This window comes from Carcharhinus amblyrhynchos, chromosome 1 (genome assembly GCF_965287045.1).
Source record: "Carcharhinus amblyrhynchos chromosome 1, sCarAmb.v2.hapA, whole genome shotgun sequence".
Lineage (NCBI taxonomy): Eukaryota > Metazoa > Chordata > Chondrichthyes > Carcharhiniformes > Carcharhinidae > Carcharhinus > Carcharhinus amblyrhynchos.
Window position 1 is genome coordinate 9836723 of NC_137324.1, and position 144179 is coordinate 9980901.

General features: G+C 45.0%; 1 pseudogene; it reads right to left on the reverse strand.

The window, feature by feature from the left end:
• Positions 1-46767: 46767 nt before the first annotated feature.
• On the reverse strand, positions 46768-84420 carry LOC145348582 (fibroblast growth factor 18-like; annotated as a pseudogene).
• Positions 84421-144179: the final 59759 nt, after the last annotated feature.

Sequence of the window (144179 nt, forward strand, 5' to 3'; positions counted from 1 at the left end):
CTCAGCGAACCCGAACAGGTGCCGCAGTGTAGCGGCTAGGTGATTTTCACAGTAACCTCATTGGACCGAAACCAGAGAATCCCTACATTGCAGAATCCCCACTGAGCCCGCACCGACCACAATCCCACTCAGGCCCTATCTCCACAGCCCCATGCATTTACCCATAGCTCGTCCTCCTGACACCAAGGGGCAATTTATCACAAGGGGACACAGCTTTAAATTGAGGGGTGGTAATTATAGGACGGATGTCAGGGGTAGGTTCTTTACTCAGAGGGTAGTAAGGGCGTGGAATGCCCTGCCTGCAGGCATTGTGGACTCGCCAACTTTAAGGGCGTTCAAATGGTCAGTGGATAGGCATATGGATAACATTGGAATAGTTTAGGTTGGAGGGTCATTAGATTGGTTCCACTGGTTGGCACAACATCGAGGGCCGAAGGGCCTGTACTGCGCTGTAATGTTCTATCTATCTGTCTAGTGTTAATATAAACCTTCCTGTGACACCAATAAATAAACTTTAACTTTTACCATGCAGAAAAAGTAAAACTGGTTCTCCCAACTTCGATGATGCGTGGTTCATCTGCCATCTGGTGGTGGCATTAAGTAACTGTTCAATCATGGCTTTCTGAAGACAGAATCGGAGAACCCCTACAAGTGCAGAAGGAGGGCGTTCGGCCCGTTGACCCCGCACCGACCACAATCCCACTCAGGCCCTATCTCCATAACCCCATATCCCTAAGCTAGTCCTCCTGACACCAAGGGGCTATTTAGCGTGGCCAATCTGCCTAACCCCTACATCTTTGGACTGTGAGAGGAAACAGGAGCACTGGGAGGAAACCCACGCAGACATGGGGAGAACATGCAAACTCCACACAGACAGTCGCCCAAGCTGGGAATCGAACACGGGTCCCTGGCGCTGTGAGACAGCAGTGCTAATCACTGTGCCACAGGTGAAGGTTTATAAAAGATGCACAGTATTTTGCCTTGCTATAAAATACAGACTTTATTTACGCAAGTTAGAGTCTTAGAGGTTTACAGCATGGAAACAAACCCTTCGGCCCAACTTGTCCAAGCCGCCCTTTTTTTAAAACCCCTAAACTAATCCCAGTTGCCCACATTTGGCCCATATCCCTCTGTACTCTTCGTACCCACGTAATTATCTAAATGCTTTTTAGAAGATAAAATTGTACCCACCTCTACTACTACCTCTGGCAGCTTGTTCCAGACACTCACCAACCTTTGTATGAAAAAATTGCCCCTCTGGACACTTCTGTATCTCTCCCCTCTCACCTTAAACATATGCCCTCTAGCTTTAGACTCGCCTACCTTTGGGAAAAAATATTGACTATCTACCTTGTCTATGTCCCTCATTATTCTATAGTCTTCTATAAGATCATCTCTCAGCTTCCTACACTCCAGAGAAAAAAGTCCCAGTACATCCAGCCTCCCCTTATAACTCAATCCATCAAGTCCCAGTAGCATCCTTAATCTTTTCTGCAGTCTTTCTAGTTTAATAATATCCTTTCTATTATTAAATAGTAATAGAAATAGGATGACCAGAATTTCACACAAAATTCCAAGTGTGGCTTTACCAATGTCTTGTACAACTTCAACAAGTTGAATATCCTTTATCCATAAACCCAAAAGCTGGGCACATTACAACAAAAAACACTTTAAAAAAGTTCAATGACCTTTAGCGCAGGAAATCTAGTGATTTTTTGTGGTGAACATGTCAAAAAGACGATCAACTAGCCTTGTGGCGAGCAACAGGATCTTGATCAATTAGGCCAATGGGCTGACAAATGGCAGAGGGAGTTTAATTTAGATAAATGTGAGGTGAGGCATTTTGGGAGATCAACCCAGGGCAGGACTTACTCAGTTAATGGTAGGGCATTGGGGAGAGTTACAGGACAAAGAGATCTAGGGGTACATGTTCATAGCTCCTTGAAAGTGGAATCACAGGTGGACAGGGTGGTGAAGAAGGCATTCGGCATGCTTGGTTTCATCGGTCAAAACATTGAATACAGGAGTTGGGACGTCTTGTTGAAGTTGCATAAGACATTGGTACGGCCACACTTGGAATACGGTGTACAGATCTGGTCACCCTATTGTAGAAAGGATATTATTAAACTAGAAAGAGTGCAGAAAAGATTTATTAGGATGCTACCGGGACTTGATGGATTGAGTTATAAGGAGATGACTTTGTTCTCTGGAGTGTAGGAGGCTGAGGGGTGATCTTATAGAGATCTATAAAATAATGAGGGGCACAGATCAGCTAGATAGTCAATATCTTTTCCCAAAGATAGGGGAGCCTAAAGCTAGAGGGCATAGTTTAAGGTGAAAGGGGAGAGATACAAAAGGGGCAATTTTTTCACACAGAGGGTGGTGAGTGTCTGGAACGAGCTGCCAGAGGTGGTAGTAGAGGCGGGTCCAATTTTGCCTTTTAAAAAGCATTTAGACAGTTACATGGGTAAGATGGATATAGAGGGATATGGGCCAAATGCAGGCAATTGGGACTAGCTGAGGGGTTTAAAAAATAAGGGCAGCATGGCCAAGTTGGGGCAAAGGGCCTGTTTCCATGCTGTAAATCTCTATGGCTCTTTTGAGAAAGGACAAAGGAAGCTTATTTGCCGCCAAATGCTAAAAAAGCAGAGTTATTGCAGAAATGTAACCCGTGGTTTATCTCCGTGGAAATTGAGTGGGGAGCATGGGACGGGGATCAGCACCCTATACGATGGGAAGGAGCAGAAAGGCAACTTTTGAAAGTTTATGAGTAGAATTTTCCCCCAAAAATTGCAAAAGCCTGAAAACCAGAGAGTTTCGATCCAATTTTTCAGCGAGCTATCCTATGCAATTTTCCCGCACTCTAGCAATTCTTTTGGCATTGGGGAGGTTCATGTTGATAAGGGATGGGGGGGTTCTAATCTCGCTGGGGAAGCTGGCTCCGGGCTGCCAGGCAAGAGCCCTGATCTCCCATATACTCTGTACAAGTCTACACATTACATGGGAGATCTGTCAACTCCCCCCCAACAACACAGACATTGCCTGCTGATCGCCACCTCCCCGCTATAGACCTCCCGGCAGATTCCCCCCGACTCCCACCCCATTGCCACAGCTCCCCATAGACCCCTCCCGCAGGCACCCACACAGAGCAACCCCACACAAACACCACCCCATAGACCTCCCCCCACATAGACTCCTACCCAATCACCACCCCTCCCAATGGGCATCCCCCCTACGATTGCCCGCTCTCCCAATCGCTGGCCTCCTGATCAGAGGCATCGACCCCTGGTTGGTGGCCCTGACCCCCCCAATCATCACCCCTCCCCAATCGCCAGCCCCACCACGAGCCCTCACACACCCCCCCACCCCGCACCTCCTCACAATGCAGAGTTTCCCACTTACTGACTCCCCGCCCCCCACCCCCCCCGCCTCTCCTGGCTGGTCTCGCCCGTTCATCCACACCCTCGTGAGGCCCTGCTCCTCTGGCCCCGCCCCCATGAGGGCCTGCCCTTGATCAGGCACAGTGGGCAGTGCCAGGGTGCCAGGCTGACACTGCCCAAGGGACATTGCCCTCCCCCACCCTGCCCTCGACCACCCAGGGGACTTCAATGTCCTCTGGTCCCAGTGGCAAGCCCATCACATCAGGTCCTCTTTGGTGCGGACCAGCTATGATCCTTGCCGGTAAGGGCCTTCACCGGAGGCCAGAGAGCTCAGTGATCCCAAACAATTGCGTCTCGGGCTCACTAATCAGACTGAAATATATTCATAAATATTTAAATCAGTCTCCTGCCCTTCTTGGGTGTTTATTGATGTAAATAGCGAGGCTGTTTACATCAATAAAAAATGGCCTGGGAAGATTGCAACCGGCCAGAAGATTTGTTTAATTTATTAAATCGTGGGACATGTTCAGCATGTCCCCCTTTTTTAAATTCATTTATGGGACATGAGTGTCACTGGGTGGCCAGCATTTATTGCCCAAACCTAGTTACCCGAGGGCAGTTGAGAGTTAACCACATGGCTGTGGCCCTGGAGTCACATGTAGGCCAGACCAATTAAGGACAGCAGATTTCCTTCCCTTGAGAACATTAGTGAATCAGTTGGGTTCTCCGACAATCGACAATGGTTCCATGGTCATCAGTAGATTCTTAATTCCAAGTATTTTTCATTGAATTCAAATTCCGCCTTCTGCCGTGGTGGGATTTGAACCCAGGTCCCCAGAACATTAGTTGAGTTTCTGGATTAACAGCGATAATACCACTAGGCCATCGCCTCCCAGAACTTTTGGTAAGGAACAACATTTTGGCTGTTTACTCCCCCGCCCAGTGTAACATCATTAGTTCAGCCATTGGACCAAGGTAGTCTTTAGTCCATGAAATGTAACTATAAAGAAGGTAATCTTCCCGTTCCGTCCATTATGGGAATGGTAGCTGGCGGGAGGAGGCAGTCCATGCAAAGATCCGTTGACCTCAGGTGGGATTTTTTTTGGTTTTGAGGTGAGTGCAGCAGGAAACTCCCATCCCATCATTCCGTCTTGAACAGTATGCTTGGTGTTCTGAACATAGGCCTGGGGGTGAAAGACTTCCATAAGGAGTTTACAGTTAGGGACGCCATCTAGCTTGAGAATAAGGGGTAAACCTTTTAGGACTGAGCTGAGGAGAAAACTCTTCACCCAGAAAATGGTGAACGTGTGGAATTCACTACCACAGGAAGTAGTTGAGGCCAAAATGTGTGATTTCAAGAAGAAATTAGATATAGCTCTTGGGGCTAAAGAGGTTAAGAGAAGAGGGGGACATTGAATTTGATGATCAGCTATGAATGGCGAGCAGGCTCGTTGGGCTGAATGGCCTACTCCCACTTGTAGTTTCTGAATGCCTGGTGCCAAGTTGCTAAAGGCACCTTGACAATGTTCATTGAAAACGATAAATGTTGACGAAGACTTTGAAGGATTTTGCGTGAATAAGGAGAGAGATGTGTTAAACCAGCTCATTGAGTATTCAAAAAGTATGTCAGTGTACATCCTAGAACCATAGAATCCCTACAGTACAGAAGGAGACCATTTGGCCCATCAAGTCTGTACTGACCACAACCAAGGCCCTATTCCTGGAACTCTTATTTACCCTGCTAATCCCCTGACTTAAGGGTCAATTTGGCATGACCAATCGTTGGATAAAAGCAAATTATTACAGATGCTGGAATCTGAAACCAAAAGAAAAAATGCTGGAAGATCTCAGCAGGTCTGGCAGCATCTGTAAGGAGAGAAAGGAGCTGATGCTTCGAATCCAGATGACCCTTTGGGTACAGTTCTGAGGACCCCGGTTCGAATCCCACCACGGCAGATGATGGAACTTGAATTCAGTAGAATTGAGAATTGACCATGAAATCATTGCTGATTGTCAGAAAAAAACCCATCTGGTTCACTAATGTCCTTTAGGGAAGGAAATCTGCCACCCTTACCTGGTCTGGCCTGCATTTGAAACCAGAGCCACAGCAATGTGGTTGACTCTCAAATGCCCTCTGAAGCGAATGGCAGTTAGTGATGGGCAATAAATGCCAGCCCAGCCAACGACACCCACAGCCCACAAAAATGAATAATAAAAAAAATCCATCAAACCTGCACGTCTTGGGACACCAAGGAGCAACTTAGTATGGCCAATCTACCTAACCTGCACAACTTTGATATGTGGGAGGAAACCGGAGCACAGAGGAAACCCATGCAGACACAGGGAGAATGGAAAAACTCCCCACAGACAGTCACCCAAACCGGGAATCAAACCCAGTCCCTGGCGCTGTGAGGCAGCAGTTCTAACCACTGTGCCACTGGAATAGTCGAAAGATAGGAGATGCGGGAGGGGTGAGCAAGGGAGGAGGGAGGGAGTGGGTAGCCGGGGGTGGTAGTGGGTGAAGAACATCGATCTCAGTGGACCCGTTCCTTCCCAATGTCAGGTCCCTCTGTCAGGCATTGAATGAAGGGTTGCCCCAATCCTTCCATGGGAGCCTGCATAGCAAGGCCCCCTAAGCAAATTCCCACCGCAACCCTCCCCATTCTCCAAACTGGGTTAATCCATGCACCATCCTCCCAGCCAATTAAATGTCTGCCGGTCACCACACGTACCTGAGGCCATTAAGCTGATTAGCAGTAATAAATTGTCCCTAAATTAATTTCCCTCAATGTGGATGGCCATAAAACAATGGATAAGAGTCATGGGTGGAAGGGGGGACTGGTAGTGTTAAAATGTTGGCGTGGGCTCGTTGGGCCGAAGGGCCTGTTTCCCGGGCTGTTTTTGTTCTTTGTTCACAGGGTTTAGAATTAACATTTCCAATGCTTACTTCTTCAATCATAGATTTCCAGCATCTGCAGTATTTCACCTCTGTTTCAGGATGGTGCGTGTTTTGGAGACACACTTGGAGGAATTTGAATTCAGGTTTAGCTGCTGTACTGCACCTCAGGAAAGATATAGCGGAGGAGCGTCGGTGCGGATTCACCAAAATAGGCCTAGCGTTCAAACCTTACATCCCTTTGGTTTGAGACAGCTGGGACTGATCCAGCCGAGATGGAGAATTTTGATTTGATTTGATTTATTATTGTAACATGCATTAACAAACAGTGAAAAGTATTGATTCTAGCACGCTATACAGGCAAAGCATACCATTCATAGAGAAGGAAGAGAGCGAGTGCAGAATGTAGTGTTATGGCCATAGCTAGGGTAGAGAGAAAGATCAACTTAATGCAAGGTAAGTCCATTCAAAAGTCTGGGAAGAAGGCATTCTTGGGTTGGTTGGTATGTGACCTCAGACTTTTGTATCTTTTTCCCAAAGGAAGAAGGTGGAAGAGAGAATGTCCGGGGTGCGTGGGGTCCTTAATTATGCTGGCTGCTTTGCCGAGGCAGCGGGAAGTGTAGACAGAGTCAATGGATGGGAGGCTGGTTTGCATGATGGATTGGGCTACATTCAGATGATAAAAGGGAAGTTGGAGCTAAGAGAAACTACTTCCATTGGTGGTTTCTGTCGGGTGGAATCAAGTAGAGGGCACATTCTTAAAATTAGAACAGAACCCTTCAGAAATTAGATCAGAAAGCACTTCAAACCATAGAATCCCTGCAGTGGAGAAAGAGGCCATTAGACCCATCCACTCTGCCCTGACCCTCCAAAAGAGCATCCCACCCTCTGCCCTAGCCTGTGCATTTACCATGGCTAATTTACCTAGTCTACACACTTTGGGGCATTTGAGGCATCTTTGGATTGTGGGAGGAAAGCGGAACACCCGGAGGAAACCCACACAGATACTGGGGGCAGTTGGGGGTGGGGGCGGGGGGGTGGGGGGGGGGGGAAATGGGATTTTACAGCCTCTCTCGGGCAAGAGCGGAAATTCCCGCCCGAGGTCAATGAAGGTTTCTGTTGTCCACTCCGATTCCACAGCGGGCGTGGTGATAGAGTTCTAACCGGGGCATACATGCAACTGGGGTCCCTGGTGCTTCGAGGCAGCAGTGCCAACCAATGTGCCACCATGCCGTCCTTCACACAACAGGGGGGCACACTCCCCCCCTCCTCCGCACCCATCACTAATCCCACCCATTCCCCCACCGCACCCCGCCCACCACACCCTGCTCTCCCAACCCAAAACAGAAGCCCGTGGTTACTGAAGGGTCAATGAGAGCTCTCAGGTTCGAGAGTGACATCCAGTTCAAACCTATCAGGGAGAAAAGGGTGGGAAAATGGTGGAGAGACGCAGATGGAGGGTGATGACAACAAGACACAAAGTGTAGTGGAAATCAGGAATTCCCTTCCACTATCAAAGCTGGGGCTTAATTGACAAGGATATCTAATTATTCAGCACAGATATTACTGAGGTATACATCAATAAAGTGGGTAGATGGAGCTGTAAGGTACTGAGCAGCTAGGGTCTAAATGAAGCAGGTTTGAGGGGCTCCAACGCTTCTTAGAAGGATCTGTTTATACCATATTTCTTAGTCACAAATAGGCTTTCATTAACACTGCAATGAAGTTACTGTGAAATTCCCCTAGTCGCCACACTTAGGTGCCTGTTTGGGTACATCGAGGGAGAATTTAGCGTAGTCAACGCACCCTAACCAGCACGTCTTTGGGAGGAAACCGGAGCACCCGAAGGAAACTCACGCAGACACGGGGAGAAAGTGCAAACTCCACACGGACAGTGACCCAAGCTGGGAATCGAACCTGGGTCCCTGGCGCTGTAAGACTGCAGTGTTAACCACTGTACCACCGCGCCGCCCTATGGGAAAACTACTGTACAGAATGCAGGAAGCCTTATGCTTATATGCGGACAGGTTCAAAGGCAATGGAAGGTGTGGTTGTAACCACCAGCATTTATTGGGTGGGGGCAGGGTGTGGGGAGTGGGGGGGGCCGCAGAGCATGGTGGGGTGTGGAGGGGGGGGTGGTGGTGGTGGTTGTTCCTGGAACAAACAGCATCTCGATCGCAAGCTGAAGACATGGGTTGTTAAACCATTGTATCTGAAACCACTTAGTGCTGACTCCAATTCTGTTAAGTACTCCCGGCAGATCAAAGCAGAGGTGATTAATAAGACGGCAGAAAATATATAAAAGGCAACTCGAACAACAAAATAAATTGTAACAAGGGGCAGCAGATAACGGCATCTTTGAAGCTGTCCTGGGTTATTGCTGTCGAATCTTTTCTCCTCGCTTTGTGCACAGGGCCCATCTCTAAGGACAGATTAAAGGAACCCATATCTTACAGTCCATCAATAATGTATCTCACTGTCACTGAATTCATTCCGGTATTTCTTTTCATCTTCTTGTATTATGCAGGCACACTTTAATCTTTCTTTACTTCTCCGTGTGTTCGTCACTTGGAGCAGAGAGAGCAATCGCTCAGTACAGTAACACACAGACACTCACTTGTCACACCTTCATACTCTCAATGCCCTGCTTTTGGATGATGTTGATTGAGGGATTAATATTGACCAGGAGAATCTCCTGCACTCCTTCAGAATGGTCCCGCGGGATCTTTACTTCAGCCTGAAGGGGCAGACGGAGCCCACTTCAACACCTTAACTGAAAGACGGCACACTGATACCTTCAACAGTGCAACACTCCCTCAGTACTGGAGTAGGGTCATAGAGATTTACAGCATGGAAACAGGCCTTTCAGCCCAACTTGTCTATGCCGCCCCTTTTTTTTTAACCCTAAGCTAGTCCCAAATGCCCGTGTACAGCCCACATCCCCCTATACACATCTATATACATGCAATGTCTAAATGCTTTTTAAAAGACAAAATTGCACCCGCCTCGAACAGCTTGTTCCAGACACTCACCATCCTCTGTGTGACAAAATTGCCCATCTGGACCTTTTCATATCTCTCCCCTCTCACCTTAAACCTATGCCCTCTAGTTTTAGGCTCTTTTACCTTTGGGTAAATATATTGATTATCTCACTGATTTATGCCCCTCATTATTTTACAGACTTCTGAAAGGTCACCCTACTATGCTCCAGAGAAAAAAGTCCCAATCTGTCTAGCCTCTCCTTCTAACTCAAACAATCAGGTTGCATCCTAGTAAATCTTTTCTGCACTTTTTCTAGTGTAATAATATCCTTTCTACAATAGGGTGACCAGAACTGCACACATCATTCCAAATGTAGCCTTACCAATGTCTTGTACAACTTCAAAAAGACGTCCCAACTCCTTTATTCAATGTTCTGACCAATGAAACCAAGCATTCCAAATGCCTTCTTCATCACACTGTGGTGACTTCACTTTCAAGGAGCTGTAGATCTTACCCCTAGATCTCTTTGTTCTATAACTCTCCCCAATGCCCTATTATTATTGAGAAAGTCCTATCCTGGTTTGATCTATCAAAATGCACCATCTCGCATTTATCTAAATTAAACTCCATCGGCCATTCGTCAGCCCACTGGCTCAGTTGACCAAGGTCCCGTTGCAATCCCAGATAACCTTCATCACTGTCTACGATGCCATCAATCGCGGTGTCATCTGCAAACTTACTAACCATGCCTACTAAATTCTGATCCAAATCATTAATATAAATGACAAACAACAGTGGACCCAGCACTGATCCCAGGAGCGCATCGCTGGTCACAGGCCTCCCGTTTGAAAAACAACCCTCTACAACCTCTTCTGTCATCAAGCCAATTCTGTGTCCATTTGGCTTCTTCATCCTGGATCCAGTGAGATTTAACCTTGAGTAGCCTTTGAAGCCACATCGTAAGCATTCTCTCTGGTTGTATCGCAGCTTGGTCTGGCTCCTGGTCTGCCAAGACCGCAAGAAACTACAAAGGGTTGTGAATGAAACCCAGTCCATCACGGAAAACCAGTCTCTCACCCATTGACTCTATCTATATTTCCCCCTGCCTCAGAAAAGAAGCCAGCATAATTAAGGACCCCATGCACCCCAGACATACTCCCTTCCACCTCCTTCCGATGGGAAAAAAGTTACGAAAGTCTGAGGTCACGTACCAACCGACTAAAGAACAGCTTCTTCCCTGCTGCTGTCAGACTTTTGAATAGACTTACAACATATTGAGTTGATCTTCCTCTACATCCTATGACTATAACACTAAGTATTAGTCACAAGTAAGGCTTACATTAACACTGCAATGAAGTTACTGTGAAATTCCCCCGGTCCCCACATTCTGGCGCCTGTTCGGGTCAACGTACCTAACAAGCACATCTTACTGACAGAAAGGAAACCGGAGCATTTAGAGGAAACCCACGCAGACATGGGGAGAATGTGCAAGCTCCACACAGCCAGTGACCCAAGCCAGGAATTGAACTCGGATCCCTGGTGCTGTGAGGCAACACTGTTAATCACTGTGCCACCTCACTACATTCTGTACCATCCCTTTTCCTTCTTTATGTACATTATGCTTTGTCTATAGAGCACGAGAAACAATACTTTTTACTGTATACTAATAGATGTGACAATAATAAATCAATTCACATCAAATCAAAATTTTGTTGATTTGAAACAGTGCCCACAGCAATCAGCTGGCCATAGATGCCTTATTGCCTCGAAAAGGTCACCCTTCACTTACCTAAGAGTAAATACTTCAAGTTTCCAAGCGTTTTATCACAGTTCAGATACTGAGGGCCAGTGTATGGAGCGTGAGAATGTATTTGTTCTCTAGATCTCTTTTAACTGGGCGGCATGGAGCACAGTGATTAGCACTGTTGTCTCACAACTCCAGAGCCCTGGGTTCAATTCCTGGCTTGGGTAACTGTCTGTGTGGAGCCTGCATGTTCTCCCCATCTCTGTGTGGGTTTCCTCTGTGTGTTCTAATATCCTCCCACAGTCTGAAACATGTGCTAGTTACATGTATTGGCCATTTTAAATTCCCCCTCAGTGTATCTGAACAGCTTTCAGAGTGTGGCGACTAGGGGATTTTCATAGTAACTTCATTGCAGTGTTAATGTAAACCTGCTTGTGACTTCCATGTCATTCATCGATTATTATAGTGATATTCATCCTTTGACCTACCCTCAACCTTCTTCAACTACTGACCGATCTTTTCCTGCCTCACGTCTTTCTAGTCTGGCCCCCTCAAGAACCGACTCAAGAACAGCTTCTTCCCTGCTGCTGCCAGGCTTTTGAATGGACCCACCTCGCATTAAGCTGATCCTTCTCTGCACCCTAGCTATGACAGTAACATGACATTCTGCACTGTCACATTTCCTTCTCTATGAACGGTATGCTTTGTCTGTATAGTGCGCAAGAAACAATATTTTTCACCGTACACTAATACATCCGACAATAATAAATCAAATCAAATCTATTCTCTAAAGTTTGATGTTTCAAGTTTATTTATTAGTGTCACAAGTAGGCTTGCATTAACACTGCAGTGGAGTTACTGTGAAAATCCCCGAGTCATCACACTCCAACGCCTGTTCGGGTACACTGAGGGAGAATTTAGCACGGCCAATGCACTTAACCCTGGAATTATCTATCTGCTATTCTGACCTGCACTGATCCTCTCCAACCCCCTAGGGCCTGATTTTAACATTGCGTCGCATCCATTTTCAGGTGTGAAATCTTGGTAAGGTCAGGCGCGAAGCGATTAGCACGATCCACGCCCACGTTCACGGAGATGCCCACTTTACCAACGTCCGAAAGCGGCGGCGATCCAAACCGCGCCCGAAACGGGCGCAACGGCCATTTAAATGCGTTTGCACATGCTTAAACTAAATTAATGGGCTGCCTGCCCAACTTTTTCCCCTTTACCATCGCATTCACGTGTCCAGATTCGGCGCGAAGCAGACCTGCTCAACAAAGGTCTGTTTCGGGTGCTCCAGCTTCTGAAGAGGTAAGTTCAGAGCTTCCAATGGCTCTCTGACTCAGCTCGGTGGTGGGGGGGGAGGGGTGGGGGGGAGGGGAGTGGTGGGGAGGAGCGAGGCCTGATCATCTTTTGGTGGGGCAAAGATGGAGGAGGGAGGCCTGATCACTTTTTTGGTGGGGGAGGGGGGGAGGAGGGAGGGAGGAGGGAGGCCTGATCATGTTTTGGTGGGAGGGGAGGGAGGAGAGAGACCTGATCTTTGGTGGGGAGGCCGCTGCCACTCTGCAGGCGATTGATGGGGGGAAGGAGGAGGCAGAGGGTGGCGACTGGTCTCGGTAGTGGAGAGGGTGGGTGGATAAGGGGGAGAGCGATGTTGCGGGGGTGAGGCGATGTCTGTGGGGGCCATCGCTCCTGCTTTTCGCTCCCGGGCTACTTTATCTGCTTTTTGCGGCTCGGGAGCGATGTGACGGGGGTGTGTTTTTCAATCTTTTTCTCACCATGCTTGTGCAGTTGAAGGGTGCGATTGGAGCAGCGCTAAGCCCTGCTCATAGACCCGCCTTCTTTTCTCAGGCTAAGTGCGTATGGGGGGGTGCCTGAGAACAATTTTCCAAGTCAGATCTGAATTGCGCCCAGATTCAGCACTTGGAATCAAAATGGTAAAATCGGGCCCCCAGTGTCCATCTTATATCTTGCCCTCGTGTTAGAGTCTGTCTTACCCCACACAGTGCTGCCCTACCCGTACCTTGCCTCCATTCAGATCCGTCCCCCTATCTTATTCACCATATCCTGCCCTAACCCATTCACTGACCTGTGTAGACCATGTCTCGCCCCTAACCTGACCAATCTGACTTCTCTGCAGTGCTGGGTGGCACAGCAGTTAGCGCTGCTGCCTCACAGCTCCAGAGACCTGTGTTCGATTCCCGGCTTGGGTCACTGTCTGTGTGGAGTTTACACGTTCTCCCCATGTCTGTGTGGGTTTCCTCCTACAGTCCTAAAATATGCAGGTTAGGTGCATTGGCTATGCTAATTTGCCCCTTAGTGTCCCGGGATGCTTATGTAAGAGGGATTTGTGGGGTAAGTATGTGGGGTTATGGGGATAGGGCCTTGGTGGAATTATTGTTGGTGCAGACTCGATGGACCGAATGGCCTCCTTCTGCACTGCAGAGATTCTGTGTTGCTATCCCGTTCAGCTCCTACTCAGCCCAAGCATTAGCTAAATTTTGTAAGACCAAACTCATATCCTATACCCATTCGGCAAAAATATTTTCCCTGTAGTGTAGGAGGGTGAGGGTTTATAAAATCATGAGGCACAGAGATAAGATGGGGCTTTCCCCCAGGACAGGGGAGTCCAAGACTAGGGGGCATAGGTTTAAGATGAGAGGGGAAAGATTTAACAGGAACCTTTTAAGAGGGACAACTCTCTCACAAACAGAGGGCAGTGCGTAGATGGGATGAGCTGCCTGAGGAGGTGGTAGAGGCAGGTACAATTACATTTAACAGACATTTGGACAGGCACATGGATAGGGAAGGTTTCGAGGGATATGGGCCAAATGCAGTCAAATGGGACTAGTTCAGTTTAGGAAACCTGGTCAGCATGAATGAGTTGGGCCGAATGGCCTGTTTCGATTCTGTATATCCCTATGGCTCCAGTCAGTACAGATTAGGGAGGCCATTCAGCCCACCTAGGTCCGCTATAGCATCACAGCCATTTGGAAGAGTGTTTGCCTTTGAGGAGACCTGTGTGCTCCCAATTACCAGTCCGACCAGTTTGTACCTACAGCCCCTCGTCTAGAGCGCGTGGGCTCAGGTCGGACTCACCTTATTGTGTTAAGTAAAAAAAAAATCAAACACCTGGGAAAGTGCATGAAGGTTAAAGTATTCTGAACATCAAACAGAATTCCTTCTTAATCCGTTTATTTTAATCTTGTGGCTTTCTTTTTCTTCTCAGTAACCGAGAATTCCTACACAACCTGCGGAGGGCCTGCACCACTCCCGAAAGGAAGCAGCAGTGCATTCCACACACAGGTTTACTTAGCTGCCCAGCCTCAGTGGCCACAAGTTCGGATGTTGAGCTCCGCTGTTTGTTTTTCACATGCCTGAGCACACATTCGAGAGTTTGACCCGTGCGCTTTCGAAGATCTTTCCACAGCAAAACAAAACCAGGGCAAAGTTAATAGCCCCGGATAAAGGATCATTAATGTTAACATCAGTGAACGCCTTGTGTACATTCACCTGCGCAGCCAGTCGGCAATTCCCTGATGGGTCCAAACAGCTCAGGATCAACAGAGATATGGCCGCGGATTTATTTTGTGCGGTGTTTCCTTTTTCCACAATTTTGCTTAGTTTGCACTTATCCAGTCCCTGCTGTGTCAGGACAGGTACAGCACAGGGTTAGGCACAGAGTAAAGCTCCATCTACACTGTTCCCATCAAACACTCCCAGGACAGGTACAGCACAGGGTTAGTTACAGAGTAAAGCTCCCTCTACACTGTCCCCATCAAATACTCCCAGGACAGGTACAGCATGGGGTTAGATACAGAGTAAAGCTCCCGCTACACTGTCCCCATCAAATATTCCCAGGACAGGTACAGCATGGGGTTAGATCCAGAGTAAATCTCCCTCTACACAGTCCCCATCAAACACTCCCAGGACAGGTACAGCACAGGGTTGGACACAGAGTAAAGTTCCCTCTACACTGTCTCCCATCAAACATTCCCAGGACAGGTATAACATGAGGTTGGATACAGAGTAAAGCTCCCTCTATACTGTCTACCATCAAACACTCCCAGGACAGGTATAACATGGGGTTGGATACAGAGTGAAGTACCCACTACACTGTCTCGTCAGACACTCCCAGGACAGGTACAGCTCATGTCTGACAGATTGTATAACTCCCTCTACACTTTGAGCCAAGTGCAGCACAGGTTTAGAAAAATGTTTTCTCTGCAATGTCCCACCAAATACTTGTCATATCTTTGGACAGATGTTGTGTTGTTGGGCTGCCACTTAAGGTCTTGTCATGTGTTTAGTTTGTGACGTTATCGGCTGCTTTGTGGGCTCATAGTCTAGCCCAAGCCTTTGTTCAGTGAACAACTTCTCAATAAACTTGCCTTGCTGACTGCAACTAATCCATGTGCTGTGGCTGCACTTGCTTTTATCCTCACAAGTGCAACACGTGCATCAGGATAAAAAGAAAACTGGCGACGAGGAGCAGATAAAAAAATCTCGTCTGACAAAAAGAAGAAAGAAAAATCGGAGCTGCACTTAGCCGTTGAAAGGATCGATCTCCTTTCGATGCTTCCGATAATCGGAGCAGAATCAGCAGCAGGTCAGCAAATGGACCTGACATCATATAGGTAAGGTAATGGGGCAGGGAGAAAGGTCTCAATCACAAAGTAAAATTGGGGCAATCCAACGCATTCAGTGCACAGAGCTCACCACATACCTAGGTTAAGTAGGGCAGGGAGGTACAGTGAAAGATAGATCTTCCTTCCCTTGCATTGAAATCTGGAGCTAACTGTTAGATTGGCTCACATTGAAACATAAAACTTATTATCAAGGAAAACTCCTGGGTAAATTTACTGTACAGGTAACCCAGTAAAAATTGCAGGAAAGTTTGGCATCATTGACTTATTTGAGGAAAAATCCAAGAATCGGAGGTGTTGTGTGGAATGATTTTATTATGGAAGGTCGAATTTTGGAAGGTCTAATAAAAATAGGAAATATACAGTAAATGGCAGAACGCTTAGGATATTGATAGGCAAAGGGATCTAGGTGTACACAGGTCACTGAAAGTGGCAACGTAGGCGGAGAAGGTGGTCAAGAAGGCATACGGCATGCTTGCCTTCATGGGCTGTGACACTGGATTTAAAAATTGGTAAGCCATGTTGTAGCTTTATAGAACCTTAGTTAGGCTGCACTTGGAATATAGTGTTCAATTTTAGTCGCCACACTGCCAGAAGGATGTGGAGGCTTTAAAGAAGGTTCAGGAAAGATTTACCAGGATGTTGCCTGGTATGGAGAGCATAAGGAGGGGTTGGAGAAACTTGGTTTGTTCTCTCTGGAACAATGAAGCTGAGTGGAGACCTGATAGAAGTCTACAAGTTTATGAGGAGTGTGGACAGAATGGATAGTCAGAAGCATTTTCCTAGGTTAGTTACATTGCAAATTATAACGAGCAAATTATTGCTAGTTATTTACATACTAGTAAATAAGATTCCCGAGGATAATATAGTTCCTGCTTTTCATCATACCATTGGCAGTAAAGTTTCCAATTTACTCTCGAGTCTGATTCAGCCTGAGAAACCCAATCGCAAAACATATCAAGAATTATCTAAGATACTGGAAAACCATTGTTCACCCAAACTCTTAATTATATGAGAGCATTTTAGGTTCCATAAACAAAGTTAGTTAAAAGGAGAGAAGATAACACAGTTTGTGGCAACTCTTAGGAGCCTTGTGGAGCATTGTGAATTTGGTGACTCTCTGGATGATATCAAAGAACAAAGAAAATTACAGCACAGGAACAGGCCCTTCAGCCCTCCAAGCCTGCTCTGACCATGCTGCCCGACTGAACCCAAACCCCCTACTCCCACCAGAGCCTTCTGATCCTTGCTATTCCTTATTTCCACTCATTTTAATTCTATTTCCTGATATTCTGAGGCCAGGTCCTTTCTCACTAATGTCCTTATGTCATCCTTTACGATTAGAGCTGCTACTTCTCTTTTGACATTCTGTCTTTTCAAATTGTATGGAATCTGAAATATTATTTCACAACCTATTTCACCTTGTAACCATGGTTGGGATTCTCTGCCTCCACCCACGTGGCATATTTCCCATTAAGTGGCCTGCCACTTGCTGGCAGCAGGATTTGATTTGATTTGATTTTTATTGTTATATACTTTCAGATACAGTGAAAAGTATTGTGTCTTGCACGCTGTACATACAAAGCGTACCATTCATAGAGTACATAGGGGAGATGGAAAGGAGAGTGTGTAAAATACAGTGTTACAATCGTAACTAGGGTGTAGAGAAAGATCAACTTAATATAAGACCATTCCATCCAAAAGTCTGATGGCAGCAGGGAAGAGGCTGTTCTTGAGTCAGCTGGCATGTGACCTCAGACTTTTGTATCTTTTCCTGATGGAAGAAGGTGGAAGAGAGAATGTCGTAGTGCATGGGGTCCTTAATTATGCTGACTGCCTCTCCAAGGCATCGGGAAGTATAGACAGAGTCAATGGATGGGAAGCTGGTTTGCATGTTGGACTGGGCTATGTTCACAACCCTTCACAGTTTCTTGCGGTCTTGGTCAGAGCAGGAGCTGTGATACATTCAGAAAGGAAACTTTCTCTTGTGCATCTGTAAAAATTGGTGTGAGTCAAAGAACAAAGAACAAAGAAAAGTACGGCACAGGAACAGGCCCTTCGGCCCTCCAAGCCTGAGCAGAATCATAACCACCTAACTAAACTAAATAAACCTGCTGCCTTACTTGGTCCATATCCCTCTATTCCCTCCCTACTCATGTACCCATCCAGATGTCTCTTAAATGTTGCTAATGTGCCTGCTCCCACCACCTCCTCTGGCAGCGCATTCCAGGCAGGCACGACTCCCTGTGTGAAAAGCTTCCCCCACACATCTCCCTTAAACTTTCCCCCTCTTACCTTGAACCTGTTCCCCATTGTAATTGACACTTCCACCCTAGGAAAAAACCTCTAACTGTATACCCTGTCTGTACCTATCAAAATTTTGTAGACCTCTACTAGATCAGCCCTCAATCTCAGTCTTTTCAGTGAAAAGAATCCTAGTTTATTCAACCTCTCCTCATAGTCAACACCCTTGAGACCAGGCAACATCCTGGTGAACCTTCTTTACACTCTCTCCAAAGCTTCCACATTCTTCTGATGATGCGGTGACCAGGACTGTATGCAATACTCCAAATGTGGTCTACCCAAGGTTTTACATAGCTGCAACATGATTTTGTAACCCTTGCCCTGGCGATATGCCTTCTTAATCACCTTGGCCACCCTGTGTTTCCACTTCCAGGGAATTGTGGACCTGCACGCTCAGATCTCTCTGTACTTTAATATTTCAAAGGGTTCTGCCATTTACAGTATAATCCATACCTAAATTTGATCCTCCAAATTGCATCACCTCACATTTGTCCAGATTAAACTCCATCTGCTATTTCTGTGCCCAAGTCACCAATCTATCTATATCCTGTGATATCTTCTGATAATCCCCAGTACTAACAGCAATTCCACCAATCTTCATGTCATCCACAAACTTACTAATCAGACTACCCACATTTTCCTCCAGATCATTTATATACACTACAAACAGCAGAGGTCCCAGAACTGATCCCTGTGGAACACCACTAGTTACAGATCTCCATTCTGAAACACACCCTTCCACCACTACTCTCTGCCTTCTATAACCAAGCTAGTTCTATATCCACCTAGCCAGTCCATCCCGAATCCCATGTGATTTTAGTTTTTATACCAGTCTGCCACGTGGGATCTTGTCAAACACCATAAAGTCCATATAAACTCCATCCACAGCTCTTTCCTTTGCTTTGTCACCTCTTCACAAAACTCAATTAAATTGGTGAGACATCACCCTCTCTGTACAAAACTATGCTGCCTGTCACTAACTAGTCATTTTCCTCCAAATGTGCAAATATCCTATCCCTCAGTATCTTCTCCAAAAGCTTTCCTACCACTGGTGTCAGGCTCACCGGCCTATAATTTACTGGATTATCCCTGCTTCCTTTCTTAAACAAAGGAACAACATTGGCTTTTCTCCAGTCCTCTGGAACCTCGCCTGTGGTCAAAGAGAACGTAGAGCGGGACTGAAGGTCTGGAGTGCATTTGCATCAATGCCCAAAGTATAACAGTTAAAACAGATGAACTGAGAGCCAGGATTACTGCATGGAATTATAATGTAAATAATGGTTAAAAGAAGGATAGGGCTGGCAGCTTAACATTCTGGGATATCATTGCTTTTAGATGGACAGAAGGGCAAACCAAAGGAGTGGGGGAGTTGCATTGTTGATTTGGGAGCATATCACAGTTGTATTAGAACATAGAACATAAAATATAGAACATTACAGCGCAGTACAGGCCCTTCGGCCCTCGATGTTGCGCTGATCACTGGAACCAATCTAATGACCCTCTAACCTAAACTATTCCAATGTTATCCGTATGCTTATCCACTGACCATTTGAATGCCCTTAAAGTTGGCGAGTCCACAACTGCTGCAGGCAGGGCATTCCACGCCCTTAATACCCTCTGAGTAAAGAACCTACCTCTGACATCCATCCTATAATTACCACCCCTCAATTTAAAGCTATGTCCCCTCATGTTAGCCATCACCATCCGAGGAAAAAGGCTCTCACTGTCCACCTTATCTAACAACACCAGGTTTTAGTCCAACCTATTTATTTGATAATATACTCGCAAGCTTTCGGGGTTAGCCCCTTCGTCAGCACCCACATCATGACACCTTATCTAACCCTCTGATCATCTTGTATGCCTCAATTAGGTCACCTCTTAACCTTCTCTCTAACGAAAACAACCTCAAGTCCCTCAGCCTTTCCATAAGACCATTGAGGGAGGACGCATGGTTAAAGGATAGACAGGACTGACAGCTTAATATCGTTGCTTTAGATGGGATAGAAGGAGAGAGAGGAAGGAGAATTCATAGCATACATGCTGAATTTCCTTAGCCTTCTGAGAAAGTAAAGGTGTTGGTGGACTTTCGTAACTATAGCATTGGAATGGAGGGACCAGGACAGGTTGTTGGTGATCTGGATGCCTAGAAACCTGAAGTTCTTGACCATTATACAATCTCTGGTGCCCCCTCTGTCAATGGGATTTCCCATTGCATCCACCAACCACCCCCCCAACCGCCCCCTCCCACACCTGGCAGGAAACCCATGGCAGGGATCGGAAGATTTCACTGAGGGGTGGGGGGGGGAGGGGGCAGGGCTTTTGGAGAAGATATTGAGGGACAGGATATAGGTACTAGTTGGTGGACTAATTAGCAACAGGCAGCACGGTTTTGTATGGGGAAGGTCATGGCTCACTGACTTGATTGAGTTTGGTGAGGAGGTGATAAAAGCAAATTGGTGATGGAAGGGTTATGAATGTAGTTTATATGGACTTTAGTAAAACATTTGACAAGGTCCCACATGGCAGACTTATACAAAAACTGCCCCATGTCTCTACAATGGTAATTAGATTGGTATAATTTACCTTTGATTGTTCTACAATTTCATCGGTCATATTGTCTGGGCTTTGTGCACTCGGATAAAGAGCTCTTAATTTCAATTTTTTACTTCTGTTTCCTGCAATGACCTTTTCATTAACTTTATGAAGAAATAACTTTTTTATCCATTTGTGGGCATCGCTGAAAGGAGCAGCATTTATTGCCCATCCCTAGTTGTCTAAATGCAGTTGAGAGTCAACCACATTGCTGTGGCTCTGGAGTCACATGTAGGCCAGACCGGATAAAGACGGCAGATTTCCTTCCCTAAGGAAAGTTAGAGAACCAGATAGGTTTTTCTGACAATGGTTTCATGGTTATCAGTGGATTCTTGATTCCAGATATTTATTACTGAATTCAACTTCCACCATCTGCCATGGCAGGATTCGAACCCAGATCTCCAGAACATTAACTGAGTTTCTGGATTAATACCAGTAGACCATCACCTCCCCCTTAACTTAATGTAGCTTCATCTCCATGAGGTTCAATAGAGTAAGATCATGAGACTTCCTGTGATGATAGATACTTCTCATTAGCATTTTACACAGTTAGAATTAACCCATTACCTTCCCGACGTCATCTCTCTGCCTCCAAACTCAGAGAGCTGCCACCTGAGTCAGTCATTGATTAAGACACAGAACTATGATGGAGATCTTGTACATTATCTCAGGTTGAATAATGAAGAATGTGAGCTTAGAGGAAGAAAAGTAAATAAATGTAACCCCTTGACCCCTACAGCCTCTCTCTGCTCTGTCAATTCTGGCCTCTTGAACATTCTCAGTTTTAACCATTGGTAGTTAATTCTTCAGTTGGCTAGGCCGTAAGCTCTGGAACTGTCTCACTAAAACATTACCACTTTCCTCCTCTAAAACATTCCTTAAAAACCTCCATCTTACAGCAAGGTACTATTCATCTAACTTCATGTTTCCTGATGGTTCTGTGCCAAAGGGGGGTGGTACGGTGGCACAGTGGTTAGCACTGCTGTATCACAGTGCCAGGGATCTGGGTTCAGTTGCGGCCTTGGGCTGTGTAGAGTCTGTGTGGAGTTTGCACATTCTCCCCATGTCTGCGTGGGTTGCCTCCGGGTGATTCTCCCACAGTCTGAAAGATGTTTTGGTTAGGTGCATTGGCCATGCTAAATTCTCCCTCAGTATATTTGAACAGGTGCCAGAGTGTGGTGACCTAGGGATTTTCATTGTTATGTTAATATAAGCCTGCTTGTGACTCTAATAAATAAACCTTTGTTCCCTATAGACAGTGGCCCGTATTTTATGACTTCGCTCAGGCAAGGTTCATAAGATCCCACCCAAGGCCAGCAGAGAATTCTATTTTGCAAGCCTCTCTACCCCAGGCGGTACAATTCCAGCAAGTACCTCTGACCTTCTGGCATTCCCTTGATATTGTTCTTAAGCATCGCGGAATTACAGAAATATTACAGCAATAGAAGGAAATTTGGCCCATTGTGTCTGCACCAGCTCTCCAGACGGACACCGTGGCTTAGTGCTATTTCCCTGCCTTTTCCCCTAGCAGAAACACTGTTTCTATAGCCTACATTCGGTGCTAATATTCCTGGCATGTGTCTCTCGGAGACACGTGTACACGCTGGCTGACATCAGGTGAAGCGCAGAACAGGCTTTTACTATTTCCCACCTTATCCCTATACTGGTAATGTCCACATCCTGTCAGTGACATAACAGAAACATTTGATTTTGATTTGATTTGATTTGATTTCTTATCGTCACATGAATTAACGTACAGTGGAAAGTATTGTTTCTTGCGTGCTTTACAGACAAAACATACTGGTCATAGAGAAGGAAATGAGAGAGAGAGCAGAATGTAGTGTTACAGTCATAGCTAGGGTGTAGAGAAAGGTCAGCTTAGTGCAAGATAGCTCCCTTCAAAAGTCTGACGGCAGCAGGAGAGAAGTTGTTTTTGAGTCGGCTGGTACGTGACCTCAGGCTTTTGCATCTTTTTCCCGACGGAAGAAGGTGAAGAAGGTGTCTGGGGTGCCTGGGGTCTTGATTATGCTGGCTTCCTTTTCCGAGGCAGCGGTAAGTGTAGACAGTCAATAGATTGGTTTGCCTGATGGATTAGGCTACACTCACGACCTTTTATAGGTCTGGACGTGGAGAGGAGAAGATTGTACGGGCGAGGGAGGGAGTTGGAAATGAAATGTGAGTCACAGCAACCTAACCCTCTGCGAAGAGCTGGCCTAGTGTGAGGGCCTTATCTGATCAAGTGCTTCATATCTGATGTATTTCAAAGGCAACTATGTAACCGAAAATATCCTTTGAGATTCTTAACAAATTTGCGGCAAGACAGTTCCAGTCACATGCTGCGTCGATGAAATAACTCACCAGTTTAAATGGACGTGTCAGTAATGAAGGAGAACCAGTAAGCATTCTTCACTGGGGTCAAGGTTACCCCCCCCCCCCCCCCCGTGGGACCACCTCTATTCAGTAGTCACCATATTTCATCATCATTGTGGTTCAGCAGCAGAGTCCCTGAAGCAAGGCTCTCACCATCACTGCCATCGAAATAAAGATTCTGATTGTTAGACCATAAAAGATCTTACGAAGAGAGATTAAGTAAGTTGGGCCTGTACTCGCTAATGTTTAGAAGCTTGAGACCTCATTGAGATGTGTAGGATTCTCAGGGGACTTGACATCATAGATGCTGAGAGGTTGTTTGACCTTGTGGGAGAGTCTCGGACCGGAGGACGTGATCTCAAAGTAAGAGGTCACCCATTTAAGACAGAGACGAGGATGAATAGGTTCTTGATTAATAAGGGGATCAGGGGTTATGGGGAAAAGGCGGGAGAATGGGGGTGAGAAAAGTATCAGCTGCGATTGATTGAATGGCAGTTAGAAGTCTCACAGCACCAGATTAGAGTCCAACCAGTTTGTTTGATTGTAATCTCACAAGCTTTCGGAAACGGTGTCCCTTTGTCAGGTGTGTGGAAGGTTCTGATCAGAGAAAGGGCATATAAAGACACCCACAGTTTACAGAATACTGATTAGAATGCAAGCCTTTGCTATTTCCACTCACATTGTCTGCATCTTTAAGACTTGAATAGCAGGTTGGCTGTATTCTCTGGTTTCTCTTCAGATCTCGGCTTTTTGGCTAAGACCAAGTGTAGTGTGGACATGCTGCGCTTGGTTGAAGTCATTAGGTTACATTTCAGCTTCATTTGAAGCAATTTTTTAAAGTGACATCTCGGCCTTTTGGCTAAGATGCAAATGAGATCAAGCCTTGGAGGGGGAGCTACACCTACTCCAATCAGCTTGGATCATGTAGATCAAGCCCTAGACAGGAGGTGAGAGCCCTGTCTTGTCAGCTTGGATCGGGAATGTCTCAACTTGTTGAGACTCTGAATTGGCTTTAATTTGACTTGATTGGGCTGGAATAAAGTAAACAAAAAAAAAGACAAATTTCACTGTGGTATATTGTGAACTAGGTTTGTGTGTCTGACAAACGTAATTAACTGAAGACAATTAGACTGTAAGGTTTAAATCATGAAAAGGGGTTTGGTGTAAAAGTATTATATCACTAGGCTATCGCCTCCCCCTCATCACTTGTGATCTGATCCTGGGCTCTGATTGGTCAGCAGCTCTCGATTGGTCAGCTGTTATTGGTTGGTGAGCCTTCTGCCCCTGGGGTCTTGATTCCAGGGAAGGCCCACTGCTGTCTTCGCCACTGCCTGATTGGTTTGTGCTTTGACAGGCCATCTTGAGAAGAGGCAACATGGATCTCTCTCTCTGGCTCTCCAGCCAGCAGTGAGAATCCTGACCTAATTCTGCTTCGGACCCTCATAAACTGGCTACAGCATAAGAGGAAGGCCATTTGGCCCCTCATGTAAATGTTTGTATTTTCCACAACAGGATGCTACCAGCAGTTCAAAACAACATCTGCCTACCACACAATTGTCCGACACTGTGTATGATTTCAGTGCCACTGTGATACTTGGCACATAGACCATACATCGTAACATTGGTTGTTCAAATCAAACAGCATGTTACTTCAGCTGTTCACAATAGGTCAAGTACAGACTGTACTCAACCAGTCCCCACTTGCAAAACCCAAGGCAAAACATCTGCTGTTAGATATGATTCTGCGATTGGCAGCATTTGCTGAACAATCCTGAGTGTGCTAATAACCACACTAACAATCAGTTTAAGGTAATCAGTTGAGCAACGTCCTCTGCAAACAAAACGAATATGTTCAAACCTTGCATTATCCAGAACCTTGAGGAGACTGTAGTTTTCACTGATTTCTCCATGTCGATGCCTCAGTCAATCAGAGTCAACTTGCCAACTAATCAGCACTCTTTTTCTTCTCGAGTATAAGTTGTTGTGAGCTTTTGAAATTTGGCATTCTTGCATTTGTCCTAATGAATGTAAAATAAAAAGCTTCAGCAACATGTCTCTTTTTAATAATGTTCAAGGTCTGTACCACCAAGCAACACTTTTTTAATTCCCTTCACAACCTTTTATATTTGGCCTGGTTCTCAATTGTATTATCCACCTGATCACTGTTATATGCACATTTTTTCTGCCTCATTCTAATTTCTATCTCTTTCATCATCCAGGGTGTTCTGGACTTTTTTGCCCTACCTTTCCCTTGTGTGGGAATATACTTTAAATGTGCTTAGGCGGTTGCTTCATTTCTGAAAAACACACAAAATTTATTTATCAGTGTCACGAATCACCTTACATTAACACTGCAATGAAGTTACTGTGAAAATCCCCTAGTTGCCACGCTCTGGTGCCTGTTCGGGTGCACTGAGGGAGAACTTAACATGGCCGTTATGCCTAATCTGCACGTCTTTCAGACTTTGAGAAGAAACCAGAGCACCCGGAGGAAAGCCATGCAGTGAAGGGAAGAACATGCAAACTTTGCACAGGCAGTGACCCAAGCTGGGAATTGAACCCATGTCCTTGGCATTGTGAGGCAACAATGTTAGCCACTGTGTCACCGTACTGCCCAATTTTTATGCCAACGGGCTTAGATTTCAGCTGTTACTACCCTGCTGAAGCGTGATGTTTACGACTACAAAATTGTCTGGTATTTCATGAATAAGAAATAAACATCTCCCACCTTCCAGTCAAAATGGAGGGGACATGGTGAAACATTACTATCTGCAGGTGCGACAGTATATGATGCATAAAAATCACATGACATCAATCTCAGTGTTGATAGGTTCAGAACAAGTCATCTGACATTGTTTGTCCCGGTGGAGAAATAGGTTGACTTTCAGTAATTCTTTGGTATATTTTGCTGAGGACTAAGTGATTGGTAATTTGACGACATCAATGGCTATTCCACTTGTAAACATATGGACACATAAAATTGACTCATGGTCCATGTTAGTAACACTTTACATTTATATATCACTTTTAGTATAATAAAACATCTGAAGGTGTTCTACAGAAGTATTATAAAGCAAAATTAGGCAATGCACTGCATAATGCGATATTAGATCAAACAGACAAAGAACAAAGAACAACACAGCACGGGAAAGAGGCCTTTCGGCCCAACGAGCCCCCGCCGCCATTTTAACATTATGAGTGCCCTCCTCTACCCATGACCTTTGTCTACACCTATTGGGGAAGATTGCGGGAAGACTAATTTAGGGACAATTTGTTACACCAATCAGCCTAAGAGCTTGTTTTTTGGGATGTAGGAGAAAACCGGAGTACCCGGAGAAAACCCACGCAATCACGGGGAGAATGCGCAAACTCCCACAGACACTGGCCCAAATCTATGTATCTGCACAGCAAACAGTGATAGTCACTGAGCTGTCGTGTTGCCTGTCAGATGGTCCAGTTTAAGCGTACACTAACAACGTGAAGCACTAGGCAACTCTCGAAGAAACATCCAAGAGCAGCCATCGCACGACCCATCGTGAGTATGCCCCTTGTTGGACAACAAGGTGGACCGAATCACCTGTGAAGGCAGATTCGAATTAGTCACAGTGTGAAAGAGGAGGAATTTCTGGAGTGTATATGGGATGGTTGAGGAACCAACAAGGGAGTAGACCATCTTGGACTGGATATCGTGCAATGAGAAAGGATTAGTTGAGAACCTTGGGGATGAGTGACCGTAATCCGATAGAATTCTTTGTCAAGATATAGTAACATAGCTGATTCTAAGACCAGGATCCTGGATCTCAATACAGGTAACTATGATGGTGTGAGGCATGAATGAGCCATGATGGACTGGGAAACATTACTGAAAGGAAAGATAGTGGACAGGCAGAGGCAGGCATTTAAAGGACGAATAGGTGAACTCCCAGAAGTTGTTTGATGCAAGATTGGCAAGGATTGATTAGAAGGGAAATTAGAGACAGTATTAGGATCAAAGAAGAAGCATACAAATTGGAAAGTAAAAAGCAATAGGTCTGAGGTTTGGGAGCAGTTCAAAATTCAACAAAGGAGGATTGATTAAGAAGGGACAATAAAGTACAAAAGTAAGTTGGCAGGGAACATAAAAACTGATACAAAAAGTTTCTATAGGTAAGTAAAGAGAAAAAGATTGACAAAAACAAATGTAGTTCCCCTTACAGTCAGAATGTTTGCACCCTGAATTGGATGGTATGCCTTATGAGGATAGGTTGAGGGAACTCGGTCTTTTCTCCCTGGGGAGATGAAGGATAAGAGGTGACCTAATGGAAGTTTATAAGATATTGAGAGGTATAGATCAGATGGATTCTCAGAGGCTATTTCCCAGGGCTGAAATGGTCGCTACGAGAGGACACAGGTTTAAGGTGCTGGGGAACAGGTACAGAGGAGATGTTAAGGGTAAGTTTCTCACTCAGAGCGTGGTGAGTGAGTGGAATCGGCTGCCATCGGTGGTGGTGGAGGTGAACTTGTTGGGGTCTTTTAAGACACTTCTGGATGAGTACATGGGATTTAATGTGATTGAGAGTTATAGACAGGCCTGGTAGGTAGGGATATGATCAGCGCAATTTATGGGCCGAAGGGCCTGTTTGCGCTGTGGTTTTCTATGTTCTACATTCTACAATGGGGGGAATTCATAAAGGGGAACAAAGAAATGGCTGAAGAACTAAATTTGTAGTTTGCTTCTGTCTTCACAAAGGAACACATCAATAATGTACCAGAAGTTCTGAGAGAAACATGTTTTAGTGAGGAGCTGAAGGAAATCAGCATTAGTAGAGAAACGGTTTTAGGAAAATTGATGAGATTGAAGGTGGATAAATCTCCAGATCCTGATAATCTTCATCCTAGAGTACTTAAGGAAGTAGCCCTGGAAATAGTAGATCCATTGATGGTCATTTTCCAAAATTCTTTGGACTCTAGACTGGTTCCTACAGTTTCGAGGGTAGCTAATGTAAGATGGCTATTCAGTAAAGGTAAAGTTTATTCACAAGTAAGGCTTATATTAACACTGCAATGAAATTACTGTGAAATCCCCCTAGTCACCACATTCCAGTGCCTGTTCAGGTTAATGCACCTAACTAGCACTTCTTCCAGACTGTGGGAAGAAACTGGAGCACCCGGGGGAAACAAGGGGAGAATGTGCAAACTCCACACAGACAGTGACCAAGCTGGAAGTCGAACCCGGGTTACTGCCGCTGCGAGGCAGCAGTGCTGACCACTGTGCCACCGTGCCACCTATAGGGAGATAGAGAGAAAATAGGGAAAAATAGAGCAGTGAAGCCAAATTCGGTACTGGGGAAGATGCTGGAGTCCATTATCAAGGATTTCATAATTCAACATTTGGAAGGCAGTGGTATAATCAGACAAAGTCAACATGGATTTACAAAATGGAAATCATGGTTGACGAATCTACTGGAATTCTTTGAGGATTTAACTAGTTGAGTTAACCAAGGAGAACTGGTTGGTATTTAGACTGTCAGGAGGCTTTTGAAACAGTCTCGCATAGCAGACTACTATGTAAAGTTAAAGCACATGTGGGTAATGTCCTGAGATGGATAGAAAGCTGGTTAGCAGCTAGGAAGAGTTGACATAAATGGCAGGCAATGATAAGTGGAGCACTGCAAAGATCTGTGCTAGGACCCCAACTGTTCACATTGTAAATTAATGATTTGGAAGCAGGAACTGAATGTATTAGCTCCAAATTTGCAGGTGATACAAAGTTGGGTGGGAGGGTGAGCTGTGAGGAGGATGCAGAGATGCTTCAGTGTGATTTGGACAGGCTGAGTGTGTGGGCATGTGCATGGCAGATGCAGAATAATGTGGATAAATGTGAGATTATCCACTTTGGCAGCAAAAATAGGGAAGACAGATTATTATTTGAATGGGTGTAAATTGAGAGAGATAGATACACAACGAGTCCTTGGGGTCCATGTATGGGGCATTGGTGAGGCCACACCTGGATTAATGTGTGCAGTTTTGGTGTCCTTACCTGAGGAAGGATGTCCTTTCCAGAGGGGGAGTACAGCAGAGGTTTAACAGGTTGATTCCAGGGATGGCAAGTCTGTCATATGAGGAGAGACTAAATTGGTTAGGATTATATTCATTGGAGTTTTGAAGAGTGAGGAGGATCTCATAGAAACTTATAAAATTCTAACATGGTTAGACAGGTTAGATTCAGAATGAATGTTCCTAATAGTGGGGGAGACCAGAACTAAGGATCATAGTTTTTTTAAAATTTATTTTATTTATTTGTGTCACGAGTAGGCTTATGTTAACACAGCAATGAAGTTACTGTGAAAATCCCCTAGTCACCGCACTCTCGCACCTCTTCAGGCGTCCAGAGGGAGAATTCAGCATGGCCAATGCATCTAACCAGCATGTCTTTTGGACTGTGGAATATTATTCTTGCTCTGGAAGGAGTACAGCGAAGGATTACCAGGCTGATTTCTGGGATGGCAGATCTGTCATATGAGGAGAAACTAAGTAGGTTAGAATTGTATCGATTGGAGTTTGGAAGAGTGAGCGGGAATCTCACAGGAACCTATAAAATTCTAACAAGGTTACACAGGGTAGATTCAGAAAGAATGTCCTCAATGGTGGGGGAGTCCGGAACTAGAGGTCACAGTTTGAGAATAAGGGGTAAACCTTTTAGAACTTGGGTGAGGAGAAATTTCTTCACCCAGACGGTGGTGAATGTGGATAAATGTGAGGTTACTGTGAAAATCCCCTAGTCACCACACGCTGGCACCTCTTCAGATGTACTAAGACAGTGGTGAATGTGTGGAATTCACTACCACAGAAATAGTTGAGACCAAAACATTGTCTGATTTCAAGAAGAAATTAGATACAGCTCCACTGGCTAAAAAGATCCAGGGATATTGTGGGAAGAGAGAATCAGGATATTGACTTTGATGATCAGCCATGACCAAAATGAATGGTACAGCCGGTTTGAAGGGGCGAATGGCCTACTCTTCTTGTTTCTATGTTTTAAAGGAAAGGATTTGGAATGACTTTGAGAGGAAATTTTGTATCTTAGGGCCCAGGTAGCTGAAATCCTGGCCAACATTTGGCATCCAAGTCAATATAATTTGGATGATTCCCTTGGTTCATCCTACACTTCTCGCCAGTCAGCTGGGAGTCTATCGCCTTAAGCTGTGGATCTGGACTGGACATCCTGCTTGACCAAAGAGATATTGAGAAGGTGAAGAATCAGAGCCAATGTTAATATTAAGGGGAAGGTAAGGAAATGTGCAGGTAAACGTTTAAAATAACTGTGTAGTTTCCTCTTAGCATTGTTCCGCAATCCATCCCATTAAGCCAGTGAACTGTATGGCCCCTTTCTGCTGAACAATTAACCCAATTTCTTTGCACCAAAGATGTGAGCTGACTAATGTCCTTTCTTTGTCAATCAATAGCTAGCATCTTTTGCCCTCCCTAAACCTGAGCTTATCTGCTGCCCATAGCCTAACTTACAATTCCCATTTACCCATCAACCCTGTGCCCAATGATCTATCTTGACTTCCAGGCCAGAAGCTCGGTTGGGAACGAAGAACAAAGTAAAGTCCTTTGGCCCTCTTGGCCTCCAAATTCTCATATCTTGAAGCCAAAAGGTTGTAGCTTCAAGTACCACACCTTGAGAGTAAAATTGAAGCTGGCATCTAGTGAAGTACTGATGTAGTGCTACACTGTTAAAGAGACTGTCTTTCAGATGTCTCATTGAACTGAAGCCCATTTGTCTCCTCAGATGAACATTTTCACTCAGAGGTTGGTGGGTGAGTGGAATCGGCTGCCATTGGTGGTGGTAGAGGCGAACTCGTTGGGGTCTTTTAAGAGACTTCTGGATGAGTACATGGGATTTAATAGGACTGAGGGTTATAGATAGGCCTGCTAGGTTGGGATATGATCGGCGCAACTTGTGGGCTGAAGGGCCTGTTTGTGCTGTGGTTTTTCTATGTTTTTCTAAAAGATCCCATACCTTCACTTCAGAAAAGGGCAAAGCAGTTCCACCAGTAACCTGACCAACATCTATCCCTGAATCAACATCAGATTATTTGGTCAGTACTTCATTGCACTTTGTGGAATGTTGTGCACAAATTGGTGGCTGTGTTTTCAATATCAGAAGAGTGCCTACACCTCAAAGTGGCTGTAAACACCCTGGGAATCCAAGCCCTTTAAAAGGCACTATATAATGCAAATTCCTTTTGCCTTCTCTCCTGTCTCTTGTGGGTTATTTGTTCCATGTGCAATTGTAGACTATGCTACTAAAGTTCTTTGAAGTTCATTTATTATTGTCACAAGTAGGCTTACATTAACACTGCAATGAAGTTACTGTGAAAATCCCCTAGACGCCACGCTCTGGCGCCTGTTTGGGTACACTGATGCACCATAGGAAGCATTCTTTCTGGTTGTATCACAGCGTGGTGTGACTCCTGCTCTGCTCAAGACCGCAAAGAATGACAGTGTAGCCCAGTCCATCACACAAACCAGCCTCCCATCCATTGACTCTGTCTACACTTCTCGCTATCTTGGAAAAGCAGACAGAATAATTAAGGATCCCATGCACCCTGGACATTCTCTCTTCCACCTTCTTCCACTGGTAAAGAGATACAAAGTCTGAAGTCATGAACCAACCAACTCAAGAACTGCTTCTTCCCAACTGCCATCAGGTTTTTGACTGGACTTACTTCGCACTAAGTTAGTATTTCTCTACACCCTAATTATGACTGTAACTTTATATTCTGCACTCTCTCCTTTCCTTCCCTATGTACAGTATGCCTTGTCTGTATTGCGCGCAAGAAACAATACTTTTCACTGTATACTAATATATGTGACAATAATAAATCCAACCAAATCAAATCAGACTGAGGGAGAATTAAGCATGGCCAATGCACTTAACCAGAACGTCTTTCAGGCTGTGGGAGGAAGCCAGAGCACCCTGGGGGAAACGCACGCAGACACGGGAAAACATGCAGAGTCTGCACAGAGAGTGACCCAAGGCCAGAATCGAACCCGGGTCTCTGGCACTGTGAGGCAGTAGTGCTAATCACTGTGCCACTGTGCACCCCAAAGCCAATATGCCAACCATCCTCGTTAGCTGAGGGTGCTGTGTTAAATCAATGCTGATCTTGCCCTCCCCCGTGCTCCTTTCTTGTGCTGCTGGACAGCGTTGTCTGCTCGGGGTAGGAATTCTGGTAGGCCACCATCCCAAACTGGACACACACGATGCCTTTGTTGCGTTAAAACCATGAACCTACCCACCTGCCAGTGTTGTAAGGGTCGAAACCATGACCTTCTGCCTCAGAGTTGAGAGTGGCAACAATTGAACTGGCACAGAAATCCAACTTGTTAATTTGACTCCAGGATGTCAGTGCAATGAGGAGAGGGCTGGCAGAGTGCTGTTGGCGCCGGTGGTGTATTAATTACCTCTAGAAACTAGGAAGATATGAAAGGAATGATAACAAAGATGAGAGATAATTTCTGCAGTTACTTCAAAGCATTCAGTGCTTTCTGATGGCCTTCTGTGCATTGGAACATCACTTCAGCGGCAAAGGAATCTCGTAACAACAAATGAAGAATGGTCAGAAGTCCAGCTAACCAGGACTTGTGTAACACGGGCACCTAATTTTCTATTTCTGTTAAGGATTGAAGTGGCTCAGCTGTTTGCCTTCATCGATCGGGGCATTGAGTTTAAAAATTGACAAGTCATTTTGCAGCTCTATAGAACATTATTTAGTCCGCATTTGGAATATGGTGTTCAATTCTGGTCACCAGACTACCAGAAGGATGTGGAGGCTTTGGAGAGGGTACAGAAAAGATTTACCAGGATGTTGCCTGGTATGGAGGGCATTAGCTATGAGGAAAGGTTGGAGAAACGTGGTTTGTCCTCACTGGAATGACAGAGGTTGAGGGGCGACCTGATAGAGGTCCACAAGAGTATGAGAGGCAGGGACAGAGTGGATAGTCAGAAGCTTTTTTTCCTCCAATTACTAGAGGGGTTTAAAGTGTGAGGGACAAGGTTTGAAGGAGATGTGCAAGGCAATTTTTTTGCATACAGGATAGTGGGTGCCTGAAACTCGCTGTCGGGGGAGGTAATGGAAGCAGATACATAGAAATCATAGAAACCCTACAGCACAGAAAGACGCCATTCAGCCCATCAAGTCTGCACTGACCACAATCCCACCCAGGTCCTACCCCCATATACCTACATATTTACCCTCTAATCTAACTAATCTATGCATCTCAGTACACTAAGGGGCAATTTAGCATGGCCAATCAACCTAACCCACACATCTTTGGACTGTGGGAGGAAACCGGAGTACCCGGAGGAAACCCACGCAGACACGAGGAGAATGTGCAAACACCACACAGTGACCCAAGCTGGGAATCGAACCCAGGTCCCTGGAGCTGTGAAGCAGCAGTGCTAACCACTGTGCTACCGTGCAGCCAAATACAATAGTGATTTTTAAGGGGCGTGTTGAGCAATACATGAATAGACTGGGAATAGAGGGATATGGCCGCCGGAGGGGTAGGGGGTTTAACGTGGTCAGTATAGGCTTGAAGGGCTGAAGAGCCTGTTCCTGTGGTGTAATTTTCTTTGTTCTCTTTGTCCTTTGTTCTGTCAACCTCCATACACCCCATACAAAAGTCTATGTAAGTCCAAATCTGGTCTGTTGTGTGTCTCCTGCTACTGTTGCCCCAGCTTTGGCAACTTGCCTTCAGCTAGTCCCTAAGCTTTAGAATTCCACCAACACAACTCCCCTCTCCACCAGCAATCTGCATACCTCTCCAGCACTCTCTCATTTTTTATATCCTTAAGTCCCACCTCTTTAGGCAATTAGTTTGCTCACCTGTTTTACTATCTCCTTATGTGCCTCGGTGTTGAATTTTATTTAATGCCATTCCTCTAGCAAGCTGGCACTATATAAATGCAAGATAGCTTTATAAAGTTTATTTATTAGTCACAAGTGGTCTTACATTATTACTGCAATGAAGTTACTGTAAAAGTCCCTTAGTCGCCACATTCTGGTGCCTGTTCGAGTACACTGAGGGAGAATTTAGCATGGCCATGCACATCTTTCGGACTGTGGGAGGAAACCAGAGCACCCAGAGGAAACCCACTTTGGGATGCATTACCACATTAAAGGCGCAATATAAATGCAAATTACCTGGTGTAGAATTGCGCTGCAGAGGATGAGATACCACTGGTTTGTATTCCTCTTCAGAGCTGATGGTAACTGATCTCAATTTTTGTTAAGAAACAACGTCTGTGGTAGGTAAAATGTTAGAATCCGTCATTAAGGAGGAAATTGCGAGGCATCTTGAAGGGAATTGCTTGATAGGGCGGACGCAACACGGTTTCATTAAAGGGAAGTCGTGTCTGACAAATTTACTGGAGTTCTATGAGGATGTGTCTAGGGCAGTGGATAGAGGAGAGCCGGTGGATGTGGTCTTTCTGGATTTTCAGAAGGCGTTTGACAAGGTACCTCACAAGAGGTTATTGCAGAAGGTCAGGGGACATGGAGTTGGGGGTAGGGTGTTAGCGTGGATAGAGGATTGGTTGTCAAATAGGAGGCAGAGAGTGGGGGTCAATGGGTGCTATTCGGATTGGCGGTTGGTGACTAGTGGGGTGCCCCAGGGGTCGGTGCTGGGGCCTCAGCTATTTACCATTTATATAGATGATCTGGAGGAGGGAACCGAGTGCAGGGTGTCGAAATTTGCTGATGACACCAAGATTGGGGGAAAGGCAAATTGTGCGGAGGGTGTGGAGAGTCTGCAGAAGGATCTAGATAGGCTGGGCAAATGGGCCAGGAAATGGCAAATGGAATTTAATGTTGGCAAGTGTGAGGTGGTCCACTTTGGTAGGAAGAATGGTAGGAAGGACTATTACTTACGTGGCGAAAAACTGCAGCAGGCGACGGTGCAGAGGGACCTCGGGGTCCTTGTGCATGAGTCGCAAAAACCCAGCTTGCAGGTGCAGCAGGTGGTCAGGAAGGCGAATGGGATGCTGGCCTTCATAGCGAGGGGGATTGAATATAAAAGTAGGGAGGTCTTGCTGCAGCTGTATAGGGCATTGGTGAGGCCGCAGCTGGAGTACTGTGTGCAGTTTTGGGCGCCGCACCTGCGCAAGGATATTTTGGCCCTGGAGGGAGTGCAGAGGAGGTTTACTAGGCTGATACCGGAGTTGAGGGGATTGAGCTATGAGGAGAGGCTGAATAAACTAGGCTTGTACTCGTTAGAGTTTAGAAGAATGAGGGGAGATCTCATTGAGACGTATAAGATGATGAATGGGATGGATAGGATAGAGGTGGAGAGACTCTTCCCGCTCAAAAAAGACAGTAGGACTAGGGGGCACAGCCTCAAGATAAAGGGGAGGCGGTTTAGAACGGAGTTGAGGAGGAACTTCTTCACTCAAAGGGTGGTGAATCTCTGGAATTCTCTGCCCGTTGAAGTGGTGGAGGCTGCCTCGCTAAATATTTTTAAGAAGCGGGTTGATGGGTTCTTGATAAGAGAGGGGATTAAGGGTTATGGGGAGAGGGCGGGAAAGTGGAACTGAGCCACAACAGATCAGCCATGATCTTATTGAATGGCGGGGCAGGCTCGAGGGGCTAGATGGCCTACTCCTGCTCCTATTTCTTATGTTCTTATGTTCTTATGAAACACAGAAACTAGAAGCAGAAGTAGGCCGTTCGGCCCTTTGAGTCTGAGTGATTTTGATACAACTAATGATCGAATTCAATATCCTGATCCTGCCTTTTCCCCAATATCCCTTAATCCCTTTAGCCCCCAGGGCTTTATCTAATTTCTTCTTGAAATCACACAACATTTTGGCATTAACTACATTCTGTGGTCATGAATTCCACACATTTACCACTCTCTGGGTGAAGAAATTTCTCCTCATCTCAGTCCAACAAGGTTTACCCCTTACCCTCAAACTATGACTCCTAGGTTGAGTGAGAAATGTATTGCAGTTGGTTGGAGTGAGCATGGAATGGGAAAGGGGAAGAAAAGAACTATACACCTGACTGGCGTCTGCTGATTTCTACTGATTCTGGTTCCAAAAGCACAAATCCATCTGATTAATTAGTTTACTAATTTCTGTTGATACGTGAAGTCCTGATCACTTGGGCTGGTCAATAAATGATGGCTGGCACAAGGTGACAAGACCCAGTAAGAAACATGACACTCGGCACAAAGCAATCTACTTGGCCGAGGGATCTAATCACCACATTAAACATTCAGTTCTCCAGCTTGAATTCACTGTGTTTTCCATAGGAGATACTACAGTGTGTCACTAATACTTCTAGGCAGTCCACAAACCTCAAACTCCACAAACTAGAAGGACAAGACCATAAGACATACAAGCTGAAATAGGCCATTCAGCCCATTGAATCTGTTCCGTCATTCAAGGAGGTCATAACTGGCTTGATTCCCTTCCTGATTAAAAATCAACCAATGGATGAGCTGAAAGATTCATACAATCCTCATCACATATTTCAAAAGAAATATTATCATGTCGTATGGATAGTTTTATAAAGTTTATTTATTAGTTACAAGTAGGCTTACATTATTACTGCAATTAAGTTACTGTGAAAATCCCTTACTCGCCACAATCTGGTGCCTGTTCAGGTACACTGAGGGAGAATTTAGCATGGCCAATGCACCAGCCCATCTTTCAGACTGTGGGAGGAAACCAGAGCACCCAGAGGAAACCCATTCAGACATGGAGAGAATGTGCAGACTCTGCACAGACAGTGACCTGAGGCCAGGAATCGAACCCAGGTCCCTGCCGCTGTGGGGCAGTAGTGTTAACCACTGTGCCACTGTGCACCCAATCTTAGCATCTTAGAGAAATTCTACTCATGTGGCTACCTTAAGCTCTGTTGCATTATTACTCTTAAAGAGAAAGTTGAGGATTATGTTTGATTTGTTATTACCACCAGAAACTTCAGAGGTAGTAGACAATCAACAATCTAAATTTGCTAGGTGAGAAGTCGTGGAATCATAGATGTTTACAGCATGGAACCAGGCCCTTCAGCCCAACTTGTCCATGCCACCCTTTTCAAATCTAAGCCTACTGATGAATAAGCTTTAACTTTTTTTTAGACACGGGGAGAATGTACAGACTCTGCACAGACAGTGACCCGAGGCCGGGAATCGAACCCGGGTCCCTGATGCTGTGAAGCAGCAGTGCTAACCACTGTGCCACTGTACCACCCCAAGTGAGGGCAAAACAATACTCATCTCAACACAGAGGTTGAGTGTGAGCATGTAAGTATACCAAGACTGAAAAATGGGTACCAGCAAAAAATGGTCCAATTTCTTACACGATTCAAACCAAAGATGAAGTCATTTGGTGACACCATGCTGACAAATTGTTGTCAAAATGATTTCTCAGAAGCATCTCCAGGAGTTCCAATTTCTTTAGACCCTAATGTCGTGAAGACTACGACAGAAGACTTAGTGGAAACTGAGTTGCATGATCATTGTGTTTGTTACTATAACATGTGAGACTGATGCAGAATTTGTTCCAAGAGAAAAATTGCCCACTGAAGACCCAAATCATACTTCTATGGTGAAGGTCAGACAAATTCCAGAAGATCTTGTACGACCAAAGAGCAATAGGTATCCACCTGATTGACTTTCTTATTGACTGTATAATAATGAATGGTGCACAGCACTGTGTCTAGAGCATTATTAATCCGATATATAGCACGATAGTAACTTGTTGTCATGACCACAGAGGTAAAGGAAGAGGGATAGAAGCCTAGAAACACAGGAGATAGGAGGAGGAAGTGGTCTTCCGGCCCTTCGAGCCTGCTCACGGTCATCAGTGGATTCTTAATTACAGATATTTTTCAATGAATTCAAATTCCACCATCCGCCATGGCCTAATTCGAACCTAGATTCCCAGAGCATTATGAGTTTCTGAATTAATTGTCCAGTGATAATACTGCTAGGGACTATTAGCCTAAGTTCAGTATCAGGAATGAGGCTTGACCCTACAAATATCTACTTCATAAGCAAAAGTCTAACCCACTAATACACTGCAAGGTAATGAAGATAATCTGATCCCCATGCCCTGGTGTTCCATCACCTCCCAGAAAAAAAATATGGGAACTAACACACACTAAGTTTTTCATCCCTGAACTTTACCTTTACATTTACAGATCAATTAGCTGGCTGGATTAAATAGTCATTCTGTTGAGATGCCAGCATTGGACTGGGGTAAACACAGTAAGAAGTCTCACAACACCAGTTTAAAATAACCTGGTGTTATGAGACTTCTTACTGGATCAAATAGTGCAGAAGGTATGGGAGTACTTCCTATTGAGTGCTTTATATTTAAATGGTTGCACAGTTGCTTTAAGAGCTAAACACATGATTTCTTGGTGGTATGATTGGGGTGTTTGCAGAGGCTGCTGTTTTGCTTTCAGTTTGTATTGTGTAGCGTAGCAAACATCTCTTTCAATAAACCTGATGTATGCTTGTTTAAATCCACATGAGCAAACTACGGTTTTTTTAGTTTGTTTAAAACCCTTAAAAATCTTAGCATCGTCAGGACATTACTGAGATGCCCTCACTTTCCAACTATTTCAGATTCTAGTTAGAGAGAGGCTCACATATAGATTAAAATAGTCAGGTAGTCAACATCTTTTTCAAAGGTAGGGAGTCTAAAACTATAGAGCACAAGTTTAAGGTGAGAAAGGAGAGATATAAAAGGGTTCGGAAGGGCAATTTTTTCACACAGAGGTTGGTAAGTGTCTGCAACAAGCTGCCAGCGTAGTAGTAGAGGTGGGTACAATGCTGTCTTTTAAAAAGCATTTAGACAGTTGAATGGGTAAGATGGATAAAGAGGGATATGGGCCAAGTGCTGGCAATTGGAACAAGCTTAGTGGTTAAAAAACAGGGCAGTATGGACAAGTTGGGCCGAAGGGCCTGTTTGCATGCTGTACACCTCTATGACTCTATGAAAATGGTTGCACTGACAGAATCTTGAAACAGAAAAAGGGTAGATTGGGAGATTGCACTGGAACTATGCAAGGTTCTCATTTTCAAGGTAATAGGGATACTCCACTGGAAAAGCCCCAACTTCCTGAGTACTGCATTCCTTGTCTCTACATAGGTGCTATTGGGTTATAACGTTCCGGGCGTTTATGAACCGGACACTCCAACTCCCCAACACTGACACCAAAACTGGTGATCCCATCTTAGGGAGTTGACACATAATTGTATGCCTCTTTTCACAACACTTTCCCCCCAACTCCTTCTGCCTCCCTCTGAACCCTCTACCCCACCTGTACGATTACATTTGGAACAAAACAGATTAACTGATCATTATCACATTGTTGTTTATGGCAGCTTGCTGTGCGCAAAACCAGATGCTGAGTTTGCTGCATCGCAACAGTGACTAAATTTCAGTAACTTCACTGGCTGTAAGGAACTTCGGGATGTCCTATGGGTGTGAAAGGTACTGTAGAAATAGGATAGAATCTCTATTAAGAGAAGGAGGCCAGTTGGCCCATTGAGCCTGGACTTGACAACTATCCCGCCTGAGCCCTATCCCTGTAACGCCATATATTTACCCTGCTAATTCCCCCTGACACTAAGGGGCAATGTAGTATGGCCAATTCACCTAACCTGCACATCTTTGGGCTGTGAGAGGAAACCCACGCAGACACGGGAGAATGTGCAAACCCCCAGTCACACAAGACTAGAATTAAACCCAGGTCCCTGACACTGTAAGGCAGCAGTGCTAACCACTCTGCCACTGTGAGTGAGTGGAATAAAGGATAGTGCGCCTTTCACACAGCGTAAATACAACACAGAAATCAGTCAGATCAGAAGAACAAGAAATGGAATGTGGCACCAACTCTGGGGGGATTTGGTCAGAAGATCTTGCAAGTGACTATTTAGTAATAACATTAAATATTTGGGAATGTTTGCGATCGTTGGCATCACCCAACTCTGTGGCACTGCAGAACTTAACTGTGTGTGTATATTCTCTAGAAAGTTCTTTGAGTTTAGAAGTCAGAAAACATTAAAGGCAGTTTCTCATTTATTTTCCCGAGAAGCCTTAACTCAAAGCCACTCAGCTCAAGATTTGGGTCAGAAATGGGAATTTTAAGACAATATAACACCCAAACATCATTTGTGTGTGAGGTTTACTGAGACACTGATGGTTGCCACCGAAGTGTTAGGAGCAGTTGATTGTAAGCTCTCTGTATTCAGACTATTAGCTAACTGTTCACTGACCTACACTGAAAAGTGTAGGGGAGCGAGGGGCACAGTCGCAAAGTAAAATATAGCCTCTGCTCTTTTCCAGTGCCGAGTAATATGCCAGGAGGCTGTGCCCAGGCAGTGGTGTGGGGCATTGCCTTCTGTACCTGGGGGTTGCACTGACCTGCGCACATTTCTCCAAAGCTGTTGTAAATCTCAGGAGGGATATCCCAATGTTGGTGGGGGAGGTGGGGGGGGGGGGAGGAGTTGATTGGGGGAGATACAATGGGCAAGCCAGCTTATGCGACGATGATGATCTAAGTGAGTCTCTGATCTTCCTGAGCAGGAACCTTATTCCGTCAGTGGCGGGAGTGGGGAGAATTGCACCATGTGATCTCACAGCAATAAACTCGCTTTTGGCCTGTTGTGGGATTTTGCATCCATATCGCCAGCAAATGCAAAATCCAACCTGTGTGTTTTTTTATTATTCATTCGTGGGACATGGGCATCACTGGCTGGCCACCATTTATTGCCCATCCTGAGTTGCCCTGGGCAGTTAAGAGTCAACTACATTGCTGTGGCTCTGGAGTCACACATAGGCCAGACCAGGTAGATTTCCTTCCCAAAAGCACATGAGTGAGCCAGATGGGTTTTTCCGAGTATTGATGATGGTTGTATCATCAGAAGATTCTTCAATCCAAATATTTTTTATTGAATTCAGATTCCACCATCTGCCGTGGAGGGATTTGAACCCGGGTCCCCAGAACATTAGTTGGGTTTCTGGATTAATAGTTTATAGTATTAAAACCACTAAATCATCACCTCCCTGCCACAATATGCAAAGCTGTGTGATAAAAGAACAAAGAACAAAGAAAATTACAGCTGCTGTATAGGACATACAGTACTCCTAAAATATGAGTTTTTGTTGAAGCTTCCCATCTTGCACTCATCAGACAATCACGAGAATACCAATGTCAGGGGAAAAAACAATCTTATACCGTATGAGAAGAGAATGCTGGTTGGTTGGCACTGGACTCCGATTAGTAGCGGCATTGCCATGGAGAACGTACAAGTTGATGACGACTGAGTCTTTTTGTGAATGTCCTGATGAGTGCAAGATAAAAAACTTTGACAAAATGTCTCTTTTCAGCAATACTCAAATTCTACAATACCAAATGGCATTGAGGGTTATCTTACCAAAAAATGGCAAAGTGTTGGTTCCTGCAACGAAACCGGCATGTTTCTCTCCAGAGGAACACACCAGTCTTCTCTCCAGATTTTACCACACTCTGCCACAAAAAAACAGGTAGCCATGTTTCATGCCATCAAGGGGATGGGAGCTAAATACTCCGGCAAAGCCTGGCTGCACTGTGACTGGGGCTTATGATCGGACCAAAAAAATGACCTCCTCCACCCCCACCGTGGAGGTCTCAGAGACTCTCCCCCACCACCCCGCCCCCAATTGGAGCCGCTATTTCCACCACATCCGCCACCCCCCACCTCCCCCCCCCACCACACTTCCAGCAATCAATGCTGGCCCCCCCACCCCCTTCCCTACAACAACCCCCCAAACATCAGACCCCTTCCACCACCCACACAGTCAATGCCGGCACACACACCATCCCCATTCCCCCCAAATGGCCCTTGCTGGCAGGATGTGGTAGCATGAGAGGGGGGTACAGAGAAGATTCACCATGATGTTGCTTGGGATGGAGATTTTGAGCGATAAAGAGAGACTGGATAGGCTTGGATTGTTTTCTTTAAAACAGAGAAGGCTGAGGGAGGACATGATTGAAGTGTACAAGGTTATGAGGGGGTATGGACGGGGTGAGTACGAAGCAATTGTTCCCCTTGGTTGAGGGGTCAATCACAAGGGGACATAGTTTAAGGGCAAGGGGTCGGAGATTCAGAGGGAATTTGAGAAATATTCACTCGGAGGGTGGTGGGAATCTGGAATGCACTACCTGGGAAGGTAGCGGAGGCCAGAAACCTTACAAACTTTAACAAATATTTGGATGAGCACTTGAAGCATCATAACATTTAAGGATATGGAACAAGCGCTGAAAGATGGGATTAGCACGCCTTTAGTGGTGACTATTGCTGGTGCAGATTTAATGGGTCGAAGAGCCTTTTCTGTACTGTACGAGTCTATGGCTCTTTGGACATGACCTTATTGGCCATTCGCGCCATGCAGTGAGGTTGATGAATTTGGCACCCAACCAAATCTCTGTTCATTTCACCGGAATGGGAAAATCCCACCTGCAAGGAGGGCCATAACATTCTAACAATTGACTCGAAACCATCCTAACTCAGGAATATCATCATAGAATCATAGAGCCCTACAGTGCAGAAAGAGGCCCTTCGGCCCATCAAGTCTGCAACAAATACAATCCCGCCCAGGCCCTACCCCCATATCCCTATCGATTTTACCCACTAATCCCTCTAACCTACGCATCCCTGGACACTAGGGGCAATTTCTTAGCACGGCCAATCAACCTAACCTGCACATCTTTGGACTGTGGGAGGAAACCGGAGCACCCGGAGGAAACCCACGCAGACACGAGGAGAATGTGCAAACTCCACACAGACAGTGACCCGAGCTAGGAATCGAACCCAGGACCCTGGAGCTGTGAAGCAGCAGCGCTAACCACTGTGCTACCGTGCTGCCCTCTATATATATCACTGTTCCTCCACTGGCACTGGGTCAACATGCTGGATCTCCCTCCCTAACAGCACTGTGGGTGCTGCAGCTCACCATCGCCTGCTTGAGGGGAACTAGGGATGGACAATAAATGCTGGTTGAGTCAATGATACCTTGAATAAATTTTAAAAAACCTGTTCCCTCTGGGTTAGAGGTTTATGGGTTTAACCCCCACGCTAGAGACTTGAGTACAAAACCCAGGGTGATACTCCCAGTGTAGCACAAAGGGATTTGCATTGGTGTGGGCTTAATATTTGGGAGAAAGAGAGATACCTGTCAGTTAGAGTTAAAAGATCTCGTTACATTATTTGAACCAGTGTCCTGGTCAATATTAATCCTTAAACCAACAACTAAAAACAGATTATCTGCTCATTGTCAGGTGGTTTTGTGGAAGCTTGCTGTGCACAAATTGGCTGTGGAATTTTCCTCCACTATGCTGCAAAAGAAGATCATTAGCGATAAAGGATTATGGGGTTCCTGAATCTCCGAAAGGTGCGACAGAAATACAGGCCTTTCATTTTCTTTTACAAGTAGCCCTACCTTACCCAGTAGAAGGCAACTAACATCCCTCTTGTAAACACCATCTTCTACTCAGGTTTTCACATAAAGGGTGATCACGCAAGCAAGGCCAAAGAGGGTTTCTGGTACTCATTGAATGATATCCCAGCATTAATCCTGGCACAATGGCACAGTAGTTAGCACTGCTGCCTCAAAGCACTAGGGACCCGGGTTCGATTCCTGTCTTGGGTCACTGTCTATGTGGATACTGTATGTTCTCCCTGTGTCTGCATAGGTTTTCTCTGGTTTCCTCCCACAGTCCAAAAGACATGCCGCTTAGGCGCATTGGCCACGCTAAATTCTCCCGAACAGGCACCAGACTAGAGGATTTTCACAGTCTCCAATTTGGTTTATTATTCTCACATGTATTATCATACAGTGGAAAATATTGTTTCTTCCGTGCTATACAGAGCAAGAATACCGTACATAGGGAAGGAAGGGACTGCAGAATGTAGTGTTACAGTCGTAGCTAGGGTGTAGAGAAAGATCAACTTAATGTGAGGTAGGTCCATTCAAAAATCAGCAGGGAAGAAGCTGTTCTTGAGTCGGTCGGCTCAGACTTTTGTACCTTTTTCTCGACTTCATCGCGGTGTTAATGTAAGCCTACTTGTGACACTAATAAATAAACTTTAAACTTAATCACTACAGTAGGGAGAGTAAAGGTTAAAATTTGAGGTGAGTTCAGTGGGGCAGCCAGTGCAGGGTGAGGGAATAGCCAAGGGAACCACAATCTCTCACAGCCCAAGAAGCATAACATCACGTTTTTCCATTAAATCCTCATTCTTTAATCATGAGGCCGCATTAATCTCCTCAAATTTTATTTTCGGTACAGATGCAATAAATAGCAATCCTTATAATAGTCATAAAAATTATTTTGGTACATTTTACACTGTATATAAATGAATCAAGTTGTCACTGAAAACTACTTTCCAGGCCAAGGTTAGTGAATGATGCCGAGGTGGAAAATCTGGGGGCAATCCGGGGGCTGTTGGTTCTAATGATAGCAAGTCATGGCGTGGTCCAGTTCCAAACCCACTTGTTGAAATCCTTGCATCATTTGTTTGCAGTATCCTTAATAGAGTTGCTGATCACGGCATCAGTTCTCAAACAGAGAAGACTTTAACGCCTCAAGTGTCTATTTTCGATATCTCACTCAGGCTGGACTCACCAGGTGAGTCTTTAGTTCAATCGTACCATTAAGAGATATCATTGTTTCCTGTGTGTATTAGGGCAGCAATGTTCCGAAAGCAGAACTTCATCCCAGAAGTTGGTCTCGTGCCTCCTTCTCAGAATGCCCAGATCTGACGGCGCGGAGGAAAGACCCTTCGACCTTTCACACTAAGGGCCTTGCATTCAACCACCTCTCTGGCAATCTCCAGCCTTCCCAAAGTCCGCTCAACTCTTTGTAGGTCAACTTCTGAACTTGCTCAGAGTACGGCCGGCTCCCCAGAGTCATTCCCAGGGTGTCTGCAGTGGAAGCTTCCCTCCGAACAGATGGGTAATGTTTTTCACACTGTGACTTTTGCATTCCCTGGCAGTATTTCCATGATAGAACCTTTCCCTCTGTGGTCAGTTAGCCAGCAATTCCACTCATCCAATGCCAGCACATCCATTGCCAGTGATGTAGTAGCTCGGTGATTGCCTGTTATATTTACAAGGAAACCTTGTCAGACGGTTTATTCAGCGTGAAATTATGTACAGGTTTGCTGGTTCGTTTTTTTCCTTGAACTCCATTACCCCAGAGCCTCCCCGTAAAGGGGAAAGTTTGAGATCAGCTGTCATTACATACAGTTCAAAAACCTCTCCAGGTAAAACATCATTAACAAAACTCGAAGGACAAGAAATATGTTCTTGCACTTAATCTAGTCTTGATTTACCATTGATCACATTGACGTAGATAATAATAATTAAAAGGAGATAGTATGACTAAAATAAAAATTATACACATTCTTACAGATTCTGTACAACGTTATTTTCCTGAATTACGCCTAAACATTATCAAACAGAAGGAGGACAGGAAAGTACGGGAAACGTTTCAGCAGCAGTGGACTGGAGGCAAAATGTCCAAGGGGGGGGCAACTGCCTATTTATTCTAGGAACTTCAGTCAAGGGTCAGAGCTCAGAAAACAGCCCCCTCTCCAAGATTGAGGAAAAACTGGGAGAGAATGCAAGCAGGAATTGGTGATTAGGACAGCACGGTGCTTAGCGCTGCTGCCTCACAGCGCCAGGGACCTGTGTTCAATTCCCAGCTTGGGTCACTGCCTGTGCAGGGTCTGCACATTCTCCCCGTGTCGGTGTGGGTTTCCTCTGGCTTCCTCCCACAGTCCGAACGGCGTGCTGGTTTGGTGCATCGGCCGTGCTAAATTCTCCCTCAGCGTACCCAAACGGGCACCAGAGTGCGGCCACTGGAGGATTTTCACAGTAACTTCGTTGCAGTGTTAATGTCAGCCTACTCGTGACACTAATAAATAAACTTTTAAACAAAGATTGGACTTACAGATCCTGAGAAATAGCAGTAGGAAGGGAAGGTTGATGAGCGAAGGGAGCTCAAGAGCCAGCGAAATTGGCCTGAGGCAGAACTGTTGTCTCTCTGCCCGTTTCTTTCTGTGTTGATGCCTATACAGCGTGGAGGCTCAGGGAGAGGGGGGTACGGGAGGGGCATGGAGCCAGACATTAGCCACCATTTTCCAGCACTCCTCGGGTAAGTGCCTTGCTTTTAGGCCAACTTGCTTCCAACGCTTGCACTTAGCCAGCACCTCACCCCAGTGCTTTACAGTTCAAAATGTTCCCAGCCAGAGCACAAGGTCAAGTTTGGAAGGATACAATTTGGAATTGCATTACTGGGTGTTTTTCACAGTTCGAGCAAACTCAGCATACATAAAAATGATGGCCTCCCCTTCCCCCCACCCACTCAGTCCACCCCCCACCCTACGCCACCCACTGTGCTTCACCACGGATCCTGGCGGCAGGTTCTGGATTAAAGCCAAATGCCATGAGGAAGAGATCTCCTTCATGGTTTCTGTCAGGCTTTTAAACTGCAGTCGAGCTCTGCAGGCCAGCAAGAAGAGGTGCCTATCATTTTTGGAAGGCTGATGAGAAATGGCCATCTTATAAATAACTTACATGCACACAGATACACACACACACACACACACATACACACACACACGCACATACACAAACGCACATATACAGAGCCACACCCAGTTTCCTTTAAATATAGGTCAATTCAGAGCAGTTCCTTTCACTAGTATAAAAATAAAGTATCTTTCGTTTTCAAAAAAAAAACCCCAAACACAAATATTTATCCGAGGAAGCCAGCTAGGCTGATAGAGGTCCCTTAGGTCCTAGCTGGTCTTGTGGTGACGAGCTCGCTTAGTCCTTTTCGTGACTGTGGTGTATTTGAAAGGTCTATGGTGTTCCCCTTTGTCTTTGGGGGGTCTTTTCATGAAGTGGACCTCCCTCTGGTTCTGTTCGGTTTTCGATCCCTTCCTGGGCCGCCCTTTCCTGGTGAAACCCAGGTACCAGCCTTTGTACTTGGCAGACATCAGAGCTGTATAGTTATTCTCCAGGACCTCTTCGACAAACACGCACTCCCGGCTCTTTCCGTTGAGCTGGAAAAGGAAGGGCGGGGGGGGGGGGGGGGGGGGGGGGGTGGAGAAATAAAAGTGTCACTTGTTAGAGAAGAAAAGAGGACTGACAATGGCCCCAAAAGTGACCGAACGATAATAAAGCAAAAAGCAATGAACTGTGGGTGCTGGAATCTGAAACCAAAACAGAAATTGTTGGAAAATCTCTGCAGGGCTGACAGCATCTGCAGAGACAGAATAGAGCCAATGTTTCAAAGAACAAAGAAAGAACAAAGAAAATTACAGCACAGGAAAAGGCCCTTTGGCCCTCCAAGCCTGCACCGAACATACTGCCCTCCTGAACTAAAACCCCCTATCCTTCCGGGGACCATATCCCTCTATTCCCATCTTATTCATTGACTCGTCCAGACGTTCCTTAAAAGTCACTATCGTATCTCCTTCCATGACGGGGTGGCATGGTAGCATGGTGGTTAGCACTGCTGCTTCACAGCTCCAGGGACCTGCGTTCAATTCCCGGCTTGGGTCGCTGTCTGTGTGGAGTTTGCACATTCTCCTCGTGTCTGTGTGGGTTTTGTCCGGTTTCCTCCCACAGTCCAAAGATATGTAGGTTAAGTGTATTGGTCATGCTAAATTGCTCTTTAGTGTCAGGGGAACTAGCTAGGATCAATGCATGGGGATAGGGCCTGGGTGGGGTTGTTGTTGGTGCAGACATGATGGGCCGAATGGCCTCCTTTTGCACTGTAGGGTTTCGATGATTAAGGTTATGGACCAAGAGATCAGGTGGCAGTTCAAATGTTTCTCGTGTGTTGGTGCAGACTCGATGGGCCGAAGGGCCTCTTCTGCACTGTATGATTCTATGATGGTCATGATGTGGAGATGGCGGCATTGGACTGGGGTAAACACGGTAAGAAGTCTCGCCACACCAGGTTAGAGTCCAACAGGTTTATCTGGTATCACAAGCTTGTGGAGCATTGCTCCTTCATCAGGTAAGCCAGTGGCTTTTGCTACCTCTTGGACTTTAACCCGGTGTTGTGAGACTTCTTACTGATTCTATGACCCCCATGATAATTGAAACACAAACATTATTCGAGGGATCGTCAGGGTAGGCGTTGAGAGGATGTTTCCCTTGGCTAAAGAGATTAGGTCGTGGGGCCGTAGTCTCAGGACAAAGGTTTGACTATTCAGGATTGCGATGAGGAACTCCTTCAGTCAGGAGGTTATAAAAACACACAAACATATATATTAGAAACAGGAGTAGGCCTGATGTGTTCAGGACTGAGACTGATAGATATTTAGTCACTAAAAGTGAATCAAGGGATATGGGTGGAGAAGGGAAGTTGAGGTTGGGGATCAAATGTAATGTTATTAAATGCTGGGCAGGCTGCAGGGCTATTCCTTCTACTTATATATTTCTTTCTTTGTAAGAAGTCGAGGGGAGATTTTTAAATGATGAAAGGATTGTATCGGGTGGCATGGTGGCACAGCGGTTAGCACTGCTGCCTCACAGCACCAGGGACCCAGCTTCCATTCCAGCCTCGGGTCACTGTCTGTGTGGAGTTTGCACATTCTCCCCATGTCTGCGTGGGTTTCCTCCGGGTGCCCGGTTTCCTCCTACAGTCCAAAGATGTATGGGTTAGATGGATTGGCCATGCTAAATTGCCCCTCAGTGTCAGGGGGCCTAGCTAGGGTAAATGCATGGCATTATGGGGATAGGGCCTGGGTGGGATTGTACTCAGCACAGACATAATGGGCCGAATGGCCTCCTTCTGCACTGCAGGGATTCTATAATAGGCTAAAAAGATAAAACTATTCCTTTGATGAGGGAATCTGGAACAAGGGAACATAAATCTTAGAACTGGGTCAAATCAGGAAACAGTTCTTCAAGTTGAGGGATGGATTTTACAGGGGCAATGGTGGCCCCAACTGTGGGCCAGAAAGCCTTGGGCAACTCTGCCTCAGTCTTTCCAGGAACCCTGACCCAATTCTGTGACCTTCAAGTGTTTCAGGATGGCGATCTCACCCTTAAATGGGGCGGCATGGTAGCACAGTGGTTAGCACTGTTGTCTCACAGCGCCAGGGACCCGGGTTCAATTCCCAGCTTGGGTCACTGTCTGTGTGGAGTCTGCACGTTCTCCCCGTATCTGCAAGGGGTTTCCTCCGGGTGCTCCGGTTTCCTCCCACAGTCTGAAAGACATGTTGGTTAGATACATTGACCCGAACAGGTGCCAGATTGTGGCGACTAGGGGAATTTCACAGTAACTTCGTTGCAGTGTTAATGTAAGCCTTACTTGTGACTAATTAATAAACTTTAATAAATAAGCTTCAAGTGGGCCAGCTGGAGGGTTGCCAGTTCTTCAATCCCAGCAATGTTATTGGGTGCAAAAGTCACTGCGAGGACTGGAACTGCACCCGGCTCCGGAGCAGCATTATGGAGACAGTAGCCTAGTGGGAATATCAATGGGCCAGTAAACCAGAGACTCAGGCCAAAACTCTGAGGGACATGAGTTCAAATCCCACAATGGCAGCTGGTGGAACTTAAATCCAATTAGTGAAATCTGAAATGAAAAGCTAGCTCAGTAATAATAGAATCCCTACAGTGCAGAAAGGGACCATTCGGCTTATCGAGCCTGCATGGACAACAATCCCACCCAGACACTATTCTGTAACCCCACATATTTACCACACTAATTCCCCTGACATGAAAGGGCAACTTATCATGTCCAATCCACCTAACCTGCACATCTTTGGACTGTGGGAGGGAACCAAAGCACCTGGAGGAAACCCAAGCAGACATGGGGAGAACATGCAAACTCCAGATGGACATTCACTTGAGATCAGAATTGAACCCTGGTCCCTGGCATTTTGAGGCAGCAGTGCAAACCACTGTGCCACCATTTCATGGTGACCATGAACCGATTATTGTCATAAAAGGGTTCAGAGGCAAGTGTGTTACCCACTGAGTCATGGCTGACACAAGAGGTCACTCAACCCTTGGGCTTAATGAAGGGAGGATTGGGACTATGCCATGGAGCTGGATGATCGGACGGGAGATGGTTAAGTCTTCCTAGCAATGCAGGCATTAAAGGTGAGCTGAGAGATGGTTGTCTCATTGAATAGGTTGGCAGCTGCAAGTACTGTGGTAGATGGAACAGGCAGTTCAACGATATGTTCCTTCCAATGTTCACCATGCACACCATGAACTTCCGAGCTGAACGTGGTGGAGGGGAAAAGGGAATGAGAAAGGAACCAGGTAATGGTTATAGGCAATATAATTATCGTTTTGACCTAATCAACTCAGAAAGAAAGCTTTGTGCAAACAGTGGCTTTATGCCAAATGTGTCTTCAGTGTACCAAAGCCCATGTTAAGTACTTTAAATATTTGAATTTCTATTGTATCAAGTTAGATCTTAAACAAACACACATATAGCTTTGTACCAGGGTTCCGGATGTAAATAAAGTAGGAAAGATTTACATCGACCTAATATTTTAATTGTATTTCAAAATGAGGTTAGAGTTACATACAATTCATTACTCTGAAGTGGAGTTATTATGTGGGCAAACGTGGCTGCCATATTGTACACAGCAAGCTCCCACAAACAGCAGTTAGACACATGGCCAGTTTTTCTGGAGTTAGTCCATTGAGGAATGTTGGCCAGCCACAGAAAGAACTCTTGGTCTTCTTTGAAGAGTGACATGGATGAAACATTTGGGGCTCAGTTTGAAGCCTCGTACAAGGGCACGGCATCGCTGACACCTGAAAGATGCTCAAGGAATTCAATACTTATAAAGCGGAATGGAGGGTTTTGAAAGAATGAGAGTGTGCAGAATACTCTGTGTCTAAATCTAGGCTGACACCCCCCGTCGCAGTTCTCAGGGAATGCTGCACTGTCTTCCAGTCAAACTGTGGCCCTGTCTGCTCTTTCTGCTGGGTATAGGAAGCCCCATGGTACTATTTGGCCAAAGAGCAGGGGAATTCCTCCCTGTGTGAAAGTTATTATTACTTACGTGGCGAAAAACTGCAGCAGGCGACGGTGCAGAGGGACCTCGGGGTCCTTGTGCATGAGTCGCAAAAACCCAGCTTGCAGGTGCAGCAGGTGGTCAGGAAGGCGAATGGGATGCTGGCCTTCATAGCGAGGGGGATTGAATATAAAAGTAGGGAGGTCTTGCTGCAGCTGTATAGGGCATTGGTGAGGCCGCAGCTGGAGTACTGTGTGCAGTTTTGGGCGCCGCACCTGCGCAAGGATATTTTGGCCCTGGAGGGAGTGCAGAGGAGGTTTACTAGGCTGATACCGGAGTTGAGGGGATTGAGCTATGAGGAGAGGCTGAATAAACTAGGCTTGTACTCGTTAGAGTTTAGAAGAATGAGGGGAGATCTCATTGAGACGTATAAGATGATGAATGGGATGGATAGGATAGAGGTGGAGAGACTCTTCCCGCTCAAAAAAGACAGTAGGACTAGGGGGCACAGCCTCAAGATAAAGGGGAGGCGGTTTAGAACGGAGTTGAGGAGGAACTTCTTCACTCAAAGGGTGGTGAATCTCTGGAATTCTCTGCCCGTTGAAGTGGTGGAGGCTGCCTCGCTAAATATTTTTAAGAAGCAGGTTGATGGGTTCTTGATAAGAGAGGGGATTAAGGGTTATGGGGAGAGGGCGGGAAAGTGGAACTGAGCCACAACAGATCAGCCATGATCTTATTGAATGGCGGGGCAGGCTCGAAGGGCTAGATGGCCTACTCCTGCTCCTATTTCTTATGTTCTTATGTTCTTATCCTTCAATCAACATCACTGAAACAGATCACAAAGAACAAAGTACAGCATAGGAACAGGCCCTTCACACCTCTGTTCCGACATGATGCCCTAACTAAACTTAGAAAAAAACTTCTGTCCTTACTCAGTCCGTATCCCTCTATTCCCTCCCTATTCATGAAACCATCCAGATGCCTCTTAAATGTTGCGAATGCGTCTGCTTCCACCATCCCCTCTGGTAAAATGTTCCAGGTACCCCACCACTCTCTGTGTGAAAAGCTTCCCCCGCACATCTCCCTTAAACATTCCCCCTCTCACCTTGAACATGTGCAGCCTTGTAATTGACACTTCCATCCTGGGAAAAAGCCTCTGACTATCCACCCTGTCTAGGCTGTCATAATTTTGTAGACCTCTATCAGCTCTCCCCTCAGTTTCCATCTTCCCAGTGAAAACAATCCTAGTTTATACAACCTCTCCTCATAGTCAACATCCTTGAGACCATGCAACATCCTGGTGAACCTTCTTTGCACTCTCTCCAAAGCTTCCATGTCCTTCTGGTACTGTGGTGATCAGAAATTCTAGTTTGTGGGAGCTTGCTGTGCGCAAATCTTATTTCCTACATTACAACAGTGACCACTGTTCCCAAGTAAATATAATTGCCTCTAAAACACTAAGGGGCCTCATGGTGGCACACTGGTTAGCACTGCTGCCTCACCACATCAGGCACTTGGTTTCAATTCTGACCTTGAGTCACTGTCTGTGCGAAATCTGCACATTCTCCCCGTGTCTGCATGAGTTTCCTCCTGGTGCTCTGGTTTCCTCCCACAGTCCAAAGATGTGTGGGTTAGGTGGATTGGCCAAGCTAAGGAAGTTGCCTGGTATGTGAGAAGGTCTTATGAGGAAAGGCTGAGGGACTTGGGGTTATTTTCATTAGAGAGAAGAAGGTTAAGAGGTGACCTAATTGAGGCATACAAGATGATCAGAGGATTAAATAGGGTGGACAGTGAGAGCCTTTTTCCTCAGATGATGATGGCGAACATGAGGGAACATAGCTTTAAATTGAGGGGTGATAATTATAGGACGGATATCAGAGGTAGGTTCTTTACTCAGAGGGTAGTAAGGATGTGGAATGCCCTGCCTGCAGCAGTTGTGGACTCACCAACTTTAAGGGTGTTCAAATGGTCAGTGGATAGGCATATGGATAACACTGGAATAGTTTAGGTTAGAGGGTCATTAGATTGGTTCCACAGGTCAGCGCAACATCGAGGGCCAAAGGGCCTGTACTGCGCTGTAATGTTCTATGTTGTAAATTGCCCCTTAATTTCTCAAGATGTGTAGGTTTGAGGGATTAGCAGGGTAAATACATTGGGTTACAGGGATAGTGTCTGGATAAGGCATTCTTTCTGAGAGCCAGTACAGACTCGATGGGCCGAATGGCCTTCTTCTGCACTGTTGGGATTCTATGATGGATAGCACAACGAAATACATACTTCCCCCTTTCCTCCTTTGTACATGCTGAGCATTGCGGATCCATACTTGGCTCAGGACTCCTGCTTTTACCAACTGTCTCTCTATTTTGTCAACATGGAGCCAATTCTAGTCCTACACCACAAGATCAAACCTTGGCCCATGCTGTGTGCTTTAGTCAACTCAATTTTCTTCTCATGAAACCCAGCACGGTAACAATCAGCAGCTGCTATACTGAGAGTTCGAGGTCAGCAGGTGGGTTCATCTAAATAATGTACCTATTATGAGTGTTTTATTGAATGGGTGCATTATGAATTGGCTTAAAGCCAGATTGTGTAGGTTGGCAGACATAGAGAAACACGTAAATATACAGAACTGGACTGGGCCTCAACAATTTTCGTTAAGGATGGCTTAATATTTCTATTTTCTCAAGACACTGATTAGAATTATAGAACCCTACAGTGCAGAAGGAGGCCATTCAGCCCATTGAGTGTGTATCGGCTACAATCCCACTCAGACCCTATCCCCATAATCCCACACATTTATCCTAGCTAGTCCTTCTGACACCAAAGGGCAATTTAGCACGACCAATCCACCTAATCTGTACGTCTTTCGGACTGTGGGAGGAAACCGGAGCACCCAGATGAAACCCACTCAGACATGGGGAGAATGTGCAGATTCCGCACAGACAGTGACCCAGTCTGGGAATTGAACCTGGGTCCTTGGCATTGTGAGACAGCAGTGTTAACCACTGTGCCACCATGCCGCCCGATTCTGACCTGCATGGATGTGTGGGAAACCATTTAAATCTTTGCTGTGTGTCAGTCTCAAATTGTTTTTAGTTCATTCTCAGGATTGGGCATTATTGGCTGGCATTTATTGACCACCCCTAGTTGTACTGAGAAAGTGGTGGTGATCAGCTTTCTTTTAGAAGAACGGATAGCTGGTTAATATGGCTGAATGGTTTGCTAGGCCACTTCAGAAGGCTTCTTGGCCTTTTGGCTAAGATCAAGGAGCAGGAGGTTTATAGGGTATGTGAGGAAAAACTTTTTTATCCAGAGTGTGCTGGCAGTCTGGAATGCGCTGCCTAAGAGGGTGGTGGAGGTGAGATGCCTCACATCCTATAAAAAGTACCTGGATGAGTACTTGGCAGGTCATAGCATTCAGGGCTATGGGCCAAGTGCTGGTGAATGGGATTAGGTGGGAGGTCAGGTGTTCCTCGCGTGTCGGTGTGGAATCTATGGGCCGAAGGGCCTCTTCTGCGCTGTTTGATGTGTCAGATCAATCCCAAGATCAGGTGTAATACCCCTTCTTGTCACCTTGGATCTTGTATTTGATTTGATTTGATTTATTATTATCACATGTATTAACATACTGTGAAAAGTATTGTTTCTTGTGCGCTATATAGACAAAGCATATCGTTCATAGAGAAGGAAAGGAGACAGTGCAGAATGTAGTGATGCAATCATAGTTAGGGTGTAGACAGCGATCAACGTAATGCAAGGTAGGTCCATTCAAAAGTCTGACAGCAGCAGGGAAGAAGCTGTTCTTGAGTCAGTTGATGTCAACTTATGGAGGCCATGAAGTGGATTAAATTTGAATTTGAATTTGGTTTTGAGAGCAAGTAAAGAGATGAACTTAGGACTTGCCCTGTCCATTCTGCACATTGGCTTTGTAACTCTAAGAGTGCAATAAAACTTAAAAGAAAAACTAAGGCCAGAATTTTACCAGCACGCCAGTCCAGAGCTCAAGGCCAATGGAGAATGCCGTTCTGCAAGCCTCGTCCACCCCAATTTCGGGGCAGGTGTGTCAGTAAAATCAAGGCCTAAGAGTCAAGTAAGTTAGTGTGGGGACTGGAGTTGTGTGCTAGTCCAGATTGAATAAAGACAGCACATTTTCTGCCCTAAAGGACATTTGTGAACGGGATGGATTTCATACCACAATCTGGTCAATTTTACTGAGATACAAGCTCATTTTAAAATTCTCCAACTTTCGTGTTTTGATCTTTCCTCAAAGAATACCTACAGTGCACCCGGATGAAACCCATGCAGACACGGGGAGAATGTGCAGATTCCGCGCAGACAGTGATTCAAGCCAGGAATAGAACCTGGGTCTGCACCGATCACAATTGCATTCAAGCCCTATTCTTGTACCCCCACGTATTTATCCTTCCAATCCCCCTAGGGAGAATTTAGCATGGCCAATCAACCTAACCTGCATACCTTTGGACTGTTGGAAGAAACCGCAGACATGGAGAGACTTGTAGATAGTGGACAGACTTTGGGGAGTCAGGAGGTAAGTGACTCTGTTGGATTTCCAGCCTCTGATCTGGCCTTGTCGTTACAGTATTTATATGGCTTGTTCAGTGCAGTTTCTGGTCAATTGTAACTCTCAGGATGCTGATTGTGGGTGATTCAGCAATGATAATGCCATTGAATCTCATGGGAAGATGATTAGATTCTCTGTTGTTGGACAAGGTCATTGCCTTGCAGTTATGTGGCATGAATGTTACTTGCTACTTTGTCAGCCCAAGCCTGGATCTTGTCCAGGTAATTAGGTCATTACCCCAGGGGTCCCCTGCAGCAATGTCATGGGACTGAGAGGATTGACCCTCAAAAACCACAATTACTTTCTCTTGTGCCAGGGATGACTCCAACCAGTGAAGAGTTTTCTCTCTGATTCCCATTGACTCCAGCTTTGCTAGGACTCCTTGAAGCCATACTTGGTCAAATGCTGTGTTGATGCCAAGGACAGTTGCTCCCACCTCATCTCATGAGTTCAGCTCTTATGTTTATGTTTGGACCAAGGCTGTCATGAGGTCAGGATTTGAGTGGCCCTGGCAGAATCCAAACTGGCAACTAGTGAGCAGATTATCGCTAAGTAAGTGCTGCTTGATAGTACTGTCAACTACACCTTCCATCACTTTACCAATGACCGAGTTTTTTAAAATTCATTTGTAGGACATGGGTTTTGCTGGCTGGCCAGCATTTATTGCCCATCCCTAGTTTCCCTCGTTCAGAGGGCAGTTGAGAGTTAACCAGATTACTATAGCTCTGGAGTTGCATGTAGGCCAGGCCAGGTAAGGACGGCAGATTTCCTTCCCTAAAGGGCATTAGTGAAGCAGATGGGTTTTTCCAACACTTGACAATGGTTCCATGGTGATCAGTAGATTCTTAATTCCAGATTTATTTTTTAATCAAAATTCAAATTTCACAATGTGACATGGTGGGATTTGAACCTAGGCCTCCCAAAATATTAGCTGAGCTTCTCAAGTAATAGAGATTAATTAATTTAGAAGAATGAGAGGGGGGGTCTCATAAAAACTTATAAAATTCTAACAGGATTAGACAGGGTAGATTCAAAAAGAACGTTTCCGATGGTGGGCAAGTCCAGAATTAGGGGTCATAGTTTGAGGAAAAGGGGTAGATGTTTTAGGACTGAGATGAGGAGAAATTTCTTCACCCTGAGGGTGGTGAATATGTGGAATTCACTACCATAGAAAGTAGTTGTGGCCAAAACATTGTGTGGTTTCAAGAAGAAAATAGATATTGCTCTTGGGGCTAAAGGGATCGAGGGATGTGGGAGGAAGGGAGGAATCAGGATATTGAATTTGATGATCAACCATGATCACAATGAATGGCAGAGCAAGCTGGATGGGCCAAATGGCCTAGTTCTGGTTTCTATGCTTCTATGAGTCATTTGGAATTGAAATGTGATGATGCCTGTCTGACTTGAGTTGAGTGTAAGAGCCAGACCCTTGGCTCTGCTAACAGCTCACACTGTTTATTTCTTTTCACTTTACACAGGCATTTGCAGTGAGCCGAAGCACAAATAGGCACAAAAAAAATGTTGACCTGGGGATTTCAATTTAACCCCTTCCGTCCCCCGAATGATTATATTTCAAAACTAAAATTCTTGCTCTAGGAATTTCCACAAAGGTGGAAAATTGCACTGGCGTTCTTTGATCGGTGATTTTTACCATGATTCTCGTGCCCGAATCATATTGACCATCTGTCCACATTGAATACCTGACTTCAGTTAGAATGGAGTGTCCTCTTGCAAAGTCCCCCATCTTAATTGTTCCATCTATAATAGTCGTGCCCCTAGCTGCCTAGGCCAATACGCTCTGGAATTCTCTTTCTAAACTTATCTACCTCTCTAGCTCACCTCCTTCAATATTTTCCTTAAACCTACCTCTGATCACGGTTTTGGGCCCCTGCTCTATTATCTCCCTCATATGATTTAGTCTTAAAGTTTTGTAACATCAAAGGTCCTGGAAAGAATCATAGGAAGGCTGTACCACATAAAGTCATTCGGCCAGTCAAGTCTCTGTTTGTTCTATGCAAGGGTGGCACAGTGATTAGCACTGCTGCCTCACAGTGTTAGGGACCTGGGTTCAATCCTAGCTCTGGGTGACTGTGTGCTGTTTGCATGTTCTCCCTGTGTCTGCATGAGTTTCCTCCATGTGCTCCGGTTTCCTACCAAAGATGGGTAGTCTGGGTGGATTGGCCGTGCTAAATTGCCCCTTAGTGTCTCACAATGTGCAGGTTAGAGGGATTAGTGGGATCAAATGTGTGGTTAGAGGGACAGGGGAGGCAATGGCTTAGTGGTATTATCACTAGATGATGAATCCAGAAACTTAGCTAATGTTCTGGGGATCTGGGTTCGAACCCTACCACAGCAGATGATGAAATTTGAATTCAAGGAAAAATATTTGAATTAAGAATCTACTGATGGTGATGAAACCATGGTCGATTGTCGGAAAAATCTGTCTGGCTCACTAATGTTCTTTAGGGAAGGAAATCTGCTGTCCTTACCTGGTCTGGCCTACATGTGACTCTGGAGCCACAGCAATGTGATTGGCCCTCAACTACCCTCAGGCAACTAGGGATAGGCAACAAATGCTAGCCAGCCAGTGACACCCATGTCCCACCAATGCACATAAATAAAAAAGGTCCTGGGTGAGACGCTGTTTCAGAGAGTCTATGCAGACTTGATGGGCCGAGTGGCCTCCTTCTATAGGGACTCTATGATGGTTTTAGCTCACCCCACTTTCACCCTTCCCTGAAGCCTTACAGTTGTTTTCCCTTCAGGTGCTATCCAATTCCCTTTTGAAAGCCATGATTGAATCTGCTTCCACCACACACTCATACAGTGCAGAAGGTGGCCATTCGGCCCATCCAGCCTGCACCGACAACAATCCCACGCAGGCACTATCCCCATAACTACACGTAACCTGTTCAGCTCCTTGACACTAAAGGGAAATTTAGCATGGCCAATCTACTTAACCCGCATGTCTTTGGAGTGTGGGAGGAAACCAGAAGAAATGTACGCAGACATGAGGAGAACGTGCAGATTCCACACAGACAGTTACCTGAGTTCAGAATTGAACCTGGGTCCCTTGTGCTATGAGGCAGCAGTTCTAATCACTGTGCCACCGTGCTGCCCCGCTCTCAGGCCCTGCATTCCAGACCCTAATCATTTGTTGCAAATAGGAGATTTTCCTCATGCTGCCTTTTTTTCTTTTGTCAATCACTTTAATTCCGTGTTCTTTACTTCTCTACCTTCCCCAACAAGGATAACCTATCTTCTATCTTCTCTGTTGAGCCTGCTCATGACTCTGAATGTTTCTATTGAACCTCCTCTCAATTTTCTCTTCTCTAAGAAGAAATCTAACCTTCCAAACTATCCACTTCTCCAATGCTTCTATCCCTGAAAGCATTCTCATAAATCTATCAGCATTCTAAACCTATACATCTGTGGTGCCCAGATATTTGGCACAGACCTACAAGTGAGATTCACTATAACGCCTTTGTCTTGTGTGCTTTGGATCTGTTACGCTTTTTTTAACCACTTGCTGACCTGCTACGTCCAACGAATTGTGCACATAAACCCCCAGGTCTCTCTGTTCCTGCACTCCCTTAACAACTGTAATCTTTAGATTATATTGCCTCTCTTATTTTTCCCACAAACTTGTATCGCTTCACAATTGTCTGCATTCGCTTTCATTTGCCTCAGGATTGCCACTTCACCAGCAGCCTCATGCCCTCTGGAATCCATCACTATCTGGGCAGCACGGAGGTACAGTGGTTAGCACTGCTGCCTCACAGCGCAGGGACCTGGGTTCAATTCCAGCCTCAGGTCACTGCCTGTGTGGAGTTTGTACGTTCTCCCCGTGTCTGTGTGGGTTTCCTCCAGGTGCTCCGGTTTCCTCCCACACTCCAAAGCTGTATGGGTGAAGTTGAATGGCGTTGCTAGTGACAGGGGATTACAAGGGTAAATATATAGGGTGATGGAAATAGGGCCTGGGTGGGATTGTGGTCTTCCAGACTCGATGGGTTGAATGGCCTCCTTCTGCATTGTAGGGATTCTATGATCCTCCTCAACTTTACTACCTCCAAATTATCATCTGCAAATGTTGAAATAGTGCCCTCTGTGCAATTGGTATATTTTTAAAAAAAGCCATGATCGCAATATTAATCCCTGGGGAGCCTCACTTCCCTCCAGTCTGAACAATAACCGTTCATTCTGTCATTCAATCCACTCCATATTCATGTTGCCATTGTCTCTTTTATTCCATGGTTTTCAGATTCTTTGGAAAGTCTGATATGTGGCACTTGGTCAAATATATTTTGGAAAACCACGTACAGCACCTCGTCCCCATTACTCCCATCAACCCTTCACGTTAGCTCATCAAAAAATTTAAACAAGTTAGCTAACACAATTTGCCTTTACATAGAACATAGGACATAGAACACTACAGCACAAAATGGCCCTTCGGCCCACAAGTTGCGCTGATCATATCCCTACCTACCAGGCCTATCTATAACCCTCAATCCCATTAAATCCCATGTACTTATCCAGAAGTCTCTTGAAAGACCCCAGCGGGTTCACCTCCAACGGCAGCTGATTTCACTCACCCACCACCCTCTGAGTGAAAAACTTACCCCTGACATTTCCCCTGTACCTGCTCCCCAGCACCTTAAACCTGTGTCCTCTCATAGTGACCATCTCAGCCCTGGGAAATAGCCTCCGAGAATCCACCCTATCTATACCTCTCAACATCTTATAAACCTCTATCAGGTCACCTCTCATCCTTCGTCTCTCCAAGGAGAAAAGACCAAGCTCTCTCAACCTAGCTTCATAAGGCATGCCACCCAATCTAGGCCAATCCTTGTAAAATCTCCTCTGCACCCTTTCAATAGCTTCCACATCCCTCCTGTAATGAGGCGACCGAACTGCGCACAGTACTCCAAGTCGGGTCTGACAAGGGTCTTATAAAATTGCAGCATTACCGCCCGACTCTTAAACTCAATCCCTTGATTAATGAAGGCTAATACACCATACACCTTCTTGACCACACCCTCCACCTGTGAGGCCGATTTAAGAGCCTTTAACAGATCCATGCTGCCTTTCCTTAATTAATCCACTTTTAATGTTTACATATTAGTGTCACAAGTAGGCTCACATTAACACTGCAATGTAGTTACTATGAAAATCTCCTAGTTGCCACACTTCGGTGCCTGTTTGGTTACACTGAGGAAGTCAGAAGCTTTTTCCAGAGTGGAAGAGTTAATCATTAGGGGGCATTTACATACAAGGAACAAAGTTTAAAGGAGATGTACCAGGCAAGTTTTTTACACAGAGGATGGTGCGTGCCTGGAACTCGCTCCTGGGGGAGGTATTGGAAGCAGATACTGGACAAATACATGAATAGGATGGGAATAAAGGGATATGGTCCCCGGAAGGGTCGGGGGTTTTAGTTAAGTTGGGCAGCATGGTCTGTGCAGGCTTGGAGGGCCGAAGGTCCCGATCCTTTTCTTTGTTCATTGCAGTGTTAATGTAAACCTACTTGTGACTAATAAATAAACTTTAACCTTTCAGATTGGCTCAGTTGATTGCACTGCTCTCCATGACTGTAAATTTTCCCAGAATGCTTCTCTGTCAGAACATTGTGCCGGAAGTGATTCGGGTAAATTCCATTTCCGCAACACTTGCTTTGGACTTCTGGCAAACTGGCCGTGCTAGAACGGGAGCTGTTCCAAGTAAATTCTCAGTAAATGAGTGATGGCCTCAAGTCTGTTCACAGGAATAGAGAGATGTAATCTAGACTGCCACCAAAATGCAGGGCTGAGGGAGCACTGTGGATAAGATGTTTAACCAAAACGATACAAAGAATTTGTAGGTGTTAGAGAACTCAGGAGGAATTTTCCAGCTGCTCATGGCAGCCGGATTCTCCAGCCCCGCTGCAGTGAATAGAGAGTTGGCTGAGCACCACATTCTCCACCCTCGCTTGGAGCGAGGCTTGAATGGCCAGAAAATTCCAGCCCTCAGTCTACTATGTACAGAGAGTTGGAAATTGTTCCTCAGCACAGATTGTCAGAGAATCACCAGCCAAGGAACTTGAAATTAAATAGATCCAAGGCAGGTAGCCATGATGTGGAGATGCTGGTGTTGGACTGGGGTGGGCGCAGTAAGAAGTCTCCCAACACCAGGTTAAAGTCCAATAGGTTTATTTGGAATCACGAGCTTTTGGAACGCTGCTCCTTCATCAGGTGAGTGGAGAGGTAGGTTTCACAAACACGGCATATATAGACAAAGACACAATTGCACCAGGTACATGGTACATCCTCGGCCTGTGTTGTCTGCCTCATACGCTGCAGGAAAGGGTGTCCCGAGACCATGCAAGGCATGAACGGACACCATGTGACAATCGCCAGGCAGGAGTGTTCCCTTCCAGTTGGGGAACGCTTCAGCAGCCAAGGGCATTCAGCTCTGATCTTCGGGTAAGCGTTCTCCAAGGTGGCCTTCAAGACACACGACAACGCAAAGTCGCTGAGCAGAAACTGATTGCCAAGTTCGGCTATCAGTTTCTGCCACATCAGTTTAGCCACATGAGGATGGCCTCAACCGGGATCTTGGGTTCATGTCACACAAACTGTAACCACCACTACTGACCACCCCCCCCCCCCGCCTTCCCCCCTCCCACTATTTGACTGGGCTTGCAAAATCCTACTAACTGCCCTGGCTTGAGACAATTCATACCTTTTAAACTGTGATTATCCCTCTCTCCACTTGCACTGTCTGTATCTGTTAAGACTCACATTCCAACAATTATTTTGTAATTGTGTCTTTGTCTATATATGCTGTGTTAAGAAACCTACCTCTCCACTCATCTGTTGAAACAGCGGTGCTCCGAAAGCTCGTGATTCCAAATAAACCTGTTGGACTTTAATCTGGTGTTGTGAGACTTCTTACAGGCAGAGGGAGTGATTAAGATTGGGATCATCCAGGATCTAAGTGACAGAAAAGGCTCGAAGGGCTGAATGGCATGCTTCCTTTCCTATGTTCATATTGATAGTGGAATCATCTCTGAGAGAACAATGATTACCTTGCCAAGAATCTTCCCTCGCTTGCTCATGCAGATGTAGTGACCCGTCTCCTTGCCCTTAATCCTCACATGGCTGCCGAATGTGTCTGTCTCCACCACAAGAAGAGCTGGAAAGTGAAGGGAAGGAAATGAAATGTGGAATAAGCACATAAATAAACCAATGGGAAAGACAAATCTAAGTGGCCCATCGAAGATCCAAGTGTCCTGGGCCTCGGCTCCTCCCTCTGTGACTGGATCCTGAACTTCCTAACCCACAGACCACAATCAGTAAGGATAGGCAACAACACCTCCTCCACCATCATCCTCAACACCGGTGCCCCACAAGGCTGTGTTCTCAGCCCCCTACTATACCCCTCATACACCTATGACTGTGTAGCCAAATTCCCCCCCATCTCGATTTTCAAGTTTGCTGATGACACCACCGTAGTGGGTCGGATCTCAAACAATGACAAGACGAAATATAGGAAAGAGATAGAGTATCTGGTGGACTGGTGGAACAACAATTAACTCTCTCTCAATGTCAACAAAATGAAGGAGATAGTCACCGACTTCCGGAAGTGATCCTGTCTACATCAATGGGGGCGAAGTAGAAATGGTTGAGAGCTCCAGGTTTTTAGGTGTCCAGATCACCAACAACCTGTCCTGGACTCCCCATGCTGACACTATAGATAAGAAAGCCACCAATGCCTCTACTTTCTCAGAAGACGAAGGAAATTTGACATGTCAGCTATGACTCTCACCAACTTATGCACCTTAGAAAGCATTCTTTCTGGTTGTATCACAGCTTGCTATGTCTCCTGCTGTGTTCCAAGACTGAAAGGAATTACAAAGGGGCATGAATGTAGCCCAGTCCATCACGCAAATCAGCTCCACATCAATTAACTCTGTCTACACTTCCTGTTGCCTTGGCAAAGCAGCCAGCATAATTAAGGACACCAAGCACCCTGGACATTCTCTCTTCCACCTTCTTCTGTCAGGAAAAAGATATAACAGTCTGAGGACACCTGCCTACCGACTCAAAAACAGCTTCTTCCCTCTTGCTATCAGACTTTTAAGTGGGCCTACCTCGCATTAAGTTGAACTTTCTCTACCTCTTAGCTATGACTGTAACACTACATTCTGCACTCTCCCCTTTCCTTCTCTATGTATGGTATGCTATATCTGTATTGTGCACAAGAAATAATATTTTTCACTGTACATGTGACAATAATAAATCAAATCAAGTCAAAAGATCCATAAGACCATAAGACGTAGGAGCAGAAGTAAGCCAACTGTGTTTGCTCTGCCATTCAATGAAATCATAACTGATCATCCCTCGCATAACCTAACTGTCCTCCAGAATGTCATCCCTCAGTACTCTTTTATGCTACTGAACCCCACCAGTACGATCAAAGTTCATCTTCCAAGTACTCAAACTCTCTCTTATAAGGCCTAGCGTCACTACAAAAGTTACTAATGCACATGTCGCTACTTGTTCTGAACACTCCTCACTCTTTGACTGAAGATTTTCTGGTCAGTAATGGTTTTGAATTATGAGGTGGGATTCCTCTATGAACAGAGTGATCAGCTGCCGATAGATCATAAAAGATCGAAAAATCCCTAAAGTGCAGAAGGAGACCATTTGACCCATCCAGTCTGCACCAGCAACAATCCCACCCAGGCCCTATTCCCGTAACCCCATGTATTTACCCTGCTAATCCCCCTCACACTAAGGGGCAATTTACCATGCCCGGTCAACCTAACCCACTCATCTTTGGACTGTGGGAAGAAACTGGAGCACCCAGAAGAACCCATGCTGACACGGGGAGAATGTGCAAACTGCACATTGACAGTGAACTGAGGCTGGATTCGAACCCAGGTCCCTGGCGCTGTGAGGCAGCAGCGCAAACCACTGTGTCACCACGCTACCCCTAAGAGAATTGTGGGGCTCACCCAGCATTTGAACCCGGGAACATTTGCATTCTGACGACATTCCTTCAGCGAGAATTATACCCTAGACCCCGGAGTGAATAATTTTATTTTAAGGGATTGTTCCTTGTTTTGATTTTTTTGTCCCATCGCCCGTTCGGAGAGCCTTTGGTCCCTCATTTCTAGGACATCCTGGGCCTGGGATTCTCCAGGGCGATTTTGAGTTATTCCAGCAAGGCTTGGTGTAGTGAGTTGGCAGCAGAGAGGTGATAATGCTGTATCTCAACACAATAGGTTTAATCAATTTTACACACCACACACCATCCCACCAACCCAGTTACGTGTGTATCAAGCCTCAGTTCTGCATGCTCTCATGGCCCCAGCTCTCACGGTCACCAGTGAACTCCACTATATGGCCAGCACTGAACTGCAGACCCTCATTCGTGGTCACAAGCAAATTCCCCCCACCCCTGAGGGAGTTGGTCACCCTGCCTCTGGGCTGTGTGGCAACATCACTTCATGAAGCATTCTCCTTGGATATTTCCAACTAAATGGCACATGCGTTCTGATGGATATGCCAATGCCAGATCATAGAATCCTTACAGTGCCGAGAAAGGCCATTCAGCTCATTGACTCTGCACCAACTCTTGCTCAGGCTTACTCTGTAACTCCGCTTATTTACCCCACTAATCCCCCTAACCTATATATCTTGGGGCACTAAGGGGCTCTGACGAAGGGTCATCTAGACTCAAAACGTTGGCTCTATTCTCTCTCCAGAAATACTGTCAGACCTGCTAAGGTTTTCCAGCATTTTTCTGTTTTTGTTTCAGATTCCAGCGTCTGCAGTATTTTGTGTTTATCAAGGGGCAATTTAGCACGGCCAATCTACACCTTTGGAGTGCGGGAAGAAACCGGAGCACCTGGAAGACACCCATGCAGACATGGGGAGAATGTGCGAACTCCGCACAGACTGTCACCCAAGGCCAAAATTGAACCCGGGTCCTTGGCACTGTGAGGCAGTAATCTAACCATTGTGCCACCACGCTGCCCCAACCACTGTGCCACCAATGAAAATACTCCTTTGACACACAGAATTCATATCATAAATCACTTCCAAATTTTGCTGGCATGTAAAAGATGCCTTATCTCCTTGTTTTATGGGTCCATATGATTTTAAAGTGCCCCCGTTAATGTTTGTATTACAGTAGCTCTGAGATGAATTTAACCATAGAACATAGAACATAGAACATTACAGCGCGGAACAGGCCCTTCGGCCCACAATGTTGCGCCGACCAGTCTTATTTTTAAAAAAAAACATTGACCCACTAATCTAAACCAATCCCTTTTCGTCCATAAACCTATCCACCAATCTCTTAAACGCCCCCAAACTAGGCGCATTTACAACTGCAGCAGGCAGGGCATAGTGGTAACCAATGGGAGGAAGTTATGTTGAAAGGACAAGAGGTGCTTTTCATTTAAGCAAACACATTAACAGTAATAATTATTTTAAAAGTGTCAAAAATATCTGTCACCTGACGAGGCTGAGGAACTTTGAGTGCCTCCCAATCAGTGACTCTGTCTGCACTTCCTGCTGCCTCGGCAAAGCAGCCAACGTAATTAAGGACCCCAAGCACCCCGGATATTTTCGCTTCCACCTTCTTCCGTCGGGAAAAAGAGACAAAAGTCTGAGGTCACGTACCAACTGACTCAAGAACAGCTTCTTCCCTGCTGCTGTCAGACTTTTGAATGGACGCACCTTGCATTACGTTGATCTTTCTCTACGCCCTAGCTATGACTGTAACACTACATCCTGCACTCTCTCCTTTCCTTCTTTACGTATAGTATGCTTTGTCAGTATAGCACGCAAGAAACAATACTTTTTACCGTATACCAATACATGACAATAATAAATCAAATCAAATCAAACTCCATTGGCAACATTATGGAGCGATGCCTCCATATTTAAGGAAGGATATACTTGCATTGCACTTAACAAAGCTCATGGCATTGAGAACTCACTTAAAGCACATGGACCAGTCCCAGTCTCTCAATTACATAGACAATTCATCTTCTGAAAACTCTTGTGTGGCTGGTAACAATCTACAGCTGTGAAAGCTGCAACATTAGGGATGATGGAGCTTAAATCCAGATCAATATTACACATGATGGCCAAACAGATAAATACAAAGAACAAAAGAGAAAAATGAAGCACAGGAACAGGCTTTTCAGCCCTTCAAACCCATGCCCTCACTAAAAAAAATCTTCTGCCTTTACTCGGTCCTTATCCCTCTATTTCACATCAGAGGGTTAGATAGGGTGGACAATGAGAGCCTTTTACCTCGGATGGTGATGGCTAACACGAGGGGACATAGCTTTAAATTAAGGGGTGGTAATTATAGGACGGATGTCAGGGGTAGGTTCTTTACTCAGAGGGTAGTAAGGGCGTGGAATGCCCTGCTTGCAACAGTTGTGGACTCGCCAACTTTAAGGGCGTTCAAATGGTCAGTGGATAGGCATATGGATAACATTGGAATAGTTTAGTTTAGAGGGTCATTAGATTGGTTCCACTGGTCGGCGCAACATCGAGGGCTGAAGGGCCTGTACTGCGCTGTAATGTTCTATGTTCTATTTCCTCCCTGTTCATGTACCCATCCAGATGCCTCTTAGATGTTGCTAATGTGCTTACTGCCACCACCTCCTCTGGCAGCGTGTTCCAGGCATCCACTACCCTCTGTGTGAAAAACATGCTCTGAACATCTTCCTTAAACTTTCCCCCTCTCACCTTGAACTTCTTTGCTCTTTGTACCTTGTTCTTAAATTTGCTGGAGTTCAGAAGAATGGGAGGGGTCTCATAGAAACTTATAAAATTCTAACAGGGCTAGATAGGGTAGATGCAGGAAGGATGTCCCTGATGTTGGGGAGAGTCCAGCACCAGTGGTCTATACTCAATCTGATTCTCCTTGCTGCTGAATCTGCCCAATGCGATATGAGGGAGTTTCTGGAAGAGTCTGCCCACATATATGAGCAGGAGAAGTTGTAGCTTAATAGAGTTAGCAAGGATGGGAAGGATTTGGCCAGAGTTTAACACGATAGAGTGTGAAGATCTGTTAGAAAGGAGAAGAATTTGGCATGAAACGGGAAACCAAGAACATCAGAGAATGATTTTGGTTTGGTAACTTCTCTCTTTCTTCTCTGGCTAAGTGGGTTCTACATCCCCTTCCAGAAAGGTGAACATGAATCCTAATCTGACAGTCTCAGTACAATACTGCAGAAAGTGCTGTCTTTTATATGAGATGTTTAACCAAGGCTCCACCTGCCCTCCCAGGAGGGAATAGCGGAGATCCTGGCTGGGATTTTCTAGCCATTTTCACCCCAAAAACTGAAAAATCCCACCTCAGGTCAAACTACCTTTGCATGGTCTGTGTCTTGCCTGCTACGATTCCTGTGGAGAGTGGGACAGGAAGATTCCATTCCCTGGGTGGTATCCTCTGGCTGCTCTCGCCCCAAGACCAGAAAATTCCACCCGAGGTCATGGAATCGTACAGTGCAGAAAGAGGCCATTCAGCCCATCGAGTCTGCAGTGACCACAATTCCATCCCTGCCCCATAACCCCATGTATGTACCCTGTTAATCCCCCTAACAATAAGGGGCAATTTAGCATGGTTAATCCACTTAACCTGAACATCTTCACCGAGGAAACTGGAGCACCCAGAGGAACTCACACAGAACCAGGGAGAATGTACAAACTCCACACAGACAGTGATCCAACTGGGAATCAAACCTGGGTCCCTGGCACTGTGAGGCAGCAGTGCTAAGGGTCAACAGACTTTGTGTGGCCCATATCCCGTCTGCTACAATTCCTGTGGCAGGCGGGACAGGAAAATTCTGACCCCTACAAGCAGGGAACGTTCTCCATGATGTTCTGAGGCTCCATCATATCCGATGCTTAACATGTTGCTGCAGGCGAGATCTTGCTGTGTGTAAATTAAGTGCCTTTTTAATTTGTTCATACAATGTGGGTGTCACTGGCAAGCCGAGCATTAATTGCCCATCCTTAATTGCCCTTAAAAGCAGCTAATACTCAACCACATTGCTGTGGTTCTGGAATCACGTGTAGACCAGACCAGGTAACAATGGTGTGTTTCCTTCCCTAAAGGATCTTGGTGAACTAAATGGGTTTTTAATGACACAATCAGTGATATTTCATGTTCTCCATTACTAAGAATGGCTTCTAATTCAATTCAAAGATTTTTTAAAATTAAATTTAAACTCCATTAGATGTGGTGGGTTTTGAACCTATATCGTGGGTCTCTGGATGATTAGTCCAGTGACATTACCACAACATCACCATCTTCACTGTAAATTTCAACAACAACCACACTTCAAATGTACATCATTGACTATAAAGCACCATGGGTGGCATAGTGGCACAATGGTTAGCACTGCTACCTCACAGTGCCAGGGATTTAGGTTCAGTTCCAATCTCGGGTGACTGTGTGGAGTTTGCAGATTCTACCTGTGTCTGCATGGGTTTCCTTTGGGTGGTCCAGTTTGATCCCACAATTCCAAGATGGGTGGGTTAGGTTGATTGGCCATGTTAAATTGCCCCTTAGTGTCAGGGGGGATTAGCAGGGCAAATAGGTGAGGTTATGGGGATTGGACCTTGGTGGGACAGTTGTCGATGCAGGCTCAATGGGCCAAATGGCCTTCAACTACACTCTAGTGATTTTATGATATTCTGAGGCCATGAAAGATGGGATATAGTAGCAAATCTTTTCTCTTCATCTTAATTAATAAGGTTTCTCCGTGATTCAGTGACACCACATTTATTGATGGCGCAAGTATTATTGATCTCTTCCTTTTTGCAACTTGATTTGATTTTGATTTGATTTATTATTGTAACATGTATTAGCGTATAGTGAAAAGTATTATTTCTTCTGCATTATACAGACATAGAGAAGGACAGGAGAGAATGCAGAATGTAGTTTTACAGTTATAGTTAGACTGTAGAGAAAGATAAACTTGATGCAAGGTAGATCCATTCAAAAGTCTGATGGCAGCAGGGAAGAAGCAGTTCTTGAGTCGATTGGTACGTGATCTCAGACGTTTGTATCTTTTTCCCGATGGAAGAAGGTGGAAAAGAGACCCAAAAGAGAAAATGCTGGAAAATCTCAGCAGATCTGGCAGCATCTGTAAGGAGAAAAAAGAGCTGATGTTTGAATCCAGAAGACCCTTTGTCAAAACTGGGTCTGCAGTAATTTGCTTTTATCCAAGGTGAAAGAATATGTCCCGGGTCTTTAATTACGCTGGCTGCTTTGCCAAGACAGTGGGAAGCGTAGATGGAGTCAAGTGTGTAACGAATCTGTCTTCCTGTAATGTTCCTTTCTCAAGACATGTGGAATTCTTCCCTCCCTCGGTCTATCCTGTCTCCTCCAATATTTGGATCTGGATAATCTGAGTGTGGTTTTATCCAGCCATTGGCCTCTCCTTCTTTGGAAACTTGCTGATGTCCTGCGATTGTGGGCCACAGTCCTTCACCTGGGTTCCTCCGCTGGGAGCGCACAGTCCCTGTAGCCACTGGCAGTTGTGGGCCAACATGTTCTATTTTTGTTTTCTGTACCGCGGTCTCACTGTCCAAACAGTACGGTTAATTACACCAGTGGTATGTTTTTTGCTCCACTGTAAACAGTCGAGTACTGGCTGGACCACAAACTCTTCAGTCAGCAACTCCAGAACTCGGCAGTCACACAAATATAAGCAGAGTCATAGAGTCATAGAGCTTTACAACATGGAAACGGGCTCTTCGGTCCAACTTATCCATGCCGCCCTTTTTTTAAACCCCTAAGCTAATCCCTCTGTACCCATCTTAACCAAATTACTGTCTAAATGCTTTTTAAAAGACAAAATTGTGCCTGCCTCTACTACTACTTCTGGCAGCTCGATCCTGATACTCACCACCCTCTGTGTGAAAAAACTGCCCCTCTGGAGCTTTTCGTATCTCTCCCCTCTCACCTTAAAACTATGCCCTCTAGTTTTAGACTCCCCTAAGCGCCCCAACCTACACATCTTTGAATACTAAGGGGCAATTTAGCATGGTTAATCCACACAACCTACACATCTTTGGACACCAAAGGGCAATTTAGCATGGCTAATTCACCTAACCTACACATCTTTGGACACTAAGGGGTAATTTACCATGGCTAATCCACTCAACCTACACATCTTTGGACACTAAGGGGAAATTTGGGAAAAGATATTGACTATCTAGTTGATCTGTGCCCCTCATTATTTTATAGACCTCTATAAGATCACCCCTCAGCCTTCTACGCTCCAGGGAAAAAAATCAATCCAGCCTCTCCTTGTAACTCAAAACATCAAGTCCCGGTAGCATCCTAGTAAATATTTTAATGATATTGTTTCTATAATAGAATGACCAGAACTGTACACAGTACAGTAACTGTAACCAAGTCCTGTAACCAAGCCATCAACATAAAGGCATTCTGTGTCTCCAGCTCTGCTGCTAGAATTTGACAAAAGGTGCACAGCTTGCTGGAGCAGGTCACAGTTGGGTGGAGATGGGGAGAGAAGAGGCGTGTTTTTTTAAATTAATTTTCGGGGTACGTGTGTCACTGGCAAGGGCAGCATTTACTGTCCATCCTTAAGTTGTCTTAACCAAGTGGCTGAGCCAGCCACTTCAGAAGGTAATTAGGTGCCAACCACATTGGCAGTGGGAGTCACACGTCAGGATGTAAGGTTTAACTGCCATAAAGGGACATTGGTTGGGTTTTTCTGACTGTCTGGCAACTTAAGAATCATAGATTCCCTACAGAGCAGAAGGAGGCCATTCGGCCCATCGAGTCTACACCAACTCTCCGACAGAGCATCCCACCCAGGCACACCTCTGGCCCTATCCCCATAACTCCACACCTTAATCTTGCTAATCCCCCCAACCTACACATCTTTAAGCACTGAGGGAAAATTTAGCATGGCTAATCCACACAACCTACACATCTTTGGACAACAAAGGACAATTTAGCATGGCCAATCCACGTAACGTACACATTTTTGGACATTAAGGGGCAACTTACCATGGCTAATCCACTCAAAGTACACATCTCTGGACACTAAGGGACAATTTATCATGGTTAATCCACTCAATATACACATCTCTGGTCACTAAGGGACAATTTATCATGGTTAGTCCACTCAATGTACACACCTCTGGACACTAAGGGGCAATTTATCATGGCTAATCCATCTAACCTACACATCTTTGGACTTTTTTACTGACAGCCAGTTTCTATTTCCAGATTCCTATAAAAAATTTACTTTAGATTCGATAACTGCCACAGAAGGAACTCCTACACGTTTCTTTCTCTCACTCATCGAATCCCTGCAGTACAGATGGAGGCCATTCCGCCCATTGAGTCTGCACTGACAACAGTTCCACCCACCCAGGCCCTATCCCTGTAACCCCATGTATTTATCCCACTAATTCCTCTATCCATGCATTCCATGATGCTAAGGCAAAACTTAGCATGGCCAATGCACCTAAACTGCACGTCTTCTGAGTGTGGGAGGAAACCGGAGCACCCACAGAAAACCCACGCATATATGGGGAGAACTTGTAAACTCCATACAGTCACCCAAGCTGGGAATTGATTCCAGGTCCTAGGAGCTGTGAGGCAGCAGTGCTAACCACTGTGCCACCGCGCCGCTCAATAAAAACTTGTATTTATTTAGCGCTTATAACATAATGACATGTCCCAGTTGCCTCACAGGAGTGTTTTAAATTTTACTCTGAACCACATAAAGAGATATTTGGGCAGGTGACCAAAGGCTTGCTCAAAGAGGGTATTGTGCAAGGAGTGTCTTAAAGGAGGGGAAAGAGAGACAGAGAGGGTTGGGGAGGAAATTCCAGAGTTTAGGGCCTATAGACAGCTAGTGGCAAGAAAGGCTGTGTCCTTTCCAAAGCCAACATGCCCATCATTGAGGCGCTAATCACTCAAAATCGGAGGCATGTCATCACCAGATTGCGAGGTAGTTCCATTCAAAAGTGCGATGGCAGCAGGGAAGAAGCTGCTCTTGAGTCGGTTGGTACGTGACCTCAGACTTCTGCATCTTTTTCCCGAAGGAAGAAGGTGGAAGAGAGAATGTCCGGGGTGTGTGGGGTCTTTGATTATGCTGACTGCTTCGCTGAGGCAGCTGGAAGTGTAGACAGAGCCAATGGATGGAAGGCTGGTTTGTATGATGGACTGGGCTACATTCACGGCATTTTGTAGTTCCTTGCGGTCTTGGGCAGAGCAGGAGCCCATACCAAACTGTGATACAACCAGAAAGAGTGCTTTCTATGGTGCATCTGTAAAAGTTGTAAAATCTGTAAAATGCCTCAAAGCATCAATGAAATGGTAAAATAAACTGGCCAATTCACGGGAAGGCACCAAAAACATCCAGAGAATTCCTCTGGACCGGGCAGAGGTGAAGTTGAGATGTCAGAAACCTCTAAATCTGTCAACCCTTCAAGCACCATTTACCCTGCACCTGGCAGGAGCCACAGATTATACATTGGACTGGTCAGACATCGCAGAACCCATCAAATCCAAATGGAAGTAAGTCATTCTCGATCCCAAGGGACTGCCAAAGCGAAGGTGTAACAGTTCCCAGTGCCTTATAGGATGGAACTTCACCCCATTCCAGATAGGCTAGCAGGAATGGAGGGAGTGGCATATAATTGGGTTGCATGTCAGGTGCTTGTGTAGAGGGGAGATAATGCTTGGTACAGTCACCTTGGGCCAGTTGAAGCCCTTGAGTGGCCAACTAATGACCACTTAGGAACGTCAACCCACTGCCTTTGGTATTTGACCAGCAGTGAGGTTTACCTCACCATGTGCAGGTTGGGGGGAGTGTGCTTTTTTTTTCAGATATAGCAAAGGAATCCTCCCAGTGGTGATCCCCAACACTGCTTGTTTCCTGATTCCAGCTCTATGTCACTGGAGGGATGGTCCAGTGAGATCTCCCCACTTACTTTGGGTCTGGCTCCAGTCATGATCCTTGTAGGAGACTGGCTGCAGTCCCAGCAGTGGCCAGTGTCCTGAGTGGCGCTGTTAGGATTGGAGAGCTATGAGCTGACTGATTGGTTGTCAGCTCTCAGGAGGCAGGATCTCCTCTTTGATGAGTGGATGGAAGCCGCAATCTGAGCCAAGTGACAGCACGCTGGCCGTAAGATCAGATCAGGACTTCCCGATCACAGAGGGGCAAGTCCGCCACCCCTGATTTGTTTTAAGGGCCCTGGCCCACATCTCTTGTAAAATTCTGGTCAACTTGGCTCAATTACCAGCACTTACATCTCTTCGGTTATGGATTCACTTCAGAGACTTGAGCACACAACCTAGACCGACCTAGCACAACCTAGTGGGCGGCATGGTGGCACAATGGTTAGCGCTGCTGCCTCACAGCACCAGGGACCTGGGTTCAATCCCAACCTCTGGTCACTGTCTGTTGGAGCCTGCACCTTCTTCCCATGTTTGCACGGGTTTCTCCTGGGTATTCCAGTTTCGTCCCACAGTCTGAATGAAATGCCGGTTAAATGCATTGAACTAAACAGGTGTTGGAGTGTGGCAACTAGGGGGAATTTCACAATAACTTTATTGCAGTGTTAATGTAAGCCTTACTTGTTACTAATGAATAAATAAACTTTGCTGACTTTCGTCCAGTAGTGAGCGAGTGCTGCTTTTAGACTGGACATTAAATATAGCCCTTCCGATCCTATCGTATTGTTGAAAGGTTTGTTGATCAAAGCTGTAGAGTCATTTCCAGGTGTTCCAGTTTCCTACCACACTCCAAATATATGCGCATTCGGCTATTTGGCCATGCTAAATTGCCCTTAGTGTCAAGGATTAAATAAGTGGGGTTATGGGGGTAGGACCTGGGTTGGATTGTGGTCGGTGTAGACTTGATGGGCTGAATGGCCTCTTTCTGCACTGGAGGGATTCTATGGTCTGATGGACCTCCTCCCTTCCATATTGCACTGCAGTGTGAGCCTAGAAACCGAGAGCAAGTCTCCTAATCAAACTGGAATTGTCGTCTTCGAACTGAGGAGTCAGATTGTTACCAACTGAATCAATGTGAGTTCGGTGGAAGGGAATTTATAAGAAAAAAAAATTGGTAAGTCAACATCAGAAGATTTCCCTTTAAGAAGCCTAGAAGAGCCTTAATACGATCAACCCACTTCCTGCTCTGGCAAGTGTTTGCACATCAAGACTAAATAGTCCACTGCAAACACTTAGAGCTCTACACACACAGCTGACTCCACCTAGCTTTCTCAGGTGGACATCGTTGAGTCATGCCACAGGAACTGATGTTACGTTACTGAGACTAACTGACTTCTGGATTAAATGTGCACATGAAAGTCTCCACAATAGGTTTAAAAGCGAGAGGGGCCGCCATGCGATAATGTAATCACTACACTCTTGACTGGGCATGGAGGTCCAGTGGTTAGCACTGCTGCCTCACAGCGCCAGGGACCCGGGTTCAGTTCTGGCCTTGAGGAGTCTGCATGTCCTCCTCTGTGTCTGCATGGATTTCCTCTGGGTACTCCGGTTTCCTCCCACACTCCAAAGATGCGCAGGTTAGGCGAACTGGCCATCCTAAAATTCCCCTTAGTGCCTCAACATGTGTAAGCTAAGGGGATTTGCGGGTTTAAAGGGATAGGGCCTGGGTAAGAAGCTCTATCGGAGTTTTACAATGCTCCTGTGCAAAGCAGCTTTTGTGGAATATTTGAGTGCATTAAGAGGTGATAAATAAGTGTAAATTGTTGTTGTAAAATTTCAGCTAAGGGTCATCTGAACTCGAAACATCAGCTCTTTTCTCCCTTTAGAGATGCTGCCAAGCTTGCTGAGATTTTCCAGCATTTTCTCTTTTGGTTTCAGATTCCAGCATCCGCAGTAAGTTGCTTTTATCCAGTATGTACGGAGTTGTTGCAGCTTTTCATAAGGAGGAAAGCCTCCCCACACCCCCCCCAGCCCCACAAAAATGCTAAATAACAGATCTATCTTCTGGCGCAGCCATTTGGTTTGGAGAAGCTTTTCCAGATCCCTACATTCAGCTGGAATTTACCATTTGACGGGCCTTTAAAATAACATAAATGATAGAAAAGGGAACCAAGCCAGGTACAGCTGACAAAGAGAATCAGAGACAGACAAAGAGAGATTTGGGGAATAGATTCAGGAGCGACATCAAAGGGAGGTAAAAAAATATATTTTATAAACACATAAATTACAAAAAAAAAAGTTATTCAAAACAAGTGCAATCCCAATTAAGGACCAGGAGACAGATACTGGAAGACAGGATGCTGCCAGTGTACCAGTAAATGATGAGACAGTAACAATATCAGGCAGGATAAAAACAGGTAAACAGAAGTTACTTAAAAGGCTGGCAGTCCTCAAGGTAGAAACGTCACCATATAGGATTCATTCAAGCCTCTATCTCGAACCAGGATCCCTCCCCGTAAGTGTTACTTTATCAGAAAAATGAAACATTTACATCAAAAAGAGAAGGACCAGTCAGGAGGGCTGCTGAGCTTTGCATTTAAGGAGGAATGATAAATCCACCTTTAAAGTGCTGCCAACTCTGGGAGATAGCATCTTATCAGCGGACTGCTTCTTCACTTGATCTACACGAGCTGGAGTAAAAAGCTACCTGCCATGCAATCCACCAAGTACGTATTAGAACCACAGAAAAGTCACAGCACTGAAGGAGGCCACTCAATCCCAGCCCAAGGTGCCATTTCCAGTCCATTTATGTAAATATTCCGTTGATCTACGTTGGCTGAGGTAGTAATAGTGGCACGGTGGTTAGCACTGCAGCTTCACAGCACGAGGGGCTAGGTTCGATTCCTGGCTTGGGTCACTATTTGTTCAGAGTTTGTACGTTCTCCCCGTGTCTGTGTGGGTTTCCTCCAGGTGCTCTGGTTTCCTCCCACAGTCCGAAAGATGTGCTGGTTAGATGCATCGGCCATGCTATATTCTCCTTCAGGTGTACCCGAACAGGCACCGGAGTGTGATGACTAGGGGATTTTCACAGTAACTTCATTGCAGTGTTAATGTAAGCCTACTTGTGGCATCAATATATAAACTTTAAGGGTAGTTTTATTTTGCACTTGTGTTCAGGGTGTTTGCAGCACACATTATCATACCATACTATTCAACAGAATGACATGGTTTTACAAGAATCATCTACAAATAATGCGCTGGGCATTACAGAAACATAGAAGATAGGAGCAGGAGGCCATTTGGCCCTTCGAGTCTGCTTCACCATTCATTAAGATCATGGCTGATCATCCAACTTTTTCCCCATAACCTTTGATCCCATTTACCCCAAATGCTATATCTAGCCGCTTCTCGAATGCATTCAATGTTTTGGCATCAACTATTTCCACAGGCTCACCACTCTTTGGGTGAAGAAATGCCTCCTCATCTCCATCCTAAATGGTCTACCCTGAATCCTCAGGCAGAGTTGGGTTCACAAACAGGGCATATATGGACACAAACTCAATTAAAGATAATGTAATTATTTCCTCTCACATTGTCTGCACCTGTAAAGACTTGATTACCTGTTAAGACTCACATTCCAATCATTATCTCGTAATTGAGTCTGTGTCTATATATGCCCTGTTTGTGAACCCAATTCTTCATTCACCTGATGAAGGGGCAGCGCTCCAAAAGCTCGTGCTACCAAATTAAACCTGTTGGACTTCAGCCTGGTGTTGTGAGACTTCTTACTATGGAAACCCTGTTGGAAGTGTGAGCTGCCAATGGACAAAGGAAGGCACTTGGAACCTGAGTGAACAGGATAGGTAACTTCTTAACCAATAAAATTGAAGAGTTGTGAAATAAACAAAGGAACAAAGAACAAAGAACAGTACAGCACAGGAACAGGCCTTTCGGTCCTCCAAGCTTGTGCCGGTCATGACACCCCAACTAAACAAAAACCCTTCTGCCCTTATTCAGCCCATATCCCTCTATACCTTCCCTATTCATGTTTAAACTTTATTTACTAGTGTCACAAATAGGCTTACATTAACACTGCAATGAAGTTACTGTGAAAATCCCTTAGCCGCCACACTCCAGCGCCTGTTCGGGTACAGAGGGAGAATTTAGCATGGTCAATGCACCGAGCCAACCTGTCTTTCAGACTGTGGGAGGAAACCGGAACACCCGAAGGAAACTGACGCAGACGGGAGAATGTGCAAACTCCGCACAGACAATGACCCAAACCTGGGTCCCTGGTGCTGCGAAGCAGCATTATGCCACCATAAGATGCTGTTCAGACAGTTGGCACAGAGTCGATGGGCCAAATGGCCTTGTTTTGCACTGTCAGGATTCTATGAAATCCTGATTCTGCTTCTAAACACACTCAATAACCTGATCAAGTAGCTGAGTTCAACTGTTTTTTCAACTAATTCATGGGATATGGGTGTCATTAGCAAAGCCAATATTTATTATCTTTATCAGGTTTGCCCTAGGAAGTAATTATGAGCCATGTTCTTGTTTTGAACTGATTCTTCAAAGCACAGTTGTATTTATTAATGGCTTAAATGATGCAATAAAAAGCCACATATCCAAATTTGCTGATGACACAGAGATAAGCAGCATTTTAAGCAGGGAAAGTGGAAGCAGAAAATAACAATGAATTATTGTTGGATTAAGTGAATTACGTTGATTGGTGGCAGATGAATTCCAATGTTAGAACATAGAACATTACAACGCAATACAGGCCCTTCGGTCCTCGGTGTTGCACCAACCAGTGAAACCAATCTAAAGCCTATCTAACCTATACTATTCCAATATCATCCATATGTTTACCCAATGGCCATTTAAATGCCCTTCATGTTGGTGAATCCACTACCATTGCAGGCAGGGCATTCCACGTCCTTTCTACTCTCTGAGTAAAGAACCTATCTCTGATATCTGTCCTATAATTATCACCCCTCAATTTAAAGCTATGTCCCCTCGTGCTAGCCATCTCCACCTGAGGAAAAAGGCTCTCACTGTCCACCCTATCTAATCCTCTGATCATCTTATATGCCTCTATTAAGTCACCTCTTAACCTTCTTCTCACGAATGGTGGTATTTTGGGAAGCTGTGGGGCTGGAATTTTCAGGTATAAGAACATAAGAACATAAGAAATAGGAGCAGGAGTAGGCCATCCAGCCCTTCGAGCCTGCCCTGCCATTCAATAAGATCATGGCTGATCTGTCGCTGCTCAGTTCCACTTTCCCGCCCTCTCCCCATAACCCTTAATCCCCTCTCCTATCAAAAACCCATCAACCCGCGTCTTAAAAATATTTAGCGAGGCAGCCTCCACCACTTCAACGGGCAGAGAATTCCAGAGATTCACCACCCTTTGAGTGAAGAAGTTCCTCCTCAACTCCGTTCTAAACCGCCCCCCTTTTATCTTGAGGCTGTGCCCCCTAGTCCTACTGTCTTTTTTGAGCGGGAAGAGTCTTTCCACCTCTATCCTATCCATCCCATTCATCATCTTATACATCTCAATGAGATCTCCCCTCATTCTTCTAAACTCTAACGAGTACAAGCCCAGTTTATTCAGCCTCTCCTCATAGCTCAACGAGGCATCTTGAAGGGAATTGCTTGATAGAGCAGACGCAGCACGGTTTCATTAAAGGGAAATCGTGTCTGACAAATTTACTGGAGTTCTATGAGGATGAACATAGAACATAGAACATTACAGCGCGGAACAGGCCCATCGGCCCACAATGTTGCGCCGACCAGTCTTATTTTTAAAAAAAAACATTGACCCACTAATCTAAACCAATCCCTTTTCGTCCATAAACCTATCCACCAATCTCTTAAACGCCCCCAAACTAGGCGCATTTACAACTGCAGCAGGCAGGGCATTCCAGTCCCTCACCACCCTCTGGGTAAAGAACCTGCCCCTGACATCCGTCCTATAACTACCCCCCCTTAATTTAAAGCCATGCCCCCTCGTGCTAGATTTCTCCATCCGAGGAAACAGGCTATCACCATCCACCCTATCTAAACCTCTAATCATCTTATATGTTTCTATAAGATCCCCTCTTAGCCGCCTTCTTTCCAGTGAAAACAACCCCAAATCCCTCAGTCTCTCCTCATAGGACCTCCCCTGCATACCAGGCAACATCCTGGTAAACCTCCTCTGCACCCTCTCCAAAGCCTCCACATCCTTCCTGTAATGTGGGGACCAGAACTGCACACAGTACTCCAAGTGCGGCCGCACCAGAGTTGTGTACAGTTGCAACATGACGCTGCGACTCCTAAATTCAATCCCCCTACCAATAAACGCCAAGACACCGTACGCCTTCTTAACAACCTTATCTACTTGATTCCCAACTTTCAGGGATCTATGTACACATACACCTAGATCCCTCTGCTCCTCCACTCTTTTCAAAGTCCTCCCGTTAGCCCTATACTCAACACATCTGTTATTCCTACCGAAATGGATTACCTCACACTTCTCCGCATTAAACTCCATCCGCCACCTCGCGGCCCAGCTCTGCAACCTGTCCAAGTCACCCTGCAAACTTCGACACCCTTCCTCACAATCTACCACACCTCCGGCTTTGGTGTCATCAGCAAACTTACTAATCCACCCAACTATACCCTCATCCAGATCATTAATAAAGATTACAAACAGCAGTGGCCCCAAAACAGATCCCTGAGGCACACCACTCGTAACCGAACTCCATGATGAATAATTACCATCAACCACCACCCTCTGTCTCCTATCTGCTAACCAATTCCTGATCCAAGTACCTAAATTACCACCAATCCCATACATCTGCATTTTCTGCAGAAGCATACCATGGTGAACCTTATCAAATGCCTTACTAAAATCCATATATACCACATCTACTGCCTTACCCCTATCCACCTCTTTGGTCACCTTCTCAAAGAACTCAATAAGGTTAGTAAGGCATGTCCTTCCCGCTACAAAACCATGTGTCTAGGGCGGTGGATAGAGGAGAGCCGGTGGATGTGGTCTTTCTAGATTTTCAGAAGGCGTTTGACAAAGTACCTCACAAGAGGTTATTGCAGAAGGTCGAGGGACATGGAGTTGGGGGTAGGGTGTTAGCGTGGATAGAGGATTGGTTGTCAAATAGGAGGCAGAGAGTGGGGGTCAACGGGTGCTATTCGGATTGGCGGATGGTGACTAGTGGAGTGCTCCAGGGGTCGGTGCTGGGGCCTCAGCTTTTTACCATTTATATAGATGATCTGGAGGAGGGAACCGAGTGTAGAGTGTCGAAATTTGCTGATGACACCAAGATTGGGGGAACGGCAAATTGTGCGGTTGATAAGTTTCGCAACCCCTGCCTTTTCCCTGCAACCTTTGATCCCCTTACCAGTTAAGAACCAATCTATCTCTGTCTTAAACATACCCAATGACCCAGCCTCCACAGCCTTCCGTGGCAATGAACTTCCACAGATTCACCACCCCCTGGCTGAAGAAATTCCTCCTCATCTCGGTTCTAGAGGCTTGCTTGTCCCTTTACTCTGAGGCTATGCCCTCGGATCCTAGCCTCTCCTACTAATGGAAACATCTTCCCCAGGTCCACTCTATCCAGGCCTTTCACACAATGAACGATGTGCCCGATGCTGTTACCAAGCAGAACTGTCCAGTCCTACCAAAGCCTGTGGGCTTTTGCACGGCTCGCTCACCCCATTACAGTGTGGGGGCAGAGGGGAGGGGAGGGGGGTAATTACGGTTGGTCCGAAAGATCCTGGCAGCAGGAAGGGCTGGAAGGTCCTGCCCCTAGTTCAATCACACCTGAAATTCAGTGAGAAATTCTGGGCTTTAATCTTAGACAGGATACATCCACCTTGGAGGAGGTGCAGCATTGGTTTACTAGAATTAATTCTCTACTCTAGAGGGTTGTGAATAGCAGAGGCCAGAGATTATGCAAATTCTGGAATTTATGAGGTTTTGGGTTAATTTAACCAAAGTTTTGAAGGTACAATGGGAAACGGATAAAGGTGGAGAAAAGAGTCTATTCTGCTTGAGTCTAGGACTAGGTTCTAGGACTAGGACAGTCTAAAAATTAGAACTATATCTTCCCAGGATAATATTAGGAAACATTGCTGCAGGCAAAGGGTGGCAGCATTTGGGGAGGCTTCTTTTGTAAGTGGTGATTGAGGCTAAATCAATTATTAATTTTAAATCCAAAATTGATAGATTTGTGCTATCCAAACAGAGTAAAGGGATGTGGGACAAAGATCATCCATAGAGTTAGGTCACGGGTTAGCAGCGTTCTCACTAAATGATGACCTACTCCTAAATACTAATGTTCCTGTATATCAATGTTCCTGTATATTAATCAATGTTCCTGTGTACCAATGTTTTTGTGTATTAATTAATGTTCCTGTGTTCCAATGTTCTTGTGTACCAATGTCCCTATGTAGCAATATTCAACCGTTCAATTCCTGACTTGGGTCACTGTGTGTGTGGAGTTTGCACATTCTCCCCGTGTCTGCGTGGGTTGCCTCCCACAGTCCAAAGATGTGCAGCTTAGGTGGATTGGCCATGCTAAACTGTTAGGGGGACTAGCAAGGGAAATACATGCGGTTGTGGGGATACGGCCTGGTTGGGATTATGATCAGTGCAGACCTGATGGGCCAAAAGGCCTCCTTCTGCACTGTAGGAGTCTATGATTCTAAAAATTAATTTTTGGAATGTGGGCATTGGTGGCAAGATCAGCATTTATAATCTATCTCTAATTACAGCAAAGAAGGTGATGGTGAGCCTTATTCTTAAACATAGCTGGTGAAGGTGCTTGCTTGGTGATGTTATTGTTTTGTGTAGAGGATCCTAGGCCAGTTTAGAGGGAAGTTAAGAATCAACCACTTCAGTACGGGATTCAATCCACATATTGGTAAAGACCAGGTTTCCTTCCTGAAAGAAAATTAATGAACCAGTTGGCCTTTTCCAGACAATCTGACAACTTTATGGTCTCTTTAACTAATACTAGATTCTCAAACAAGGAACTGCAAACCACAGAGAAGTGGCTAATGGTCTTCAGGGACACTCTCTTTGGCAGAGATTGGGAGTCAGTTTTCTCTTTTGTAACGCAAGGGCTTTGAAGAATATTGCATTGCCTCGATGCAAAGCCTTAGGCCAGGATTTTGGATATCAGGAAGCATTTTTTGACACAAATCAAGGTAAAAACCTGGAATTCTCTCTATCAAAAAGCTGTTGAGGATGAGGGTCAATTGACAATTTCAAAATTGAGACTGATAATAGTTTTGTTGGAGAAGGGTATTCATAGATACAGAATCAAAGTGGATAGATGGAGTTAAGATGTAGGTTAGTTTTGATCTAATTACAGGAGCGAGTCCAGTCTCCCTTTATTTCTCTGTCACTACCTTTGATGCCTCACTGAATAAGACATTTACCGTATTTGCCACCATCCTCCCCGTTGGCATTGACCTTTTTGCCCAGCACCTGGACATGTTTGCCACTGGTCCTGCTGTAGAGCTGGTAGATTCTGATCTGCTTCCGGCTTAGGTCATCTGAGTGTTTGGTATGGTTCTCCACATAGGTCCTGAAGTGTTCTGTGGTCTGCTTTGATTCCTGTTAAATTAATGAATAGCAAGAATGAGGGTGAGGAGCTGTGTGCGGATCAGACACTGAAGACAAGGGTCAGAGCGAGGGTGAGGCACACGGAATGGGGTCAAGAGGCTGAGAGTGAGGCACTTGGAATGGGGACCGGGGTTCGCCAGAAAGATAACCAGGCTTAGTGTGTTAAATAACCTGGAGTCTGTGAACAAGACCAGATACCATTTCTAAGAATGATCATAGAATCGTAGAATCCCCACAGTGCCCAAGGAGGTTATTCGGCCCATTGAGCCTGCACCAAAACAATCCCACCCAGGTCCCATTCCCGTAACATGGAACCCCAACAGTACAGAAGGAGGCCATTCGGCCCATCAAACCTGCACTGACCACAATCCCAGCCAGCCCCCATTCCCACAACCCCACACCTTTACCCAAGCCAGGAATCAAACCCAAGTCCCTGGCGCTGTGAGGCAGCAGTGCTAATAACTGTGCCATCATGCCGTCCTTTTCATAGTTCCTATTGATAAATGGATGGGGTTGCAGCAACGTAACTTGTATACATATTGGTGCCATTTTGCATTAGCACTGAATAGCAACCATATGTACATTCTAGAGAATAGCAACCCCTGTGTACATTATAGACAATAGTAGCCCCTGTGTACATTATAGAGAATAGCAGCCCCTGTGTACATTATAGAGAATAGCAGCCCCTGTGTACATTATAGAGAATAGCAGCCCCTGTGTACATTATAGAGAATAGCAGCCCCTGTGTACATTATAGACAATAGCAGCCCCTGTGTACATTATAGACAATAGCAGCCCCAGTGTATATATTCTAGAGAATAGCAGCTCCTATATATATTCTAGGGAAGAGCAGCCTCCGGGTATACCATAGAATTTAGCACACTCTGGGTAGAACAGAAAATAGCAGTCTGTGTGAATATTTTACAGGATAGCAGTCTCTGTTTATAAATAATGGTGACATTAAAAAGAACATTGCCCAGAATAAACGGGATTAAAGTTTCTGAGAAACAGTGAGAAATGAGGAACTGGGAATAGTTAAATTTGGAAAGATCATTGCAAGCATTTTGACCAATCGGAGCTGACTTGTCAACCAATCGATCAGCATCCATTTCCAGTAAATATTGTTGCTCCCTTTGAAATTTGGTATTTTTGTGTTTGTCCGAATGAGTACACAACAAGAAGCTTTGACATCATGGGCAGGATTTTTCGGCTGCACGCGCACTCGCCCTGAAACTAGAAAATCCCACTGGAGGTGAACAGGTCTTTCCATAGTCCATCCCTAGCCCGCTATGATCCCCAAGGTAGGTGGAATGGGAAAATTTGCCCAAGTGTCTCTTTATTCCGCAATTCTTGAGTGCAACTTCAACAACAATTTGTCTTTATATAGCAGCCTTAATGTAGTTAAATGTCCCAAGGTGCGTCACAGAAGCATGACAGAAGAAATCTGACACAGAACCACATAGATAAGTCCCCTGGTCCAGACAGGATTTACCCTAGGATTCTCTGGGAGGCAAGAGAGGTGATTGCAGAGCCTCTGGCTCTGATCTTCAGGTCGTCGTTGGTCTCAGGTATAGTACCGGAAGATTGGAGGATAGCGAATGTTGTCCCATTGTTTAAGAAGGGGAACAGAGACTTCCCCGGGAATTATAGACCGGTGAGTCTCACTTCTGTTGTGGGCAAGGTTTTAGAAAAAATTATTAGGGATAGGATTTATAGTTATTTGGAGAGTAATGAATTGATTGGAGACAGTCAGCATGGTTTTGTAGCGGGTAGGTCGTGCCTTACTAACGTTATTGAGTTTTTTGAGGAAGTGACCAAAGAGGTGGATGGGGGAAAGGCAGTTGACGTGGTATATATGGATTTTAGTAAGGCGTTTGATAAGGTTCACCATGGTAGGCTTCTGCAGAAAATGCAGATGTATGGGATTGAGGGTAATCTAGGAAATTGGATCAGGAATTGGCTAGCAGATAGGAGACAGAGGGTGGTGGTTGATGGTAAATATTCGTCATGGAGTTCAGTTACGAGTGGTGTGCCTCAGGGATCTGTTTTGGGGCTACTGCTGTTTGTAATTTTTATTAATGATCTGGATGAGGGTATAGTTGGGTGGATTAGTAAATTTGCTGATGACACCAAAGTCGGAGGTGTGGTAGATTGTGAGGAAGGGTGTCGTAGTTTGCAAGGTGACTTAGATAGGTTGCAGAGCTGGGCCGAGAGGTGGCGGATGGAGTTTAATGTGGAGAAGTGTGAGGTAATTCACTTTGGTAGGAATAACAGATGTGTCGAGTATAGGGCTAACGGGAGGACTCTGAATAGTGTGGATGAACAGAGGGATCTAGGTGTATGTGTACATAGATCCCGGAAAGTAGGGAATCAAGTAGATAAGGTTGTTAAGAAGGCATACGGTGTCTTGGCACTTATTGGTAGGGGGATTGAATTTAGGAGTCGCAGCATCATGTTGCAACTGTACACAACTCTGGTGCGGCCGCACTTGGAGTATTGTGTGCAGTTCTGGTCCCCACATTATAGGAAGGATGTGGAGGCTTTGGAGAGGGTGCAGAGGAGGTTTACCAGGATGTTGCCTGGTATGGAGGGGAGGTCCTATGAGGAGAGACTGAGGGATTTGGGGTTGTTTTCGCTAGAAAGAAGGCGACTAAGAGGGGATCTTATTGAAACATATAAGATGATTAGAGGTTTAGATAGGGTGGATAGTGATAGCCTTTTTCCTCGGATGGAGAAAGCTAGCACGAGGGGGCATGGCTTTAAATTAAGGGGGGATAGTTATAGGACGGATGTCAGGGGTAAGTTCTTTACCCAGAGGGTGGTGAGGGATTGGAATGCCCTGCCTGCTGCAGTTGTAAATGCATCTAGTTTGGGGGCGTTTAAGAGATCCGTGGATAGGTTTATGAATGAAAAGGGATTGGTTTAGGTTAGAGGGTCATTATTTTTTAACTGGTCGGCGCAACATCGTGGGCCGAAGGGCCTGTTCTGCGCTGTAATGTTCTATGTTCTATAGGGAGATATTTGAGCAGATGACCAAAGGGCTGGTCAAGAGGTAGATTTTAAGCCTTATCTCAAAAGAGAAAAGAGAGGTAGAGAGTTGGAGAGAGAATCTCAGAGCTTCAGGTCCAAGCAACTGTCAGTGATGGAGAAATTAAAATTGGGATTATAGAACATAGAACACGACAGCACAAACAGGCCCTTCGGCCCACAAGTTTGCGCCAATCATATCCATACCTACCAGACCATAGAACTATCTGTAACTCCCAATCTCATTAAATCCCATGTACTCATCCAGAAGTCTTTTAAAAGACCCCAGCGAGTTCGCCTCTACCACCACTGACAGAAGCAGATTCCACTCACTCACCACCCTCTGAGTGAGAAACTTACCCCTGACATCTCCTCTGTACCTGCTCCCCAGCACCTTAAACCTGTTTCCTCTCGTAGTGACCATTTCAGCCCTGGGAAATAGCCTTCACCAAGATTGATCAAGAGCCAAGCATTAGAGAAGTGCAGATATCTCAGATGGTCGTGAGGTTGGAGGAAGTTACAGAGCTAGGGAACAATAAGGTGATGAATGGATTTGAAAACAAAAATCAGAATTTAAAGCCAGTATCCCATGGCTTATCACAGGGATCTGTGATGGGGCCCCCCATTGTTCGTCATTTATATAAATGATATAGATGACTGTGTTGGGGGGGCAGGATTAGTAAGTTTGCGGAAGACACAAAGATTGGTTGGGTTGGGCTGTAAGAGGATATAGTCGGAATAGTCAATGGGCAGATAAGTAGCAGATGGAATTTAACCCTGAAAAGTGTGAGGTGATACACTTTGGAAGGAGTAATTTGACAAGGAAGTATTCAATGAATGGCATGACACTGGGAAGTTCTGTGAAATAAAAGGACCTTGGCGTGTTGGTCCATAGATTTATATTTTTATTTATTTCATTTATTAATCACAAGTAAGTCTTACATTAACACCAATTAAGTTGCCGTAAAATTCCCTTAGTCGCCACACTCTGGCGCCTGTTTGGGTCAATGCACCTAACCAGCATATCTTTCAGACTGTGGGAGGAAACTTTTTTTTCTTGAACAGCAGGTTAGGTGTAAGGATTCGCATTCTAATCAGTAATCTCTAAACTGTCTGTGCTTTATATGCTCTGTCTGAGGCCAGAACTCTCCATTCACCTGACGAGGGGGCTAACCCGAAAGCTTGCGAGTATATTATCAAATAAATAGGTTGGACTAAAACCTGGTGTTGTCAGACTTTTTACTGTGTTTACGCCAGTCCAACGCCGGCATACCCACATCAAGGAAACTAGAGAACCAGGAGGAAGCCCGTGCAGACACGGGGAGAATGCACAAACTCCACACAGACAGTGACCCAAGCCAGGAATCGAACACAGGTCCCTGGCACCGTGAGGCAGCAATGCTCACCACTGTGCCACCGTTCCACCCACTGAAGACAGAAGGACATGTCAGTAGGGTGGTAAAAAATGCATATGGGACACTTGCCTTTATCAATCAATGCATGGATTACAAAAGCAGGGAAGTCATGTTGGAGTTGTATTGAAATTTGGTGAGGCCACAGCTGGAGTACTGTGTGCAGTTCTGGTCGCCACATTATCAGGAGGATGTGATTGAACTGGAGGGGGTGCAGAGGAGATTCACCAGGATGCTGCCTGGGATGGAACATTTAAGTTATGAAGAGAGGTTGTGTAGGCTTGACTTGTTTTCATTGCAGCAGAGAAGACTGAGGGGTGACCTGACTGAGGTGTACAAGATTATGAGGGGAATGGACGGAGTGGATAAGGAGCAGCTGTTCCCATTGTTGAAAGATCAGTCACGAGGGGACACAGGTTCAAGGTGAGGGGCTGGAGGTTTAGGGGGGGATGTGAGGAGAAACCTTTTTGCCTAAAGGGTCTGGAATGAGCTGCCTGGGAGGGTGGTGGAGGCGGGTTGCCTCACATCCTTTAAGGCTTGGAGGGAGTGCAGAGGAGGTTTACTAGGCTGATGCCGGAGTTGAGGGGGTTGAGCTATGAGGAGAGGCTGAATAAACTAGGCTTGTACTCGTTAGAGTTTAGAAGAATGAGGGGAGATCTCATTGAGACGTATAAGATGATGAATGGGATGGATAGGATAGAGGTGGAGAGACTCTTCCCGCTCAGAAAGGACAGTAGGACTAGGGGGCACAGCCTCAAGATAAAGGGGGGGCGGTTTAGAACGGAGTTGAGGAGGAACTTCTTCACTCAAAGGGTGGTGAATCTCTGGAATTCTCTGCCCGTTGAAGTGGTGGAGGCTACCTCGCTAAATATTTTTAAGAAGCGGGTTGATGGGTTTTTGATAAGTGAGGGGATTAAGGGTTATGGGGAGAGGGCGGGAAAGTGGAACTGAGCCACGACAGATCAGCCATGATCTTATTGAATGGCGGGGCAGGCTCGAAGGGCTAGATGGCCTACTCCTGCTCCTATTTCTTATGTTCTTATGTTCTTCCAGGGCTATGGGCCAAGTGCTGATAAATGGGATTAGAAAAGAAGTCAGGTGTTTCTCGCTTGTTGGTGCAGACTCGATGGGCCGAAGTGCCTCTTTGGCACTGTATGATTCAATAATAATCTAAAGGTTGCTTGTCTGGGAGCCACTGTAATTCAGTGAACACAAGAATAATGGATACAAGTAATGTCTTGCCCAGCAGAGTTTTGTGATAATGGGAAGTCAGAGAGTGTTGGAATAGATAAGTCCAGCGGTTACAGAAGTACAGGTGAGGGTTGCCACGGCAAAATGAGTTATGATAAGGGCAGAGGTGGCAAAAGGCGGTCTTGGTAGTGTCATGGATGTATTGTTGGAAGCTCATCTCATGATCAAATTATGATGCCAAGCTTGCAAGCAGTCTGGTTCAGACCTGGGCAGTTGCTATGGAGCAGGATGGATTCGGTGGGGGCCTGGGAAAAGGAGTTCGTAATGTGGACAGAATACAATGGCTTCAGTCTTCCTCATTTTCAGTTGGAGGAGATGTCTGCTTGTCAAGTCCAAAGATCAAAGAAAATTACGGCAGAAGAACAGGCCCTTCAGCCCTCCAAGCCTGCACCGACCATGCTGCCCAACTGAACTAAAACCTGCTACCCTTCCGGGGACCATATCCCTCTGTTCCCATCCTAAACACATTTTTGTCAAGATGCCCCTTAAAAGTCACTATTGTATCCGTTTCCACTACCTCCCCCTCTGTGTTAAAAATCTGCCTCGTACATCTCCTTTAAACATCGCCCCTCGTACCTTAAACCTGTGCCGCCATGTAATTGACTCTTCCACCCTGGGAAAAACTTCTGACTATCCACTCTGTCCATGCCCCTCATAATCTTGTAGACCTCTATCAGGTCTCCCCTCAACCTCCGTCGCTCCAGTGAGAACAAACCAAGTTTCTCCAACCTCTCCTTATAGCTAATGCCCTCCATTCCAGGCAACATCCTGGTAAATCTTTTCTGTACCCTCTCCAAAGCCTCCACATCCTTCTGGTACTTGTTTTCAAGTACTTGATGACAAATCAGCAGTTGTATCACTGAGCAACAGTGAATGATTCAAGAGAGGCAGCGTTGAGGTAGAACTGAGTATGGTCAGCATTCATGTGAAAATTAGCATTGGATGGTGTTGCGGAGGAATAGCGTGTGGATATGAAATGGATAGGGGGAGGTGGCGGGTGGCCAGGAGAGATCTTAGAATGGAGACATAAACTATTTTCTAAATGGGAAAATGCTTCAGAAATGAGGAACACAAAGGGACTTGGGAGTTATTTTTCAAGGTTCTCTTAAGGTTAACGTGCAGGTTCAGCTGGCAGTTAGAAAGGCAAATGCAATGTTAGCATTCATATCGAGAGGGCTAGAATACAAGAGTTTTGAGGCTGTTTAAGGCTCTGGTCAGATCCCATTTACAGTACTGTAAACATTTTTGGGCCCCATATTGAAGGACGGATGTGCTAACCTTGGAAAGGATTCAGAGGAGATTCACAAGAATGATCCCTGGAATGAAGAGCTTGTCGTATGAGGAACAGCTGAGGACTCTGGGTCTGTACTGTAAGGAAGGTTGAGAGGGGATCTTATTGAAACTTACATGTTAGGGTCTTTTAAGAGACTCTTGGATATGTACATGGGACTTAGTAAGATAGAGAGTTAGAGGTAAGCCTGGTAGGTAGGAACATGTTTGGCGCAACTTGTGGGTTGAAGGGCCTGTTTGTACTGTAGTTTTTCTATGTTCTATGTTCTTAACTGTGAGGCCTGGATAGAGTGGATATGGAGAGGATGTTTGCATTAGTAGGAAAAACTAGAACCAGAGGGCACAACCTCAGGCTAAAGGCTCGATCCTTTAAAACAGAGATGTAGAGAAATTTCTTCAGCCAGAGAGTGGTGAATCTTTGCCTCAGAAGACTGTGGAGGCCAGGTCATTGAGTGTCTTTAAGACAGAGATAGATAGGTTCTTGATTAAGAAGGGATCGGGGTTATGGGGAAAAAGCAGAAGAATGGGGATGAGAAAAATATCACCATGATTGAATGACTGAGCAGACCTGATGGGCCGAATGGCCTAATTCTGCTCCTTTGTCTTATGGTCTTATGGCCTTTGGGGAAATCTGGAGGTAATGAAGCAAGAGTGAAAGGATGCAGGTGATTCTCTGTCTGTAATTGATGTTGAAGGATGGAACCAGGCAAGTGCAGCCCCACCCAGCTCGACAACACTGGGGAAGCACTGGAGGAGGACTGTGTGGTCAACCATGTCAGAGGACTTCTTGGCAGCCAGGATTCTGGCGAGCATCTCACACTGCGAGATACCAGGAAATTCTTTGTTTCAAAATCTTTAATGAAATTCTTTACAATCAGAAAAGGTGGGGAGCAAAGCAGCAAGCTGACCAAGATACAACCTTCCTAAGTCTCGGTACTGAGTTTCTGCTGAATGAAGCATGTTCACACACAAGGAATCTTCATATCTTTTCTCATATAACACACCTCTCACCAGAACAATGATATGACATTCCCTTCACCATACTCTGCATATATTCAGAAGAATGTGTATCACAGCGCCAGTGACCGGGGTTCGATTCCTGATTTGAGTCACTGTCTGTGCGGGGTCTACATGTTCTCTACATGTGGCTTTCCTCCCACAGTCCGAAAGATGCGCTGGTTAGATGCAATGGCCATGCTAAATTCTCCCTCAGTGTACCCAAACAGGTACCAGAGTGTGGGATTTTCACAGTAACTTCATTGCAGTGTTAATGTAAACTTACTTGTGACACAAATAAATAAACTTCACATGTCATAGAGAATAGCAAAAACTGTGTATATTATGAGGAGTAGCACTGTAACTTTTGAATATAACAAACACAAGTATTGGCACTCACTAATATAGCAAATCCCTACTGGAATATAACACACCCCATGCATTAAAATTCTCTAATAGACCACATTTTTTATTATAATATTCTCTGATATAACACTCACTATAATCTCTTATATATACATGCTCCTTACTATAATACTCTTATATATACATGGTCCTCACTATAATATTTTTATATGTATATGCTCCTCACTAAATACTCTTATATACATGCTCCTCAGAGCAATATTCTGATATATACATGCCCCGCATTCTAATACACTCATATATATGTACTCCTCGCTGTAATGCTCCTAAAAAACATGCTCCTCGCTGTAATATTCTGATAGATACATGTCCCACACTCTAATACATTCACATGCCCTGCACTGTAACACACTGATATATACATGTTCCTTACTATCATGCTATAAAAATAAATGCTTCTCGCTATAATACTTCTATATACATATGGAGCATCCTTCCTGAGCAACATCAACCAGCAGAAATCCTTTGGAACATGGAATGGGAAATCACTAACAACTTCCTTGTGGCAAACTCCCTGTCAAATGACAGGGTTGAGCTGCCACAGCTAGAATGGTGATATGGACACATACAATTATACAAATCAGTAGCAGAAGAAGGCCGCTCGGCCCATTGCGCTGTTCTGCCATTCAATAAGATCATGGCTAATCTGACTGTAACCTCATCTCCATATTCCACCTACTCTCGATAACCTTTCATCTCCTTGCTCATCAAGAATCTAGCTAGCTCTGCCTTAAAGTTATTCCACGACCTTGCTTCCAGCTCCTTTCAGAAAAAGATATCCAAACATTCATGACCATAACACCATAAAGACATAGGAGCAGAATTAGTCCATCGGTCCATCGAGTCTGTTCTGCCATTCAATCGTGGTTGTTATGATTCTCATCCCCATTCTCCTGCCTTCTGTCCTCTGAGAGAAGATATTTCACCTCAATTCCATTTCAAATGGGTGACCCCTTATTTTTAAACACTGACTCCTCATTCTCAATTCTCCCACAAGACAATCCTCTCCACATCCACCACATCCACCCCACGGGATCTGATATGTTTCAATCAAGTCACCTCTTACTCTTCTAAACTTCAGCAGATACAAGCCTAGCCTGTCCAATCTTTCTTCATAAGACAACACGTCCATTCCAAATATTAGTCTAGTAAACCTTGTCTGAGCTGCTTCCAATGCACTTACATCCAGCACAGGGTGGCACAGTGGTTAGCACCTCACAGCGCCAGGGAGCCAGGTTCAATTCCTGCCTTGGGTGACTGACTGTATGGAGTTTGCACGTTCTCCCCATGTCTGTGTGTGTTTCCTCTGGGTGCTCTCACATTCCAAAGATGTGTGGGTTAGGTTGATTGGCCATGGAAAATTGTTCCTTAGTGTCAGGGGAACTAGCAGGATAGAAATGTGGGGTTACAGGGATAGGGCCTGAAGGGAATTGTGATCGGTGCAGACATGATGGCCTGCTTCTGCACTGCGGGGATTCTGTGATCCTTTCTTAAATAAGCAGAATAGTACACAGTACTCCAAATGTGCTTGCAACAATACCCTGCATAAACCTTCCTATTTTTGTATTCAATTCCCCCTGCAATAAACATTTTTTTCTAATTATTTCCTCTACTTGTTTACTTACCGTTTGCAACTCATGCACCAGGGAACCCAGATCCATCTGCACCTCAATACTGCAATCTCTCACAATTTAGATAATGTGGGTAATTTTTTATTTTTCCTGCCAAAATCGATTGGATTTATCATTGTCACATGTATTAATATACAGGGAAAAGTATTGTATCCTGAGCGCTATGCAGACAAAGCATAACGTTCTTAGAGAAGAGAAGGAGAGGGTGCAGAATGTAGTGTTACAGTCATAGCTAGGATGTGGAGAAAAATCAACTTAATACGAGGTAAGTCCATTCAAAAGTCTGATGGCAGCAGGGAAGAAGCTGTTCTTGAGTCGGTTGGTACGTGATCTTTTTCTTGACAGAAGAAGGTAGAAGAGAGTATGTCCAGGGTGCATGAGGTCTTTAATTATGCTGGCTGCTTTTCCGAGGCAGTGGGAAGTGTAGACAGAGTCAGTGGGTGGGAGGCAGGTTTGTGTGATGTGCTGGGCATCGTTCCCTTTATAGTTTTTTGTGGGCTTGGGCAGAGCAGGAGCTGTGATACAACCAGAAAGAATGCTTTCTATGAGGCATCTGCAAAAGTTTGTGAGAGTCATTGTAGAGATGCCAACTTTCCTTAATCTCCTGACAAAAGAGACGTTGGTGGTCTTTCGTAACTATAGCATTGGCATGGAGGGACCAGGACAGGTTGTTGATTATCTGGACGCCTAGAAACTTGAAGCTCTCGTCCATTTCCAATTTGTCCTCAGACAACCTCACACTTGCCCACATTATTCTCCATTTGCCTGATCTTTGCCCACTCACTTATTATTTAGTAGTAAAGATCTTGAATGTTGCTGAAACAAAGAGGATTTCTACTGAGTCTTTTTGTCTTGCAGTTATCGGACAATTCACAAGAATACTAATGTGAGGGGAGAATAACAAATCTAGATTTTATCAGAAGAGTGATTGGTTGGCAAATGGATTCTGATTGTTAGAGGCATTACCATAGAAAAAGAACCAGTTAGCAATTAACTGCCAAGCATTATTTGAAATTTAAACCAAGCAGATTGACCCTCATTGGGCAAAGTGTTGACCAATGGAATGAACCAACAAATGGCTGTTATTTATTTTGTTTAACTGAACAGGTGCTATGAATGAACATGTTCCTCCTGTCTGCAAAGAGCAGGGCCTTGGGTATTAATATATGTAGCTTCCAGTACACTCAGATGCACTACACTGCAACTCTATCTGACAATCTTAAATTGGTTGCCAATGTAATTCATAAGTCTTGTGATTTATGCTGATGAGTGCAAGACAAAAAGCCTTGACAAAATGTCTCTTTTTCACAGAATCATCATAGAATCCCATCAGTGCAGACAGAGGTCATTCGGCCCATCAAGTCTGCACCAACCACAGTCCCACCCAGGCCCTATTCCAGTAACTCCATATATTTACCCTGCTAATCCCCCTGATACTAAGGTCAATTTAGCAGAGCCAATCAGCTAACCAGCAAATCTTTGGACTGTGGGAGGAAACCCGAACACCCAGAGGAAACCCACACAGACACAGAGAGAATGCGTAAACTCCACACAGACGCGCCCTGAGCCGGGAATCAAACCCGGGTTCCTGGCATTGTGAGGCATCAGTGCTAACCACTGTGCCATCCTTTTTCATCTATCTGTATCCTTTGTAGCCTCCTTATGTCCCCTTCACAACTTTTTTGTATCTAACCCTTCATCCAAGTCACTTGTATAACTTGTAAAAAGTTGAGGTCCCAGCACAGATCCCTGTGGCACACCACTATTATATCTTGCCAATGACAAGAATGACCCTTCTCTCTGTTCCATGTTAGCTAATTTTCAATCTGTGCCAATGCATACAACTTTGCTATGGCACCTTATCAAATGCCTTCTTGGAATCTAAGTATGTACATGAACCAATTCTCCTTTATCCACAGCACATGTTACTTCTTCAGAGCATTCCATTAAGGGATTTTCACACTAACTTCATTGCAGTGTTACTGTAAGCCTACTTGTAACACTAATAAATAAACTTAAACTTAAAGTAAGTTAGTTAAACAAGGAACTGAAGGCACTGATGTTAAGTTTGCAGATGATACAAAGATATGTAGAGGGACAGGTAATATTGAGAAAGTAGGGGGGTTGCAGATGGACTTGGACAGGCTAGGAGAGTGGGCAAAGGAATGGCAGATGGAATACAATGTGGAAAAGTGTGAGGTTATGTACGTTGGAAGGAGGAATATTTTCTAAATGGGGAAATACTTAGGAAATCAGAAGCACAAAGAGAACTGGGAGTCCTTGTTCAAGATTCTCTTAATGTTAATTTGCAAGTTCAATCAGCAGTTCGGAAGGCAAATGCAATGTTAGCATTGTTAGCGTTGGGGTCTTTTAAGAGACTTCTGGATGAGTACATGGGATTTAAAGGGATTGAGGGTTATAGATAGGCCTGGTAGATAGGGATATGATCGGCGCAACTTGTGGGCTGAAGGGCCTGTTTGTGCTGTAGTGTTCTATGTTCATTCATGTCGAGTGGGCTAGAATACAAGAGCAGGGATATACTTCTGAAACCATATAAGGATCTGGTCAGACCCCATCTGGAGTATTGTCAGCAGTTTTGGGCTCCATATCTAGGGAAGTATGTGCAGACTTTGGAAAGAGTCCAGAGGAGATTCACAAGAATGATCCCTGGAATGAAGAGCTTGTCATATGAGGAATGGTTGAGGACTCTGGGTCTGTACTCATTGGGAGTTTGGAAGGATATGGGGAGATCATATTGAAATTTACGGGACACTGCGAGGCCTGGATAGAGTCGACGTGGAGACGATGTTTCCACTAGTAGGAAAAACTAGAAATGGAGGAGCTCAGGCTAAAGGGACGTTCCTTTAAAACAGAGATGAAGAGGAATTTCTTCAGTCAGAGAGTGGTGAATCTGTGGAACTCTTTGCTGCAGAAGGCTGTAGAGACCAAGTCATTGAGTGTCTTTAAGACAGAGATAGATAGATTCTTGATTAATAAGGGGATCAGGGGTTATAGGGAAAAGGCAGGAGAATGGGGATGAGAAAAATTGGAGCAGACTCGATTGGCCGAGAGGCCTAATTCTGCTCCTATGTCCTGTGGTCTTATGGTCTTAAAATAAGTTGACTCTGCCTGATTATCTTGAACTTACTTGAATGCCCTGCTACAATGTCTTTAATAATAGTTCTAACATTTTCCCATGATAGATGTTAAGCTAACTGGCCTTTTTTTATTTATCCATGGGATGTGGTTGTCACTGGCTGGCCAGCATTTATTGCCCATCCCTAGTTGTCCAAGGGCAGTTGAGAGTTAACCACATTGCTGTGGCTCTGAAGTTACATGTAGGCCAGACCAAGTAAAGATGGCAGATTTCCTTCCCTTTAGGACATTAGTGAACCAGATAGGTTTTTCTGACAACTGACAATGGTTTCATGGTCATCAGTAGATTCTTAATTCCGGATATTTTTACTGAATTCAAATTCCACCATTTGCCATGGCGGGATTCGATTCCCGGAACATAGCTGAGTTTCTGGATTAACAGTCTAATGATAATACCACCAGGCCATTGCCTCCCATCACCCGTTGTTTCCTGCTTTCTGCTTCCCTCCCTTTTTGAACAATGGAGTTACGATGGCTATATTCCCCTTACATAGAACTTCCCCTAACTTTAGGGAATTTGGGAAAATTGTAACCAACTATCTCATTCGCCATTTATTTTTAAGACTCTGGAATGAAATCCATCTGGATTGATTAGTCTGCAGCTCCAACAATTGCTCAGTACCACTTCGCTGATGATTGTAATTATAGGAACAAGAGTAGGCCATTCAGTCTCTCAAGCCTGTTCTGCCATTCAATGCTATCATGACTGATCTGTGGCCTAACTCCATATACCTGCCTTTGGCCCATATCCCATAATACCTTTGCTTAACAAAAAGTTATCTACCTCAGATTTAAAATTAGCAACTAGTCTAGGATCAAACTGCTGTTTGTGGAAGAGAATTCCAAACTTGTTCCTAATATCTCTCCTGAATGGTCTGGCCCTAATTTTTAGACTATGTCCCATAGTTCTAGAATCTCCAAGCAGTGGAAGTCGTTTTTCTTTATCTACCCTGTCTTTTCCTGTTATCATCTTGAAGATTTTGATCAGATCATCCCTTAACTTTCTAAACTCTAGAGAAAGCAGGTCTGACTTGTATCATCTCTCAGCATAACTTAACTGAAACCCAGGTATTGTTCTTATAAACCTACGCTGCACTTCCTCCAAGACTAATGTATCCTTCATAAGAACATAAGACATAGGAGCAGGAGTAGGCCATCTAGCCCTTCGAGCCTGCCTCGCCATTCAATAAGATCATGGCTGATCTGAAATGGCTCAGTTCCACTTTCCCGTTTTCTCCCCATAATCCTTGCCTACCAAAAACCTATCTACCCGTGTCTTAAATATATTTAGCAAGGTAGACTCCACCACTTCAACGGGCAGAGAATTCCAGAGATTCACCACCCTTTGAGTGAAGAAGTTCCTCTTCAACTCCGTTCTAAACTGCTCCCCCTTATCTTGAGGCTGTGCCCTCTAGTCCTGCTATCCTTTCTGAGCGGGAAGAATCTCCCTACCTGTACCCTATCCATCCCCTTCATTATCTTATACGTCTCTATAAGATCCCCCCTCACCCTTCTAAACTCATAAGAACATAAGAAATAGGAGCAGGAGTAGGCCATCTAGCCCTTCGAGCCTGCCCCGCCATTCAATAAGATCATGGCTGATCTGTCGCGGCTCAGTTCCACTTTCCCGCCCTCTCCCCATAACCCTTAATCCCCTCTCTTATCAAAAACCCATCAACCCGCGTCTTAAAAATATTTAGCGAGGTAGCCTCCACCACTTCAACGGGCAGAGAATTCCAGAGATTCACCACCCTTTGAGTGAAGAAGTTCTTCCTCAACTCCGTTCTAAACCGCCCCCTCTTTATCTTGAGGCTGTGCCCCCTAGTCCTACTGTCCTTTCTGAGCGGGAAGAGTCTTTCCACCTCTATCCTATCCATCCCATTCATCATCTTATACGTCTCAATGAGATCTCCCCTCATTCTTCTAAACTCTAACGAGTACAAGCCTAGTTTATTCAGCCTCTCCTCATAGCTCAACCCCCTCAACCCCGGCATCAGCCTAGTAAACCTCCTCTGCACTCCCTCCAAGGCCAAAATATCCTTGCGTAAGTACGGCGCCCAAAACTGCACACAGTACTGCAGCTGCGGCCTCACCAATGCCCTATACAGCTGCAGCAAGACCTCCCTACTTTTATATTCAATCCCCCTCGCTATGAAGGCCACTCCAACGAGTACAAACCCAGTCTGCACTTCCTAAGGTGTGATGCCTAGATCTGCTCCAATATGCAAGTGGGGTCTAACCAATGTTTTGTATAGCTGCATCCTTATATTCCAATCCTTTCGATATAAAGGCCAGCATTCCATAAGGCTTCTTGATTACTCTCTAACCTGTTTGTGGAATTTTAAACGTCTATGCACCTGAACCTCCCCCAGTCTCTGTGGATATCCACTGTATTTAACTTCATACCGTGATCTATCCTACTTTGGTCCAGAATGGATAACTTCACCCTTGAAATCCATCGGCCACAGATTTACCCATTCATTTTGTGTCATCTTGAGTCCTTCTCTTCCCTTCCATTTCCTGACTTACAGATATTTCTGGGATGTATTTTCTATCCTGTATAGTGAAGACAAAATACCTATTTAATTTGTCTGTTATCTCCTTATTTCCCATTATTAATTCCTCACTTTCTAAGAACATAAGAACATAAGAAATAGGAGCAGGAGTAGGCCATCTAGCCCTTCGAGCCTGCCCCGCCATTCAAAAAGATCATGGCTGATCTGTCGTGGCTCAGTTCCACATTCCCGCCCTCTCCCCATAACCTTTAATCCCCTCTCTTATCAAAAACCCATCAACCCGCGTCTTAAAAATATTTAGCGAGGCAGCCTCCACCACTTCAACGGGCAGAGAATTCCAGAGATTCACCACCCTTTGAGTGAAGAAGTTCCTCCTCAACTCTGTTCTAAACCGCCCCCCCCTTTATCTTGAGGCTGTGCCCCCTAGTCCTACCGTCTTTTTTGAGCGGGAAGAGTCTCTCCACCTCTATCCTATCCATCCCATTCATCATCTTATACATCTCAATGAGATCTCCCCTCATTCTTCTAAACTCTAACGAGTACAAGCCTAGTTTATTCAGCCTCTCCTCATAGCTCTACCCCCTCGACTCCGGTATCAGCCTAGTAAGCCTCCTCTGCACTCCCTCCAAGGCCAAAATATCTTTGCGCAGGTGCGGCACCCAAAACTGCACACAGTACTCCAGCTGCGGCCTCACCAATGCCCTATACAGCTGCAGCAAGACCTCCCTACTTTTATATTCAATCCCCCTCGCTATGAAGGCCAGCATCCCATTCGCCTTCCTGACCACCTGCTGCACCTGCAAGCTGGGTTTTTGCGACTCATGCACAAGGACCCCGAGGTCCCTCTGCAGTTTTTCGCCACGTAAGTAATAGTCCTTCCTACCATTCTTCCTACCAAAGTGGACCACCTCACACTTGCCAACATTAAATTCCATTTGCCATTTCCTGGCCCATTCGCCCAGCCTATCTAGATCCTTCTGTAGACTCTCCACACCCTCCGCACAATTTGCCGTTCCCCCAATCTTGGTGTCATCAGCAAATTTCGACACCCTACACTCGGTTCCCTCCTCCAGATCATCTATATAAATGGTAAAAAGCTGAGGCCCCAGCACCGACAAATTCTTGCTTTATTAACTCTTTTTTTTAAAAATATCTTTGGAAACTCTTAGTATTGCCTTTATATTTCTAGCTATCTCTCCCTCATATTCTAATTTTCTCTCCTTGTTAATTTTTTAGTCATTCTTTGATGTTTTTATATTCTATCCAATGCTCTAACCAGCCACCCATCTTGTACAATTATATCCCTTTCTTTGTATGGTTGGTAACACCACAACTGTTTTGGTTAACCACAGATGGTGGGTCTTCTGCTTAGAATTACTGTTTCTTGTTGGAATGATTCTCTTCTGTATATTGTCAAATATTCCCTTAAATGTCAACCACTGTATCTCTATCTATCCCTTAATCTGTCAAGTTAGGTGTCTATGCTTTCATGCCCTCAGAATTTACCTTATTTAAATTTAAAATATTAATCTTAGACCCATTCTTCTCTCCTCTCGATTGAATGTAAAATTCAATCATATTAGCATCGTACCAACTTGTTAAACAAGTTTAGGTTAGGACAAGGTATCTGTGCTGCCAATCTCTACTGCTGGGGCCTCAGTGCACTTGTGGAGAGGCACAAACAATGCATCACATTATCAAAGAATGCCCCCTCACCAGACTAAGTCATAGAGTCACATACATCGCAAAAAAGCCCCTTCGGCCCATCAAGTCTACACCGACAATATCTACCACTGAAGGCACTTTAATCCCATTTTCCTGCACTTGTCCCAGATCCTTGAATGTTATGATATTTCAAGTGTTCTCAAATATTTTTCTAAAGGCTGTAAGGATTCAGGCCTTCACTATCTTCCCAAGCAGTTCATTCCAGAATCCCACAAACTTTGGAGTGAAAATTCTTAAAAGATTGATCGCCTTAAATTCAGCAAATGAGGAGCTGGGCCTTATCTGACAGGATTATTATCATTCATTAAATAAATAACTTGACAGATTTATATCCCAGTGTTACACAGCCAGATTTATATTCTAGTATTACACAGCCAGACTTGTAACCCAGTGTTACACAGCCAGATTTCTAGCCTGGAGTTGCACACAGATATGTAACCCAGTGATACACAGCCAGATTTGTAACCCAGTGTTACAATGAAAGACCTGGACCCACAAGTAAAGCACCCTGTAATACTGACTGAACTGCACCCAGCAGCGCCATATCAGTGTAATATGGACACAGATATACCCACCACTACTTTCTGTACCAGCTAATATTATTCATGAAGGGCCACCCTCTTGCCTGAGGTATGGTAATCCTCTGGTTAAATCATCACCAGTCAGCTCTCCTCTCGGAGGAGAGCAGCCTCTGGTCATCTGGGACTATGGCGACGTTACCTTTATCTTTACTTTACTGCTGCAAAATTAACAGGCCTGTGCTCACCCTGTTCATTTGTGTAGCAGTATTCACTAGCACTGTACCAGAGTGGTCCCACTACAAACTACATTTCTTCTACATTTCGGCCTTTTGCAAACAGGGTAAAGGAGAATCCCAAGTCTTTTTATGCATGTATGAGGAGCAAGAAGGTACCAAGAGAAGGAGTCGGCCCATTCAAGGACAAATGGAGGGAAGTTATGCATGGAGCCACAGGTAGTGAGCGAAATCCTTAATGAGTACTTTAAATCGATATTCACCAAGGAGATGGACATGACAGATGTTGGTCGGAGATAAAGTGTGTGAACGCTCTAGAGAATGTCACTATATTGAAGTAGAGAGTGATGGGTATCCTAGGTATGAATTATAGTGTAAATGGCAGAAGCCTTAGGAACATTAACACACAGAGGGATCTGGGCTTGCAGATCCACCATTCCCTAAAAGTGGCAACACAGATGGCCAAGGTGATTAAGAAGGCATATGACATATTGCCTTCATCGGCTGGGGCATTGAGTATGAGAGTTGAAATCATGTTGCAGCCGTATAAAACCCTTGATTAGGATGCATTTGGAGCATTGAGTGCAGTTCTGGTCACCAAACTACCAAAAGGATGTGGAAGTTTTACAGAAAGTGCAAAGAAGGTTCACCAGGATGTTGCCTGGTCTCGAGCGTGTTGGCTATGAGGAGAGATTGAATAAACTGGTATTGTCTTCACTGGAAAGACCGAGGCTGAGGGGAGACCTGATAAAAGTCTGCAACATTATGAGAGGCATAGACAGGCTGGATAGTCAGAGGCTTTTTCCAAGGGGGGAAGTGTCAATTAGAGGAGGCTCAAGGCGAGAGGGGCAAATTTTAAAGGAGATATATGGGGGAAGTTTCTCATGCAGAGAGTGGTAGGTGCTAGAACATGCTGTCAGAGGAGGTGGTAGAAGCAGGCACATTAGCAACATGTAAGAGGTATCTGGATGTGTGTATTAATAGGAAGGGAATAGAGGGATATAGACCAAGTAAGGGCAGGTTTTGTTTTAGCTTAGTTAGGGCATCATGATCGGCACAGGCATGGAGGGCCGAAGGGCCTGTTCCTCTGCTGTACTTTTCTTTGTTTCTTTGTTCTCTACCAACTCCAGTCTCACTCCCTGGTAATTGTCTGAGGTTGGAGCAGACTTCATAGCCTTGGTGTCCATATTTGCCTTCAAAATGGGCTTTGAACCATCCCATTACTAAGACCACCTATCTCCACTCTGTAACATTGCCCGACTCTGCCTTGTGAAGCTCATCTGTTGCTGAAACCCTCATCTGTGTCTTTGTTGCCTCTACACTCAACTCTCCAATGTACTTCCCATTTCAATGCGGTTTCTCACATTCTATGCTTTGTCAACTTGAGGTTGTCCAAAACTCTTCTGGCTGTGTCCAGTCAAACCAAAAACAGTCCACCTGTAACCCCTGTGCTCACTGAGTTACATCAGATGGATTTTCAAGTTCTCATTTCTTTTTCAAGTATCTCCATGGACTCACCATCAGCATAGAGCAGCATCAGCATCAGCATGGACTCACCATCAGCATTGATAGAGCAGACGCAGCACGGTTTCCTTAAAGGGAAGTCGTGTCTGACAAATTTACTGGAGTTCTATCAGGATGTGTCTAGGGCGGTGGATAGAGGAGAGCTGGTGGATGTGGTCTTTCTGGATTTTCAGAAGGCGTTTGACAAGGTACCTCACAAGAGGTTATTACAGAAGGTCAGGGGGCATGGAGTTGGGGGTAGGGTGTTAACGTGGATAGAGGACTGGTTGTCAAATAAGAGGCAGAGAGTGGGGGTCAACGGGTGCTATTCGGATTGGCTGATGGTGACTAGTGGAGTGCCCCAGGGGTCGGTGCTGGGGCCTCAGCTATTTACTATTTATATAGATGATCTGGAGGAGGGAACCGAGTGTAGGGTGTCGAAATTTGCTGATGACACCAAGATTGGTGGAAAGGCAAATTGTGCGGAAGGTGGGGAGAGTCTACAGAAGGATCTAGATAGGCTGGGTGAATGGGCCAGGAAATGGCAAATGGAATTTAATGTTGGCAAGTGCGAGGTGGTCCACTTTGGTAGGAATAATGGTAGGAAGGATTATTACTTACGTGGAGAAAAACTGCAGTAGGCGACGGTGCAGAGGGACCTCGGGGTCCTTGTGCATGAGTCGCAAAAACCCAGCTTGCAGGTGCAGCAGGTGGTCAGGAAGGCAAATGGGATGCTGGCCTTCATCGCGAGGGGGATTGAATATAAAAGTAGGGAGGTCTTGCTGCGGCTGTATAGGGCATTGGTGAGGCCGCAGCTGGAGTACTGTGTGCAGTTTTGGGCGCCGTACTTACGCAAGGATATTTTGGCCTTGGAGGGAGTGCAGAGGAGGTTTACTAGGCTGATACCGGAGTTGAGGGGGTTGAGCTATGAGGAGAGGCTGAATAGATTAGGCTTGTACTCGTTAGAGTTTAGAAGAATGAGGGGAGATCTCATTGAGACGTATAAGATGATGAATGGGATGGATAGGATAGAGGTGGAGAGACTCTTCCCGCTCAGAAAGGATAGTAGGACTAGGGGGCATAGCCTCAAGATAAAGGGGGGGCGGTTTAGAACAGAGTTGAGGAGGAACTTCTTCACTCAAAGGGTGGTGAATCTCTGGAATTCTCTGCCCGTTGAAGTGGTGGAGGCTGCCTCACTAAATATTTTTAAGACGCGGGTTGATGGGTTTTTGATGAGAGAGGGGATTAAGGGTTATGGGGAGAAAGCGGGAAAGTGGAACTGAGCCACGACAGATCATCCATGATCTTATTGAATGGCGGGGCAGGCTCGAAGGGCTAGTTGGCCTACTCCTGCTCCTATTTCTTATGTTCTTATGTTCTTATACCTGAAAATTCCAGCCCCACAGCTTCCCAAAATACCAGCACTTATTGATGTGTGACTCTTTGGCATCCTGATTTTAATCATTCTACCCATTGGTGGCTGTGGATACAACTGCCTGGGCCCTAAGCCCTGCAACTTCTCCCTGATCCTCTCTGCCTCTCTACCTTACTTTCCCCTATTTAGACATGTCTTGAAACCTAACTCAAATATTTAGCCATCTGTCCCAATATCGCCCTATGTGTCTCAGTGTCAGGTTTTGCTTTATAACATTCTTGCAAGTAGCCATTGGATGTGCTAAAGGCACTATTAGCCATGATCCTATTCAATGGTGGAGTAGGCTCGAGGGCTGAAAGGCCTTCTCCTGTTCCTATTTCTTATGCTCTTCTGGTTTAAATAAAATAGTAGTTACTGTCATTAACAGATCTGTGTGCCATGGTGTATCAAAGTTTGCCACTCAACTAATCGGGATTTGTTCGTGAACTTCTGTGTTTGCTACTTCACCAGCAATATACCCATCTAATAGTCAAAGACCTGTTTCCATCAGCACTGTACCACTGTAATTTTAATAATCCTGTGCCAACCACTACTACATAAGAACACAAGAAATAGAAGCAGGAGTAGGCCATCTAGCCCTTCGAGCCTGCCCTGCCATTCAACAAGATCATGGCTGATCTGAAGTGGATCAGTTCCACTTTCCTGCTTTCTCCCCAGAACCCTTAATTCCCCTGTCTATCAAAAACCTATCTACCCGTGACTTAAATATATTCAGCAAGGTAGCCTCTACCACTTCAACGGGCAGAGAATTCCAGAGATTCACCACCCTTTGAGTGAAGAAGTTCCTCCTCAACTCTGATCTAAACTGCGCCTCCCCCCCCCCTTTATTTTAAAGCTGTGCCCTCTATCTGCTATACTTTCTGAGCTGGAAGAATCTCTCCACCTCTACCTTATCTATCCCCTTCATTATCTTATATGTCTCCATAAGATCCCCCCTCATCCTTCTAAACTCCAACGAGTACAGACCCAGTCGATTCAATCTCTCCTCATAGGCTAACCCCCTCATCTCCAGTATCAGCCCGGTGAACCTTCTCTGCACTCCCTCCAAGGCCAATATATCCTTCTGCAAATGCGGCAACCAAAACTGCACACAGTACTCCAGCTGCGGCCTCACCAGTGCCCTGTACAGTTGCAGCGGCCTCACTACTATACTATCTAATATACAGGTCTATCTAATAGACCTGTTCCCAACAGCACTATAAGTTTTTAAGTTTATTTATTAGTGTCACAAGTAGGTGTACATTAACACTGCAGTAAATCCCCTAGTCCCCTGTTTGGGTGCACTGAGGGAGAATTTAGCATGGTCAATGCACTTAACCAGCATGTCTTTCGGACTGCGGGAGGCAACTGGAGCACCCAGAGGAAACCCACGCAGACATGGTAAGAACATGCAGAATCCGCAAACATAGTGAACCATGCTGGGAATTGAACCTGGGTCAACAAACAAAGAACAATACAGCACAGGAATAGGCCCTTTGGCCTATCGAACCTGCGCCAATCACATTGTCCTATCTAGAACAACCACCTGTATTCTTCTATTTGCCGTCTGTTTACGTGCCTATCCAGATAAGTCTTAAATGTCACTAATGTGTCTGTCTCAATCACTTCACTTGGCAGTGCATTCCAGCTCCCCACTACCCTCTGTATAAGAAACTTCCCCACACATCTCCACTGAACCTTTCCCCCCTTTATCTTGAACTTGTGTCCCCTTGTTTTCATTTCTGTCCTGAGAAAATGCTTCCAACTGTTCACCCTAATGATATTTCTCATAATTTTATAAAATTGTATCAGATTTCACCTCAGCCTCCGTCTTTCCAGGGAGAACAATCCCAGTTTATCCAATCTCTCCTCATAGCTAATACCCTCCATACCAGGCAACATCCTGGTAAATCTTTTCTGTACTCCCTCCAAAGCTTCCACATTCTTCTGGTAGTGTGGCAACCAGAATTGGATACAGTATTTCAAATGCGGCCTAACCAATGTTTTATATAACTGTAGCATAATTTGCCAACTTTGATACTCGATGCCCCAGCTGATGAAGGCAAGCATGCCATATGCTTTCTTTACCACCTCTTCCACCTGTGCTGTCACTTTTAAGGATCTGTGGACCTGTAGTCCCAGATCTCTCTGTGTGTCTATGCTCCTGATGGTTCTACACAGCAAGAAGTCTGACAACACCAGGTTTAAGTGCAACCGATTTATTTGATAATAAGCTCACAAGCTTTCAAGGTTAACCTCTTTGTCAGGTGAATGGCGAGTTCTGGCCCGAACCAGACTTCTTACTGTTTACCCCAGTCCAATGCCGGCATCTCCACATTCTGATGGTTCTGCCATTTATTTTTATAGTGCTCACCTGAATTGGATCTACCAAAATGCATCAACTCGCATTTGTCCAGATTAAATTCCATCTGCCATTTTCCTGTCCAATTTACCAGCCTGTGTCTGCTGTGTTCTCTGACGATCTTCATCACTCTCCGCAATTCCGCCAATCTTAGTATCATCCACAAACTTGCCAATCAGGCCAGCTACATCCCTGGCACCATGAAGCAGCAGTGTTAACCACTATGCCACCATGCTGTCCTATCACTGTACGACTGTAATATTAACACAGAACATAGAACACTACAGTACAAACAGGCCCTTCGGCCCACAAGTTGTGCCGATCATATCCATGCCTACCAGGCCATAGAACTATCTGTAACTCCCAATCCCATTAAATCCCATGTATTCATCCAGAAGTCTCTTAAAAGACCCCAGCGAGTTCGCCTCCACCACCACCGACGGCAGCCGATTCCATTCACTCACCACCCTCTGAGTGAAAAACTTACCCCTAACATCTCCTCTGTACTTGCTTCCCAGCACCTTAAACCTGTGTCCTCTCGTAGTGATCATTTCAGCCCTGGGAAATAGCCTCCGAGAATCCACCCTATCTATTCCTCTCAACATTTTATAAACCTCTATCAGGTTGCCTCTCAACCTTCGTCTCTCCAGGGAGAAAAGACCTAGCTCCCTCAAACTATCCTCATAAGGCATGCCTCCCAATCCAAGCAACATCCTTGTAAATCTCCTCTGCACCCTCTCAATAGCTTCCACATCCTTCCTGTAGTGAGGCAACCAGAACTGCGCACAGTACTCCAAGTGGGGTCTGACAAGGGTCTTATAAAGTTGCAGCATTACCTCCCGACTCCTAAACTCAATCCCTCAATTAATGAAGGCCAGTACACCATACGCCTTCTTGACCACATCCTCCACCTGCGAGGCCGATTTAAGAGTCCTATGGACCCGGACCCCAAGATCGTTCTGCTCCTCAACCACTGTACCCATCTCCTTTGCCCACAACCACTGTACCCATCTAATTCTGATGTGGAGATGCCGGCATTGGACTGGGGTAAACACAGTCAGAAGTCTCACAGCACCAGGTTAAAGTCCAACCAATTTATTTGATAGCTTGTGAGCTTACTATCAAATAAATTGGTTGGACTTTAACCTGGTGTTGTGAGACTTCGTACCCCGTCTAATCCTAACAGAGATGTTACCATCAGCACTGTACCACTATAATATTGACAGTACTGTAAAAGTGTAACACTGACACCATCATAGTCAAAGAGTCATAGAGGTTTACAGCATGGAAACAGGCCCTTTGGCACAACTTGTCCGTGCCGCCCTTTTTCTTTTAAACCCCTAAGCTAGTCTCAATTGCCCGCATTTGGCCCATATCCCCTCTATACCCATCTTACCCGTGTAACTGTCTAAATGCTTTTGAAAAGACAAAATTGTACCTGCCTCTACAACTACCTCTGGCAGCTTGTTCCAAACACTCACCACCCTCTGTGTGAAAAAAATTACCCCTCTGGAGCTTTTTGTGTCTCTCCCCTCTCACTTTAAACCTATGCCCTCTAGTTTTAGACTCCCCTTCTTTTGGGAAAAGATATTGACTATCTAGCTGATCTATGCCCTTCATTATTTTATAGACCTCTATAAGATCACCCCTCAGCCTTTTACGGTCCTAAGGAAAAAGGTCCACGTCTATCCAATCTCTCCGTATAACTCAAACCATCAAGTCCTGTAGCATCCTAGTAATCCTTTCTGCACTCTTTCTAGTTTAATAATATCCAGCACTGTGCCAACCAATTGTAACAGATCAGTACCATCAGTACTCAAACCTGGTATCGTACTGTTGAAACTACTGTCTCCAAACGCAATCCTAGATTAATAGAATAAGAACCATGATGTTTTTTATGCTTGAAGTGGACAAACCGTTCCCATTTCATCTCCCCATCTACGAAACGATGTAACAGCACTGTATGCTTCATCCCACAGGGTCCTTTGGAGGACGGCATGGTGGCACGGTGGTTAGCATTGCTGCCTCACAGCTCCGGGGATCCAGGTTCAATACTCGGCTTGGATCGTTGTCTGTATGGAGTTTGCACGTTCTCCCTGTGTCTGTGTGCGTTTCCTCCCGCAGTCCAAAGATGTATGAGTTAGGTTGATTGGCTATGCTAAATTGACCCTCGTCTCGGGGGGGGGTGAGCAGGAAAATGTGTGCGGTTATAGGAATAGGGCTTGGGTGGGATTGTGATCGGTACAGACTCGATGGGCCGAATGACCTCCTTCTGTTCTCTATGATTCTATGAGGTAACACTTGGTGCACCTTTCTCACCCACAGCCCCTCTGATCAATTCCTACTGCCCGGGCGTATACGAGTGATTGCAGCACATCCCCGTGGGATTTCTCTTTGCCTGTTTAATCACTCTGCTCCAGCCAAGAAACTATAGCAGGTTCATTACCTCGGGAGGCTGAGGCCAGCTCCAATTTCCACCTGAGACCAAACATTCCAATCAGCTGGTTTGTTTTTTATGGTCTTGCTCCCCAGAGGAGAAGCTTTTGCCAAGGTCGGTTTTGGTGGGTAGGAAACGATGGCCAAATGCTGACTACACAGCAACGTTCCATGGTGAAAGGCAAGGGTGGAAGAGGGAAAGGGAGGAAGGAGTGGAAAGGGAGCGAGGGACGGATGGGAAGAGAAAGGAGAGGAAAAGGGGGAGCGAGGAAGGGGAAGGAGAGGGAGGCGAGGAGAGAGGGAAGGAGTGAGAGAGGAAGGGTGGAGACCGAAAGGAGAGAGAGAAGGTGAGAGGGAGGGAGAGTGGGGGTAAGGCCAAAGGGAGAGAGAAAGGGAGGAGGAAAGAGAGAGATAGAGAAAAGGAGGGGTAAAGAGAGAATAGTGAAGTAGAGAGAAAGAGAAAAGGAGGGATAGAGGGAGAATGGAGAAGGACAAAGGGAGAGAAAAAGAGGAAGAGAGTGTGGTGGAGGCCAAAGAGAGAAAGAGAGGGAGAGAAAAGGAAGGGTAGAGAGAGAATGGGGAAGGACAAAGGGAGGAGGAGAGACAGCGGACAGGACGAAGAATACTAGGATTTATTTAGCATTTCAGGAGTACCCTAAATTACAGCCAGTACTTTTGAAATTGCTATTGTAATGCTGAAACAGTCTACACAATTTTCACAAAGCAAGTCCCATAAACAGCAATGAAATAATGACCAGATAATCTGTATTAGGTGATCAGTGAGGGATAAAGGTTGAGCAGGATAGTGACATAAACTCCCCCATTCTTCTTTGAAATAATCTCATGGGATCTTTTATGTCCACACGAGAGGGTACACAGGGCCTCCATGGCTTTTCCAATAGACGGTGCCTCCAACAGTGCAGCACTCCCTCAGTTCTTCAGTGGAGTGTCAGCCTGTATCACATGCTTCGATCTCTAGAGTGAGACTTGAAGTCACAAACTTCAGACTAGGGCATGAGTGTTTTCCATTGACCCGTATTTGGCATGAATCTCTCCACCAGGCATATCAAAGACAGAGAGGGTGAATGGTCAATGGGCAGGTGAGGTGGAATGATAAGATCAAGATTCGTGTTTTTGTTTTTGTTTGGTGATGGAGGCTATGAAAAGGCAGAGGAAATCACAAAATGCTCCCTATTGTAGCCGTTCAGATGTCTTTGAAGTAATTCCTAAAAGCAATCAGATTACGCCTTTTATAAATTACTGGTTCTGCTGCAGTTGAGAGTACTGTATCCAATTCCAGAGATCACACTTTATGAAGAATGTTAAGACTTCAGAGAGGGTTGAGTGGACACTGTGGTAATGTCACTGGGCTAGTAATCCAGTAGCCCAGGCTCTGGGGAATACAGGTTCAAATCCTCCCACAGCAACTGGTGGGGTTTAAATTCAATCAATAAAATCTGAAATTGAAACAGACTCTCATTATTGCTGACCGTTCATCAAGTACATAAGAGAAGGAAAAGATAGGGCACAGGATGTAGTGCTGCAGCTATAACTATGGTAAAGAGACAGTTTAAAAGGCTTAGAATTCAGTTTTAAAAGCACAGTCATAAAAGATGAAATTAGGGAATATGCTGGGCTTTTTATGCTGTGTTCTGAAAGATAAAGTTTTTTTTTATTCATTTGTGGGACATGGGCACTGCTAGCTGGCCAGCATTTATTGCCCATCCCTAGTTACCCTTGTTTAGAGGGCAGTTGAGCGTCAACCACGTTGCTGTGGCTCGGGAGTCGCACGTAGGCCAGACTGGGTGAGGATGGCAGATTTCCCTCCCTAAAGGACATGAGGGAACCAGATGGGTTTTTCCGACAATCCAAGTGGTTTCCTGGTCATCAGTAGATTCTTCATTCCAGATACTTTTTATTGAATTCAAATTCCAACTGCCCTGGTGGGGTTGAACATTTTCCAGATTCTGGGTCCCCAGAACATTAGTTGAGTTTCTGGATTAATGGTCTAGCCATAATATCGCTAGGCCATCACCTTCCCTAAGGATAGGTTTCAGCCCACCACCTGAAATGACCCCTAAGTCCAACCAATGAGACATCTGGCCAGTCTTTCAATGATTCTAGGGATTCCAGCAATGTGCTCCCTACTGGATGTGTTCCTACTGGATTGTTCCTGTCTGAGGAACTTCCTGCTATTGGTCCACAGTTTACGTTAGATGCATCCTACCCCTCCTTCTGTTTGAAAGGCTGAGGAGTTAATTTTGGTGTACAGACCAAATGTTATCCCTCAACTAACAGCACGAAAATGAAAATAGCCCTTAGATAATCTGATTAGTTATCGCACTGCTGACTGTGGAACCGTGCTGTGCACAGATTGGTAAAGTTTAAAGATTATTTATTAGTGTCACAAGTAGGAGTACATTAACACTGCAATGAGGATAGTGAAAATCCCCTAGCAGCCACACTCCAGCACCTGCTTGGCCAATGCACCTGACCAGCACGCCTTTCAGACTGTGGGAGGAAACCAGAGCACCCAGAGAAAATCCACACAGACACGATGACAATGTACAGACTCTGCACGGACAGCAACTCAAGCTGGGAATTGAACCTGGGTCCTTGGCACTGTGAGGCAGCAGTGCTAACCACTGTGCCACCGTGCCACCCTGGTTGGCTGCTGATGCAACAACAGGAAAAGAACTTTGCAAGGTGATTACGGATTCATATTAAGCTGGTCTTTCTCTACACCCTAGCTATGACTGAAACACGAGATTCTGCACTCTCTCTTTCTCTTCTTCCCTGTGTACTCTATGAACGGTATGGCCTTGTCTGTACAGCGCACAAGAAACAATACTTTTCATTGTATACCAATACATGTGACAGTAACAAATCAAATCAAATGAAAAAAGGTCCAGAAGGTTATCCAGCCTGAGATAACCTAATGGTCCCCCCCACTTTGTAATGTCGAACTGTTTATTTAGTCATTCCAGGGTCTTTGGTTCCACTATCCTCGTCAGGATGATTATTCTACATGTCTGTGCATGCTTAGTGCATATGTATTTCGGTTTTAGTGTCTGGCTGTATGCAGATGCACATTCTGTATGGATGTTCCTGCGAGTTTGCCTGTATTTATGTAGACATACATTGACAGATAAGACACATTCATTCATTTAACTCATTCACTTTATATGTGTGTGTGCGTGTGTGTGTGTGTGTGTGTGTGTGTGTGTGTGTGTTGAGAAGAGACCTGCAGACATATAAAGCCATAAAATAAAGGTCAACAGCATTTTAGATTTTATAAATAGGAGCATTGAGTACAAATAATAAATCTGACCCAACCACTGGTTAGACCACAGTTAGAGCACTAAGGTCAGTTTGAGTATCTCATTATAGCGAGAGCATTAAAGCCATTGAGGGTTCACTCTGTAAATTCACCAGTGGGATCTCTAGGGTGAAAATTTGAAACAGAGGAAGACAGAAGACTATCACCCAGGGTTAGTTTTGGATTGCTGTAGCAAAGACTCAATGGCCTTCTTCTGTCTTGTAAATGTTTCTTTTGTTGATATCCTGAGGCTTGCAGTTGTTTTCACTGCTTGTTTGTCTGAGGGAATTTCTCAAGAGGTTTTATTGAATTTGGCCACATTTCTTTTTGTTGGTTTCTTTGCCTCCGCTGAGAGTTAGTGTTCCTAGTGGTGAAAGAGCTGTGTACAAAGTTGCACCATACTACAGACTGTGCGGCCATTGATGCGCCTGTCGGTCTATTCCTGTCCTTCCCATAATGTACCTCAAAAGAGTCCCTCCAGCTGCAACAGTGTGGCAATTTTCCATTTCCCCGTCCAGCCATTCCAAAGTGGGAATGCCTTTTAAATTCCAAAAAAAATCAGTTGATGATGGATCGTACTGGAGTCGAACCTTAACTCAGTCTAACGTTTATTTACAGAATAAAACATTATAGGCATTCATCTCCCATTTCAACTACCATCTCAGTTTCAGTCAGTATCTCTTAATAGGCGCTAAAGTGAAGCCCCAATGAATGCTCTTCACCTGGACATGCTTAAACACAGTAAGAACTCTCACAACACCAGGCTGAGGTCCAACGGGTTTATTTGAAATCACAAGCTTTCTGAGCACTGCCCCTTCATCACAGAAAACATCCTTTCCAGTTGTATCACAGCTTGATATGGCTCCTGCTCTGCAAGTAACTACAAAAGGTTGTGAGCATAGTGCAGTCCATTACGTAAACCAGCCTCCCATCCATTGACTCTGTCTACACTTCCTGCTGCATCGGAAAAGCAGCCCAGCATAATCAAGGACCCCACACACCCTGGACATTCTCTCTTCCACTTTCTTCTACCAGGAAAAAGATACAAAAGTCTGAAATCATGTACCAACCAACTCAAGGACAGCTTCTTCCCTGCTGCAGGAATGGATCTATCATATACCAAGCTGATTTTTCTCTTCGTCCTACCTATAACTGCAACACTATATCCTGTACCCTGTCCTTTCCTTCCCCCCCATGTGCTCTATGAACTGTATATTTTGACCATGTAGTGCACAAGAAACAATACGTCACACTGTATCCCAATCCATGAGACAACAATAAATCAAATCAAAAATATGCCTTTAAGGAATGTCACCAGGACAGAGCTAGACAGGACGTGTGTCATGTGATCCGGTCTTAGTTTTACTTTTGCTTTGAGCAGTGCACACACACACAGCTCTGATATCATCAAGCTTTACACCTACTCATAACCGTTCGCATGTGTTTAATCTTAATAACTGAACCCACAACACGTTTACCCAATGAGTGATTAGTACCTTGCACAGTAAATAATCCCAAAGTCATATCATTATAACACCGCACAGTGATCAGTGGTGGTAAGACAGGTGGTAGCCAGATTAAGTGAAGGTGCTGTATGGCGAACAGCCTTAGGTTGTCCTACATGTCTTGAGAACACCCTTGGGACAGGATTCGCCTCAACACCAGAGAATCCCATCCAAGATCAATGGACCTTTGCATGGTCCTCCTCTTCCCCGCCCGCTACAATTCCCATGGAGACAGGAGAATTCCGGCCTTGCTTTTTTGGTCAAACTGCAATGGAGTTGCAGCTTTGGGGGGTGTTGAAACTGGTGACTGCAGAGAAAAACTTTGAAGGAACACCTCCAAAGCAGTGCTGAAGTAAAGAGCTCGTAAGCCGACAGATCCTTGGTGGTACATTTGCCTGTCACTCCTGCGAGTGGGACAGGACATCAGGAGCACCAGCACTGTGTTAGCTCAGCTGGGGAAGGCAAGTGACCAGGGTGTGAGCCAGATCGATCCTGAGTGAGGGAGAATCTAATCAAAAAAACTGTCAGATAAATAGGGCCAGGGATGGTTGTGATTATTATGGGTAGCTTCAGGAGTTGCTGAACAACAAATTAAATAAAATCAAGGATGTCTTTCCTCCGTGGTGCAATCCTACCGCAACCTGCCTCTGTGGGCAAAGTTTCGGAAAAGCGTGTGAAAGTAATAACTTTCCTGGTATACAGGAGAAGCAAGGATAAAGGAGTATTGTCAGAATGTCCAAAAAATTCCTCAATTTGAATTGGAATCTGCAGCTGACCTACTATCCAAATTCAAAGTGTTTAAACAGCAAACAGAGCTATGGTTTCTTGATCCCGATGTATCTGAACCCGACAAACAAGCCATAAAAATTTACTTAACAATTGGGAATGTGGGCCAATACAGGCTGAAACATCAGGATTTGCAGAGTTAAGCTAAACGATCCCCAAAAGATATGGAATACATTGGATGACCTGATCAGAATCAGTTAAAGTTGCACATTCATGGACTAGAGTTCATGGCATTCCAACAACAGTTTACAGAGTCCATAGAGCACCTCCTCAACAGGGGCAGAGACAAAGGTACATCAAGCACAGGGCTAGCAGGCAGAATTGTTGAGTTGGTGATCACATTCCAACTGAAGCATTCCAATAAGTTCTGCCAGATAAGCCTAAATCATATAGCTTTGAAGAGCTACTCAAGAATGGACACAAGTATAAAGTGATCCTTGCAAGTCAACACAGCTTACAGATCCCAAGTACAATCCTAATTGTTAATGCACTCACTAGAACACTCAAACCTAGCAAGACATGTGGAAACCGTGGACTTCCGCATGCACCAGAGGATGACCAGCTTTTCAACAATTTTGCAAAGCATGTAATGGAAATAGCCATTGGCAGCATCAGTGCGCTACAGCAAAGGTTAATGTAGTTAGTAGTGGTTAGCACTACTGCCTTACAGCACCAGGGACCCAGGTTCGATTCCCAGCTTGGCTCACTGTCTGTGTGGAGCCTGCATATTCTTTCCGTGTCTGCATCAATTTCCTCTGGATGCTCTGGTTTCCCTCTACAGTCCGAAAGACATGCTGGTTAGGTGCATCGGCCATGTTAATTTCTCGCTCAGTGTGCCCGAACAGGCACCAGAGTGTGGCAACTAGGGAATTTTCACAGTAACTTCATTGCAGCGTTAATGTAAGCCTACTTGTGACACTAGGTTATTGCAGAAGATACAGAGGCATGGGATTGAGGGTGATTTAGCGGTTTGGATCAGAAATTGGCTAGCTGTAAGAAGACAGAGGGTAATGGTTGATGGTAAATGTTCATCCTGAGTTCAGTTACTAGTGGTGTACGGCAGGGACCTGTTTTGGGGCCACTGCTGTTTGTTATTTTTATAAATGACCTGGATGAGGGCGTAGAAGGATGGGCTAGTAAATTTGCAGATGACACTAAAGTCGGAGGAGTTGTGGACAGTGCAGAAGGATGTTGCAGGTTACAGAGAGACATAGATAAGCTGCAGAGCTGGGGTGAGAGGTGGTAAATGGAGTTTAATGCGGAAAAGTGTGAGGTGATTCACTTTGGAAGGAGTAACAGGAAAACAGAGGAGTGGGCTAATGGTAAGATACTTGGTAGTGTGGATCTCGGTGTCCATATGCAAAGAGCCTTGCACTAATCCAAACAGACTGTACAGAATGGGTACCTTCAAACGATAAGAATGACCATCTGGTATCCTGTCAGAAGCATATACATGAAAATGACATCCAAAGTGTTTGTCAAGATTTGAATTATCTGCCTGAAGAAAGTTGGTAACTATTCGTTATTGGCCAAGATTGACATGGGCAAGTGTCAACATGCTACCTTTGCAAATTCTAAAACTCATGCCTCTGCAGATGTGGAAGGTCATGGTAAAGCTTAGAATCATAGATTCACTAATTCCACAGGCTTCATAGTCCTGGAATACAAGTAGAATAAAGCCTCCTGGGTGTCACAGATGTTCTACATTATGGAAACTAAAGGCCCATCAATTGCATGTCTACCAACAGCACATGATTTCATTCTGGGAACAATCCATGCACTTAGCCCAACATCACAATGCAGATGAACCTCAGAAACTACTTCCACCTCCTCAGTTCATGACCTAACATTGAAATAGAACATAGACGTCGAACATAGAACATTACAGCATAGTACAGGCCCTTCGGCCCTCAATGTTGCGCCAACCTGTGAAACCAATCTAAAGCCCATCTAACCTACACTATTCCAATATCATCCATATGTTTATCCAATGACCATTTAAATGCCCTTAATGTTGGCGGGTCCACTACTGTTGCAGGCAAGGCATTTCATGCCCTTACTACCCTCCGAGTAAAGAACCTACCTCTGACATCCTTCCTATATCTATCATGCCTCAATTTAAAGCTATGTCCCCTCATGCTAGCCATCTCCATCCAAGGAAAAAGGTTCACACTGTCCACCCTATCCAATCCTCTGATCATCTTATATGCCTCTATTAAGTCACCTCTTAACCTTCTTCTCTCTAATGAAAACAGACTCAAGTCCCTCAGCCTTTCCTCATAAGACTTTCCCACCATACCAGGCAACATCCTGGTAAACCTCCTCTGCACCCTTTCCAATTCTTCCACATCTTTCTTATAATGCGGCGACTAGAACTGAATGTAATACTCCAAGTGCGGCCACACCAGAGTTTTGTACAGCTGCAACATGACCTCATGGTTCTGAAACTCAATCCCTCTACCAATAAAAGCTAACACACCGTATACCTTCTTAACAACCCTATCAACCTGGGTGCCAACTTCCAGAGATCTATACACATGGACACCGAGATCCACACTACCAAGTATCTTACCATTAGCCCAGTTCTCTGTTTTCCTGTTACTCCTTCCAAAATGAATCACCTCACATTTTTGCGCATTAAACTCCATTTACCACCTCTCACCCCAACTCTGCAGCTTACCTATGTCTCTCTATAACCTGCAACATCCTTCCGCACTGTCCACAACTTCACCGACTTTAGTGTCATCTGCAAATTTACTAACCCATCCTTTTACGCCCTCATCCAGGTAATTTATAAATATAACAAACAGCAGTGGCCCCAGAACAAATCCCTGCGGTACACCACTAGTAACTGAACTCCAGGATGAACATTTCCCATCAACCATCACCCTCTGTCTTTTTACACCTCGCCAATTTCTGATCCAAACTGCTAAATCACCCTCAATCCCGTGCCTCTGTATCTTCTGCAATAGCTTACCATGGGGAACCTTATCAAACGCTTTACTGAAATCCATGTATACCACATCAACTGCTTTACCCTCATCCACCTCTTTGGTCACCTTCTCAAAGATCTCAATAAGGTTTGTGAGGGACAACCTACCCTTCACAAAACCAAATATCCAGAATGTTTTAATAAAATATCCAGAATATTTTAATAAAAATGGCAACTTCAAGGGAGCTGCGACACAACACTTTCAGGAGAATGCAAGTCTGTCAACTGATCAACCATGTAAGAACAGCATCCACTTACAAGACAAATTGAAGGTCTAACTTGACAAAATGGAGGAAGGTGGAATTATTAGAAGAGTTAAAGAGTACACTGATTGGTGGAGCTTGATCACATGTCTTAAAGAAGGATGGATCACTGGGAGTATGCTTCGATTCACGATGTTTAAACTAAGCTTTGAAATACCATCCTATAAAATACCCACATTAGAAGAGCTAAATTAAAGGTTAGCAAGTGCAAATTCTTGTTGAAGCTTGGTGCCAAGTAAAAGTTAAAGTTTATTTATTAGCCACAAGTAAGACTTACATTAACACTGCAATGAAGTTACTGTGAAATTCCCTGAGTCGCCACGGTCCAGCGCCTGTTCAAGACAATGCACCAAACCAGCACAACTTTCAGAATGTGGGAGGAAACCTAAGCACGTGGAGGAAACCCACACAGACACGGGGAGAATGTGCAGACTCCACACAGACAGTGACCCAAGACGGGAATCAAACCCAGGCCCTTGGTGCTGTGAGGCAGCAGTGCTAACTACAGCGCTACTGTGTCAAAATCTCAAGAGCTTACTACATTTTGTACCCCATTTAGACAATACTATTTCCAAAGGCTTCCTTTTTAACTACCTATTAAGAAAGCCCACTAACACCTCTACTTTCTCAGGAGACTAAGGAAATTTGGCATGTCTGCTACAACTCTCACCAACTTCTACCATAGAAAGCATTCTTTCTGGTAGTATCACAGACTGGTATGGCTCCTGCTCTGCCCAAGACCGCAAGAAATTACAAAGGGTCGTGAATGAAGGGTCCATCACTCAAACCAGCACCCCCCCCCCCAATCCATCGACACTGTCTATACTTCCCCCTGCATTGGAAAAGCAGCCAGAATAATCAATTACTGCATGCACCCTGGACATACCCTCTTCCACTTTCTTCCATTGTGATAAATATACAAAACTATGAGATCACATACCAATCAACTCAAGAACAGCTTCTTCCCTGTTGCCATCAAACTTTTGAATGGACCTACCTCACATTAAATTGATCTTTCTCTACACCCTAGCTATGACTGTAACACTACATAGTGCACTCTCTCCTTTCCTTTTCTATGAACAGTATGCTTTGCCTGTATAGCGTGCAAGAAACAATACTTTGCACTGTTTATTAATACTTGTGACAATAATAAGTCAAATCAAAAAATGTTAGCTAGTATCTCTTTAACGAAAACGAAAACATAGAACATTACAGCGCAGTACAGTCCCTTTGGCCCTCGATGTTGCACCAACCAGTGGAACCAATCTAATGACTCTCTAACCTAAACTATTCCAATGTTATCCATATGCCTATCCACTGACCATTTGAATGCCCTTAAAGTTGGCGAGTCCACAACTGCTGCAGGCAGGGCATTCCATGCCCTTACTACCCTCTTGAGTAAAGAATCTACCACTGACATCCGTCCTATAATTATCATCCCTCAAATTAAAGCTATGTCCCCTCATGTTAGCCATCACCATCTGAGGAAAAAGGCTTTCACTGTCCACCCTATCTAACCCTCTGATCATCTTGTATGCCTCAAAATCTCACATGGACCACATTACATGCACTTTATCAGGGTGTATCTGTGTTGCAGATGAAATTGCTATTGTGGGAAGAGCAAAGCAAGAACAAGGCCATAATCTGCACATATTGATGTAAATACACATAATGCAGGGTTAGTGTTCAACAGTCTCAAACGTGACATTAATATGCAGCAGGTAATTTCTTCAGTTCAATTTATTCCAGGGCTGGCATATGTCCTGATCTCGATCAAACAAAGGATATAATATCTATGCCAATTCCTCAAGATATGGATGACCTTTACAGATTCGAGATAGATCTCTTTGTTTCCTTTCCAATTTCACTCAAAAATCTTCATCACTATGAGAATTGTTGAGAAAGGCCTTTCCCAAGGCACAAAGACCATCAATATCCCTTCCAACTACGGAAACAATCATTACCGGAGAGCATTGTCATTCTCATTTTACAGGCCTAGAGTGACAATGAGCACCAACATAGATGCCTCGCTGATAGGTCTTGGACAGTGCGTACAACAAAATGCATTTGCTTCAAAACATTTCTGTAATGCAATCTAACTATTCTAATGTTGAGCAGGAGACATAAGCTTTAGTGTTTGGAATCGCTTCTTTTCATACCTATCCATTTGGCAAAAGGCTTGTGGTATATGCTGACCACAAGCCACTGAAGATGATTTGGCAAAAAACATTGACTAATGAACTGCCAAGGTTGCAATGTCTCTTGGTAAATATTTAAGGTTATGATAGTGAGTTGAGGTAACTTGATGGCTACATCAGATACACTTTGTAGATTGCCTTAATAAATTGAGGCATAGACAGGGTGGATAGTCAGAGACATTTTCCTAAGCTGGAAGTGTCAAGTACAAGGGGGAGGGATAAGTTCAAGGTGAGAGGGAGAAAGTTTAAGGGAGGCATGCAGTGAAACTTTTCACACAGAGCATGGTGGGTGCCTGGAAAGTACTACCAAAGGAGGTGGTGGAAGCAGGCACATTAGCAACATTTAAGAGGCATCTGGATGGGTACATAAATAGGGAGGGAATAAAGGAATACAGACTGAGTAAGAACAGAAGGTTTTTTTTAGTTAGGGCATCATGATCGGCACAGGCTTGAGGGGCCAAAGGGCCTGTTCTTGTGCTGTATGCTTCTTTGTTCTTTGTTCTAACCCAGCAAAATAGAAGACACATCCTAAGATCTGCAATTTATTTTTTAGAACCTCTACAGCGCAGAAAAAGTCCATTTGGCCCATCGAGTCTGCAATGATTCTCTGAACGAGCAGGCCCACCAACCTGCCCCTTCCCCGAACCAAGTGTATATACCATGGCCAAACCACCTAACCGGCACATCTTTGGACTGTGAGAGGAAACTGGGACACTCGGAGGAAACTCACGCAGACATGGGGAGATCATGCAAATTCCACACAGACATTGACCAAAGGCCGGAATCAAACCCAGGTCCCTGGCACCGTGAGGCAGCAATGCTAACTACTGTGCCACCGTGCTGCCCGATATATGTTCTCCATATCTAAGCAAGGATATACTCGCATTAGAGGCAGAACAACAAAGGTTCACTAAGAAAGTTCCTGGTATGAGGGTGTTGCCCTATGATGAGGGGCTGAGAAAATTGGGCCAACAACTTCATCACTCACACATGGGCAGAGGTTGGATAAGAAGATTCACAAAAGTCTATTGGCCAAGTATAAACAATAACATTGAAGCCATCAAGAAGTGAGGCATATCAAGAGTATGTCAAGTCAGCACAAAGCATCTCTGATTCTAGGTGAAGTTCTTGCCCATCCTTAATCCAAAATCACATCAGACATTTTTCATGTCAGCACTTTCATTGTCATGTTGACTATTTTTCCAAGTACTCCATTATTCAGCAATAGTACAATATGTCAAGCACACTCATATGTCATGTGCGCTCTAAATGCTATTTTCAGTTCATTTGGATGCCTAGAGAGATCATTACAGATAACAATCCACAATTTATTGGTTAAGTCATTTCAGGGTATATGTGACAAGTGGAATATTGATCACACTACTTCTTCATTTCATTAACCAAATCTAATGGCCTAGCTAAACAAGTGTTTTGCACAGAATAATCCCTACTCCTTGAATGTAAACAGATGAAGCAAGATCTTGATATTGCATTGTTATATCTGAACACACCACATTTAAGTTCAACTATTCCATCAGTTTTAAGTTTTTAAGTTTAAGTTCATTTATTAGTGTCATGAGTAGGCTTATATTAACACTGCAATGAAGTTACTGTGAAAATCCCCTAGTCGCCACACTCTGGCGTCTGTTCAGGTACACTGATGGAGAATTTAGCATGGCCAATGCATCTAACCAGAATGCCTTTCGGACAGTGGGAGGAAACCGAGACACCTGGAGAAAACCCATGCAGACACGGGAAGAACATGCAGACTCTGCACAGATAATGACCAAAGCTGGGAATCGAACTCGATCCCTGGCGCTGTGAGGCAGTACTGCTGTCCACTGTGTCATCGAGCCACCTCTAGTTCACTGGCAGAACTTACGTTTGGCAGAGCACTGTGTACTAATCTACCTACTCTTACTCATTCAACTCACAGAAACTAGGCAGCAACTTTTAAAACTGCAAAAGGAGATGACCAACCTGCTCAATAAAGATGCCGTTACAGAATTACCAAATCTATAGTTGGGATAGCAAGCATGCATCTAAGTTCCCACAAAAGGTATGTGGCAAGCGCCAGGATGACAGGTAGTTTTACAGAACCAAGGTCCTATGCAGTCATTACACGCAAAGGCACAACTGTGAGGCAGAATCAGATCCATCCCTGCTCCTCAACAATCTTATTGCATCTAGGAAAAGATCCCAAATGCAACCAGAAACAACATCCCAAGAATGACAATCCCACAGATCTCTGAGTGCAACAGAAAGAGCCACCAGACAAGGTCACCACTACAAGGTGTGCACGTACTTGCAGATTACCTTTACGTTTAGAGATTTGTAGAAGGAGGCGATAGCCTAGTGGTATTATTGCTAAACTATTAATCAAGAAATTCAGGTAATGCTCTGGGGACCCAGGTTCGAATCCTGCCACAGCAGATGGTGGAATTTGAATTCAATAAAAAATATCTGAAACTGACACTCTACTGATGACCGTGAAACCATTGCCGATTGTCGGAAAAAACCCAACTGGTTCACAAATTCCCTTTAGGGAAGGAAATTGCTGTCCTTACCTAGTCTGCTCTACATGTGACTCCAAAGCCACAGCAATGTGGTTGACTCTCAACTGCCCTCAGAAATTAGGGATGGGCAATAAATGCTGGCCAGCCAACGATACACATATCCCATGAATGAATTAAAAAAAAGATTAATCAGTTCCACAAACGTATGTAATGGAAACTAACCATGAAGATATGTTATAAATAGTTATACTTCTTTGGAAGGGGAAAAGATATCTTTAAAAAGAAAGGGTGATATTGTAATATGCTTTTAAGGGATAGTAAAACATCACTAGAAAGGAATTGTATTTTGTTTTGTTCATTCAAGGGATGTGGGCTTCACTGGCCATACCAGAATTCATTGTCCATTCCTAACTGCACTTAGGAGGTGGTGGTGAGTTGCCTTCTTGAACCTCTGCAGTACCTGAGGTCCAAGTACCGAAACAGTGTTGTTAGGGATAGAGTTCTAGTATTTTAACCCTGCAAAAGTGAAGCAACGGTGATGTATTTCAAGTCAGGATTGTGAGTGGCTTGGAGAGAAACTTTCAGGTGGTGGTGTTCTCATGTATCTGCTGCCTTTATCCTTCCAGATGTTAGTAGTTGTTGGTTTGGAAGGTGCTGCCTAAGGAAATGGCACGATGGCGTAATGGTTAGCACTGCTGCCTCACAGTGCCAGGGACCTGGGTTCGATTCTCCGCTTGGGTCATTGTCTGTGTGGAGTTTGCACCTTATTGAATGGCGGGGCAGGCTCGAGGGGCTAGATGGCCTACTCCTGCTCCTATTTCTTATGTTCTTATGTCTGTGTGGGTTTCCTTCGGGTGCTCCGGTTTCTTCCCATAGTCCAAAGATGTGCAGATTAGGTGGTTTAGCCATGCTAAATTGCCCCTTAGTGTCAGGGGGCTAGCGAGAGTAAAAGAATGAGGTTATGCGGAAACAGGGCCTGGGTGGGATTGTGGTCAGTATGGGCTCAATGGGCCAAATGGTCTCCTTCTGCACTGTAGGATTCTATGAACCTTCACGAGTTCCTGCAGTACATCTTGTGGTTAGAACGTACTGGTGCCATTGTGCAACTGGATGGAGGGAGTGAACTTTTGAGGAAGGGATGCCAATCAAGCGGGTTACTTTGTCCTGGATGGTGTCAAGCTTCTTGAGTGTTACTGGAGCTGTAGTCATCCAGGCAAGTGGAGAGTATTCCATCACACTCTGGACTTGTGTTTTGTAGATGGTGGACAGGCTTTGGGAAGTTGAGTTACTCACTTCAGGATTCCTAGCCTCTGGCCTATTCTTGTAGTCCCAATATTTATATGACTAGTTTCTGGTCAGTGATAACCTCCGGGATGTTAATAGTGAAGGATTCAGTGATGGCAATGCCATTGAATATAAGGGGGGGGGGGGCGATCTTTAGATTCTGCTGTTGGAGATAGTCATTGTCTTGGCATTGTGTGGCATGAATGCTACATCCCAATTGTCAGCCCAGGCTGGGATATTGTCCAGGTCTTGCTGCACTTGGACATGTATCTTCAGTATCTGAGAAATCACAGATGGTGCTGAACATTATGCAATCATCAGCAAATATCCCCACTTCTGACCTTATGTTGGAAAGAAGCAGCTGATGATGTTTGGGTGAGGGCACTACCCTAAGAAACTCCTTCAGTGTTGTCCTGGAACTGAGATGATTGGCCTCCAATCACCACGACCATCTTCCTTTGTGCCAGTGGAATGACTCCAACCAACAGAGAGTTTTCCCCCTGATTCCCATTGACCCCTGTTTTGCCAGGGCTGCTTGATGCTACACTCAGTCAAATGCAGCCTTGATGTCAAGGGCTGTCACTCTCACCTCACCTCTGCAATTTTTTTCTTTTGTCCATAAGAACATAAGAAATAGGAGCAGGAGTAGGCTATCTAGCCCTTCGAGCCTGCCCCGCCATTCAATAAGATCATGGTTGGTCTGAAGTGGATCAGTTCCACTTTCCCGCTCTCTCCCCATAACCCTTAATTCCCTTGTCTATCAGAAACCTATCTACCCGTGACTTAAATATATTTAGCGAGGTAGCCTCCACCACTTCAATGGGCAGAGAATTCCAGAGATTCACCACCCTTTGAGTGAAGAAGTTCCTCCTCAACTCCGATCTAAACTGCTCCCCCCACTGCCCTTACCTTGAGGCTGTGCCCTCTAGTCCATGTTTGAACCAAGGCTGTAATGAGATCAGGAACTGAGTGACCCTGGTGGAAACCTACTGAGCATCATTGAGCAGGTTATTACTGAGCAAGTACCTACCTGATAGCACAATTGATGACTCCTTCCATCATTTTATTGATGGTTGAGAGTTGACCGATGGGACGGTAATCGACTGGGTCAGATTTGTCCTGTTTTTCGTGTACAGGACCAATTTTCCACATTGGTGGGTGATGTCAGTGATGTCGCTGTACTGGAAGGGCTTGGCTAGGGGAACGGTAAGTTATGGAGGACAAGTCTTCAGGACTATTGCTGGAATATTATCAGAGCCCATAGCTACAATATTCAGTGTCTTCATCCTTATCTTGATATCAGGTGGAATGAACCGAATTGGCTGAAACTGACATCTGTGATGCTGGAGGAGGAGGAGATGGAGATGGTTCATCCACTGGGCACTTCTGCCTAAAGACTGTAGCAAATGCGCTGATGTGCTGGTCTCCTCCCTATTGATAATGGGGTCATTTGTGGAGCCTCCTCCACCAGTGCATTGTTTAATTGTCCATCACCATTTACGACCAGATATGGCAGGATCCATTGGCTGTGTTATCACTTAGTTTGGTTTATCATTTGCTTCTGCTGTTTGACTCGCAAGTCGTCCTGTGTTGTACATTCACCAGGTTGACACCTCAAGTGACCCAGTAGTAGTCTTGCCTTCACTGTGAGCAGAGCACACACAGCTCTGTTTGTTTTGATGTTCTAAGTTTCTTTCAAGATTCTGTTTGCTTTGATACAATAGTCCTTTAAAGGGCTGCCTTAATTTATACCTAAATTTGTTGATTTAGTGGTTTTGGTTACCCAAAAGAAGCATACAGATCTCTAGTGTCTTCAAGCTTTACGCAATGTATAACTGTTCCATTGATCCTAGTCTTAGTAAGTGACCTGAAACTGGGTTTATCCAATCTCTTCTGAGCGATTGGTGACTTGTTAGTAAATAGGCCCAAGGTTCATGTCATTATGGCACAGCTCCATATTGTAGGGGGGTTGCTTCCTCTGCAGCTGCTGTTCGTTCTCTTATCATCTCCACCAACCATCACCGACCACGCTCAGGGCTTTTGACCCGGTCCCCCAAGGATGCCCTTTGTCCCCATTGTCATCCGCCAGCAGAGACCCTGCCAACAGAACTCCTCAGCAGCCACTGGGAATGGCCTGGAGAGAATGCCCCACAAAAGATGGGGTTCAGTCTCCAGCGCTATGCCAAAGTCGGGAGTCAGGGCCCAGCACATCTCTCCTACTGTAGATTGCCAACCCCCTTATAATGAATTGCAGATGTCTCAGAATCCAAGGGTTGCATGGTGGCACAGTGGTTAGCACTGCTGCCTCACAGTGCCAGGGACCCGGGTTCAATTCCAACTTTGAGCGAATCTCTATTTGGAGTTTGCACGTCCTCCCTGTGTCTGCATGGGTTTCCTCCCACAGTCCAAAGATGGGTAGATTGGCCTGGCTAAGTTGTCCCTTAATGCCTACAGATGTATGAGTTAGCTGGATTAGCCATGGGAAATGTGCTGGGTCATGGGATAGGGCAGACGAGAGGCTGCTAAGTGTCAGTGCAAACTTTGTAGCGAGGGGGATAGAATATAAAAGTAGGGAGGTCTTGCTGCAACTGTACAGGGCACTGGTGAGCCTGCAGCTGGAGTACTGTGTGCAGTTTTGGTCGCCGCACTTGCGGAAGGATATATTGGCCTTGGAGGGAGTGCAGAGAAGGTTCACTGCGCTGATACTGAAGATGAGGGGGTTAGCCTATGAAGAGAGACTGAATAGACTGGGTCTGTACTCGTTGGAGTTTAGAAGGCTGAGGGGGAATCTTATAGAGACATATATGATAATGAAGGGGATAGATAGGGTGGAGGTAGGGAGATTCTTCCCGCTTAGAAAGGACAGTAGGACTAGAGGGCACAGCCTCAAAATAAGGGGGGGGGGGGTGCAGTTTAGATCAGAGTTGAGGAGGAACTTCTTCACTCAAAGGGTGGTGAATCTCTGGAATCCTCTGCCCGTTGAAGTGGTGGAGGCTGCCTCGCTAAATATATTTAAGTCACGGGTAGATAGGTTTCTGATAGACAAGGGAATTAAGGGTTCTGGGGAGAAAGCGGGAAAGTGGAACTGATCCACTTCAGGTCAGCCATGATCTTATTGAATGGCGGGGCAGGCTCGAAGGGCTAGATGGCCTACTCCTGCTCCTAGTTCTTATGTTCTTATGTTCTTAAACATGATGGGCTGGGTGGCCTTCTCCTGCACTGTAGGGATTCTATGATTCTATTGGATGGAATGCTGCAGTTACTGACCTCTGAGTGATAAATGGCAATTCTCGGTTTACATTCTCTAATTGGAATTCCAACTGTTCTCCTCAGGAAAGACCTCCACAGTTTTTTATTCATTCATTCATGGAACTTGTCCATCAACTTAAAAAAAAATGTCCCTTTTATTTGGTGGGAGTCAACGTTGCTGAGACCTGTTATCAGACATTTTATCAACCATTTTTTATTCATTCATGGGATGCGGGTGTCACTGGCTGGGCCAGAATTTATTGTTTTAAGTTTATTTATTAGTGTCACAAGTAGGCTTACTTGCACTGTAATGACCTTACTATGGAAGTCCCTTAGTTGCCACACTTCAGCACCTGTTCGGGTACACTGAGGGAGAATTTAGCATGGCCACTGCACCTCACCAGCATGACTTTTGGACTGTGGAAGGAAACATGCACATTCTGCACAGACCCAACCCGGTTTCCTGGCACTGTGAGGCATTCTACCACTATGCCAGCCCCGAGTGGCTTGCTAGACCGTTTAAGAGTCAATACATTGCTATATGTCTGGAGTTACATGTAGGCCGGACCAGGTAAGAACAGCAGATTTCCTTCCCTAAAGGGCATGAGTGAACCAAATGGGGTTTTACAACAATGGTCATCATTAGATTTCTAATTCCAAATTTTTATTGAATTCAAATTTCACCATCTGCCATGGTGGGATTCGAACCGGGGTCCCAGAGCATTACCCTGAGCCTCTGGACTACTTGTCCAGTGACAATACCACTACACCACAGCCTCCCCTACCTTTCAGAAGTCTGGATAACTGTGTTGCCTTCATCAACTTGGTCTTTGGCATCTTCAAATAATTCATTCAAGTTAGTTTAACATGATTTGAATTTCACAAATCTCTGCTGGCTTTCCTCAATTAATCCACACTTCTGAGTGAATGCAGATTTTGTCCCAGGTTATTTTTTTCTAAAACCTTTCCCACTGCAAAAGATGGTCTTCAGTTGCTGGGTTTATCTCTGGAACAAGGGTATAATTTTTCTATTCTCCAGTCCCATGATGCCATTCTCACATTGAAGAATGATTGGAAGCCAATGGCCTAATGCCTCTGCAATTTGCATTCTTACCTGCCTCAGCATTCTCAGATGTGTCTCATTTGGACACGATAACTGCTTTATCTTAAGTATAGACATTCCCAACAGTGCATCCTCTTTATCAAGTTTTTGCCCATCCTGTTTTTCAGCTACACAGGGTCCGCTATTCTTTCTCGGAAATACATAGTTTTCTATTCTCTGTAACATATGCAAAGAGGTCTTGTGGTGTCGTGGGTAGAGTCACCGCTTCTGAACAGAAACACCAGGTTCAAGTCCCACCCAGGACCTGATGGCTGAGGGAACTGCATCCATAACGCAGCCAAACAGGTTGAGTATCAATCTACAAATCCTTCCAAACATGCCATTGGCTGTCGGTAAGAGCAGGGGAGACTTCTGGTCCACCACACTTGACGTGCAGTGGTGCCACTCAACCTATAAACCTCCGGCGACATGCTAGTGACTTGTTCCGGGAATTACTAGCTACAGGAACAAACAAAAGTCTGCCTTAGTGCAACACTAGGTATGGAACGAAAATTGGAATCACATGCACAGGGTGTGTTATTGTCTATAATATAACCAGTGGTCACTATTCTTCTGTTATATACACAGGCATTGCTATTCTCTTCAATATACACAGGGATAGCTATTCCTTATAATAAATGCAGAGGCTGTTATTTTCCATGATAGGCGCAGGAAGTGCTATTCTCTATAATACGAGCATGGGCTGCTAATACGCACAGGGGCTTTATTCTGTATAACATGAACAGGGGTACACACACACTTCTCCAGAGCATAAACAGGACAGCACATGAATTGTAAAGCAGAGTTCCTGAGATTTGGTGAGCACAGTGTTAGTTAGAAACAAACGCAGAAAATGCTAGAAAATCTCAGCAGGTCTGACAGCCTCTGTGAAAAGAGGATAGACACAGTAAGAAGTCTCACAACACCAGGTTAAAGTCCAACAGGTTCATTTGGCAGCACGAGCTTTCAGAACCTCAAGATCCTTCTTCAGGTGAGGCTCCTTCTTCAGGTGAAGAAAGGCTTGAGGCTTCGAAAGCTACTGCTGCCAAATAAACCTGTTGGGACTTTAAACTGGTGTTGTGAGACTTCTTACTGTGCTTACCCTAGTCCACCGCCTGCATCTCCACATCAGGAAAGAATAGATAGAGTCAACGTTTCGAACCTGGATGGCCCTTCATCAGAGCTGATAGTAAAGAGAATCAGCAGACATTTATGCTGTGGAGTGGGGGGAGGGGAGAGGGGGTGTGGAATGGGACAAAGAGAATGTAAATGAGCTAATGTAAATTAACTGAGAATTTGCTAAGAGTGCCCATTAAGTAATCAGAATGCGAGAATGGCAGGACAGAGGTTCAGATGGTATGAGGACTGCCTGAGGAATGTGGCAGTTGCACTGATGAGTAATGGGCAGGGGTGGTTGGGGGGGTGGGGGGGGGGGGGTGGTGTGCTGCGGGGAGGGTGTGGAAAGAAGGAGAGCTGGAATGGAAAGTGGAAAAATAGATGTGAGAAAGAAAGATGATAAAATGGATGAATGAGATGAAATGTAATGAAATAACATAAATGGAAATGGGGTGAGGATGGAGGGGAGAGTTCATGCTCTGAAGTTGTCGAACTTCAACTGTAAAAGTGCCCAATTGGAAGATGAGGTGCTGTTCCTCTAGTTTGTGTTGGGATTTGCTAGAACATTGCAAAAGGCCAAGGACGGACATACGGACAGGAGAGCAGGGTGTGTTGAACTGGCAAGTGACATGAAAGTCTGGGTCCTGCTGTGAACAGACCACAATGCGGTCACCCAGTCTGCGTTTGGTTGCTCCAGAGTAGGGTAGACCATATTGGGAGCAGCGAATACAATAGACCAGATTGAAGGAGGTGCAAGTGAAACACTGCTCCACCCGACAGGGTTGTTTAGGGCCTGGGGTGGTGAGCTGGGAGGAGGTAATGGGGCAGTTGTTATACCTTCTACAATGGCATGGGAAGGTGCCATGGACAGGGGGGTGAGGCGCTGGGTGTGATGGAGGAGTGAACCAGGGTATCTGGGGAGTACAGTCCCTGCGGAATGCTGACGGGTGGGTGGGGGTGGGGGCAGGGGGGGTGAGGGGAAGATGTGTTGGGTACATGTTGGCATCATGCTGGAGTTGGCAGAAATGGCAAAGGATGATCCTTTGAATGTGGAGGCAGGTGGGGTGAAGAGTGCGGGCAAGGGGGACCCTATCCTTGTTCTGAGAGGGAGGGGAGGGGGTGAGGGTAGTGGCCCGGGGGATGGGTTGGACATGGTTGAGAGCGCCATCAACCACAGTGGGTGAAAAACCATGATTGAAGAAGAAGGAAGACATATCAGCGGTGCTGTTCTGGAAAGTGGCATCATCAGAACAGATGCGGCAGAGGCAAAGGGACTGAGAGAATGGGATGGAGTCCTTACAGGATGTGGGGTGTAGAGAGCTGTAGTCAATATAGTTGTGGGAGTCAGTGGGATTGTGATGGATACTAGTGGACAGTTTACCACCAGAAATGGAGACAGGATCAAGGAAGGAAAGAGAAGTGTCAGCAATGATGAGTTAGGTTTACAGTGTGTTGGTTGCTGCAGAGATTGATTAGGAGAATGGACGAGACAGGAGATGCATCTTTGCTTCTCCACAAAAGAACTTACAAAATAGGAGCAGGAGTAGATGATACAATCCCTCAAGTCTTCTTCATCATTCAATACAAACATGGCTGATTATCTCCCTCATCGCAAATTCCCATCTAAGTCTCCAGTCCCCTTGATTCCCTGAAAGACCAAAAATCTGTCTCTCTGCATTTCGAGTATATTCAGTGGTGGAGCATCCACAACCCTCTGGATTGGAGAATTCAAAAATATTCACCACCCTCTGAGTGAAGAAACTTCTCCTTATCTCAGAACTAAAAGCAAGGATGAGAATTTGAAAATTGAGCCTTTATTTATATGGGAGCTAAAGGAGGTCAGGAAGTACAGGGGTCATAGGGGAATGGGGATTAGGAAATAAAGGACAGGAGCAGGAGGAGGCCATTTGGTTCTTTGCACCATTCATTATACTCATGGCTGATCATGCAATTCAGTAACCTGTTCCAACTTACCCCCCATATTCTTTGATCCCTTAATCCCCTTCTTACAAAGAACAAAGAACGAAACAGCCCGGGAAACAGGCCCTTCAGCCCAACGAGCCCGCACCGCCATTCTTGAAGGCTCACAACTCTTTGGGTGAAGAAATTTCTCATCATCTCAGTCCAAAATGGTTTATCCTGTAACCTTAAAATGTGAGCTCTGGTTCTGCACTCCCCCACCATCGGGAATATCCTCCCTGCATCTACCCTGACTTGTCCTGTTCGAATATTGTATGTTTCTATGACATCCCCCACTCATTCTTCTGAACTCCAGTGAATACAATCCTAACCGACTCAGTTTCTCCTCATATATCAGTCCTGCCATCCCAGGAATCAGCCTGGTAAACCTTCGCTACACTCCTTCTACAGCAAGGACATCCTTCCTTAGATAAGGAGGCCAACACAGCATACTCCAAGCGTGGCCTCAGCATTGGGTGTGGGCTAGGACGTGGGCAGCAGAGATTTGGATGACATCAAGTTTACAGAGCGTAGAAACGTGGGGGGCTGGTCAGGAGTGCACCAGTATTCTACAGCTTACAAAAGCATCGACAAGGATTTCAGCAGATTAACAGACTAGTGGCAGAGCTGAGAAATTATATAGAGATGGAAATAGTGATGGTGCAGGTGTCTGGTTGAAAGCTCTGTGCCGCCACTGTGCTGCCCCCGATGATAATGTCCTGGACTCATTAAATCAAAGTAAAAACAGAGTTAAATATATTTAAATAATTCATTCAGTCTTGCGCCGGAATGGGGCATGAAGGTGACTTGAAATTGGGCATGAGCCTGAAGACATGAATGCTTTCTTCACCACCCTGTTTATCTGTCATGCCATTTTCAGAGAACTATGTCCCGGCACCCAAGGTCTCTCTTTTCAACAATACTCTGCACGGTTCTGCCATTAACTCAGAGGTTTTAGCATGGAAACAGGCCCTTAAACCCAACTTGTCCACGCCACCCAGTTTTTACCACTAAGCTAATCCCAATTGCCCGCATTTGGTCCACAACCCCCTATACCCATCTCACCCATGTAATGGTCTAAATACTTTTTAAAAAATTGTACCCGCCTCTACTACTGCCTCTGGCAGCTTGTTCCAGACACTCACCACCCTCTGTGTGAAAAAATTGCGCCTCTGGACACTTTCCTATCTCTCCCCTCTCACTTTAAATCTAGGCTCTCTAGTTTTAGACTCCCCTATCTTTGGAGAAAGATATGACCATCTAGCTGACTTATGCCCCTAAGTATTTTATAGATCTCTATAAGATCACCCCTCAACCTTCTACGCTCCAGAGAAAAAAGTCCCAATCTATCCAGCCTGTCCTTATAACTCAAACCATCAAGCCCCAATAGCATCCTAGTAAATCTTTTCTTCACTATTTCTAGTTTAATAATATTCTTTCTATAATATGGTGACCAGAACTGTACATAGTATTCCAAGTGTGGCCTTACCAATGTCTTATACAACTTCAACAAGACGTCCCAACTCCTGTATTCAATGTTCTGACCGATGAAACCAAGCATGCTGCATATCTTCTTTACCACCTTGTCCACCTGTGACTCCACTTTCAAGGAGCTATGAACCCATACTCCTAGATCTCTTTGTTCTGTAACTCTCCCCAATGTCCAACTATTAATAGAGTTGGTCCTGCCCCAATTCAATCTACCAAAATGCATCACGTCACATTTATCTAAATTAAATTGTATAAGTCCTGTCCTGGTTTGTCTTACCAAACAGCTTACATTTATCTGAATTAAACTCATTGACCCAACTGCACCATTCAGTAAGGTCATGGCTGATTGTGGCTGGAACTCCATCTTCCTGCCTGACCCCATAAAATTTGACTCCCTTGTCAATCAAAAATTTGTCACAGTCAGCCTCGAATATTTAATGACCAGAAGACAATTTCAAAGACTCTCTGAGAGAAGAAATTCCTCCTCGCCTCCTTCTTAAATCTATCTTTTGTCCTCAAGGTCTAGATTCCCCCATGAGAAAGAAACATCTCAGCATCCACCACACAAAACCACCTTTCATTCTTTTAAACTCCAATGCGAATGGACCCAACCTGCTAAATGAGTGGCACAGTGACAGTGGTCAGCACTGCCTCACAGCGCCAGGGACCTGGGTTCAATCCCTGGCTTGGGTCACTGTCTGCGTGAGTTTGTACGTTCTCCCCGTGTCTGCATGAGTTTCCTCCGGGTGCCCTGGTTTTCTCCCACAGTCCAAAGACATGCTAGTTAGATACATTAGCCGTGCTAAATTTTCCCTCAGTATACCTGACAGGCTCCAGAGTGTGGCAACTAGGAGATTTTCACAGTAACTTCATTGTAGTGTTAATGCAAGCCTACTTGTGATTAATAAATAAACATTTATTCATCTTTCCTCATAACATCCAAACGATCAGCCACGTGAACCTTCTCTGAACTGAATCCAATCTAAGTCTATTTCTCCTTAAGTAAGAAGACCAATACTATACTCCAGGTGGGGTCTGGCTAGTGCTGTCACTGTACCATTGCAACCATAAAGGCCAACAGTCCACTTGCCTTCTGAATTACTTGCTGTATCTGCGTGCTAACTTATTCTTCATGGACAAAGACTCCTGGATCACTCAGTACTGCAACATGCCACAGTTTCCATTCAAATAATATTCTGCTTTTCTGTTCTTCCTGCCACAGTGGCGAACCTCTCACTTTCCCACAGTATATTTCATCTGTCATACAAACATACGAATCTGGAGCAGGAGCAGTCCACTTGGCCCCTTGAGCCTGCTCTACCACCCAAAGTCACCTGATGAAGGAGCAGTGCTGCGAAAGCTTGAGATTTTAAATAAACCTGTTGGACTATACCTTGGTGCCTTGTGACCTCTCATCTTGTCCATCCCAGTTCAACACCAGCATCTCCATTTCATGGCCACCATTCAGTTAGATCATGGCTGATCTGATCCTAATCCTCCGGGTGTTCCAGTTTCCTCCCACAGTCCGGAAGATGTGCTGGTTAGGTGCCAAATTCTCCCTCGGTGTACCTGAACAGGTGCCAGGTTACCCTGGGTCTCTGGATTACTAGCCCAGCGACAATACCACTACACTACTGCCTAGGTTTGATGGTGTACAAATTGATCCACATCTGACAGCTGGAAGGGGGTAAAACTTAGAAAATAGAAACAGGAGTAAGCCATTCAAGCTTGCTCTACCACTCATTGTGATCATGGCTAATCATCAAATTCAATATCCTGATCCCCCCCACCCATCCCCAGTATCCCTTGACCCCGCCGCCCCCCCAAAAGTTATATTTAATTTCTTCTTGAAATCTCATGGGATTTTGGCCTCTAAGTAAATAGCCCAATGGAGATCGAACTAGTGACCTTGGTGTCGTTAGTACTATGCTGTAACAAACCAAGCTAACCAGCCAATAGGTATGACCATGGATTTACAATCTAAGAAGTTGGAATCTTTAGGAATATCGTAACAGGAGGAGGCCACTCATCCCTTCAAGCCGAGTCCACCATTCAGTTAGATTGTGGTTGATCTGCATCTTAACTCCATTCACTTACATTAGTTGAATAAACCTTAATATCTTCCCTAACAACAACCTGTCCATAAAAAAAAGGTGTAACAAAAAGTTCAATCAACCCCAACCTCTCATCTATTCAGAGGGGAGGGGGGGTTGAAGGGTTGGGTGGGGGTGCGGATAAGCATGGTTCCATATTTCCACAACCCTTTGTGTGAATAAGTGTCGCAGATTATGCTCCTTTATTCTGAATCCCCCTGCCAGAGGAAACAGTTTTTCTCTACCGACCCTACCAAATCCTTTAATCATCTTCAACATCTAAATTAGATACCCATTAGTTTTCTGTGCTTGAGCAAGTGCTGTGCTAGTCTAGACAAGCTACCCTCATTATTTAACACTCTTTGCCCCAGTGTCATTCTAATCATAGAATCCCTACAGTGCAGAAGGAGGCCTTCAGCCCATCGAGTCTGCACTGACCACAATCCCTCCCAGACCCTTTCCCGTAAGCCATGTATTTACCCTGCTAATCCCCCTGACACTAAGGAACAATTTAGCATGGCCAAACCATCTAATCCACACGTCTATGGATTGCAGCATAGTCTATGGATGGTAGCACTGTGGTTAGCAGTGCTGCTTCACAGCACCAGGGTCCCAGGTTCAATTCCTGCTTGGGTCACTGTCTGCAATTTACACATATCTCCCTGTGCCTGCATGGGTTTCTTCCGTGTGCTCCATTTTCGGAAAGCTGTGCTTAGATGCATTGAACTGAATAGGCATTGGAGTGTGACGACTAGGGGAATTTCACAGTAACTTCATTTCAGTGTTAATGTAAGTCTTATTGCTGACTAATAAATAAACTTAACTGTGGGAGGAAACCAGAGCACCCCAAGGAAACCCACACAGCCACACAGGGGAGAACATGCAAACTCCACACATACAGTGTCCCAAGGCCAGAACTGTGCCACCGTGCTGTCATATCAGTGCAGAGGTGGAAGGGAGAGGTTCAACTTTTAACAAGACAGTTGTCTACCTTATAATAAACTTCCACAGGACAATAACAAAATAGATGCAACTTGAAAAATACCTGCTGAATGTTTGTGAACAGCTGTGGGCCAAAAGTTCTTGGCAGATAAAATCAGCACTCACCACCTTCTCACCACACCCTCCCCCCTCCACCATCCCCCACCCCCCCCCCCCCACCCCCCTCAAGCCACACACACAACTGAGACATTCGCAGCTCCAACCTCAATTACAGTTTGTAAACTTCAGAGATCACAGAGCTACAGCAAGGGAAGCTGATCTTATCTGAGGCTAATGGCTCGCAAATGCGTCATACGCCACTGCACAGGACAGTAACTGTGCAGCTTACCTGCTGGAGTAGCAGGGTGCACGGGAGTAAAGCATCACACTGTTGGGTCCCTTTTGTTTACAGGGAATTCCTTTCAGAAAGGGGATCCCACATTCATGAAACCTATGGAACAGGGAATTGCATAATAAGGAACCCCTTTTCAAATTGTGTCTTTTTTAAACCTCCCTGCAGTAAAATATGCATCCCTCTGTCCATAAGACCATAAGATATAGGAGCAGAATTAGGCCACTCGGCCCATCAAGTCCTCACTCATATTGCCTGTTTGACAATGAATTCAAAGAATTACAAAATCGTTATGGCACAGGAGGAGGCTATTTCGTGTCTGCACCAGCTCTCCAAATGAGCAATTTTGATTTGAGTTATTATTGTCACATGTATTAGCATACAGTGAAAAGTATTGTTTCTTGTGTGCTATACAGACAAAACATACCGTCCACTGGTAAGGAAAGGAGAGAGTGCAGAATGTAGTGTTACAGTCATAGCTTGGATGTAGAGAAAGATCAACTTAAGAACATAAGAACTTAAGAAATAGGAGCAGGACTTAATGCGAGGTAGGTCTATTCAAAAGGGGTGGCATGGTGGCACAGTGGTTACCGCTGCTGCTTCACAGCTGCAGGGACCTGGGTTCATATTCCCAGCTTGGGTCAGTGTGTGGAGTTTGCACATTCTCCCCATGTCTGCGTGGGTTTCCTCCAGGTGCTCCAGTTTTCTCCCATAGTCCAAAGATGTGTGGGTTAGGCTGATTGGCCTTGCTAAGTTTTCCCTCAGTGTCCCAGGATGTGTATGTTAGAGGGATTAGCAGGGTAAATGTGAGGAGTTACGGGGATAGGACCTGGTTGGGATGGTGTTCGGTGCAGACTCAATGGGCTGAATGGCCTCCTTCTGCACTGTGGGGATTCTATGATGAAAAGTCTGAGGGCAGCAGGGAAGAGTTCTTGAGTCAAATGGTACATGTCCTCAGACTTTTGCATCTTTATCCCGACGGAAGAGGGTGGATGAAAGTATGTCTGGAGTGCGTGCAACTTGACTTAGTGCCATTCCCTGCCTTTTCCCTGCACATTGCTTCTATTCAAGTAATCATCTAAAGACCCTGTGAATGCCTCGATTGAACCTGCCTGCACCACGCTTCCAGGTAGTGCATTCCAGACCCAAACCACTAATTGTGTGAAAAGGTTCTTTCTCACATCTCCATCATGTCACTTCACAAACAAATGAGTCACTTTGAAGTGGTTGTTGTCATGGAGGAGAATCATATTTCAGCCAATTTATCTATATCTCTACTGTCACTCAGTAACCCCCCTCCCTATTGCCCCCTGATACTGATTGTATCTCTACTGATGTTAATCCAGCTCCCTCACACTCTCACTCAGTAACCCTCTCGCCCAGCACCCTGTGTTACTGACTGTATCTCTACTGATGTTAATCCAGCTCCCTCACACTGTCACTCAGTAACCCCTCTCCCCCGGCACCCTGTGTTACTGACTGTATCTCTACTGATGTTAATCCAGCTCCCTCACACTGTCACTCAGTAACCCCTCTCCCCCAGCACCCTGTGTTACTGACTGTATCTCTACTGATGTTAATCCAGCCCCCTCACACTGTCACTCAGTAACCCCTCTCCCCCAGCACCCTGTGTTACTGACTGTATCTCTACTGATGTTAATCCAGCTCCCTCACACTGTCACTCAGTAACCCTTCTCCCCCAGCACCCTGTGTTACTGACTGTATCTCTACTGATGTTAATCCAGCTCCCTCACACTGTCACTCAGTAACTCTTCTCCCCCGGCACCCTGTGTTACTGACTGTATCTCTACTGATGTTAATCCAGCTCCCTCACACTGTCACTCAGTAACTCTTCTCCCCCGGCACCCTGTGTTACTGACTGTATCTCTACTGATGTTAATCCAGCCCCCTCACACTGTCACTCAGTAACCCCTCTCCCCCAGCACCCTGTGTTACTGACTGTATCTCTACTGATGTTAATCCAGCTCCCTCACACTGTCACTCAGTAACCCTTCTCCCCCAGCACCCTGTGTTACTGACTGTATCTCTACTGATGTTAATCCAGCTCCCTCACACTGTCACTCAGTAACCCCTCTCCCCCGGCACCCTGTGTTACTGACTGTATCTCTACTGATGTTAATCCAGCTCCCTCACACTGTCACTCAGTAACCCCTCTCCCCCGGCACCCTGTGTTACTGACTGTATCTCTACTGATGTTAATCCAGCTCCCTCACACTGTCACTCAGTAACTCTTCTCCCCCGGCACCCTGTGTTACTGACTGTATCTCTACTGATGTTAATCCAGCTCCCTCACACTGTCACTCAGTAACCCCTCTCCCCCAGCACCCTGTGTTACTGACTGTATCTCTACTGATGTTAATCCAGCTCCCTCACACTGTCACTCAGTAACCGCTCTCCCCCAGCAGCGCCACCCTCACCCCATCTTCCTCCACCCACCCAATTCGGGACATAGTTGGTGAAAGCAAGCAAAGATGTACGAAATGACAGAGCTTATTCCTGGTGAAGTGATACATTTAGATTACAATAGAGTTTTTAATTCTGTATGGTACAAGAAACCAATTTAGAAAGCAGACTGTACGTGTTAGGAGAGAAGATCCGGAATTGAATTGAAACTTGCCATCTGAGCATTATGAAGGGCCACAATGATAGACAGATGGGCAAGAGGTCAGGAGGGATTGGGATTGGGATCCATTCCGCAGCGATCAGGGATGGGGGCTGTTGCTGTTCGTATTCTTTATAATAGAGTTAACACCTTTAAGTTGTGTCTGATGATTACGGGTTTAAACATCACAGTGGGGACTTGAGCACACAGTCAAGGCTGACATTCCCAGGGAGCACTGCACTGCGCAGGTGATATCTTCCACCTGAAACATTCATCAAAAGCCCCATAAAAGATCCTGTGGCACTGTTCGAAGAAGAGTTGGGGAGCTATTCCTGGTGTCCTGGCTAGTTGTTTTCCTTCAATCAACGTCTGTGGATTGCACGGTAACACAATGGTCAGCACTGCTGCCTCACATCGCCAGGGACTCTTTTCAAATCAGGTCTTGGGTCACTGTCTGTGCAGCGTCTGCATGTTCTCCACATGTCTGCTTGGGTTTCTTCCAAGTGTTCCCATTTCCTTCCACATTCCAAAGATGTGCGCATTAGGTGGATGGGCCATGTGTCTTAGTGTCGGGGGGTTAACAGGGTGAATACGTTGATTTACGGGGATAGAGCCTGGGTGGGAATTATTGTTGATACAGGCTTGATGGGCCAAGTGGCCTCTTTTTGCACTGCAGGAATTCTATCATTCTATGATTTAGAACAGGTTATCTGCTCATTATCACATTGCTGTTTATGGGAGTTTGCTGTACAAATTGGATATTGTATTTTCTACATTACAAGAGTGATAGTATTTCAAAAGCATTTCCTTGGTTGTTGGTTGGGACATTTCTGGCAATGCCTTGCACTATATAAATGCAAGTTATTTGTGATTTGTTATTTTGTGATTTGTAACTGTCTTAAGTATGTTGATAAGAATGATTTTGAGGGTGTATTGCATCACTGGGAAGGTCTTGTGGTGCAATGGGTAGCATCCCTGTCTCCGAGCTCGGGATTTGATGGCTAAGGAAGGTGCATTCCTAATGCAGCCAACATGCTGAGTATAAAACTGTAAAATCCTTTCAACACGCACCAACGGCAGGCAGTAAGAGCAGGAAAGGCTCCCATGGTTAATGAGGAGTGACACACCTCAAGATGTAAGTCTCTGGCAAAAGACACTCATCGTGCTAAGATCTACAGAGCTATGGACCAAGAGCAGAAAAGAGGGATTAACCATCATGCACATGATGGTTGAATCACCTGTTTCCAAGCTGTAAATGATCCTAAATCTGTAGGGAGAGATGCAAACAGTAGAGAATGGACAAACAGTGTACAAAAGGACCCCGATAGATTGGGAAGACACATTGAGGAATGGAAATTGGAAATTAATCGCTGAAATTTGCAAATCTGCAGGATCAAAGAGACATTGTTTCCATTGGAAGAAGACTTAATAAGGTGAAAACATAGATTTAAGAAAATTGACTGAAGAACGAGGGACAAAATGAATAAAAACAAATACAATGAGATATGATCTGGAATGCACTCTGAAAAGACTCTATAGTAACAGCAAGGGAATTAGATTAATACTTGGAAAATGAAAAAAATTAAGTGTTGTGGAGAGCTAGCAAGGGATTGGGATCAACTCTACCTGAGAGCCAGCACAGGTACGATGGGCTGAATGGTTTCCTTCTGTGTTGCATTATTCTGTTGATTCTTTAAACCACTCTAGGGTGCAGGATTCAGAACAGGATCGATGATTTAAGTGCTTGAAACCAATGTACAGAGCGCAGAAGCAGTTAGGAAAGCTAACTGGATCTTGGGGTGCACATATCCAGAGGGTTAGAAAAACAAATTTGTGAATTACTCCAAGGCACTGGTTCAGTCCACACCTGGAGTATTGAGAACAATTCTGGTAACTGTTATAAAAAAAACATTAGATTTAGGCAGCTTCCCAGACTTATAAAGTTTGTTTTATTTATTTAAATCACAAGTAGATTTACATTAACACTGCAATGAAGTTACTGTGAAAATTCCCTCGTTGCCACACTCTGGCACCTGTTTAGGAACATTGAAGGAGAATTTAGCATGGCCAATACATCTAATTGGTACATCATTCCGACTTAAAATCACAGAATTCCTACAGTACAGAAGGAGGCCACTCAGCCCATTGTTACGCTAACAACAATCCCACCCAGGCCCCACCCCCTTAACCCCACGTAATCCCGCTGACACTAAGGGGAAATCCCACCCAGACCTATTCCCATAACCCTAAGAATTTACCCTACTATTCCCCCTAACTTACACATCTTGGGACACTAAGGGGCAATTTAGCATGGCCAACCCACCCAACCTGCACATCCTTGGAAGGTGGGAGGAAACTGGAGCACCCAGAGGAAACCCACACAGATACAGGGAGAAAGTGCAGACTCCTCACAGTGACCTGAGGCCAGAATTGAACGCAAGTCCTGGTGCTGTGAGACAGCAGTGCTAACCATTGTGTCACTGTGCTGCAGAAATGCATGAGGCAGACAAAACCGGCACTATTTTTCACAGCAGGTTTTTTCTGGTCACTAACCTGAAGTGCCACTCCACATTAAGCATGGCTGGTTAGGAATCTCTTCCACTCTTACCACCTCCCATAGGATGTGCAGGTTGATAGTCATCCTATTTGTTTAGGTAAGTTGGTTAAGTACGCTGCCCCGAACAGGTGCCGGACTGTGACAACCATGGAAATTTCACAGTAACTTCATTACAGTGTTAATGTCAGCCTTGTGACGAATAAATATCAACTTTATTTGGCTGCATTATGAAAACACCTTCCCCGGCCATCAAGTCCTGGAGTGGGGGGATTTGAATCCAGAGCTTCTGACTTTGAAGCAGGAACTCCACCCACTGTGCTACAAGACTTCTAAGGCATTGGGGGTCATGCTGGCAATGAAACCAATATCAGAACGAGGCTAAGGCATCTTTATGATGCCAGAAGTACGACCATCTCACCTTGTACTGTGATGTGGAATTGCAGGTGTTGGACTGGGGTGGGCACAGTAAATAGTCTCACAAAACCAGGTTAAAGTCCAACAGGTTTATTTGGTAGCATGAGCTTTTGGAGCGCTGCTCCTTCATCAGATGAGTGACTATTGCTGCCCTTTAGGACTTGATTCTCACAAGGGTCCTTAACTGATCCTCATCTGATGAAGGAGCAGCGCTCCGAAAGCTCGTGCTGCCAAATAAACCTGGTAGACTTTAACCTGGTGTTGTGAGACTACCTACTGCACTTTATACCGCATATACACCCAAAGTCTGAGATCATGTACCAACCGACTCAAGAACAGCTTCTTCCCTCCTGCCATCAGACTTTTAAGTGGACCTATCATATATTAAGTTGATCTTTCTTTACACCCTAGCTATGACTGTAACTCTACATTCTGGACCCCCTTCTTTCCTTCTGCCCTATGTACTCTATGACTGGTATGCTTTGTCTGTATAGCACGCAAGAAACAATACTTTTCACCTTATACTAATACATGTGACAATAATAAATCAAAACCAATACACAAATGCATCCAACCATGCCATCATACCGTAGGCGCAGGATTTTGACAAACTCCTTTGGACATCCTAGCTTGGAGAACAAATATCATAGACTAGATCAACTCACACTGTTAAAAGCTTAGATCTATGAGCAGCATATATAGATTCTGATATAGCTCTCTGCACTTTTCTCATGGTTAGCTGGTTACAAATGCCATGTTGGCTGTTCCTCAGTTAATTTTAAAACCACAGTGTCATTTCGGGAGAACATCATCCTCAAGATGGTTTAATGGCACCCTTGTGAAGATCAGTCATAAAGGGTAGCAGCAATCTGGAACCACCCCCCTCTGCAAAGAGTCAGAGTGATTTGAAGAAGGCTGCTTGGCCTATTGAGTCTGTACCAGCTCTCCATAATGCAATCCAGTCAACCCAATTCCTCCATTCTATCCCCATATCCTTGAATGTGAATGCCCTTTCAAAAAAACACAACAACTTGCATTAGTTTAGTATCTTTAACATTGAAACAGCAACGCCCATCAAATTTCCTTTTCAAATCAGCGATTGTTTCCACACAAGCCACCTCATAGGCAGCGAGATCCAGAGCATTGCCAATCTCTGTGTAAAAAAACTCCTTAAAACCTCCCAGTGTGACCAAGCCAAGTTAACATTTCAGGTTGAAGACCTTTCTGATGACAGATTACTGATCTGAAATCCTAACTGTGTCTTTCTCGCCCACAAATACTGCTTGACTCGTGAGTATTCTGAGCATTTTCTGTTTTAATTTCAGATTTCCAGCATCTGCATTCATTGGATTTTGTCTTTGACCAGAGTAATATCTATTTATGTGGCTGATAAGCACCTTGAGATATCTTACAATGTCAAAGATTAGACTTATTGATGCAATTCTGAGGTCATGTACCGACCGACTCAAGATTGGCTTCTTCCCTGCTGCCAACAGACTCTTAAATGGACATACTTCACACAAAGTTGATTTTTCTTGACACCCTAGTTATGACTGTAACACTACATTCTGCAATGTCTCCTTTCCTTCTCTATGAACGGCATGCTTTGTCTGTATGGCATGCAAGAAACAATAGTTTTCATTGTGAACTAATATAAATGACAATAATAAGTTGAATCAAAAATCAAATCAAGTTATTGTATCTTTATAATTGTGTTTTGGGACATAATCAGCTTTATGTTCAATATCAGGAGCTGGTATTCTTCACCCTGCACTCTCTTGTACAATCCAGAATGAGCCAGCAGGATAGACATTTTCCCACTACATAAACTCGCAATAGGTGACATTTAACAAGGCACATTTTCAAGGGCTAATATAGAGTGTCAACACAGAGGATTCAGTCAACTTCAGGAGGGGCGCAGATCAGCCCCGAGCCCTTTGGTTTAAAAGTCCATGTGGTCTTAAATACCCCTCCAGGGTCAATTAAGGATGGGCAACAAATGCTAGCCCAGCCAGCAATGCCCACACCCTGTGAACAAAAAAAATTGTCCCAAGTGTGAATAATGTCTTGGGAGAGTAATGGATCTTTCAAGCCAAGCGTGAAGACTTCCTGTGTCCAAGACACAATGTAGTGAGACCACAAAGTCTTCTTTTATAAGCCACTTTACAATTTCATGCTTTCCCATAGAATATTCCCAATATATTTTCAGTTTTTATTTTCTTTATCAAGTATCTGAATATTGGTGTATGTATCTGTCTGTTGAATATGTGCTTGAGTCCCTTGAGTGTGTATGTTTGGATTTGTCTGTGTTTATGCATTTGAGTATGCAT